A 125804-nucleotide genomic window follows, 5' to 3' on the forward strand; every position below is an offset into this window, starting at 1 on the left:
AGAAGAGCTAAAATTGCAGACCTAACTGCACACTTGGAAAAATTAGTGAAAAAACAACAAACTAACCCCAAAGGAAAAAGAAAAAAAGGAAACAACAAAGATCGGAGCAGAACTAAATGAAATAAAAAGTAAGAAAGCATTAGAAAAACAAAACAAAGAGCTGGTTCTTTGAGAAGATCAATAAAATCGACAAACCCTTAGCTAGACTAACAAAGAAAAAAAGAGAGAAGATGCAAATACACAAAATAAGAAATGAGAAAGGGGATATCATCATCCCACAGAATAAAGACTATCATAAGAGAATACTTTGAAAAACTATATGCCAACAGAAGGACAATTTAGAGGAAATGGACAAATTATTAGAAACACATAAGCAGCCTACATTGATGAAATAAGAAATTGATGGTCTCAACAAATTAGTCACAAGTAAAGAGATAGAGTCAGCTATTAAAAACGTCCCAACTAAGAAAAGCTCTGAGCCAGCTGGCTTCACAGGTGAATTCCACCAAACATTCCAGAAAGAACTAACAGCAATCTTGCTTAAACTCTTGCAAAAAATCAAAATAGAAGGAACATTGCCTAACTCATTCTATGATGCCAACATTACCCTAATTCCAAAGCCAAAGAAAGACATCACAAGAATGGAAAATTACAGGCCAATCTAATGAACCTAGATGCAAAAATCCTCAACAAAGTACTTGCTAATCATATTCAACAACACATTATACAAATTATACACCATGAACAAGTGGATTTCATTTCTGGTCTGCAAGGATGGTTCAACATAAGAAAATCAATGTAATACATCACATAAACAGATCAAAGGAAAAAAACACATGATCGTATCTACAGTCTTAGAAAAAGCATTTGACAAAATACAGCATCCTTTCTTGATAAAAACACTACAAAAGACAGGAATAGAAGGAAATTTTCTGGACATGATAAAAGGTATATATGAAAAACCCACAACTAACATCATATACAATGATGAAATCCTAAAATCTTTCCCTCTAAGATCAGGAACAAGACTGGGATGCCCACTATCACCCCTCCTATTTAACACTGTGTTAGAAGTACTTGCTCAAGCACTGAAGCAAGAAACAGATATAAAAGGCATCCAGATTGGAAAGAAAGAAGTCAAAATTTCACTATATTTGCAGACAGCATGATCCTATACATAGAAAGCCCTGAGAAATCTACAACAAAGCTTCTAGAACTTATAAATGAGTTCAGTAATGTTGCGGGTTATAAGATCAATGTGCAAAAATCAGCAGCCTTTCTGTACACCAATAATGAGCCATTTCAGAAGGAAATCAAGAAACAAATACCATTTACAATAGTAAATAAAAACATCAAATACTTAGGAATAAATTTAACTAAAGATGTAAAAGACTTATACACAGAAAACTACACAACATTCTTCAAGGAAATCAAAGAAGACCTAACAAATGGAAGAATATTCCCTGTTCATGGATAGGAAGATTAAATATCATTATGATGTCTATCTTACCCAAACTGATCTACAGATTCAATGCAATCCCTATAAAAATCAACAAAGCATTTTTTAATGAACTGGAAAAACTAACTATGAAATTTATTTGAAAAGTAAAGAGGCCCCAAATAGCCAAGGACATATTGAAAAAGGAAAATGAAATCAGACAAATCATACTATCTGACTTTAAAACATACTACAAAGGTACAGTGGTGAAAACAGCATGGTGTTGGCACAAGGATAGAAATACTGACCAATGGAACTGGATTGAGAGTTCTGATATAGATCCTCACATATACAGTCACCTGATATTCAACAAGGCCACCAAGCCCACTCAACTGGGAGAGAATGGACTCTTCAACAAATAGATATCCATATACAAAAGAATGAGAATAGAATACCATCTCACACCTTATACAAAAATGAACTCAAAATGAATCAAAGACATAAATATAAGAGCTAAGACCATAAAGATCTTGGAAAACAATGTAGGGAAGCATCTACAGGATCTTGTAATAGGAAATGGTTTCATGAACTTCACACCTAAAGCACGAACAGCAAAAGAACAAATAGATAAATGGGACCTCCTCGAAATTAAAGCCCTTTGCACCTCAAAGGAGTTTGTGAAGAAAGTGAAAAGACAGCCTATCCAATGAGAGAAAATATTTGGTGGCCATATATCTGATAGGAACTAATATCCTGCATATATGAAGAAATAGTATATTTTGAAAATAAAAAGGCAAACAACCCATTTAAAAAATGGGCAAGAGATTTGAACAGACGCTACTCCAAAGAAATACAAATGGCTAAAAAGCACATGAAAAGATGCTAAAATCACTAGCTATTAGGGAAATGCAAATCAAAACTACAATGAGATACCATCTTACTCCCATTTGACCAGCGGCTATTAAAAAAAACAGAAACCTACAAGTGTTGGAGAGGATGTGGAGGAATAGGAACGCTCATCCATTGCTGCTGGTGGGAATGCAGAAGGATCCAGCCATTCTGGAGGACAGTTTGGCAGTTTCTCAAAAATATAGCTATAGATTTGCCATATGACCCAGCAATTCCACTGCTGGGTATATACCCAGGAGAACTGAAAACAAGGTCACAAACCCATATATGTACACCAATGTTCATAGCAGCATTATTCACTATTGCCAAAAATTGGAATCAGCCCAAATGCCCATTAACAGATGAATGGATAAACAAAATGTGGTGTATACTTACAATGGAATACTACTCAGATGTAACAGGAATACAGAACAAACACATGGGATAACATGGATGAATCTTGAGGACCTTATGTTGAGTGAAGCAAGCCAGGTATTGAAGGACAAATACTACATGACCTCTCTGATATGAAATAAGCAAGCCAAGCTGTCTCAGAGAGCTAGAGACTGGATGATAAACTTACTGGAAATTGGGGCAGGGGGAGAGGGAGAGGAAGGTTGTGAGCTGATGCCTGTATGGGTGAAGTCTGTGATAAAGTGGAGGTAAGTAGTTGTTTGGGAAGGGATAAGATGGGGCATAGGGATACTATGGAATGAGGTTTTGTGGGCTTGAGAGTATCTAGTGTTGGGAGAAAGAGTCAGATGGCCCAAGGAATTGGGGGGAGGGTTTGGGGGAACAGATGAACATGGGAGATTGTTGGGTATGTGGTTGAAACTATAATGATCAGAAAACTCTTTAAAAAATATAATAAGGAAGGGTTACCTCTTTAAGGTGTTTAATGGGAGGGGGGGTATCTGGCACAGGGGCAAGCTTCTAGGGAGTGTGTGAGTGCTCATCTTGTAATATTGTATTATATCATTAGATAGAGACCCATACAATGAGTTTGAAGGTGTACCTGCATCCTGGGGAGGCCTGATGTTCTTCAGCATAGGCAATTGTGTCTCTCGAGAGAATTGGTGGCTCCCAGTGGGGGAGGACAGTCTAGTGTGTCAAGCTGTCATCATTGTTGCAAGTATCTGTGAATCTGGTCCTTCAAGCAGTAAAGCTTGGTTGTCACTGTGGGCCATGAGGGGAGGAGGAGAGAGAAATAGATAGAAGCAGGGTCACTGGGGAGCAGTGGAAGTGTTCCATAAGATCATAAAATGATGGATATAGGACATGTTAAATTTCACCAAAAATGTATAAAAGTCTATAGGCTAAAATGTAAACCATAATGTAACTAAAATTTAGAAAATTATACAGTCTAAAATATAAACCATAATGTAAACGAAATGAAATCATATTTGGTAGCAATGTTTCAATATCTGTACATCAGCTGCAGCAAATATAACATGAACATGTAAAAAGATCATTGCTGGGGAAGGGGAAAAAGGTTTTGATGTTGGATATATGGGAGTCCCCTATATTGTATTGGTGACTTTACTGTGATCTAAAACTTTTTTGAAGACAAAATTAAAAATTAAAAAAAAAATGTAGACACTGAGGAAGGAATGAAAGAAATTGCCTTGCCACTGTACATACAGGGCAATACCTATTACATGTTAAAAGGCAAAATGTCAAAAACAAAATTTTTTATTTTTCATTTTTAATACCCCAATTTATTTTTCACTTTATTTTAGTTTTTCTAAATTAGTATGTATTCTACTTCTAATTTTTAAACCCATCATTACTATTTCATTTTCCTACTAATTGAATTTGGCAATATATTAGACTTCATTTTGAAGAGGTTTTGGACAACAGAGGGGTTCAACTATGGCAGAGGAGGAACACTGGTGTGGGGTGTTATTGATGGGGGACACATGGTTGGAAGGGAGTTCTTGAGGGCATGTATATAGGATATATAAAAATGTTCAGATATTCATGAGGTATTTTCATAGTAGTTACAGGTACAAACAACAATGAGGGAATGCTGAGTTCCTAGCCAGGGGAGCTCTGTCACATTCCCCAATGGAACAGCAACAATCCCCCCAAGTGCAAGGGCAAAGACCAGTGAAGAAGGATGGTCCAGTGATGAGCCCTTGATACTGATGACTGTACTTATGAGTCTGTGTGCCTGAAATTTCAACTAGGCCTAGAGCTGCAGGGTGCCTAAGAGTTACCTCCTGAGAGCAACCATGTTGCCCAAATGTGGCAACTCTCTAAGGCAAACTCAGAATGTAAATGCATTACCTTCCTCCCAGCATGTGTCATGACACACGGGGTTGAGCCTCCCTGGTGCTGAGGGATTACTACCAGTCACTACCTAGTGATGCAACTAGAAAAATACCTTGAATAAAGTGGGATAAAGATAAAGAAAAATGAGTTTATATGGCTAAGAGTTTTCAAAAAAGATTCAGGAGGTCATCAGAGGGGTTGCACTTATGCATGTCTCGGCAGGATCCAAGAGATAGCCAAAGTAGATACAACCCCAGGTACTGGCACTCCTGAGGGCTACAGAGACACACAGGTTCTATGGTCATGGCAGATGCTCTGGATTTCACTGCCTTTTCAGTGAGCCCTACTTTGTAATTTGTGTTCCTGAGTATGATGGAGTTGGACTCAGATGTGACCTTTCTACACATGCCTCTTCTGTCACTTTCACTGAACCCGTGGTTGACACTGGGCTGGTGTATACTCAGGAGACTTGAATCTCTGGATTGGCCATGTGCCAGCTGGGCTCTGAGCCTCAAGCGAGTTGCAACTCCTATTTTTAGTTTGTTTTACTTACCAGCTAACAGGGAGGTGAAGATGGTCAACCACCACACCAGGGAACTGAGAGTGCCTACAACAGCAAGCAGGAGAATTGCATCCACCACCAATATGGGATCTAAGCCCCCTTTGAATTTAGAGGTGGAGTGGACATCACCATCCCAAGGTTCACAGGATGGAAGAATAAAATATGGATTAGAGTGGACTTACAGGTATCGTACTATAGAACTATTGTGACTCTAGCAATTGAAGAAACTATATCATTGATGTGGAGACAGTGGCCTGCTGAGGGCAGGGAGAGGGAAGAAGAGATATTATGTGGGGGCACTTTTGGGACTTGGAGTTGTCCTAAATGATATTGCAGGGACAGATGCTGGACACTATATATCCTGCCATAACCCACTGAATGTTCTTGGGGGGAGTGTAAACTACAATGTAAACTATAATCCATGTGGTACAGTAGTGCTCCAAAACGTATTCACCAAATGCAATGAATGTGCCACAATGATGAAAGAGGTTGTTGATGTGGAAGGAGTGGGGTGGGGTGTGGGTATATGGGAACCTCTTATATTTTTAAATGTAATATTTTTTGTGATCTATGTATCTTTTTAAAAAAAGGCAATTAAATAAAAAAAAATTAAAAAATAAGATAACATAGGTAAAGCGCTTAGCACGGTGTCTGGCACATGTTTCCATTGTTCCATCTTCATGGTGACTGTTATCAGGATATCAGTGACCTGAGACCACTTCTGTGGCAAATCATTTTGTCATAGGTGAATGTCTTATTATTCTTTATTATTTAGCTCTGCTGTCCTCATTATGGGACAGGTTTATGAACATACAAAGACGTTTCCCATTCATTTATTCAACTAATAGTTATTAATTGTTGACCAGGAACTATCATATGTCCCTGAGGACACATTAAAGAATAAAACAAATAAATTCCCTGCTTTAGAACTTGAAAAATAAAATACACCAAATAAAAAGATTGAAAGAAAAAAAATCACATGATCATATTTACAGATGCAGAATAAGCATTCGACAAAATACAGCACCGTTTCCTGATAAAAACACTGCAAAAGATAGGAATAGAAGGAAACTTTCTGGACATTATAAAGGGTATATATGAAAAACCCACAGCTAATATCATATACAATGGTGAAATCCTAAAATATCTCCCTCTAAGATTGGGAACAAGAAAAGGATACCCACTATCACCCCTCCTATTTAACATTGTGTTAGAAGTACTTGCTCGAGTGCTGAGGCAAGAAACAATCTGGAAAAACTAACTATGAAATTTATTTGGAAGGGAAAGAGGCCCTGAATAGCCAAAGACATATTGAAAAAGAAAAATGAAACCAGAGTAATCACACTACCTGACTTTAAAACATACTACAAAGCTATAGTGGTCAAAACAGCATGGTATTGGCACAAGGATAGACATACTGACCAGTGCAACTGAAGTGAAAGTTCTGATATAGATCTTTGCTTAAACAATCATCTCATATTCAACAAGGCCACCAAGCCTGCTCAACTGGACGATAATGGCCTCTTCAACAAATGGTGCTTGGAGAACTGGATATCCATATGCAAAAAAATGAGAGAGGAATACCATCCTACACCTTATACAAAAATCAATTCAAGATGGATCAAAGTCCCAGATATAAGAGCTAAGACCATAAAGACCTTGAAAGATAGCATAGGGGAACATCTACAGAACTTTGTAATAGGAAATGGCTTCATGAACTTCACACCCAAATCATGGGCAGCTAAAGAAAAAATTGATAAATGGGACCTCCTCAAATTTAAAACCTTTTGCACCTCTAAGGAGTTTATCAAGAAAGTGAAAAGACAGCCTACCCAATGGGAGAAAATATTTGGTGACCATATATCTGATAGGAGCCTAATATCCAGTATATAGAAAGAAATACTATGTCTCGAAAATAAAAAGACAAACAATCCATTTTAAAAATGGGGAAGAGATTTGAAGAGACCCTTCTCCAAAGGAAAAAATACAAATGGCTAAAAAGCACATGAAAAGATGCTCAACATCCCCAGCTATTAGGGAAATGCAAATTAAAACTACAATGAGATACCATCTTACTCCCATTAGACTGGTGGCCATTAAAAAAACAGAAGACTGCAAGTGTTGGGGAGGATGGGGAGGAATGGGAACACTCATCCATTGCTGGTTGTAATGCAGAAGGATCCAGCCATTCTGGAGGACAGTTTGGTGGTTTCTCAAAAAACTAGCTATAGATTTGCCATATGACCCAGCAATTCCACTGTTGGGTATATATCCAGAAAAACTGAAAACAAGGACATGAACCAATATATGCACACTGATGCTCATAGTGGCATTATTCACTATTGCCAAAAGTTGGAACCAACCCAAATGCCCATCAACAGATGTATGGATAAACAAAATGTGGTATATACATACAATGGACTACTACTCAGCTGTATGAACATGAATGAATCTTGAGCACTTTATGTTGAGTGAAGCAAGCCAGGCATTGAAGGACAAATACTATATGACCTCTCTGATATTAATTAAGCAAATCAACCTGTCTCAGAGAGCTAGAGATTGGAAGACAGGCTCACAGGAAATGGGGGGGGGGAGGAGGATGGTTGTGAGCCACCGCCCACATGGGCGAAATCTATGATAAAGTGTAGGTAAGTAGTTGTGCAGTGAAGGGATAAGATGGGGGTATAGGGATACTATTGGGTTGGGCTTTGCAGGCTTGAGGGTGTCTAGTGTTGGGAGGATGGGTCAGATGGTCCATGGAAGTGGGGGGAGAGTTGGGGGGGGAGCAAGTGAACACAGGAGACTGTCAGGTTCATGGTTGAAACTATAATGTTGAGAAAACTGTCTAGAAATTACAACAAGGAAGGGTTACGGCTTTAAGGTGTTTGAGGTGGTACATCTGGCACAGGATATACCTATGGTAGGCTTCTAGGGAGTGTGCGAGTGCTCATCTTGTCATAGTGTTTTTTTTTTAAGACTTATTTTTTATTTCTCTCCCCTTCCCCCCACAACCCCCCCATTGTCTGCTCTCTGTGTCCATTTGCTGTGTGTTCTTCTTTGCCCGCTTCTGTTGTTGTCAGCAGCATGGGAATCTGTGTTTCTTTTTGTTGCATCATCTCGTGTGTCAGCTCTCTGTGTGTGCGACGCCATTCCTGGGCAGGCTGCACTTTCTTTCACGCTGGGCGGCTCTCCTTACAGGGCGCACTCCTTGCGTGTGGGGCTTCCCTACGCAGGGGACACCCCTGCGTGGCACAGCACTCCTTGCACACATCAGCACTGCGCATGGGCCAGTTGCACACGGGTCAAGGAGGGCCGGGGTTTGAACTGCGGACCTCCCATGTGGTAGATGGATGCCCTAACAACTGGGCCGAGTCCGCTTTCCTTGTCATAGTGTGTTATATCAGTGTTGTGCCCCATCCGGGGAGGCCTGATGTTCTCAGAGTGGAGGGTGTCTCTCAAGAGCATGGGTGGCTCCCAATTGGAGAGGACAGACTAGTGTGTCAAGCCCCAGCATTGTTGCAGGTATCTATGGATCTTGTCCTTCAGGCAGTGAAGCTTGGTTGCCTGGGGGAGGGGAAAGAGGGATAGAGTAAATGGGAGAGGGGATAACTGGTGGGCAATGGTGGTGTTATGCATGATCGTGTGGTGATGGATGCAGGCCATGTTAAATTTCACCAAAATTTTGTAGAGGTATATGGTCTAAAATGTAAACCATAATGTAGACCACAATGTAACCATGGTTGGTAACTATGTTTCGATTTTTGTACATTAGTTTGTAGCAAATGTAATATCCACATGTAAAAAGATCATTTCTGGGGAAGTGGAAGGAAGGGGAGGATGTTGGGTATATGGGAGCACCCTGTATTCTATATGTGACTTTACTGTGATCTGAAACTTCTTTGAAGACATAATAAAAAAAAGGTCTAAGATACTGATGAAGAAATGGAAGAGATTGTCTTGCCACTGTACATATTGGGTAACACCTATTACAGTGATGAAAGGCAAAACGTCAGAAAAAATTTTTGTGATATTTTTCATTTTTTAAAATTCCCCAATTTATTTTTTACTTTTAGTTTTTCTAAGTTATTATGTATTTTATTTCTAATCTTTAAACATATCATTACTATTTTATTTTCCTATTAATTGAATTTGGCAATATGTTAGGCTTCATTTTTGAAGAAGTTTTGGATGACAGAGGAGTTCAACTACGGCAGGGGAGGAGCAATGGTGTGGGTATCATTGATGGGGGATGCATGGGTGAGAGGAAGTTTTCCAGGGCATGCATATAGGGTATATAGATAAGTTCGAATGTTGTTTGGGCATTGACATAGTGGATAGAGTTTCACACACAACTGAGGGAGTGCTGAGTTCCCACCCTGGGGAGCTCTGTCACATTCCCCAATGGAACAGCACCAATCCCGCAAGTGCAAGGGCAAAGACCAGTGAAGAAGGATGGCCAATTAATGGGACCTTGATACTGATGACTATGCTTATGAGCCTGTGTGCTTAAGATTTCAACTTGGCCTAGAGCTGCAGAGTGCCTAAGAGTTGGCTCCTGAGAGCCTCCATGTGGATCAAAGGTGGCAACTCTCTAAGCCAAACTCAGAATGTAAATGCATTACCTTCCCCCAGCATGGGACATGACTCTGGGCATAAGCCTCCCTGGCACCAAGGGATTACAATCAAGCACCAGCTGGTGATGCAACTAGAAAAAGATCTTGAATAAAAGTGGGATAAATATAAAGACAAATGATTTTATATGGCTAGGAGACTTCAAAATGAGTAGGGAGTTCAACAGAAGGGTCATGCTTATGCATGTCTCAGCAGGAACTCAGAGATAGTCAAAGTAGATACAACCCCAGGTAGTGGTACTCCTGAGGGCTACAGAGACCCCCCAAGTTCTACAGTCATGGCAGATAGCTCTAGAGTTCAGTGCCTTGCCAGTGGACCCTACTTTGGAATATGTGTACCTAAGCATGATGGAGTTGGACTCAGATGTGACTTCTCTACACATGCCTCTCCTGTCCCTCTTATTAAACCTGTGGTTGGTGCTGGGTTGGTATATGGCCAGGAGTCTTGAATCTCTGGACTGTCCATATGCCAATTGGGTCCTTAGCCTTCATAGAGTTGCAACAATTAATCTCCAGTTCATTGGACTTACAGATCAGCTAACAAGGAGGTGAGGATGGTCAACCACCACACCAAGGAACTGAGAGAGTCTACAACTGCAAGCAGCAGAATCAGCTATGTATGAGCTAAGCCCACTCTCAATTTAGAGTGGGCATCACCATCCCAGAGTCCTCAGGATGGAGAAATAAAATATGGATTAGAGTGGACTTACTGGTATTCTACTATAGAATTATTGTGACTCTAGCAATGGAAGAAATTATATCATTGATATGAAGACAGTGGCCACAGGAGTTGCTGAAGGCAGGGAGGGGGAAAAAGAGGTGTGATATGGGGGCATTTCTGGTATTTGGAGTTGTCTTGAATGATATTGCAGGGACAGATGAAGGACATTATATATCCTGCCATAATCCACTGAACGGAGTGGGAGAGCTTGTGAACTACAATGTAAATTATACTCCATGCTGTGTAGCAGTGTTCCAAAATGTATTAATCAAATGCAATGAATGTACCACACTGATGAAAGATGTTGTTGATATAGGAGGAATGGGGGGTGTGGGGAGTGGGGTCTATGGGAACCTCTAATATTTTTTAATGTAACATTTTGTGTGATCTATGTATCTTTAAAAGGAAAAAGAAAAAAAGATTTAAAAAAAGGAGAAGAGATAAATACACTGTGATAAATTCATTCAATGTAATAGTATCAAGCATTTGAACAGTAATAGATTACATCTATATAGTGCTTAGCTTGTGCCACTGTCCCAAGTGCTTCCAGTTATGAATGCATTTCATGTTCATCGACTTAAAAAGTATGTTCCGTATTATTCCCTTTTGAACAGATAAGGAAACACAGGAAAATGTCCCAAGGTCCACAGGAAGAAAGTGGCAAAACCACTGTTTGAACCCAGACAGTGTGGTTTCAGTGTGTCTGCCCCTAACCCCTTTACTGTGCAGCCTCTTACATGTACATATAATATTATCTATATACAATTTGCAATCATACTACAAAATACTAAATAGTGCTTATGGATCTGTACGTATGACAATAAAGTTTAAAAACCAGCAGGGAATAGTAGACACCAGAAATCAGAACATTGGCTATTTCTGGGGAAGGATGGAGGAGAATGTGATAGGAGGGAAGGTGTGAAGCACCCAGGGCTTCAGCTATATCTGTGTTGTTTTATATATTTTAAAACAATCTGAAGCAAATAAGTCCAAACGTTAAGATTTGACAAAGTTGGGTAGCAAAGTGTGCATATTGCTGTTTATAATTTTTGGTACACTTTAATAATATATATATAGAAAGAGAAAGAAAAAGAGGGCAAGAGAAGTTAGGTATAGATTCACCCAGTCAGTTCAGGGGTCAAGCCTGGCCTTTTGACTCTTGTTTCAGTAGTTACTTCACTAAGTGGTTGTAATTGATTGCTGTTTACACAGACCAAGTTGAGAGCTTTATGAGGTTCTACTTGGAGATAACATGGCTGTTATTTGTATGTGTCTACTTTAACCTAGTCCGAGTGCATACTGAGTAAATTTGAGACAATATGCTCTAGAATCACATTTCAAGCCTGGCTGGTGGTTTCTTAGCTAGTTAGATGTGAAAGAAAACGTTTTTCACCAATGCATCCCTTTGGGATGCTGAAAGTAGCAATTTACCACAAAATGACTTACCAACCTGACAAAGTCAGCCCTCAAAAATGGTTGATATTGGATTTCTTGTCATATTGCCTATTTCTCCTCTTTCCAGTTGGGTTCATTTTTGTTTTATCTGGACTGAGCTTCAGCCAGTTGGACTTGATCCAAGAAGCTACTTGGGGTAGTCCTTTAGAGCCTGTTTTCTGGGGTTGTCACAAAGATTCATGATGCTAAGGAGCACAGGTACCTTGGCATCAAAATCCATGGCATTTGGGCCTCCACAGGGTTGCAACACCTAATCTCCAGTTCGTTGGACTTACCCAGGTAAGTCTCCCAATAGCCTCACATCTTTCTCTCCACAGTATGAAAGATGAGCTACCCAGGGCACTCAAGGGGTGAACATTTGTCTGCCATTTTCAGGGACTCTAGGATTGGCATTCATTTATTTTTCACTAATTTTTTAATGTAATAAGTTACTCCCTAGTTCCTTAAGTTGCAACAAATACTGATATTTAATAGATTGATTACAGATATTTCCATTGCTCCATTCAGATATAACTTCACTATGGCTGTAAAGCACAAGATATATAAAATTATCAAAGAAGCATACCTACAATAAAGCATGTGAAGTTTTCTTTGATCACATTCCTTTTATTTTTACATCTAAAATAATTGGGCATTTGAAATTCATTGCCTAAAGAGAGAAAGGCCTGTTTGGTTATGGAAAAATAAGAGTTGATTTTTACTGAATTGGAGTAACAGTATTTCTTCTCTTTTTAGAAATTCCTTATTATTTAGATTTTAGTATTATACCTCTTAACATAGACCTTTTGATTTAACATTTCTGACCTGGTCTCATTTCATTGCTCTGATACCAAACCAGAAAACTGTGCACTTTTTGCAGTTTCTGAGAAAGTGGTCTAAAATAAATCACTCAAAATACAAAAATACGTAATGGAAACTAACCATATTTCAAACACTTATCTGCAATAAAATATAACATGCCATGAATATTGGCAATGTGGATCTAGCGTTTATTCCTTAAAGACAGTTAAGGTTGCTCTCCTCAGATTACATGCCCTCTCAAACAAGAAGCCATATCTAAATAATCCATTTGAGCTGTAAATGTAAATAAACTTGTGGACAAAAGGAAATCATGAAATATCATTTATTTAAACTTTTAAAAGGTTATCACAACAATGATTTTCCTCTAAATTGTATATGACATTGGGAACAGATATCATATAATAAATGGTAAGGATAAATGGATTCTCTAGATATTGATCCTGAGTGGAACTAGTCATATTTAACATCTTTAAACATGATCTTAAAACCAGTGGATGAACTTCAGCATGAATAAATTCCTTTAGAGTACTAGTCGGGGTAAAATAATTCAAATTATACTATTAAAATATTTGGGTTCAAGCAATCAAATGCAGTTGAGGCCTAGGTAATGAGTTTTATGGATAGTATTGTGCCCAGTGAGGAATTACCAAAAGATTATTAAAATGCAGGGTTTCATTGGGAAGAACTTTTAAGAAAAAATATTTTTTTTGTCTTTGTAGAAAATCATGGGCTACCTGAATTTAGAAAATTGGATGCAGTTCTGTTTCATGAATAGAATGTATTTTATTGGAGGTGGATGGTGCCTAGAGAATGACTCAAAGAATGATAGACTTGTCAAGTGTGAATAGATGGTGTGGGGGACAGGGTATGAGACTTAAATCCAGAAAGACAAATAATGAGAGAAATATGTTTATGAAACAAAACTAAAACCAAAGAAACATAATTTGGAAAGACTTAAGTAACTTCTCACATCTAAAAGGTTTCCTTGAAAACCGAAACATACCAGACCTTTATCTGATAACTAAAACAAAAGGAACATCTAGTCTCAGGATAGAAAGAGACCTTAAGCTTATCTAGTTCTAAAGCCAAATATTGGATGAACACAGTGAATTTACCTCACTATTTGAACTTTCCCATGTGTTTGTTGCAGTTTTAAGACACAAACTAGATACATGGTATAAAAACTACAGGCAGGTTGTTCTTACTGTGGAACAAATGATATTTAGAAGTGAATATTCAGCAGAGTTTTTTTAAATTAAAGATTTATTTTATTTATTCCCACCCCCCTTGCCACCTGCTCTGTGTCCATTCACTGTGCATTCTTCTGTGTCTGCTTGTCTTCTTGTTTCTCTTTAGGAGCAGCAGGCACCGATCCTGGGACCTCCAACATGGAAGAGAGGCATTTATTTACTTGAACCACCTCAGCTCCCTGGTTTGTTGAGTCTCTCATTGTGTTTCCTCTGTCTCTTTTTTGTTGCGTCCTCTTGCAGTGTGGACCAGCTCGCCTTCTTCAGGAGGCCCCAGGAACCGAAAATGGGACCCCCCCATATGGTAGATGGGAGCACAATTGCTTGAACCACATCCACTTCCCTCAGCAGAAGTTTTAAGGAGAAAAATTATTATTTCTGAGGACGGATGTAACAGCAAGAGTAACTGTTTCTAGTACAGCCTCATTCAAGCTTCCTTGATTATGATCCATACTCAAAAAAACCCATTTTGTATTGTGACCCAGAAATCATACATCTATAACAGACTTTTCAAGAAAGAATATTCAGCCTTAGAACATACAATGCAATCTGAAATTTTCTAATTCATCTATTCCATTTTAGTTCTTAAAAAAAAGTGGGGGATGGGGAGTGGATGTAGTTCAAGTGGTTGAGTTCCCAAGTGGTTGATTGCCTGCCTCCCATGTCTGAGGTCCCAACTTTGATTCCTGGCTCCTCCTAAAAACCAAAACCAAAACCAAAACCAAAACAAAAGAAAAAACTAAAATCTCATTGGGAAGCAGGTGTAGCTCAGTAGTTGAGCACCTGCTCCCCATGTCCTGGGTTCAATCCCTGGTACCTCCTAAAAAAAAAATAATAGTGGTGTTGCAAACCACTAAATTGATTTCATGATTGATGAATGGATCATTACCAGCAATCCAAAGAACACTCTTCTTGAGAATAGTAAGTGGACTTACCTAGATAATTCATTTTAATCTCTCAGGAGATGAGGAAACCATGCAATAAGGGGAGGGGAGTGCAAAATGCATAATAGTGGAGGTTCTGGGAGCCTCTTCTGACAAAACATTAAGACAGTGACTCCTCACAGTGCTGTCGTTAGGAATGAAACACACCTTAGATTGGTTGAATGTTATTTTTTGACTGTTATTAACCTCTAATTAGTTATTCTATCCTAGCTGGTTCTTTCTGTTTTCTTTCCTTTTTTTTTTTTTTTCTAGTTGATATCTGAACATCAATCAATCTCCCTCATAGGTTTTTGCCTTCTAGTTTTTGAGGATTTTCTTTCAACACATTCAGAGAAAGAATGAGTCCTTTATTTAGACCAAAGATGAATGACAGACATTTTTACTCAGACCTTGGGCTTCTCATATTATTCTCTTCAAGAGGAGAACATAATTGTGGAAATGAATATGCCTAATAACTTTAGCAGCATCTACCTGAGGCACTGTCAGTCCATATCAGGAACTATCATGTTCTGGCCTCACAGTTTTGATGCCTACACTGGAAAAATAAATAGAGCAGAATAATACAATCACAAGGCAGGAAAGGCTTTTCAGATTTCAGGTTAACTACTGCCAAGCACATCTGAGCAAGACCTGAAAAAATGCCAACTAACCACTTTCAAAGGTCCTGGGAAGTTGAAAATTCACCACCTCTTTTAGCTGATCATTTTACTCTCTGACAACCATCTCATTTTCTTTGGAATATTTTTGCCTATTGATGACATTTGATTACAGCTTTATATTATAAAATTTGTTGAAATTGAATTATCAATTTTCTTTCCTCCTCAAAACTGGATTACTTCATTATTGCTCTAGTTTAGCATTAGGTTCAATTGTAAACCCAAGATAACAATGGCTCAGTAAATATCAGGAACAGTGGCTTAAACATGATAGATATTGGTTTATTACTCATGTTAAAGTCCAGATGCAGACTGACCAGCACTGCCATGATATTTTGCTCCTTGAAGTTCTCAGGGATACTTCTACCTTGTTGCTTCACCATTCCTGGTCTCCATTTCCTAGGCCCCCATTCCCCCAAGTCCCCTCATGGTCTCAGATGGCTAATCGAGCCCTGCCATCCCATGTACACTTTAGGTAGCAGGAAAGAAGAATGAAGGAAGAAGACGTACCAGCCTCCTTTAAGAACAACTTTCCAGAAGTCACATAATCTACTTCCACTTAGAACCCATTGACCAAAACTCAGTTGTATGTCCACACTTAGCAGCAAGAGAGGCTGGAACAATGAAGTGTATATTATTGGGATGTATAGTATTATATATACGAAACACTCAGATAAATCAAGAGGTTCTATTAAGAAAGGAAAAAGAAAGAGATTTCTACTTTACTTTAACTCTGGATTAGGAGGAAAAATGTTGGTTCCTTGAGGGCCCTAAAGCAGCACCCCAAGGATGTAGCAGTCCTTAGAGGAAACAGCTAAGTACAACACTAGGAAGGCTAGACCCCGGACCTGGAGTTTCCAGTCTCCAAAAACATCCCATGCCCAAAACATGGTCTTGACATAAAGAGCCCAGTAGATCTGAAGGAACCATACAGATAAGGGAGATTCTGAACCCTGATTATGAAAGACTAAAGAGAGCTCCCCAGTGCTCTGATACAACATTAGGCCTTACAGTCTTTCCACTACAGCATCAGGGATGGGGACTGGCCTGAAGAATGTCTGAGATAAGTCACAAAAACTATGAGTTCCTACCTAGGGTTTACATCTTTCACTTGTGCACAGGTTCCTAGACTTTTGCTTGCACTCAAGGACTTTGCTCTTAAATTATCTTTCCCTAACTGCCCTTTCTGTGCATTATCACATTTCCCCCCCTCTATGGGATTGTTCCCTTCAGCATACAATGACTCAAATCTTAAAAGCACACTTGTTCCTTGTCCCTGTATCCCCCTTCCCAATACCCTATTTCTCTGCTCCCCATAACTGTAAAAATTCATGTAGCATTTGTCCTTGCAGAATTCCTCTTGCTGTTCTTTCTTGAACCTGGGCCAATTAAATTTTTGCTACTATCACTCCACCGAAACCTCTTGTGAGAGTGACCAATGACCCCCACATTGCCAGATCTAATGGTCAATTTCAACTCCAAGACTTATTAGACCTCTCAGTAGTATTTGATGGATATAGCCATTCCTTCTTTCTTGAAACACTTCCTTCACTTGGCTTTCAGTCACTTTTCTGACTGAACTTCTACCTCCCTTGGTTCCTTCTCACGGTCTAGATCTTTAGATGTCAAAGTGTCTTGTGGCTACAATATTCACTCCCTAAGTGAACTCATACATTCTGTGGCACTTTATAATGTCTATATGCTGAAGACTCTCAGATTTAGTTCTCCAACCTCTCCTCTGAACTCCAGACTTGCATATTTCCTTTGGGTAAGGCTTGACATGTCCTAAACAGAACTCACAATTTTCTTCTCAAACTTGTTTCTTCCCCAGATTTCCCAGTTCTGTAAATCTTACCACCATTTATCCAGTTCCTCATGCCCAAATCCTTTCTGGACTCTTATTCTCATACTCTTATCTGATCTGTCAGCCAATGTTGTCAGCGCAGCCTTGAAAAGTTTAACTTACTATCTCCAGCGCTGGTCCAAACCATCCTTCACCTGGGTACTACAGTAGCCTCTTAACTGGTCTCTAATCCCACTTTCACTCCCCTTCTCCCAATAGTCCATTACATATAGAAGCCAGTTTGGTCATTTAAAAGCAAAAGCAAAAGCAAAAGCAAAAGCAAAAGCAAAAGCAAAAGCAAATCATGTCATATCACTTCCTTATGTCAGTTTGTTTAATATTAAATCCAAAATGCTCCTCACAGCCCCACTTAAAATGGCTCCTGATTACCTCTAATCTAATTTCCTTACCACTCTTCTGCCTGCTCATTCTCTTTCCCCACATTGGTCTCCACATTATTCCTTGAACATACACAGGATGCTCCCTTTTCTAGGTCCTTGTAGTTTTGTTTCCTCTTCCTGGGAGGGTCTTTCCCTCATATACAATGTTCCTCTCATCTTTTTATTCAGGTCTTTGCTCAAATGTCACCCTTTAAGAGTGTCCTCCTGACTACCTGATTTCAATTAACACCTCATTGCTTTATCTCCCTGCACAGATCACTACTTGATATTGTTTTATTTTGTTTACTTATTTGTTTCCTCCACTAAATTTTAAGTTCTACTCAGATGCTGTTCCATTTATTGTGCTTTTTCTAGTGACTAGAAAGTACCTGGCACATAGTAGGGGCTCAATAAATGTTTATTGGATGAACTAATAAATGCATGAATTTTCCAACTAATCCTGGGAAGATAAAACTCAGAGCCCAAATTAAGTTGATTGAAAGGCTGATTACTGAATTATTTCTACCACATCTGAATTTGTAAACTGAGAGGAGCACCCACTACAATTTTAATTCTAGGCGGCTCTTCTACCACAAGGCCTTCCCCAATCTCAGATCATCCTGTAGTTTTCCTGAAAAATCCTGCTTTCATGATGTCACCTCCCTTCTTGTGATCCTCACTACATACTTTCAATGTTGAGATAAAAATTTTCTACTTCTGTTCCCAAGGTTGTCCCTAACCTTATTTATCACCTTTATCCTGGGACTCTGCAGAATTTTCTCCTTTCTGGTTCAAGCACTTCATACTTGTTTTCATTTCTGAAACTTGGCTCATGCTGTTTCTACCACTGGGAATATTCTTCTTCTATCCTATTCAAATCTTACCCATCCCTAAATAACTTCTCAGTTTTCAGCTTCTTCAAGAACCTCTTCATTCTTACTCTGGTACTTAACTTATTATGAACCCTTCCCATCTCTGAATAGGTAAGTCCAGTACCTGACAATGTTGGGTCTGCTGAACTCCATTACTTACTGATTGATGGATTTAATTGAATATTTGAAAAAACAATTGTTATAACTGAATGTTTAATTGACTTGTTCTCCGCTTTGAAGGTTTTCTGGCAGAAGTAAAATGATAGCCCAGTTTTGTTAAGATTATTTTATTTTCATTTTCAGAAATTCACATTACACAGTACTGTTTTTATCATTGGATTCTTAGTATTACTGAGTAGAGCAAAAAGGGAACCAGCCCCTGTCTTAGGGATGATATCACAAATACTACAAAAATGTTTGGCTTAAAACAACAGAAATTGGGAAGTGGTTGTGGCTCAAGCAATTGGGCCCCTCTCTACCATATAGGAGGTCCAAGGTTTGATACTCAGGGCATCCTGGTAAAATGCTGGCCCGTATGGTGAGCTGGTCCATGCAGAGTGCTGGCCCGCGCAAGTGCTGCCCCATACAGGAGTGCTGCCCAACAGAGAATGCTGGCCCATGCGGAGAGCTGATGCAGCAAGATGACTCAACAAAAAAGAGACACAGAGGAGAGAGAATAAGAGATGCAGCAGACCAGGGAGCTGAGGTGGCGCAAGAGAATGATTGACTCTCTCTCACTCTGGAAGGTCCCAGGATTGGTTCCTGGAGCTGCCTAATAAGGATATAAGCAGACACAGAAGAACACTCAGTGAATGGACACAAAGAGCAGACAATGGAGGGATGGGGGAGAAATAAATAAATAAATCCCAGAACAAAAACCAACAACAGGAATTTATTTTCTCATGGTTTTGAAGGCAAGAAGTCCAAAATCAAGGTCTCAACAGGTCATGCTTTCTTCCAGAGTCTGTAGCATTTTGGTGTTATCATGCTGGCAATCCTTGGGGTTCACTGGCTTGTATCTCTCCAGATGTCTGGCTTCTTCTTGTTTCTGGTTTCTACTTTGCTTATAAGGACTTTAGGCATATTGGGTTAAGGTCCATCCTGATTCAATCTGGCCTCATCTAAACAGGGTTTTTGGCAATATTATTCAGAAATGAGTCACAGTCTTAACTAATAACATGTATTTTTGATACAGTTATAATTAAGGCTTTGATTGGGCCACATCAGTAGGGCATTGAGTCCCTGTACCTTGGTGGGTGGGGACTCACAGATAAAAAGGCATGGCAAAGAATAGACCTGGAGGTTTTTTAATGTTTAATGCCACCATTAAAGCATTTGGATGTTGGAGTTTGATGCTGAAGTCTGAAGCTGGAGCCCCTGAAAGTAAGCACACAGAAGAAAGAGAAGCAAGCCCTGGGAAGAGAGAAACCCAGGAAGAATGAGCCCTGACAGATGTTGGCAGTTATTTTGCTCCAGCATGTGGAAATAGACTTTGGTGAGGGAAATAACTTATGCTTTATGCCCTGGTATCTGTAAGCAACTACCCCAAATATACACCCTTTATAAAAGCCAGCAGATTTCTGGTATTTTGCATCAGCACCCCTTTGGCTGACTAATACAACATCTTCAAAAGTCCTACTTACAAATGGGTATATACTTACAGGTATACAGATTAAGACTTGAACATGTCTCTTGTTGGATAGATGATTCAATCCTCAACAGTTCCTTAAAGTTATATGCACTTTAAGTTGGCTAAGAAGATCAACTTGCTTATTTCATTTTTTAAATTCTCCTCTGCTCTACCTATAGCATACCAGCTTTCTTACTTATTTTGGTTGGTATGTATATACTTCATTATGTTTTATCCTTTATTTCCTTCATGACACTTTTTTTTTTTTTTTTGCTGCAGTTTGGTTGGGTGATATCAAGTATTTCAAGTAATATTGGTGTAACATGTATATTGGCCCTGTCTCAATCTGAGTGCAATCAAGACAAAGAAACTATACAGTGGGTTAAGTGTATATAAGCGTCTTTCTATTTTTTATTTTAGAGAATTATTATTAAACTATGATAAAAGGATGACTATAAGTAAAAGGAAACTGTATACAATACTCTAGAGCTGAGGGAGAGTACCCAAGGAAGGGCAAACTTAGAGGGGCCCTTCCCCAAACTTGGGGTACAGATATTTTTGAAAAAGGTATTGTCCCAGCTCATTTGATAGTAGAAAAGTTAGCTGGTTTCTCCAGACCAGTGCTGGTAGTCACTGGGTGAGCAGGAAGCAACCCTCTAGGGTTTAGGCCGGGAGCAGATTATCAGCAACCAGTGGAAAGGGCTTGCAGAGGGAAAGGGAGCCAGAGCATTGGTGAGCTCCGGCCTGCTGCAAGAGTGATGGCAAGTGCTGGAAAGCCAAGGACATGGAGGTGGTGCAAAGCAAGGTGCAGCTTGGTGGGAACCTTCTGGGACATTGGTAATTGGAATGCTGGTGCTACCTTTGGAGCCCTGGGGCCCATGTTGATGAGCCGCGGGAGCCAGGCCAGGTGGCATCTGCAAGGTCACTGTTCAGCAGCAAGAAATACCAGGAGAGCACCTTCCCTTCTGCAATCTCTCCAGCGCCCTCTGCTAAGGAAGTTTAACATCATGCTCACTGTAGAGATGCTTAAAGTTCTGTTCGTTACCACAGAGGATTTACTGAAGGGTGAATTGGAGCTGAGAGGCAATCAATTGATAACTGGCAGAGGCCTAAGTAAGTAAAGAAGTACCTGTCAAAAAATGACAATAATCTATAATTTTGATGATTTAATTTTATATTATGTTGAAAGAGCTGTGTCCAAATATCTTCTTCAAAAAATGATATGTACTGAGACTTCTCTTACTTTTTGGGGATCAAACTTACTCTCCCACCATAAAACATTATCTATGAAACTCCTATTTACTATTTTCAGATATTGGACAGCAGGACTGTGATTCTCAAGAGAAGGCAAACGTGTGATAAGTGCAGTGATTATTATACCATGAAACTATTCTTCAAAAATGAAGGCAAAGACTTTTTCAAAAAATTAAAATTGAGAGAATGTGTCATCAACAGACCTCCACTACAAGAAATACTAAGGGTAGCTCTCTAAGTGCCAGTAAAATGAAACCACATGGAAAGTTATTTACACAAAGGAATAAAGAATGCTGTACATAAAAAATATGTGGCTATCTGCAAAAAAAATTGGGGGGAGTGATAGAAATGTTCCATACCTTGAGTGTGGTAAAGGTTACATGAGTGTAAACATTTGGCAAAATTCACTGAACCAAAAAAATTGGGTGCTTAAATTGATGAATTTTATTGTTCATAAAGCATACCTCAATAAAGTGTTTTTAAAATGTCATGAATCCAAAAGGAAAAAAAAGAACACATGTATTTGGGGAATTGTGTATGGATACATGGCAAAACAATCCATATAAAGATGTAGGTCTGTAACGGATAAATAAATGAAACTAAATCCCATTTTTTAAATGGCAGGACAATGGGGGTATTCAGATACAGTAATTTTTTCCCCAAATTTATTTTTATTAATAGAACTCTTTTTTGAAATTGAAGTATAATATGCATTAAGTAAACTGCACAAATCATAAATGTACATTTGATGAATTTTTACATATGTACACCTGTGTGACACCCTACCCAGATCAAGACTATTTCCATCACTCAAGAGGTTACACTTCATACTTCTTCCCATTTAAAATCCTCCCACCCTTTTCAGAGATAAGCACTAATTTGGCTTTTATAACTTGTTCAGTAACTTCATAAAAATGGAATCACAAGTAAGTATGGTGCCAAATCTGGTGTCTTTTGTTTGACATGGAAACTTTGAGATCCACCATCTTGCTATGTATACTCGTAGGTGTTTTTTTATTTTCCCTTTCATAGTATTACACTATTTGAATGTACCACAATTTGTTTCCTATTCTCCTGTTAATGCACATTAAAGTTGTTTTTATTTTGGGGGGGCTATTATGAATAAAGGTGATACAAATGTTTTTGTAAAAGAATTTCTGTGGAGTCATACGCGCATTTCTCATGTACATACACATTGAGTGCAATTGCTTAAACACAGGGCTTTAGTATCAGACCATGTTGAATCTTAGTAGATACTGCCAGGCATTTTTTAAAAATGTTTGAATTAATTCCACTCTCACAGGTAAATATGAGCATGTGCCAACACTTAGTACGGTCAAGTCTTTTTATCTATTCTTGTGGGAATTTTTTTTTAAGAATTAAAATTCTTAAGAACTGCACAATTACATTTCTCAATCCTTAACCCATATCCCCTTTTGATTAACATTAGTAACACTTATTTTCCTTAAATGTTATTCAAAATTTCACAATAAAAATAAAAGCAATGGTAATTTTGACTCAGTGTTTTCAATTTACATATGCTCTTGGATTATGATATATACCAGCTTTACACTGCAAAAATTTACAATACAAAATGAATAAAAGCTTGTTCATTCAGAGAGCACATAAAATACTTTCTGATTCCAAAGGAATTATTATTATTATTATCACTTTTCTTTGTATACTATGCCAGGGGAAAAATTCTGATTATGTGAACTTTTTGCCTATTTAGGTACTCTAAAAATAACTGGAACTTCTGGGTAAACATTAAATATATTTATGCAGTAATCATATAGCAAAGTGGATAAGAGTATAGACCAGGAGTCACACTACTCAGTTGCAATCGTGGCTCTGCTAGGATTATTTTTTTTTGAAAGATTTATTTATGTATTATCTCCCCCCTCCCCTCTGTTGTCTGCTCTCTGTGCCATTTGCTGTGTGTTCTTTCGTTTGCTTGTGTTCTCATTGGGCGGCTCTGGGAGTCAATCCTGGGGCCTTCTGGATTGGGAGAGAGGCAATCATTCTCTTGTGCCACCTTAGCTCCCTCATGTTATGATCTGTTGTGTCTCTTATTGTCTCTTCTCTGTGTCTCCTCTTGTGTCATCTTGCTGCGCCAGCTCTCTGCATGGGTCAGCACTCCTGCACGTGGCAGCATTCGTGCACAGGGCAGTATCCTGCATAGGCCAGCACTCTGCGTGGAATAGCTTGCCACATGGGTCAGCTTATCTTCACCATGAGGTCCTGGGCATCAAACCTGGGACTCCTATATTGCTTGAGTCACATCTGTTTTCCTCTCCTAGGATTTTGAAGATGAAAATTTTCTGTGCCTTTGATTCCTAAGTTTTAAAATGGGACTGAAGATAACAATACCAACTTACGGGATTGTTGTGAAGAAAAATAAGTAAAAGAAAAGAGGCCCTAGAAGATTGCTTGGCACATAGAAAGCACTTGATGAATGTTACTGTTACTAGCTACTAAATGCTTGAGGGAATGAAAGAAATTTGTCAAGGAGGACTGACATAGAGAATTAAGCAAAGCGCTCATCCAGATCTCTTGCATGTAACATGATTCTAAGCAGGATCTCCCCTATTAGGATCCAGTTAGCATTTCTTTGCATTATTCAGTGCCTATCAATGAATTATCTTCAAGACTGTGACAGGTTTTTTCTTGCATCTGAAAATTCCACTCTAGAAAGTCTAAAAGGGGACAAGAATGTGGCTCAAGCACTTGAGCTCCGGTCTACCATATGGGAAGTCCTGGGTTCAGTTTCCAGTGCCTCCTAAAGAAGACCAACAGTGAGCAGACATGACAGGCTGGCCCAACAAGATGATGCAACAAAAAGAGACACAAGGAGAAAACACAATGAGAGATACAACAAAGCAGAGAGCGGAGGTGGCTCAAGCGATTAGGTGCCTCCCTCCCATATGGGAGGTCCCTGTTTGGTTCCAGTGCCTCCTGAGACGATGAGCACACAGTGAATACAAACAATGGGGAGAGGGGAGGATAAATAAATCTTACAAAAAAAAGTCTAAAAGGTAATGGTTGCAGTTTTAAACAAATAGCCTTTATTAGTCTATGAGTTGCTGTGTATCCATCAGTTTCTAACCAAACAAGCTATGCCATTCTCAGGGGATATTATTTTTGAGTTTACATAATTTTAGAAGCAATTCTACCAATATCTGTATGTAAGTATGGTGATTTCATTTCTTCATTGCTAAAACAAATACCATGCAATGGGCTGGCTTAAACAGAGGGAATTTATTGGCTCACAGTTTTGAGGCTAGGAGAAGTCCAAATCTAGGCATCATGAAGGCCATACTTTCTTCCTGAAGACTGTGTTCTGGGGCTGGCTGCTAGTGATTCTTGGTCCTTGGATCCTTTGTCCTATCAATGCACGTTGCACCCTCTCCCTTCTCTTTAGGTTCCACTGACTTTCAGCTTCTTGCTTCCAGTGGCTTTCTAGCTACCTGAATTTCATTCAGTTTATAAAAGACTCCAGTAATAAGATTAGGACCCATCCTGATTGAATTGGGCCACAACCTAACTGAAGTAACCTCATCAAAAAGTTCTGCTTACAAGGAGTTCTCACCCACAGGAATAGACTTAAGTATTTTTTTTCAGAACATAGCTTCAAACTACCATACATGGTCTCCAGCCTCAGACTATCTGGGTTTGGATTTTGGCTTCGCCATCTCCATCTCCTAGCTGTATGACCAAGGGCAGGTTGCTTTATCTCTCTGCCTCAATGTCCTCAGCTGTAAAATGGGGGTAATGTTATTGTGTGCACTATTAGTTAATATATACGTAAAACATTTTGAACACTTACCTATCGGTTAATAAATACTATCGATATGTTAGATATTTATTATTAATGTAGGGGAATTAAGTTGAAAGTTTGTATTAGGGTTTTATAATCCCAAACAATAATCAATATATTTCTCAATCCCAGACGCATCCCGAAAATGAAATTTTACTTTAATAAAATCTACTTCAGAAAGTAAATAATCAGTAGCGCCGGGGAAATCACATTTTATACTATGAAGTACTACGGATAACAATAGGCGTTAGGTTTATTTTCTACATTCAGAAAGACGATTTCGTCCTCACCCCCACCCCCACCCTCACCACATTCCTGTAATACTCCCCCACCTTTACCACTCGCCTCACGGATGCCGACACCAGAGTGTTTTCACTGTAACCGCTGGTTTTGGTCAGAGTATCCTGTTCCCAGCAGCAAGCCCCAAGACAAAGTCAACGAAGGCGGACAGCCAATTATTACCATCCCGACTGAATTCGGACACCTAGCTAGGTTCAGGAGAGCGGGAAAGCAGTAGTATAATCCGCGGTGAAGATCACCGGAGAAGCCCGCCCATGTCCCCACCTACGACTCTCTCCCGGCGCTTAGCCTTTCCGAGTCCCAGAGCCCGCCGGGGATTGTAGTTCCCAACGGCCCTGTCGGCGCACGCGCACGTAGCCCCGCCCCTTGCGCGTGCGCACTCTCCGAATAAGGAAGAGACTTCTGCTGCCACGTTCTGCGGGATGTCAGCGGGGGCTTCTGGGAATTGTAGTCGCTGGGGGCGGGCGCTGTCGGTAAGGAGACGTAGCTTTCTGTGGGGTCCGCTATCGCTGTGGGTTCCCGGCGGGAGCCGCCGGGTCAGTTTCCCGGTTTTCTTTCACCGCACTCTTCTGAGGCTGAGGAGCAGCTCTCTTTCTCCCGGGCTCTCCCTCTCGGGTCCTGGGTGCTTCTCGCCCCGCCGTCCATTGCTTTGGCTAGTCGTTGTCTTCTGTGGTCCATCTCCAAAGTCCGGTTTTGGCTCTCGCCCTCCAAGAGAGGCAGGGCCTCGATTACTTAATCCGATCCCTACCCTGCAGGCACCCTGCTCACCCGGCTCCTCCCACCGGCTTCCCCACTGCCTTCATTCCTCCCCCTTTCGGCACCCTAACTCTTCTCACTCGCCTTCCACTTTTTTTTTCCTTTTCTTTTTTCTCTCTCTGCAGGGATGGAAGCTTCCTGGCGCCAGGTGGCCGGTGGCAGAGGCCGAGCCCGAGGGCGGGCCACTGCGGCCCCCTCCTCAGGAAATGGAGTTCCCCTCCGCGGCGCCGGAGGAGGGCGAGAGAAGGGGCGGGTGGGCGCCGCTCGTTCTGGCCCCAGCCCCGGAGGAGCCGCGATCGCGGCGGCTGCAGTTGTCGGTGGCTCAGCTGGGCACAGCCCCCGGGGATCTGAAGCACCGCAGACTTCCGTAGCCAGTGGTGAGAATGGCTCCCGTCCTCAGTCTCACCTGGATGCTTAATGAGGCACTGAGTAGTCAGGACTGCCCCGCCCTGGCCCTCTCTCCTTCACTCTCTTCCTTATCCTTTGGGAGTTTATTTTTGGCCTGACTTAAACCTTTCAGGCAGCTACTCTCTTTGGCATTCGAGAGAGTCCCATCACACCTCATTCATTTTCATTGGTATTATCTTTGGTAATTCTCTGTCCAGTTAGTTTTTTTCCCTTTATTTATTTACCTACCCAAATCCCCAGTTAGTTCTTATTTATTTATTTATTTGTTTACCTACCTACCTACCTACCTAAGTCCCAAAGTCAATAGGGAATTGTGACCCTGGGCTCTGATTTAGCCTGTAGTTTTGTTTTCTTAGTTTAATACAAAATGCTTTAAATCTGAAATGGTTGCCAGTGGGTCCCCCTCCACCCCATAAAAATCTAGTTAACAGATTTTCTTGAAAAAATTTTGAAAATATGGTTTGTGTTCCTTTGGACATGGCACCAGTTAACTGGGCTGAAGCAGAAATCCCATTTAAATTGGGGTTGGACACTCCATTTCACAGTAGTCCCCACCATGCGTCCCCTATCTCTAGGATCAGTTGTCATTTTCCTTCTTTATCAGATTGCCTAGGCCCTGGTAAGCATTTGAGTTAGTGTTCCTTAAGATTGTGGCTCGTATTCACAAATTTCATGTCATTCCGTGGGTGCATCTGGTATTGCCTTGCTGGATATGTCAACACCCTTCATCCAAGACTTGTTTTAATGGAACTGTAGTGGTCTTCCGTATCAGTCTGTACGTACAGAAGAGTGCATGGGGGTGGAGGGCCGGGATGATCCCTGAAGTCATTTTACTTTGTGTTTGGAGTGTATTTTTTAGAATATGTTTTTTTGGGAGGTAACAAAATTGAGCTTCTTAGCTTCTTCTAAGCTAATTTTAAAGTTTGATGGTATCTCTTAGCTTGCAGTAACTTAATTTATGGTGGAGGTAAGGTGTACAATTTGGAGACCTATGAACAGTTTTGGTAAACTTTCTTGATTTTGGATAGAAGGAAAGTAAGCATTCTTTACTTGGATATTTGAGATTTGACTATAAGAAATAATGTATGGGAATGTAGCTGTGTCAACTTGTCTGTAATTTTTCTTAAACTTATCTTACATAGATACATTTATTAGGTTAGAACATTTCCATTATATCTAATTTGGCCTTTTTTTCTTGTATATCTCTAAGTGCTAATTTCCCATAGGTTAATGATATTTATCATCTCTGTTATTGTACATCAATTTTTGAGTCATGTATCTTTTAACTACCTCTTTTCTCTCAATACTCAAAGATTCTTAGGTAGGCACTGTATACATTTTGCACCAGTTTTACTTGAAATACTGGATAAGCCCCACCCAAACTGACTACAACAAGAAAAGGAAAATATTTCATACAGAAATAAAAGTTAACATTATTTTATAAGTGCAAATATAGCACCCAAATAAGAAAGCTTATCTTGTTTTCACGCTCATCAATTTTCAAGCATAAAGTGAGTTTGAATTAGCAAATGTGTTAAGAAATATAGAAAATACTTTTTCTTATGGGTTTTCATGAAATAGATTGCTCCAAAGGTGACTTTGAAATGCATGCTTAAAAATATATTAATACATCAAGACTTACTTTTTGAAAACATTGTTTTAGAGAAATGAAAACCTTTTTCTTTTAAACAGAGCTAACTTCTCAGAGGAAATTTGAAGAAATCAAGAAGGCTAATCAAGCTGCAGCCAAAAAACTTGTTGAAGAACATTTTAGCTCTTCATCTGAAGAAGAAGGAGATGAAGATTTTGAAGGAAAGCAGGGAAAAATAGTTGCTAATACATTTGTAACATATACAACTCAGACAGGTACTGATCTTTTGAGTTTTGACTTCTTTGACATCAATGAGAATATATTCCTGGCATTTTTTTGGTAACACCTTTACTCTTCACAGAATTGTTTTTGCATTTTAAGACTGAGCAATTTGTATTTTAAAGTTGAAATTATGTACATTATATTATTTGAGAAATATTGCTACTTGAGTTATATCCTATTCTTTCTATAACACAAATAGAATGGCACCTTGCCCTTTTTTTTTTTTTAATAGCTCTGGAAATTCTCTATGTATTCCATTTATTTGGCATTTCATTAGAATGCTCTGTAGATGATGCCAAAGTCCCCTGAGGGATGAGTCAGGTCAAGGAAGTTTCTGGTTGGAATTTGATTGGACTTGAGGAGAGTACCCCTTTATATTTATTCTTCATTTCCCTTTCTTTTCATCATGTTAAAAGTATCTTGATGTAACTCCATTTCTTGATTTTATTCCCTTATTTTGTATCTTATTCACACCATCTGATTTTCATACCTTTTTTGTTTTTTAAACTAAGTCACCTCAGGTTTGAAGTGTTAATCACAGTTTCTGTTGCATTAGAGTTGTTCTTAAAGCCATGTTTTTGTAAATGAGGACCAGTGTAATCTTGCTGTGTTTGACTTAATATTAACTATAAAACTGGATTATTTCTAAGGTAAATATTAAGTTTTCCATATTTTATACTATAAAATCATCATTAGAAACATTCTTGCATGTATTATCAACATTTATCAGTATATTCTTAGGTATATATTGTTTTATATACCCTTATAACAGTAATTTATGCTTATACTTTTCCTCAGTTCTTTTTCTTATTTTATCATTATGTTAGAACTAGAAGAAGCCTTAGAAGTTTTCTCAGAGACAACTCTACAGAGAGAAATGATTTTCTTATAGATAAACAATCCATAAATAGAGCTGAGTTTAAACCTTGTAGGTTTGTAGGCCATTACTAAGCCAATTACATTTTCTGTAAAAGCAGAAAAATTATGAGGGAAATTAGGCTGTCCCTCTACCTATTTATGGGGAAAATGCAGCATAATATAGTAGTTATGAACATTGACTCTGGAGCGTGACTGTCATGGTTTGAATCTTGGCTCTGCTACTTACGGCAGCATGACCTGGGCATGCATTTAACTTCTTATGGTCTCAGCTAGTTTTTCCCCTGTAAAATAGACATAATGACAGTAACTATCCTAGAGTTAATGAGTCACTATGTGTATAGCATTTGCAGTCATGTCTGTCATATAGCATATGGTATACATTTGCTTTTTGGAAGTATTTTGTGAACTTAATCATTTACGACTTATTTTCTACTTAGCTTCTTTTTTCTATTTTAAAAACATTCATCATTTTTTTTTTTCTTTTTCATCCTGTCTTCCCTTTATTTACTTGATCATAGGCCCCAATACCATGCCAACTGGTCTCTTCCACTACTCCTTATTAATGTGTTCCTTAGTTATTGTGTTGTATTTTCTTTGAGAATTGTTAAGTAATAATGTCAGGATTCAGGACCATTAGTACAATAGTAAGTCAAAAATCAGAAGCACAACAGAGTTAGAATAAAGGCAATTCAAGAGCATAACAGTTAAGGAAGTCTTCAGAATAAACAATTCAGGTAGTTCCCCTATTCCTTTCCCCACAAAGACCTGGATGATTAGTTAATTGCCTGACTATATAGATGGAATCATGAAGGTAGGTACACATTACCATGTAGATTACCTTGGAATTTACCATATGCATTAAGGAAGTAAGATTAGGAAGTTTAACTGAAAAGACTAGCTCAGCCAGAGAAAAGATGATAAAAAGTTACCTTGAGGTAACTTAAGTAACCTATTCCTGCCCTACCTCCCTCTACCCACTTCCTTTTTTTTTTTTTTTAACTAATTACGGTCTGTAGTTTATGGTTTACATTTTGCAGTGTACAGTTTTTTGGTCTTTGACAAAGGTATAATGCCATGTATCCATCATTGCAGTATTGTTCAGAACAATTCCAATGCCCTAAAACTGCCCTGAGTTCTACCTATTCATACTTCCATCTCCCCTCTGAACTTCTCTGTAACCACTATCTTTATATCAGTGTTAGAAGTTCTTACAGTAACAGTAAATCTACATTCATCCATGGGCCCCACTCTCCCCCATGTTTCCTCATTACTCAGTCTTGAGGAATTTGGGATGATGTCTGTTCTGACTGCCTCAGATTGAGAGGGGCCTTAGATATTATGGGGCAGATGTAAGAAACTTTTGCTTGCAGTTGTAGATTCTCCCTGTTTTTTGGGATGAGGCTTGTTCATCACCATCATTTTTGTTAGTTTTCCTGGGCAAGTCTGAAGAATCCTGGAGAATAGGTTTTGGCCATAATTCTGCTGGGATTCAGGGCTCAACTGGCATATGAATGGTCCAAAAACTGTGTCTGAGATATATAGTTAATGGGTAGAATGATAATTATAGGTTCAAATAAAAGGGGTAGAAGAATCACAAGTAGGGAATTTATATATGAGTCTATCTCTGTTATATTGGAGAAATAAATTATCATATATTCTCAAATAGGGCCTGGTGAAGGGGTGTTGGTTTCATATGGCTGTATGCCTTGCCTAATGGTGACCAGCTGTCCCTAGAGCCCTTGGGAACACTTTTGTTTGAAGTTTTGTTTACTGTGGCAGTTAGTGAAATCTGCCTGAGACCTGCATAAGCATAACTTCTTAAATGACTTCCTGACTCACTTTGAAATCTCTTAGCCATAAAAACTCTTATATTTAATGTTTCCCCATTTTGATCAAGGTCTGTTTCCACATGCATCCCTGGTTGGCACTTGGTAATAATCTGTTGATGCCAAGGAGGCTCATCCCTGGGAGTCATGTCCTATGTTGGGGGGAAGGTAGTGAGTTAATTTGCTGAGTTTGGCTTAGAGAGAGACCACATTTGAGTAACAAGGAGGTTTTCAGGAGGCAGCTCTTGGGCATTAACTATAATTAGGCTACGTTTCATTTTTACAGGAATAAGTTTCCTAAGTATAGGCCTTAAGATTGAGGACTTGGTGTATTGGCCTGTTTTCTTTTATTTGGCACTGTCTATATGTTCCAGAGGTTTCTCATTTGAGAAAGTTCCAGGGCACCCAGGATGGGAGTTTAATATTTTGTTATTTATTGTGTGGGCCTCTATTGAGAAAACAAACCTATGACAGCATGAATACATTCATATCCCATAGAAGTATGCTTTAAGTGTATTTTCCCCCATATATCACCTCACTATTGATACCTAGTACTAGTGATACATCTTTGTTATAAATCCTTAAAGAACATTTTTTATAATTGTATTCTTAACCACAATCCTCAGCCACTGCAGCATTCACTGAGTTGCACTGTCATCCATTTTATCCTCTCACTTTCCTTCTAGCTTTATGTATGACCCAAACCTTCCTCTTCAACCCTGTTCACACACACACACACACATCAGCATCATTAATTACACTCATATTGTTTTGCCTCTATCACTTCCATCCATTGCCAAATAAGGTTAGGCAGTTTCTTGCTTCTAGAGGATTTTATAGAAAGTAATTGTTTCTTGCTCTTAGATAGAGGCAGATTTTATTTTTAAATAGGAAATTCAGTGACAAAGCTCTATTTCTAGTGTTTAGAAAACGTTATTTGTAAGTTATATTAATGTTTATTTTTCATCTTAAAATGTTCTGTTCTGTGTTAAATCCATTACTGTTTTGATCATCATTGTTTTGTATTATGCACTATGCCTATACTAATATCTGATGAGTTGATTTAAGACCAGTGGAAACAGTCATCTCATTCTAGTGAATTGAACTCCAGGGCTTTACCAAAGGAAATAGTGGTGGGTTTTTTTTTTCAGGTCTTTTTTTATCTGAATAGCCTTTGCATATTTGTGATTCTTTTACATATCAGACTTGTGTGGCCAACTTCCTGATGGTGTCTCTATTTTACTGGTCCATAGACACACCAAGCTACTGTTGAAAGATAACTCATTTCTTATCTTATTTTCTTTATCTAAGTAGTACCACCATTTTCCCAGTCACCCACTAATGCCAGAAACCTGGGAACAAGTATGGCAAATACATGACCCTGAGCATTGTTATTCACTGCCATGCCACCCTTTCCCAAGGCAGATATCTCATCAAATGTTTCCTTTTGAACCTGGACATGAATATTAACTTGTAAAAGTAATGCAATCTAATTGGCACTAAGTCCTGCTGAGTTTTACTTCCTAGATTTCCTAAATCTCCCCTGTCCTTCCCCCACATGCTATCATTGCCTTAGTTCAGGCTCCTACAAACTGTTTAATATATGGATTAAAACCACCTAGGTGGATATGACTAATATTACTATTTTATAGATGAGAAAATTGAGACAATTTAGATAAATTGCTCAAGGCAAATTTTTGCTTTATTTATAATTGCCCCTCTTTCTTTTTCAAGATTTATTTTATTTATTATTTCTCTCCTCTTACCCCTCCCTCCCCCCGTCCTGGTTGTCTGTTCTCTGTGTCCGTTTGCTGTGTGTTCTTTTGTCCGCTTCTGTTGTTGTCAGTGGCTCGGGAATCTGTGTCTCCTTTTGTTACGTCATCTTGCTGTGCCAGCTCTCCCTGTGTGTGGCGCCATTCCTGGGCAGGCTGCACTTTCTTTCGTGCTGGGCGGCTCTCCTTACTGGGCGCACTCCTTGCGCGTGGGGCTCCCCTACGCGGGGACACCCCTGCGTGGCACGGCACTCCTTGTGCGCATCACCACTGTGCCTGGGCCAGCTCCACATGGGTCAAGGAGGCCTGGGGTTTGAACTGCGGATCTCCCATGTGGTAGACAGATGCCCTATCCACTGGGCCAAGTCCGCTTCCCTGTAATTGGCTCTTAACTGTTACTTCCTGCTTCCGGTCTTGGCTTTTCATACTCATTATTTTTCCTTTTATTTCAGTTCTTGGAGTGATATATTTAAAAAGCATGACTTCAAATGCTGTATTACCTGCTATGTATTAGTTAGCCAAAGGGGTGCTGATAGAAAATACCAGGAATCTGTTGACTTTTATAAAGGATATTTATTTGGGGTAGAAGCTTACAGTTACTAGGCCATAAAGCATAAGTTACTTTCCTCACCGAAGTCTGTTGCCGTGTGTTGGAGCAAGATGGCTGCTGTCTGCAAGGGTTCAGGCTTCCTCTTGCTCCTAAGGCTCCATGGTCCCAGCTTCTTCCAATATCAGCTGTAGACTGGGATAAGTCTAGTCTCTCTTCTGGGGCTCATTTCTCTCTGGGCTCAGCTGCTCCACTCTCTCCACAAGGCCAGCTGTAGACTGTCAGGCTAATGGCTTGTCTCTCTTCCCAGGGCCTCTGCTGTGTCTAATAGAGCCTTCTCTCCTTCCTCATGTATCTGCTTCTTTGTGTGTTTATTTCCTGCTGCTCCAATATCAAAACTCTTACTTTCTCTTCTGCATGTCATTTTCTCTGTGAGTCCCTGCCCACCAACAGGGTGCGTTCTCAATATCTTACTGATGTGGCCTAGTCAAAGCCTTCATCATTATTTGATCAAGTAAAAGTGAAACCTCTGAATCCAATCCAGTCCAATCTAATATGCCCAGAGGACCAATTCATAAACATAATCCAATATCTGTTTTTGGAATTCATAAGCAATATCACACTGCTACATGCTGTGACATACTGGGCAGTATACTTGAGTGCTGCAGTCAAACTTTAATAAAATTTCCACAGAAATTTTACATAAATTTTGTAAATATAAGATTAGATTTTATTTTGTTAAAAGTCTGTTTCATCGTATTCTTAAATTCTATTTTACACAAGTTTGTTGATAAATTATATGAAATTTAAAGTATTATATATTAATACCAACTATGTTGATAAGCAAAATAACACATAGAATGATTTCTGCCTTTTAGGATACTTTAAAATCTTCAATGTCTGTTTAAAATAAAGGAAGTATCTTTAATAATTTTATAATATTTAATAGTCTTTGGAATGCCTTTACAATTATTTTGTTTAATACCCTAAAATTAGATTTATGCTTGTATTGTAATAGGTCAAATTTTTGTAAGTGTTGTGTTTACTTAGGTGATTTTTAAAAGTAAAGAATTATCAAAGTATCCTATTTAATTTTTCTTTTTTGTAACTTAGTTTTTGACTTGAACCAGTCAAGATATATTTTCTTGGTAAGTTCTTAATACTTATGGTAGTTTATGCTCTTAGTCTATTTTTCTTGGGGGCTTAGACAGCCTTTACTGAGCAATCTTTATTGTACTAAAGAGCATGTAGGCTTGTTTCTCTTACACTAAATTGACTCAAATACTGTCCTTTTGGTGTCATGTGTGTTTTTCGTTTTGCTGTTACCTGTTATTTCTTGAAACTTCGTGCAGCAACCCCTCTCTCCAGCATATCTAGTGCTTAAGAGGGCTCACTTTGGATTCAAATCGAAGTTACTTTTTATGTACCTTAGTTTTCTCATCTGTAAAATGAGGATAACAGTAGTTTACTTACTGGTATAAAATACTAATAGTACAGTACTTCACAAATAAGTGTTCAAAAATTTCATAATGGAAGTAGTGTAGTAATTTTTCTGGAAAAAGTTTTTTATGCTGCCTCTTTAAGCAGGTATAGTGAATATAATTGAATGAAACAGTATATTGTACTTTAATGTCCTTAATATCTTCTGAGATTTACATGTCCATCACTCAATAAATTTTTATTAAGAATCTGCTATGTACCAAATAGATACACATACAAATGTGCATTGGCTGTGTGCTTATATTTACACTAAATGGCTCTTCTTCATGTTCACTTTTGTATTTTTTCTCTCTTTCTTACTTCACATCTTGCTTCTTTTGCCAATGGCTCTGCCTATGCCAGATTTGTTAAGGACTCTAACAGCAATACAAGCAAAACTGAGGGAGGACTGAGTTACTGTCTTTGAATAAAGTACATAAGATTTAGTGCATGGACTTAGTGCCCTTTTGGCAGCTCATGGATTACATTCCTTCTTAACTTCTTGTTTTTCAGCTATATTTTGAGCAGTTGAAATTGCTAAACACTAATAATACAGTGCTTTTAGTGAATTTGTTTTTTTCAGATAATTAACATGAGATGTTCAATTTTTAAATTTAAAGATGGAGATATACGTGAATTAGAACGAACAAAACAATATGTAAATGAAGCTTTTCAAGCAGGGGCTATGACATGTTTAATTTGTATTGCTTCAGTGAAGAGAAACCAAGCAGTAAGTTTTCCCCCTTATATAACATTAATCTCTGTAGGCTAAAAATGTCTTAATTTTGTGTTTATGATAACCATTTATTATTATTTTTGCTTATTTTTGGTTAAAATTGCTTCATTTGAGAATTTTGTATATAAATCGGTCATCATTTTATATGTTTGTAATTATTTTAAAAATTACCCCTAAATGAACATTCAATATTTTTAGCACTATTACTCTAGCTAAAGCAAGTATCCATTTTAAATGCATATTTCAATTTGATAAAGCATTTTTAGTATCTATAATTTAGAGAGGCTCACAAATACTGGCATGTTAAAATGTACAATATTCCATTATGTTAAGTAGTTTAAAACGAAAGATAAATGTAGTCCCTGCCTTCAAGGAAGTAGAATTTAGCAGTGGCACTTCTTGTCTACTGGTGAGCTTTTCCTGTGTTGAAGGCACCTTGATAAGGGCTAGCAGCACTGGGAAGGAGAAATATTCAGACATAGCTCATGTCCTCCGAGAAACTTATGGTCTTACGGTAAAGTTAGCTACATGCAAATTTAAAAGAGCATTAATGAAAGAATTAAGGGGAAGTGATTACCTTTGATGCCCAGTGTCATATCTGATTAGCCCATTCTGATTTCACCTGCAGTGGATGAATAGTTTTTCTGTATGTAGGTACAGTCATACCATAAACACTTCTATGTCTCCCTCTCATTCCCTCTTGCTCCCTCCTTCTCCCTCGTTCTCCCTCTTTCCCCCTTTCTCTCCCTCTCTCCCTCCTCTCTCTCTTTCTCCCCCCCCCTTTTCCCTTGGGAATTGATTTGGCTAATACACAGGTGTAGTGCAGAAGCTCAGGGAAGTTAATGACCTTGGGGCAGCATTCAACCAAAGGGAACTGGTAGATGGAATGCCCCAGCCTCCTCTTCATTAGGGGGTGGGATTGGGTTAGTCCAAGGCATGCTTTATGTGGTTCCTCAGAGGGTCCCCAGCAGGAGTGAGCTTTGTTAGCTTTAGTGGTAATCAGTTCAACGGGGTATACCTTTTATTGGCATTTCCTCTTCCCCTCTCTTGTCCTGTCATTCCTGCATCCAAGTCCTTGTCTCAGGCTCTGCTTTGAGGGTCACCCGAACTAAGAAATTGGCGTTGATTTTCACTGCTGTTGCTAGCTTATGCAGTAGGTTACATTTCTGTGTTTTTATCAAACTATTACAAAGTGTCAGAATAAAAACGAATTTTTATTAGTTATATTAAAGTGTGGCCAGTTTTTTAAAAGTTAGTTTACTATTCATTAAACTTAAAATTTTATATATATGTATTTTTTCTCAAGTTTTTAGTTCACCTCTTTTTTAGAACTTGGTACTTCTAAATGCTAGACTAATGGATCTTATATAACAAAAGGGATAAATATACATACGTGTGTTTAAGGATTCCATTGTAGTGTTAATTATAATTGGAAATAACCTAAAGTTTAACAATTGGTCAAATAAATTATGGTACATGTATCTATATGATATACTGTACAGTTGTAAAATCATGTATGAAGATATTTGATAAGGGTAAATGCTTAAACTGTCTTAAAAAAATGTAAAGGTCGATATCAGTTCATATAGTATGACCTCATTTTTTAAAAAATAGGAGATTTGTACAAAAAAATGTGTAGACCATCCAGAATGTTAGTAGTAGTTATTATAGCGGGATGAGTCTGGATTGATTTCATATGTATATTTTAAAGTGTTTACATTTCAGTAGATTTTTATAAAGAACGTTTCTTCTGTTACACTGGAAAGACAGAATTTTTTTTCTCTAATCCTTTGGTAGCTCTTGAAAATAATCTAGTGTGGTGCTCATTTTAAAGTATTGTGACATTATCAAAGAAGTATCATTACATGCATGTTGATTTTTGACACCTTTATCTTAGGTTTGGAGCTGTTCAGGATGTTTCTGTATATTTCACATGCCCTGTATTCAGAAGTGGGCTAAAGACAGCCAGTTTCTTGTATCTTCTCCTTTGGTGGATGACGACTTTGGAAAGAGAGATTATCCCTGGCCTTGGTAACTTGTTCTAATTTAGTTGGAATATTTAGTTGCAGAATACATGAAAATTATAGATAAGTTGTTTTAATTAGTTTGGTTTGTGAAGGTATGAGACCTTGGCTTTAAAATATTTTTTTATCCAATTTGTGTATCTACAAATTCCTTTCACTAACAAATCATTCAGACCTCATTTTTTTCACTTGAAAGACAACACCTTAATTATCCTTTTTTTTAAAAAAAAAAAAAACCAAAACTTTCTTTTCTTGATGACTGGGAATCATTCATAATTTTGGTAATTCTCTTATGGAGTTACTATTGTGATTAGTATCATATTGTAAAAGACTAACATATTTTGATCATAGTTTTCCCAGTTTTGTCCTTGAAATCCCTCAAAACTGTAACTTTATGTTTTCTAATCTCATTACTTTGTCTATATTTTATTATTTGGCTTATTATTGATGATTATTTGTTTTGAACTTCTGCCATTTATTTCCAGAAAGAGTTAGAAAGTGGAAATTCTTTTATCTCTGTTAATTTTATATCCCTACTAAATAAAGACAATAACAAATTTATATACACTGGCAGCCCAGCCGATAGATTTACTGTCTAGGTTATGACAAAAAGCGTAAGCTTCTAGAGCCCTGTGTGTTCATGTAAATAGTTATTTTTGTTAATTTTATATTAGTATTAATATATTGTGTATATATATATAATTTTATATTAATAATTTTATGTTCTTTTTCTTAACAAAGACACCAAATTATGTAAGATTCAAGCTTCACAAAACCTGGATCCATGTCAGAACTTCCTTTTTTACCCTAAATTCAGATACTCTTGTGGGCTATAGTTTTTAAAAAAAATTTTGACATTAGTTACTTTGTTAAAACAAATCTGCAATGGATTTCATTCTCATGTTACCAGTAGGGATATTGAAGTTAATTGAAACTAAACAATGTGTTCAGTCAGGGTCCTCTCTTGGAGCCAGTATTCCAGAGTTTTCTGACTTCTGAACTCAGTGCTTTTTGTGTTTTTCCAATTAAATTCTGTCTTATGATAATGCTATGAAAGATATTATTTCTTTTCTCATGATTAGTGTTAGCTTCTCTGAAATGGTTTGCAATTTTAAGGAGTATTTCTTTTGATATTGTCTATTATTTATTTATGGGGGAGATTTTAGTGATTAATAGGTACAGAATTAAACCAGATAATCTGGCTTGTTAGTTTTGGAGACTTGAACATTAGGTGTACTTTTCTCACTTTTGCTCCTCTCACTTCTATTTTAAGTAGTCATTTTGTCGTAACTGTTATTCTCTTAAATCTATAAAGAACAAAAATTTAATCAACTGTATAGCATCCTTTGGGTTACATATTCCACATTTTTTAGGAAAGAAAATAAACAGCTTTTCTCATTGAGAATCCATTTTGTTTAACAATCATCAAAATGGAGCTAGAACTTGAAAAATGTTAGTAGGAGTGTATGTTTCGTGGTTTTGGAGTATTTGTAAGTAAGATTAATTAAAATACATTAATCGCTTCAAATGGTTTTTTTGTGGAATCAAAAATTTAAAGTACATGTTTCTAGCTAAGACATTGGTTTTTTTTTTTTTTAAAGATTTGTTTTTATTTTTCTCTCCTCCCCTCCCCCCAAATTGTCTGCTCTCTGTGTCCATTCACTGTGTGTTCTTCCATGACCGCTTCTATCTTTATCAGCGGCACCAGGAATCTGTGTTTCTTTTTGTTGTTGTTGCATCATCTTGTGTCAGCCCTCCGTGTGTGCAGCGCCATTCCTGGACAGGCTGCACTTTCTTTTGCGCTGGGCAACTCTCCTTACGGGTGCACTCCTTGCGGGAGACACCCTTGCGTGGCACTCCTTGTGCGCATCAGCACTACGCACGGGCCAGTTCTACATGGGTCAAGGAGGCCCGGGGTTTGAACTTCGGACCTCCCATTTGGTAGGCGGATGCCCTATCCATTGGGCCAAGTTCGCTTCCCAGACATTGCTTATTTATGAAAAAGATGTGGCATAACTAGTTTCATTGTTGGCATGGCATTCTTATTATTAATATGCTTTTTTTTTTTTAAAGATTTATTTATTTCTGCCCCCACCCACCCCGGTTGTCTGTTCTCTGTGTCTATGTGCTGCATCTTCTTTGTCTGCTTCTGTTGTCGTCAGCAGCACAGGAATCTGTAGTTTCTTTTTGGCTGCGTCATCTTGTTGTGTCAGCTCTCCATGTGGGCGGCACTGTTCCTGGGCAGGCTGCACTTTGTTTCATGTTGGGCGGCTTTCCTTACGGGGCGCACTCCTTGCGCATGGGGCTCCCCTATGCGGGGGACACCCCTGCGTGGGGCGACACTCCTTGCGCGCATCAGCACTGCGCATGGGCCAGCTGCACACGGGTCAAGGAGGCCCAGGGTTTGAACCGCAGACCTCCCGTGTGGTAGACAGACGCCCTAACCACTGGGCCAAGTCCGCCTTAGAGAAGTTTCAGCTTATACAAAAGTTCATAGGGGATTCCTATATAACCCTCCCTTTCCCCCTCTCGTATTTTCCCCTATTAATAACATCTCACGTTAGTGTGGTGCATTTGACATTAGTTACAATTGATTAATCAATATTAAAGCATTGCTATTATCCAAGGTCTATAGAGTTTGCATTATGGTTTATACTTTGCACTGTACAGTTTTTTAAGTTTTGATAAAACATATAATGGCCTGTATCTGCCATTGTAATATTGTGTAGAACAATTCCAATGCCCTAAAAATTCCATATGTTCCTATCTATTCTTCCCTCCTCCTCCCCTCAGAACCTCTGGCAGCTACTATCTTTACATTGGTGTTGCAAATTCTTCTATTACTACGATGCTAATAAGTCTACTTTGGTCCATGCTTGCATTCCCCGCCACCCTCCCCCCCCCCCCATGCCATATTTGTTCATTCCTCAATTTTGAGGCTTTTGAGATAATATTGCCTGCTTAGTTCAGATTAGGAGGGGGCTTTGATATTATGAGGCAGATGGAAGGAACTGTTTTGCTTGCAGTTGTAGGTACTCTGTGTTTTTGGGGTGGGAGTTGTTCCTTATCATCATTTTGTTAGTTGTCCTGGGCAGGTCTGATGAACTGGAGTAGGTATTGGTTGCAACTCTGCCAGGATTCACGGCTCAACCAGCATAGAACAGACCAAAGATTTAGGTCTCTGTGACATATATATTTAATGGGTATAATGCTAATTATATGTTCAAATAAGAGGGGTAGAAGAATCGTGAGTAGGGAAATTATAAGTGAGTCTAACTCTGTTATATTGGGGAAAAAGATTATCATATATTCCAAGGTAAGGTCCACTAATAGGTTGCAATTAGCAACACTGTGTGCCTTGCCTATAGTGACCAGATATCCCCAGAGCTCTCAGAAGCACCCCTGTATGAGATTTTGTTTACTGTGGCAACAAAGTAAACAGAAGGAGATCTGCCTGTGATGTACATAAATGTAACCTCTGAAATGACCTTCTGACTCACTTTGAAATCTCTTAGCCATAAAACTTTTTTATCTAATGCTTTCCCCTTTTGGTAAGGTCTTTTTTCCAAATACATTGCTGATTGGTGCTTGATATTAATCCCTTGGTGCCAGGGAAGCTTATCCTTGGGAGTCATATGCCCTGTCAGGGAGAAGGTAGTGAATTTATTTGCCAAGTTTGACTTAGAGAGAGACCACATTTGAGTAACAGGGATGTTTTCATGAAGTAGCTCTTAGGCATTAGTTGCTAATAGGTTAAGTTTCACTTTTACAAAAATTAGGTTCATAATACAAGCATTACTATTGAAGGCTTGGCATATTCGTCTGTTTTCTTTTATTAGGCATTGCCTATATACTCCAGAGGTTTTAGCCACTCTATCTGGGAAAGTAGTAGGACTTCCCAGGATGGAAGTTTAATATTTTGTTGGTTATTGGGTGGGTCTCCTCCCACTGTGAAAACACCCGATAAAAACATGAACATTCATTTTCCATAGGGGTATGCCCCAGCTCTGCCCCTCCTGACCCTCTGTACCCTGCCATGGATCCTGCAATAACACTCTCCCCATGTGGTATTTTCAGCCACAGTCCTTGGCCTCCCCAAAGTTCACCAAGCCACACATTCACCCATTCCTTCATCCTGTATGGCATTATTTTAGATAAAACCCAGGCATTTGCATATATTGCTCTAACCTCCTCCTAATCTGGAGCAGTTCATTCTCAGTGCTGATGGGCTGTTAAGGTGTGGCAAATTGCCTTTTAACCAGACATATTTAAGTTTATTAAAAGTATATATCCTCCTCCATACTTGCTTAAAGGAATGGGAGAGATTTTTCCTTTAGTGAAGGAAAATTAACTCTTCCATGTAAATGCCAATGTATTCCAGATGAGACATAATATTTTTGCTTTTCATTACAAGAACAAATATCTTTTGGTTATTTTGAGTATTTATGTGGGGCTTATTTAGAAAAAGAACATGTTCTCAGGACAATGAAAGTATATTGTGTATTATACAAAAGAAATTTAAGTGATGATGTTAACTTTTCTTTGACTTAGGCACATTTGAAATATATCCTATAGCAGATGTTGAGAATCAACATTTTGTTTTTTTACTTTCAAGGTTTTCCCCCTTAATTTTATATTTTAGTCGTGTTTCTTGCTGCTGTGTTGCGTACCTATAACTTGACTATTCTGTTTGCTGTTGCTAATATATTTTACTTATTCTAAGTACCATATAGCCAAAATTTTTAAAAATTGAGCTTAATAAAACTGATAAATACCTCAAAAATAAAGTATAAGTGGTTAGTAGAACGCTAACATTGTTTTCTTTGTGTGGTTGTATTCCAGATATGTTTTGTCTAATATGAGCCACAAGTGGTTATTTAAATTTTTAAACTAAAAATAATAAATTAAAAAATTAACTTTTCCTCATTTGCCTGCACTAATCACTTTCCAAATATCCACTAGCCAAACGTGGCTTATGGCTACTGTATTGGATAGTGCAGGTATAAAATAAATCTGTCATCTATGCTATTGGACAGAGCTGTTCTAGATGGTTGAAATCAATTTTTCAAAGATCTTGGTTATTATCTAATTTAAAGATGGAGCAGAGAATATGTTAACATAAAACTAATTAAACAGTTTTACTAAGTGTATTAATATTCCTTTCCTTCACGTTGCTTTTAAAGATGAAATTAACTTTAGTAATTTCATTCCTCTTTGTAGTCCAAAATGTAGGTTTGAATACAAACGATCCGAAACACCTAGTAGATACTATTGCTATTGTGGAAAAGTAGAAGATCCACCTTTAGATCCATGGCTTGTGCCTCATTCATGCGGCCAAGTATGTGAGAGAGAATTTAAACCTCCTTGTGGTCATAAGTGTTTACTCCTTTGTCATCCAGGTGAGTTATGTATTACATTTTAAATTGATGGGGGGTGGTTATTTCTTCTTAAATTGAGGCAAAAAAAATATGTGAAGGTTGAATTCAGAACTTAAATTTGCCTTAAGAAAATATTGAAAGTGATTGCCTTTTAAAGTATCAGTAAGGAAAGCTTTAGAAGTTGCTGACAGGATTAGGAATTGACAGTTTCAATTTTGACTTCTGATTCATATTTTTGTCTTTTCATTGGATTCTAGGTCCCTGCCCTCCTTGTCCAAAGATGGTCACAACTACGTGTTACTGTAAGAAAGCAAAACCTATTCCTCGTAGGTGCAGTGCCAAAGAATGGTCTTGTCAGTTGCCGTGTGGGCGGAAGTTGCTATGTGGACAACATAAGTGTGAAAATCCTTGTCATGCAGGTATCTATTACGTGTTCTCATTTTAGGCAAGTCAAAGTAATCTCAATTGCTTTAATAATGTTCTGGTCCTAACTTATCATTCTGGTTTTAGGAAATTGCCAGCCCTGTCCAAGAGTTAGTAGACAAAAGTGTGTCTGTGGCAAACAAGTAGCTGAAAGAAGTTGTGCAAGTCCACTGTGGCACTGTGATCAGGTAAGTGTATATATATTTTGAGGGTTGGGTATTAAAGAATATGGAAAGCATAAACACCTAGAAAGCAGAAATGCTAATTAGGTTTAATTGGATGAAAGGAGAGAAAGAAAAGCAACTCAGATGAATTATATTCATCTTTTAGGAAACTACTTACCAATTAATGTCATTTTAAATACTAGGGGATTTTTTTTCTTCCTCAGATTAACAGCATTTTGTTGAGTTTTTGATTCAGAAAGGATAATTTTCTTTTCTCCTAGCTCTCTTGCCTTCTCTTCTTTTTCTCTTCTATTAACATCTCTCCTCCCTCCTTCCCCCTTGAGGAAGTAGAATTTATTTTGTAGGTTGCTCATTCTAGAATTGGCATGGTTTTAGTGTCATTTGGACAGCTTTGATGAATGGTCATATGAAGCGGCATGTACTTTTTTCCTTTATTATATTTAAAAAATATCCTCTTTGGTGCATAAGGAAAAATGCATATATATGAAACATGTAAGATATAAAGCATAATATTATGAGGAATATGAAGAAATTGTTATTTTTGTGGTAAAAAAAAATGAATTATGCCTTGTACAAAGCCCTTTATGATTAACTCTGAATCCTTCAGTAGTTCTTACTGCATTTTATTTTAGGTCTGTGGAAAAACACTGCCATGTGGTAATCATACATGTGAGCAGGTTTGCCATGTTGGTGCTTGTGGAGAATGCCCTCGATCTGGGAAAAGATTCTGTCCTTGTCAGAAATCAAGTAAGACTTTTAAAAAAATATTTCATGGGAAATGATTAATTACCATACTAACCAAGGAGGATTAAATCAATAACAACAACATATTTCTTAATTAAATTAGATTTCTCTGGGAGCTCATAATGTAATTTCAGTAATTGCACAACTTTGATATTAGATTTTTGTACATTTGGATGAGAGACAAAATATAGCACAGTTGTTAAGAACTCAGACTTTAGAATCAGGTATTCAAATCCCACATCCATGAACCAGTTTTCTCAAGTTAAATGAGAACAATATTGGACTCCTTCATAAGATTGTGAGAATTAAATGATGAAGCACACATTAAGAATTTAGTATAGGACCTAACACATAAAGGAAACCTAATAATCATAAGTTATTGCCATTATTGTGTGTTAGGTTACTAGATTATAGGTGAATTTATTTTTGACTGCTTTGAGTTAAAGATACATTAGCATTACAGTTTGAGTCTGCTTCCTTAGATATCTGCTGATACCAGAAAACATATTTATAAGATTATTTTTAATTCTTGTCATTATAATAGGTTTATTTTAAAGGTGAGTTTGGTAATATATTAAATCTACCTTCATTTCTTTTTATCCTGTGAGGTTAAGAGAAAATTCTTTTTAGTAATTCTATATATTATGAATTTTTAAAACTATTTCTGAAGTATTTATTTAGCTCATAAAAATGTGTTTCATGAGGATAGAACCTTGTCATCTGTCTTCTTTTTAAAAAGCATAAATTCCTTTATAAATATTAGAGGTTATTTTCAGTGAAACTTTTTTTACAGTAATTTGGAGAATGCAAAAATTCATACTCTAAAAGGACTTATTCTTTAGGTAACTAAAGGATATGGCACATTGTCAGTGCTTAATAGTAGCATATCTAATTTACATTGATTTTTGTCTTCTGCTTTTAGAGTTTTCTTTGCCTTGTACAGAAGATGTACCAACTTGTGGAGATAGTTGTGACAAAGTACTTGAATGTGGAATCCATAGATGTTCACAGCGTTGTCACCGAGGTCCCTGTGAAACATGTAGACAAGTTAGTCATCTCCTATAATCGTTAATTTTAAGAGCTACCTATCATAATGTATCAAATGGGATTGCCCTGAGATTGTTTTACGTTATCTACTTTCATAAACATCTATGTCATGATCTGTGTAAGAGTTTAATGACCTAATATTTATTGTGAAGAAGCAGGAGAGTGTGTCAGCAATCAAATAAAAAACTACCTCTTGTTTGGTTTTGCTCTTTAAAAGTTAAAACATTTTCATTTTTATAATGTGGTGGGGGGGTTGTTTGCAGACTTTCAGAGCAGTTATGAAAAGATATGAATGCCTAGACTTATTGAGACTTCGAAGTTATATGTCATTTTGTATTTGACCCTATTATAAGGGCAACAGATTAGCCTACTAGATATTCAAATTTTCTTGCTTTACTGAGAGAAGAAAAATATTTTCACAGTTGTGGACCTTATATTTCTGGCTCAGTTTTAGGGCAAGGTGCATCCCATGCTGATATGATTGTAACAAGGTATATGTAATTTTAATCTGTAGTGCTTTTTTACCATATAATATCAGATTTCTATTAAATTTAACAATGGAAATCCACATGAAGTCATTTTTGAAACAAAGATATAAACAAATATTTTAGGAAAGTCAGCTTTGGTTTTGGTAGTCTTTCAAGAAAATTTGCTATTTAAAATTTCTTTTTTTTTTTTGGTAACTATAGAAATTGCAATATGAAAAAAATAAAATAAAAATAAAATGAGCAAAAGTAAGGTTTAATAGCATTTATTTGATGCTTCCAGGAAGTGGAAAAGCATTGTCGTTGTGGAAAGCATACGAAACGAATGCCATGCCATAAACCTTATCTGTGTGAAGCTAAGTGTGTTAAGATACGTGACTGTCAAAAGCATCAATGTAGAAGAAAGGTATGTGTAATAAGCTGACTAAAGAATTCTTTTGAATTTTTCTTTCTATGGCCTATAATAAGCACCACCTTGACTTATTCCTCAAGTGTTCAGCCATACCCTTTTTCTTTTCATGTAAAATATTAGATTAATTCCTATATAAAATATATTTTCCTATATAACATAATTATAGGCTAATCCAAATTGTATTGCTGGGATTTTTTTTTCTAATTTTTAAAAAATTAATTTATTGAAGTATATCATTCATGCATATATATAAACAATAAGTGTACAATAATAGTTGTGAACTTACAAAACAAACATATAACATCATACAGGACTCTCATAACTCACCCTACCACCAATAACTTGCATTGTTGTTAAACCTTTTTAACTAATGATTAAAAATATTTCGTCAAAATATTAATACTAACCAAAGTCTTTTCCCCCCAAACAACCCTATTATTATTATCTTTATATCATTTATATATCAACATACATAAACAAGTGTATAGAGAAAGTTGTGAACTTACAAAGCAAACATGCAGGGAAGCGGACCTGGTCCAGTGGTTAGGGCGTCCTTCTACCACATGGGAGGTCTGCGGTTCAAACCCCGGGCCCCCTTGACCCGTGTGGAGCTGGCCCATGCGCAGTGCTGATGCGCGCAAGGAGTGCTGTGCCACGCAGGGGTGTTCCCTGCATAGGGGAGCCCCACGCACAAGGGATGTGCCCCATAAGGAGAGACGCTCAGCACAAAAGAAAGTGCAGTCTGTCCAGGAATGGTGCCGCACACACGGAGAGCTGACATAACAAGATGACGCAACAAAGAGAAACACAGATTCCTGGTGCCGCTGATAAGGACAGAAGCAGTCACAGAAGAACACACAGCAAATGGATACAGAGAGCAGAAAACATGGGGGAGGCGGGTAGGGAAGAGGAAATAAATAAATAAAAATTAAAAAAAACAAAGCAAACATGCATAACATCATACAGGGGTCCCATACATCAACCCTCCACCAACACCTTGCATTGTCGTGAGACATTTGTTACAAATTTTGAAAGAATGTTGTCAAAATCTTACTACTAATCATAGTCCTTATCTTATATTTGGTGTGTTTTACCCCCAACCCACCCTATTATTATTTTTTAAATATATTTTTTATGACAGAAGTTGTAAACTAATAAAACAATCAGGCACATGTGCAGAATTCCCAAACAATACCCCTCCATCAACACACCACACTATGGTGGAACATTTGCTACAGATAAGATAATAATATGTGATTGTTACCATGCCCATAGTGTCCATTTAGCTCACATTTTCCATACTGCCTCACTATCAACACAGTCCATCTTTTGCCTAGATGCAAGTATATTATATTATTACTACTAACCACAGTCCATAGGTCACTCCAGCTGTATTTTTCCCATGCGTCTCCACATTCCCAGCACCCTGCAGTAGTGATGTACAATTGCTCTAGTTCACAAAGGACACTCTTGCATCTATACCATCAACTACAGTTCTCCTCTTGGTTTACTGTGCTTTTCAGTTCCTAGAGTATTCTCTAGCATTCTGTCAATTGGCATTTACATACCCAGACTACCATTTCAGCCATATCCCCATTTATAAACTGTTACTCACTATGTGTTACCATCTACTCAATACATTTCCACACTTTTACAGTAAAGCTAATTAAAATTTCTACATACATTAAACATCAGTAGTCCATCCCAGTCCTCCTCTTATCTCCTTTAAGATTCCACCACCTACCACCAGGTCTTGAAGATATTTTCCTAAATTTCTTCTAGAAGTTTAATGGTTCTTGCTTTTATTTTTAGGTTTTTGATCCATTTTGAGTTAATTTTTGGATAAGGTGTGAGATAGGGGTCCTCTTTCTTTCTTTCGGCTATGGATATCCAGTTCTTTCAGTGCCATTTGTTGAATGGACTGTTCTCCCTGAGCTGTGTGGGTTTGACATGCTAGTCAAACATCACTGGACCAAACATGTGAGGGTGTGGTTCTGAACCATAAATTTGGTTCCATTGATCTATTGTGTCTGTCTTTATGCCAGTACCATGATGTTTTTACCACTGTAGCTAGGTAATATGATTTAAAGTCTGGAGATGAGGGTTTGCTTTCCTTTTTATGAAATTTCTGGCTATTCAGGACCCCTTACCCTTCCAAATAAATTTGATGATCGTGTTTTCAATTTTTTTTTTTAATGCTGGTGAAATTTTTATCAGGTTTGTATATCTATTTGAGTAGAATTGATATCTTAATGGTATTTAGTCTTTCATTCTATGAGCATGGAATTGTTTTTCCGGTAATTTAGGCCTTTTTTGACTTCTTTTAACATTGAGTTGCAGTTTTTTGAATACAAGTGCTTTATGTCATTGGTTAAGTTTATTCCTGACTATTAGACTTTTGTCTGTCATATTTTATTTTCACCACTCTTTTGATACTTTTAGTTAATTTTATTGATATAATCTTTATTTCTAGACTCTCTTCCAGGCCCCTCTCTCCTGTCTTTTCTTTTCAGGCTCTAGCACACCCTTTAGTATTTCCTGAAAATCTGGTCTCTTGCTTAGATTTTTTCCAGTTTCTGTTTTTCTGTGAAGATTCTGATCTCGCCCTCATTTTTGAAATAAGGTCTTGCTGGATATAAGATTCTTGGCTGGAAATTTTTCTCTTGTAGCATCTTAAATATATCAGACCACTATCTTCTTGCCTCCATGGTTTCTGGTAAGAAATCAGCACTTAATCTTATTGGGTATCCCTTATATGTTATGCACTGCTTTTCTCTTGCTGTTCTCAGAATTCTCTCTTTGTCCTTGGCATTTGACATTCTAATAATTATGTGTCTTGTGGTTGGTCTATTTGGATTTGGATTTTTTTGGATAGGAGTACATTGTGCTACTTAGACACAGATATCTATGTCCTTCAATACGAATGGGAAATTTTCTACCATTATTTCTTCACATATTCCTTCTGCCCCTTTTCCCTTCTCTTCTCCTTCTGGGATACCCATGACATGTGTGTTTGCAAGCCTTTTGCTATCATTTGGTTCCCTGAAACCTTGTTCAATTTTTTCCATTCTTTTTTTCATCTGTTCATTTGTATGTTCACTTTCAGAGGCCATTTCTTCAAGCTCACCAATCCTTTCTTCTGCCTCCTCCAATCTACTGTTATATGATTCCAATGGTTTTTTAAATTTCATTTATTGCACCTTTCATTCCCATAAGATCTGCTGTTTTTCTTTGTATGCTTTCAAATTCTTCTTTGTGCTCATCCAGTGTCTTAATATCCTTAATCTCTTTAGCCATCTCACTGAATTTATTAAGATTCGTTTGAACATCTATGATTAGTTGTTTCAACTCCTTTTTGTCATCTGGAGGCTTATCTTGTTGCTTTAACTGGGCCATAGCTTCCTCTTTCTTGGTGTGGATTGTAATTTTTCATTGATGTCTTGGCATCTGGCTTACTAGAGTATTTATTCTGGGTGCAGTTTTTCTCTTTAGTTTAGGACTTCCTGCCATTTCTCCTTGTTGTTTGTGCAGTAGGAATCAAGAGTGTAATTCGTGCTATAAGCTGTGCAGGCTCAAGCTGCCCTCATTGCTCCAGGGACCAATGAAGCTTCTTCTAACTTTCTCCTTTGCCAAGGGGTAGGGACAGAGTCACAGCTGTGTGGAAGAATCCAGGTCATGCAGGCCTAGACTGTAGTTGCCCAGAGAGACTGATGAAACTTCATACCCCTTTCTCCCTTGCTTTGGGCGGGGATGGAGCTGCAGGTATGGGCAGCAGTCTATGCAGTGTGGGTCCAAGATGACCACAGTTGCCCGGATAGACTTCGGATTTTCAGTCTGTGCCAGCCAAAGTTACCTGTAGTTACCTGTATAGGCTGGTTCAGGGCCCGCCAGTCTCTCCCCTGCCAGAGGCAGGGCTGGAGCCTAGGCTAGGTCTTCAGGCCAATCTGGGTGAAAATGGTTCCTGCGATCACTGTGATTTTCTGTCAGCCTGGCTTCCCCTCATGCCGGGGGCAGAATCAAAATGGTGGTCACTGACCTTTTTCCAACTTGGGCATATTCACACCCCAGATGTTCCCAGGGTTATACCTTAGCCAGCTGAGTCTACAATCAGTAGCTGAAATCGGCAGCCAACTGTCTCCTCCTCTCTTGTTTCTGGGAAATGAAGCTTCCAATTCCAGCCACAGAACAGCTCCTGGGGCAGCTTGAGCTGCCAGAGTAGGAGAATCACCGGCCTTCGCGGCTTGGCCGGTAATTTCCCAGAGAGGCTAGCACAGATCCCTGCAGCTTCCTCCCTGCTGGAGGCGGCACTGGGGCCTAGGCTAGAGCTGTAATCTGACCTGGATGGAAAGAAGCCAGTCCCCACCAGCACTGTGATTTTCGGTCCACCCTGCTGCCCCTCGTGTCAGGCATGGAGTTAAGATGGCGGCCACTGACCTCTTTCTGACCTGGACAGGCTCAAACTTTAGCTGTTCTCAAGATTATACTTTAGTCCACTGAATTTACTCATCAGTAGCTGAAGTTGGTGCTCAACCATCTCTTCCTCCCATTTTTGGGAAGTGGAGCTTTCATTTCCAGTTGCGGAACAGCTCCTGAGGCAGCTTGTGCCTTCAGCAGAGGATGGGCACTGGCCTCCATGGTGTGCAGCGTTCTACTTACAAATCTTCTCTGCAGATGGGCAGTCTCCTCCTTCCATTCCTTCAAGGATATGGCAGGTTGCTTTTCTGGCCTCCTTGTATTGCTTGGATTTTTTAATGACAGGAGACTTCTTGCCCTGTGCATTATCCTCTCAGTTTGATTCTTAGTGAACTTTGTATGTTCTTTATAGTGTTGTTGTGATAGTCCATTGATTGAGGATTAACTTTTTATTTTTTTGAGGCTTAACTTCTTTTGTTCAAATCTTATTTGTTGAAGCTTGATTCAATATAAGAAAGATTGTGGTAGTTTGCTGAGTATAGAATAGCAGTTCTTTTGAGTCCCTTTTATCATTTTGAAATATCCCTCTTTATCTGATTTAAGATTACTGTTCTTAGATCTTACTGAAATATAGCTCTTCAGCTTTCTTTTGATTAGTGTTAATACAGTATATCATTTTTCATTCTTTTATTTTCAGCTTATTTATATCTTTATATTCAAAGTAGATTTCTTGTAGGCAGCATTTAATTGGGTATTGGGTGGTTTTTTTTTGTAATCCAAGTTGACTGTCTTTTAATTCAGGCAGAGATCATTTACATTCAATGTGATTATTAATATGTTTGGATTTCAATCTGTCATCTTGCTATTTATTTTCTATTTGCCTATCTATTCTTTGTTCTTCTTCCTTCTTTTTCTTTTATTATTTTTCAGTGATTCCATTTTACCTCTTTTATTTGCTTATTAGCTATATTCTCTTTCACCCTGTTTCTTGATAGTTGCTTTAGACTTCTTAAGGCTATATAAGAATCTTAAAAAAATTTTATTTCCTTTCTCGTGACCTTTGTGATATGATTCTCAAACATTTTGTGTTTATGTATTTTATAAATTCCAAATACAGTGTTTTTTATTTTGCTTTAAGCAGTCAGTTATACTTTTTAAAAGTACAACTTTTAAAGTTTGAAAAAAGTATAACTTATAGATTGGAAAAACAAGTCTTTTATATTTACCCTCATTTATTATTTTTGATGCTTTTCATTCTTTTGTATTGATTCAGATTTCCATCAACTTCTATCTGAAGGGTTCTCTATAACATTTCTTATAGTGCTGGTTGTGAATCCTTTCAATATTTGTGTCTGAAAATGTTTCTGTTTAATCTTTGGTTGTAATACACATTTTTATTATAAAATTCTAGTTTGACGTTTTTCCCATGCTTTAAGGATGTTGCTGCACTGTCTTTTAGTTTCAGTGTTTTTCCAACAGAATGTCCTTTGATTGCTGTTTTTTTTCCTCTTTATATAATGTGTCTTTTTCCTCTGGCTGATTTTTTAGATTTTTCTCTTTTTCATTGGTTTTCAGTGACTTGTTTATGGTGTTTCTTTTTTCTTTTCATTCCTGGCATCACTTTTTTTCTTTATTAGAGCAATTTTGGGTTTACGGAACAATCATGCATAAAATGCAGGATTCCCACTCTATTATAAACACCTTGCATTGGTGTGGAACATTTGTTACAATTTCTTTTTTTGGTTTTTTTTTAAAGATGTATTCCACTTATCTCTCTCCCCTTTCCCCCCAATGTCTGCTCTCTGTGTCTACTGACTGTGTGCTCTTCCGTGTCTGCCTGCACTCCTGTCATTTGGCACCAGGAAACTGTCACTTTTTTTGTTGCGTCATCTTGCTGCATCACCTCTCTGTGTGCACAGCACCACTCCTCGGTGGGCTGCGCTCCCTTTGCATGGGGTGGCTCCCCCTGTGGGGCGCACCCCCTGCGCGTAGGGCCCCTCTATGCAGGGGACAACCCTGCATGGCATGGCACTTACTGTGTGCAGCAGCACTGTGCGTGGGCCAGCCCACCATACAGGTCAGGAGGCCCTGGGTACCGAACCCTGGACCTCCTATATGGTAGGTGGACGTCCCATGAGTTGAGCCACAACCACCTACCTGTTAAAATTGATGATAGCACATTTTAATAATTGAACTATTATCTATAGGGTTCACTGTTTGTATAATGTAGTTCAATGAATTTTCTTTTAAAATGTTTAATTTTAGCATGTATACACTCTTGACATTTCCCCCTTTTAATCACATTCAGATATATATTTCAGTGCTATTCATTACATTCACAATGTTGTGCTACCACCATCCATTACCAAAACATTTCCATTATTCCAAATAGGAATCCTGTACATTTTAAGCCTTATTTTCCCATTCCCTACCCACATCCCATTCCCTGGTAACCTGTGCTCTAGATTCTGACTCTGAGTTTGCCTATTCTAATTAATTCAAGTCAGTGAGCTCATAGAACATTTGTCCTTTTGTGTCTGGCTTATTTCACTCAACATGATGCGTGCAGGTTTCGTCCACATTGTTGCATGCATCAGGGCTTCATTCCTTTTTATAGCTGAATAATATTCCATCATATGTATATGATACATTTTATTTATCCATTCATTGGTTGATGGAAACTTGGATTGTTTCCATCTGTTGGCAATCATGAATAATACTGCTGTGAACATCAATGTATAAATGTCTGTTTGCATCCCTGCTTTCAGTTCTTTTGAATATATATGTAGTAGTGGGGTTCCTGGGTTTTTTGGCAGTTCTGTTTTTAGCTTCCTGAGGAACTGCCAGACTGTCTTCTACAGTGTCCATTCTACATTCTCACCAACAGTGCATAAATGCTCCTTTTTCTCCACATCCTCTCCAACACTTGTAGTTTTTGTTTTTTTTAAATGGTGGACAAATTTTTCATCATTTTTTGAAAAATGATACCTCATTGTGGTTTTGAGCACTTCCTTATTAGCTAGTGATGTTCAACATCTTTTCATGTGCTTTTTAACCATTTGCATTTCCTTCTTGGAGAAATGTCTGTTCAATTCTTTTGCCCCTCTTTCTTTCTTTTTTCTTTTAAGTACCGGGGCTAGGGATTGAACCTGGGATCTTGTATGTGGGAAGCCAGAGCTGAACCACTGAACCACATCAGCTTCCCTGTATTAGGCTTTTTGTTTGTTTGCTTGCTGTTTGTTTTTTTGTTTTTAGGAAGCAGGAACTGAACCTGGGACCTCCCATGTGGGAAGCAAGCATCCAACAGCTTGAGCCACATTTGCTCCCTTCCCCTTTTTTCAATTGGGTTGTTTGTCTTTTTAATCATTTTTTGAGTTGTAGTATCTCTTTATATAGCCTGGCTATTAAACCCTTATTGGATATGTGGTTTCAAGATATTTTCTCCTATTGAATAGGTTGCTTTTTCATTTTCTGGACAAAGTCCTCTGAAGCACAAAATCATTCAATTTTGAGGAAGTTCTATTTATTTTTTCTTTCATTGTTCATGCTTTGTGTGTAAGGTCTAAGAAACTGCCTCCTACCACAAGATGCTTCCCTACATTTTCTTCTAGGAGTTTTATGGTCCTGGCACTTTTATTTAGGTCTTTGATCCATTCTATTTCTTCCTGAGTCAATGTGTAGGTAGTTTGTGTGTTTATAAGAATTTGTCCATTTCATGTAAGTTATATAATTTATTGGTGTACAGTTGTTCATAGAATCCTCTTATAGTCCTTTTTATTTCAGTGGGGGTGGTAGTAGTATCCCCCTTTTCATTTATGATTCTCTTTATTTTTATCCTCTGTCTTTTTCTTCATCAGTCTAACTAAAAGTTGATCAATTTTATTGATATTTTCAAAGAACCAACTTTTGGGTTTGTTGATTTTCTCTTTTGTTTTCCATTTCATTTATCTCTTTGTTGTTTTCTTCCTTCTGCTTGCTTGGGGTTTAGTTTGCTCTTCTTTTTTCTAGTTTTTCCAGTTTTGATGTTAGGTCTCTGATATGAAGCCTTCTTTTTTAATGTAAGCATTTTGAGCTATAGATTTCCATCTAATCACTGCCTTTGCTGCATCTCAACAGAGTGTGTTGTTTAATTTCCACATATTTGTTAATTTTCCCTTTCTCCCTCTGCTGTTAATTTCTGGCTTCATTCCATTGTCGTCAGAGAATATATGTTGTATGATTTCAATATTTTTAAATTTGAGTTTTGTTTTGTGATTCAACATATAGTCAATCCTGGAGAAGGATGCATGTGTATACTCAAGAAGTATGCATTTTGTTTTTGTTTGGTGAAGTGTTGTATATGTTTGTAGGTCATGTTGGTTTAGTGTATCATTCAAATCCTGTACTTCCTTATTGATCTTCTGTCTAGATGTTCTATCCATTATTGAAAGTGGTATATTAAAGTCTACAATTAATATAGAACCATCAGTTTCTCCCTTCAAATCTTTCAGTATTTGCTTCATGTATTTTGGGGCTCTGCTGTTAGGGGCACATACATATTTATAATTGTTGCATCTTGTTGAATTGCCCCTTAATTACTTTATCATGACCATCTTTGTCCCTTATGACTGTTTTTGACTTAACATCTATTTTACCTGATACTGGTATAGCTATCCCTGCTCTCTGTTAGTTATGACTTGCATGGTATATTTTTTCCATCCTTTCACTTTCGAACCTACTTGTATCTTTGAATTTAAGGTGAGTTTCTTGCAGACAACATATAGTTGGGTCATGCCTTTTTAATCCATTCTGCCAATCTTTATCTTTTGACTGGGGAGTTTAAGCCATTTACATTTCAAGTCACTACTGATAATACAGGACTTTTCTCTGCCATTTTGCTGTTTAGCCTTTGTATGTCTTATGCCCTTTTGTCCCTTACTTCCATTAAAGCCTACATTTATATTTATTTGACTTTTTTGTGTTGTTCCATATTGGGTGCCTTATCTATCTGGATATATTTTTCATCATTTTTCCTTGTGTTTATGATGGAGTTAAAATGTAACATCCTATATAACAATCATATTTGATTTGATACACATAAGCTTTTTATCCTTTGCCCCTCATCATTTAAAAAAAATTTTTTTAAGAATGTTCTGGGGATTGAACCGGGGACCTTGTACATGGCAAGCAGGTGCTCAAGCCACTGCCCACCTTTTTTTTTTTGTTCTTGGTACCACGTATATCTTTGTATATTATATGACCAAAACCTTAGATTTGTCATTACTTTTTATGCCTTTGATTTTTAGCAGCTGTAGGGATTAAGAAGTGTTATTACAGACCAAACAATCAAACAATGCACTACAATAATTCTGACATTTGTAGTTACCCAAATGGTTATGTTTGCTGTAGATTTCTTCATGCAGTTTTGAATCTCTGTTTAGAGGTTTCAAAAGTCTGAAAGCTTTAACATGGCTTGTAGGGCAGGCCTAGTTGTCATGAACTCCCTCAAGTTTTGTTTGTCTAGGAATGTCTAAATCTCTTCCTCATTTTTGAAAGTCTTGCTGGATATAAAATTCTTGGTAGGTGTTTTCTTTCAGTAGTTTAAATATTTCAAACACTGCCTTCCTGCCTCCATGGTTTCTGATGGTTGACAGTCTAATTGAAACTCCCTTGTACATATCACATTGCTTTTCTCTTGCAGCTTTCAGAACTCTCCTTGTCCTTTGCATTCTATAGTGTTATCAAATATGACAGGGTGTTTTTCTCTTCATGTTTATCCTGTTTGGTATTTTCTGTATTTCTTGGATATATATACTCATGTCTTTTGCTAAGTTTGGGAAGTTCTTTGTCATTATTTCTTGTAATATTCCTTCTGCCCCTGTCTCTCCTTTTTCTCCTTCTGGGAGTCCTGTAATGTCTTTTCATGTCTTTCTGGGCCTGTGTCTTGTCCTGGGCTTCTGCATGTTAGCTGTTTTGGAGTTCCCATGTTTACAGTTGTTTTTTTGTTCCCTCTCATTCCCAGGATACAAACCTTTCTCCTGGGTATTTCAAGCAGGCAAATCCTTTGCCCTAGTTTGTCCACTTTCAAAGTTTCTTTCATTCTTTTTGTTGTCTCAAGCTACTTTTGCCTGGAGAGAATTTTTCCAAGTCGGTCTTTCCCAGTGGAAACAGGGCCAGGGACCATGGAAGGGACTCAGACCAGCTCCAAAGTACACAAGGCATGGGATCAGGAAGATCTTCTTCTATGGCTACTCAATGCTGAGGTTTCTTGGCTTGTCCAGCAAATGCAGCCCCACAACTAACTGTTTAACATGGCCCTGAGGAAACCTAGTGTCTTTAAGTCTCTTCTGCTATGGCCTTTGTCCAGGGTGGGTTGAAATAATGGCCATCTGCAGAGCCTGGCTTCCATTGATCTGAAGTCTCTAATCAAAAGCTGTCATCAGTGATTGACTTTGCCCATTGTGGTTTTGGGGAAGAGGGTTTTTATGTAACTTCTTTCTATTACCAGTTCAGGGGCTGAATCCCACAACAGCCTGCTGCAAGAATGGGGGATGGGTACCAGTAGTTGCTGTTTGGAGAGAGCAATTTACTGTTCTTTGCCATAATTTATCAGCCTCTTCTTCTATGACTTCCCTGGATGCTATACAGTATTCTTCTGACCTCCAGAGATTCAAAATAGTTGTTTCAGATAGTTGTGGCTTGTTTAACAGTTTATCTGGAGAAAGGACTCAGTCTTGCTCTTCTCTACTCTGCCATCTTCCCACAATCTCCTTTGTTTATGATGTTTCTTGATGTAGCTTTTTTTTTTCTCTATTTTTAAAAAAAATGTTACATTCAAAAAATATAAGAGGTCTCCGTATACCCCCCACACTGCTCACCCCACTCTTTCCACATCAACAACCTCTTTTATCATTGTGGGACAATTCATTGCATTTGGTGAATACATTTTGGAGCACTGCTACACCACATGGATAATGGTTTACATTGTAGTTTACACTCTCCCCCTGATGTAGTTTTCTTTGTTTCTTTAGCCTGGCTTTTGTTGAGCTTCTTGGGTCTGCGTGTTCATAATTTCTATCAGATTTGTAAAATTTTCCACCTTTATTTCTCCAAATGTTTTTTGTTTCTTCCATCCATTGCCTTCTGAGACTCTAATTATGTGTCTCTTATACTGCTTGAATTCCCAGTTTATGGACTCTCAATTTACTTTTAGTCTCATTTTATTTTAGATACTTTCTATAGCTTTGTCTTAAAGTTCACTAAATTTCTTCTGCATTGCCCAATTTGCTTTTTGTCCTCTTCAGTGTATTTTCTTCTCCGACATTGTATATTTTCATTTTTACAAGTTTGATTTGGGTTTTTCATATTTTCCATGACTCTCCTTAGCTTGCTCATGCTTTTCTCTATTTGAATATATAGATGTAATTCTTTTATAATGCCTTTTTCTATAAATTCTGTCATCTGTCATTTCTTTTTTAAAAAATGGATACTTTTTAATAAAGCATACAGTTCATCCAAAGTATACAAAGTGGTATTTGACATGATCACATAGTTATGCATTCATCACTTCAATCATTAGAGCATTTTCATTATCTCAATAATAATGATAAAAAACAAAAAACAGACAAACAAGAAAATTCTTCACCTCTTAGTCTCTCTATTTCCCCTGCTGTACTTAGCTGTGATTTCTGGCTATTCTTGCACAATTATTTATTTATTTAATTATTAAGCAGTTTTATTGAGATATATTCACATACCATACAATCTGTCTAAAGTGTGTAATCAATGGCTTTTAGTTAATTACAGTGTTGTGCATTCATCACAAAAAATTTTAGAATTTCATTACGCAAAAAGAAAAGCTCCACATAGCTTAGTATGCCTTCCCCAGCCCTACATAACCACTAATCAAGTTTCCTCTTTATAAATGGATTTATATTTACATTTTATATTAATGGAATCATACAATATGTTACACCATATATATGGTTCATAGTAATGCAGTCATACAGCATTTGTTCTTTTGTGTCTGTCTTGCTTCACTGAACATAATATCCTCTAGGTTCATCCATGTTATCATATACTTTATGATTTCATTCCTTCTTACAGCTGCGTAATGTTACATTGTGTGAATACACCACAGTTTGTTTATCCATTCATTGGTTGATGGACACCTGGGTGGTTTCGAACTTTTGGCAATTGTGAATAATGCCACTATGAACATAGTGTGCAGATGTCTATTCATGTCACTGCCCAGTAGTGATATTGCAGGGTCATGTGGCAAATCTGTGTTCTTTAGGAACTGTCAAATAGTCCACGGTGACTGTACCATTCTGCATTCCCACCAACAGAAAATGTTCTTGTCTCTCTACATCCTCTCCAACACTTGTAGTTCTCTGTCTTTAAATAGTGGGCATTCTGATAGATGTGAAATAATCTCTCATTATAGTTTTGATTTGCATTTCCCTAATCATTAATGATGTTGAGCATTTTTCATGGTTTTTGCCATTTGTATTTCTTCTTGGGATAATTGTCTATTCATGTCTTTTGCCCATTTTTTAATTAGGTTGTTTGTCCTTTTATTGCTGAGTTGTAACATCTCTTTATATCATTGATATTAAATCCTTATTGGACATGTGGTTTCCAAATATTTTCTCCCAGTGAGTCACTGCCTTTTCACCCTTTTGACAAAATCCTGTGGGGTGCAAAAGTGTTAAATTTTGAGGGAGTTCCATTTATCTATTTTTTCTTTTGTTGTATGTGCTTTGGATGTAAGGCCCAAGAAACTACAACCTACCACAAGGTCTTTAAGGTGTTTCCCTTCATTTCCTTCTAGTAGTTTTAATGATCCTGGGTTTTATATTTAGGTCTTTGATCCATTTTGAGTTGATTCTTATATAGGGAGTGAGATAGGGGTTCTCTTTCATTCTTTTGGTTATAGATATCCAGTTCTCCCAACACCATTTGTTGAAGTGACTGTTTTGTCCCATTAATTGGACTGGTAGGTTTGTCAAAAACCAGTTGACCCTAGAGGTGAGGGTTTATTTCTGGACTGTCAATTCTATTCCACTGATCAGTGTGTCTGTCTTTATGCCAGTACCATGCTGTTTTGACCACTGTAGCTTTGTAATACGTTCTGGGGTCAGGCAGTGAAATTCCGTTCATGCCTCTCTCCTCTTTTAGAATGCTTTTGGCTATTTGGGTGCACTTTCCCTTCCAAATTAATTTGATAATTGCTTTTTCTGTTTCTGTAAAGTAGGCTGTTGGAGTTTTGATTGGCATTGTATTGAATCTATAAATCAGTTTTGGTAGGATTGACTTCTTCACAATATTTAGTTTTCCAATCCATGAACATGGAATGTCTTTCCATTTATTTAGGTCTTTATCGATTTCTTTTAGCATTGTTTTGTAGTTTTCTACATATAGGTCCTGTACTTCTTTGGTTAAATTGATTCCTGGTTATTTGAGTCTTTTGTTGCTATTGTAAATGGACTTTTCCCCCTGATTTCCTCCTCAGATTGTTCAGATTGTACAAAAATATTACTGATTTTTGCATGCTGATCCTGTATCCTGCTACTTTTCTGAACTCATTTATTAGCTCAAGTAGCTTTGTTGTAGACATTTCAGAATTTTCTAAATACAGGATCATGTCTTCTGTAAATAATGAGAGTTTTACTTCTTTTTTTCCTATTTGGATGCCTTTAATTTTTTTTTTTTTTTTTTTTTTTGGTTTAATTGCTCCAGGTAGAACTTCTAGTACAATGTTGACTAACAAGGCTGACAGTGGGCATCCTTGTCTTGTTCCCAATCTTAGAGGGGAAGCTTTCAACCTTTCCCCTTTGAGCATGAGTTGGCTGTGGGTTTTTCATATATGCCTTTTATCATATTGAGGAATTTTCTCTCTATTCTACCTCTCAAAATGTTTCTATTAAGATAGAATGCTGGATTTTGTCGAATGCCTTTTCTGCATTGATTGATTCAATTTGTTAATGTCATGTATTACGTTGATTGATTTTCTAATGGTGAACTAGCCTTGCATACCAAGAATAAATCCCACTTGGTCATGATATGTAAGTCTTTTGATATGCTGTTGGATTCGATTTGCAAATATTTTGTTGAGAATTTTTGCATCTATGTTCATTAGATAGATTAGGCGGTAATTTTCTTTTCTTGTAGTGTCTTTATCTGGCTTTGGAATTAGGGTGATGTTGGCTTCTGTATTAGTCAGCCAAAGGGGTACTGATGCAAAGTACCAGATATCTGTTGGCTTTTATAAAGGGTATTTATTTAGGGTAGAAGCTTATAGTCACTAGGCCATAATGAGTAAGTTACTTCCTTTACCAAAGTCTGTTGCCATGTGTTGGAGCAAGATTGCTGCTGGTCTCTCTTGAGAGTTCAGCCTTCCTCTTCCTCCTAAGACTCTGTGGTTCTTCTGATCTCATCTTGTTTCTCTCCCTGGGGTTTGTTTCTTTCTAGGCATTCTCAGCTGCTCAGGGCTCTGGTCTCTTCAGTTACAAAGTATCAGGTGAATGGCTTGGCTCTCTCCCTGGGGCTCCAGAACTAGACTCTCTGTGTTCTCGTTCTCCTTGGATTTACTTCCCTGTCTTTGAGCATCCATTTTTATATCTCACGGATGGGCAGGGGCAGGGCAGGGACTCAAGCCAAGTTGCCTAGCTACATGGTCATATAAAAGCCCTAGTCTTGATTTAATAAAGCAAAAGTGTTTGGGGAAAGGGAGGAAGAGATGAGATGTGGAGGCGTTTTCGGGACGTGGAGTTGTCCTGGGTGGTGCTTCACGGACAATTGTAGGACATTGTAGACCCCCCCAGGGTCCACTGGATGGAACGTGGGAGAGTGTGGGCTATGATGTGGACCATTAACTATGAGGTGCAGTGATGCTCAGAGATGAACTTACCAGGTGCAATGGATGTGTCATGATGATGGGAGAGAGTGTTGCTGTGGGGGGAGTGGGGGGTGGGGGCGGTGGGGTTGAATGGGACCTCGTATTTTTTTAATGTAATCTTTTAAAAAAATAAAATAAAATAAATCCATAATCACACACACACACAAAAAAGCAAAAGTGAAACCTCTGAATCTAATATGATCTAATATGCCCAGAGGACAGACGAGTTTGCAGACACAATTCAGTATCTATTTTGGAATTCACAAACAATACCAAACTGCCACAGCTTCATAAACTGTGTTGTGTAATTTCCCCTCCAGCTCAATTTTTCAGACGAGTTAAAAAGGATTGGTATTAGTTCTTTTCAAATGTTTGGTGGAATTTACCTGTGAAGCCATCTGGTCCTGGACTTTTCTTTGTTGGGAAATTTTTGATGACAGATTCCATCTTTGTAAATGTGATTGGTATGTTAAATTACTGTATTTCTTGTAGAGTTATTGTAGGTTGTTTGTTCATTTCAAGAAATTTTTCCATTTCATCTAGGTTGTCTAGTTGGCATACAGTTTCTGATAATATCTTCTTATGATCCTTTTTATTTCTGTGGGGCCAGTCTCAACTTCCCTCTTTCATGTCTGATTGTATTTATTTGCATCTTCTCTCTTTTTCTCTAGCTAGAGGTTTGTCAATTTTATTGATCTTCTCAAAGAAACCAGCTTTTGTTTTTGATGATTTTCTCTTTTTTTTTTTTTTTGTTCTCAATTTCATTTATTTCTGATCTAATCTTTATTATGTCTTTTGCTTGCTTTGGGATTGGTTTGCTGTTCTTTTTCTAGTTTCTCTAGTTGTTCAGTTAAATCTTTGAGTTTAGCTCTTTTCTTCTTATTTAATATGGACATTTAGGACTATAAACTTCCCTCTCAAGATTTCCTTCAGTGTATCTGTAAGTTTTGGTAAGTTGTGTTCTCGTTTTCATTTGTCTCAATATATTTACTGATTTCACTTGGAATTTCTTCTTTGCATCACTGATTATTTAGGGGTGAGTTGTTCAGCCTCCACACGTTTGTGAATTTACCTTTTTCCTATCTATTATTTGATTTCTATTTTCATTCCATTATGATCTGAGGAGGTTTTTTGCATAATTTCAATCTTGTTTATTGAAAACTGCATTGTATCCTAACATGTGGTCTATCCTGAACAAAGATCCATGGACACTTGAGAAAAAGGTATAACCCACTGAGTTTGGATGCACCATTCTGTAGATATCTATTAAGTCTAACTCATTTATCATTTTGTTCAAATTCTGTTTCCTTGTTGATCTTCTGTCTAGTTGTTTTAGCTGATGATGTGAGTGGTGTATTGTCAAGTCTCCAATGATTATTGTAGAGATGTCCCTTTCTCCAGATTTTCCAGCGTTTGCCTCATGTATTTAGGGGCACCCTGGTTAGGTGAATAAATATTTATGACTGGTATATCTTCCTGGTAGATGTCCCTTTTATTAATACATGATGGTCTTCTGAATCTCTTACAACTTTTTTGCATTTAAAGTCTGTTTTGTCTGATATTAGTATAGCTATCCCTGCTCTTTTTGGTTACTATTTGCATGGAGTATCTTTTTCCAACCTTTCACTTTCAGCCAATTTGTATACCTGAGTCTATGGTTAGTCTTTTTTAAGCAGCATATGGATGGCTCATGTTTTTTAATCCATTTTGTCAGCCTATATGTTTTGATTGGTGAGTTTAATCCATTCACTTTCAATGATATTACTGTAAATGCATCATTTACTTCCATGATATTATTCCTTGGTTTTCATATGTCTTATCATATTTTCGTTTTTTCACTCTTTTGGTTATCCTTTTTGCTGTTCTTATACTCTCCTCCAAACCTCTCTCACCTGTCTTCTTCTTTCAGGCTTTACGGCTTCCTTTAATATTTCCTGCAAAGTTAGATTCTTTTCTATGAACTCTCTTAGTTTCTGTTTGTTTGTGAATATTTAATACCCATCTTTATTTTGAAGGACAGTTTTGCTGAGTGAAGAATTCTCAGCAGACAGTTCATCTCTTTTAGTATTCTAATTGTATCATACCACTGTCTTCTCACCTCCATGGTTTCTAATGAGAAATCCACACTAAGTCTTGCTGGGTGTCCCTTGTATGTGATGGTTTGCTTCTCCCTTGCTGCTCGCAGAATTTTGTCTTTTTTTAAATTAAAAAAAATTTTTTTATCCCTTTTTTTAAAGATTAATTTTTTAAAAATCTCCCCTTCTCACAGATGATTCTTTCATCTGTATGCTCATTGGTTTTGCTCGCCTTCTCCAGGAGGCTCCAGAAACCGAACCCAGGACCTCCCACATGGGAAGGGGGTACCCAATGGCCTGAGCCACATCCACTCCCCTCGGGCTGCGGTGTCTCCTGGCTTGTGGCATCTGTTCTTTTAGGCGTCTGCTCATTGCGGCGGGTTGCAGCATCTAGATCCTTGTGGTGGGTCGCGGTGTCTGCTCGTCTTCTTTAGAAGGCACCAGGGCCCAAACATGGGATTGTCATATGGTAGGTAGTTGCCCAACTGGTTGAGCCACATCTACTTACCAGAATTTTCTCTTTATCTTTGACATTTGACATTCTTAGTAATATGTGTCTTGGAGTAAGCCTATTCACATTTATTCTGATTAGGATAGAGTGCATGTCTTAGACATATAAGTTCATTTCTTTCATGAGAGTTAGGAAATTTCCAGCTTTTATTTCCTGAAATACTCTTTCTGCCCCTTTTCTCTTCTCTTCTCCTTCTGGAACTCCCATGATGCATATGTTGTCACATTTTGTGTTGTCATTCAACTCCTTGAGCCCCTGCTTAATTTTTTCCTTCTTTTCTCTCTTCTGTTCTTTCTTCAATTTCAGCTGTTCTGTCTTCAGTATCACTTATTCTTTCTTATATCATATCGAATCTGCTGTTGTATGCCTCTAATGTGTTTTTGATCTCACCTGTTGTGACTTTCGTTCCCATGAGCTCTGTTACTTTTTTATTCAGGATTTGAAAGTCTTCTTTGTGCTTGTTCAATGTCTTCTTGATGTTGTTATCTCTTTAGCATGTTGTTTTTCAACTCAATTTGATTTTGGAAATTTGTGTGCATCTTTTTGATTAGTTATCTCAAATTCAGCATCCTTTTCATGGGCATGCCTTCCATTTTCTTAGTATGGCTCATAATGTTTTGCTGAGACATCTGATTGGGATGGTAGTTTACTAAGATCCTCAGTTTCTTTCTCTTTCATAGGGATTTAGTGGTGAGAGTCTGTGTGTTACTGCTGCTCTTTGATTCTTGGTTCAACCTGGATCACTAGGATTTTCCCTGTTAGTTGCTCAAAACTGGGCTCTGGACCCATAATGGGTACAGACCCGCTTCCCAGGGTCTTTGGGTGGGAGGCTCTGAAGGCTGGAAGAAGCCTCTCTAGTTTAGTTTTAATATTCTCTCATGCTCTTACTTGGTTTGCCAGCAGATGGTGCTCTTTGGCAGCCCTCTCAGTTCAGTGCCTGGTCAGTGTGTGTTTGCTGCAACACAGACTGGATCAGTGTGATAGAGGTTCCTGCCTGGATACTAAGAGCATTGTAATTCAAACTTTCTGAAACACTTCTCCAGCCTTCTCTGGCAACCCCTTCCTTTTTCCTGAGTAGGAAATAATTCCCCTGTCCTCTCCATCCTCAATAGTCAGTCCTGGTTAGTAGAGAGGAGATTGGGAGGGTTGGATCTCTTTATTCCCTTGTCAGCTCCCAAGGCAAGCAATGGCACAGTCCCACCTGGCCTGGAAGGGCTTGTGGGACACAGCAGACTAAATTTGTGAGTCAGGCTTAGGCTATGTCCCTTTCTCCTCCCTTTCCTGGGGAGGTGTGTCCTCACTAATCAGTTCGGTTAGAAAAGAGGGCGATTGAGAGAGTTGGATCTCTCCAGTCCTATGCTGGTTCCCAGGGCAAACAAGGCACAGTCCTACCTGTCCTAGAAGGGCTGGTGAGACACAACAGACCAAATGTGTGGGTCAGAAGCTGAGTCAGCCATATGCTATGTCCTTCTCTCTCCCCTTTCCTGGGGTGGTAGATCCCTGGGGACCTTTGTCTGTAGCCAGCTCAGAGGCCTGAGAATTCTAAAGTGTCTTTCGTGTGGGGGAGGGTGTTGGCTGTAGCAGCCGCCAGTTTCAACTCACAATTTTGCCATTGTGATTCCCCTCCTTTGTCCCTCTCTCTTCTGGGCGGTGTCCAGCCTTTGCCTGGTGTCCTAAAAGCTAGAAGATCTTTTCCAGGCCATTTCAGCCTATCCTCTAGTTATTTTTCTGGACGATAAGAGAGTCCCGTGTCTTTCTAGTCCACCGTCTTTCCAGAAGTCACTCATCTGTTGTTTCTGAGGCTGCTTGTACTGATTGATTTTTCTCCTCTGTACGGGTCATATTTTCTTGCTTCTTTGACTTCTGAGTAATGTTTGATTGGTTTCTGGATATTGTAAACTTTACATTTTTGGGTACTTTTTTTAAAATAAAAAAATATTTTTGGTCTTTGTTTTGGAGCAAAGTTAAGTTACTTGGAAACACTTTAATGCTTTAGAGGTTTTTGTCCTTTTTTGGTAGCCTTAGAGTAGCCTTTTATCTAGGGCTAATTTGGCCCCACTACTGAGGCAGTAACTTTTCTGAGTACTTTACTTGATGTCTGAGTTTTAGGTCCTTCCACTTTGACTAATGGGAACACAAATTGTTCGCAGAACTATATAAACCCTCTAGATTGTTTCGCCTGAATCTTCTTGGGTTTTGGGTAGTTTCCTCTCACACACGTACAGACCAGTACTCAGCCAAAGACTCAGAGAGTAGTTCTCCAGCTCTTTCTCTGTACAGCCACCTTCTTTCCACAAATTTTAGCCACACTGGCATCTCTGAACTATAAGTTTTGTCCCTCAATTTAGCAAGACTACCAGATTCTGATTTTCCTTCCTCTGCTGCAGTCTGAAAACCTCCAGGTTTGTGCTGGCGCCATTGTAGTACTTGTTTGTGTTCCTTCTCTTAGGGATTATTGTCCTCTGCCGCCTAATTGTACAGTGTCTGAAAATTTTTGTTTCATATGTTCTGTCTGCTTTTCTAGTTGTTTAAGGCAGACGGGTAAATCTGATTTTTGTTATTCTGTCATGGACAGAAGCAGAAGTTCTCTTCTGCATGTTCAAGGCATGGACCACATATTCTTTTTACACACTGTCATTGGCAAAATGATAGGCACATAGTATTACCCAGTAAATATTTAATTGAATGATGAGTTTTTACTTTTAACTGCTTTTCAATAATGTTTATTGCACTTTGAGCTATTTTTATACAATGACACTTGTTCCTGTCTAAGTCATAAGCCAAATTTCTTTAACACAATTGTAGCTTTTATTTCCTATCTAGAGTTTGTATATGTGAGACATCAAGGCAGGGGTTAGAATGGCAAAGTGGACTTTAAGTAGTAGCCCTCTTTTCATTGGGAAAAGTCATAGACAGCTATATTTCTCACAGACAGATGGAAATCAGGAAAGTAAAAATAAAGCTGGAATCAAGTAGCTTCTCTCTTAATCTTTGATCCATAGTTTGAAAAAACTGCTAAATTAAACTATATATTGAACGGATTTTATTTTAATTAAAATAAAAAATTAGCCAGACTAATTGTGTGCCTGAATTGCCTATGGAGTTTGACCAGATCTATTCCTTTTGCTAATGTTGTCAATCTCTGCATAGAAAACATAAATGAATTATTTTATGGGAATTTTATTAAATCAGAATAATTAAAGGTCAAGAAAATTTAGGTTGATTTGATTAAATTAGATTGTCTGTTTAAATTTATAAATCTTAATACAGTGCATCTCTTTATCATAAGAATATTGATATTCTTTAATATTTTATTCTTGTGTTGAAAATAATCTTTTGCTTTCCATAAAGTCTGTGAATAACTACTAATAACATTCATATTGTGAAATCATTTTCAAATGACCTGTTCTTTATATATTGCTTTCTCTTCAGTGTTGCCCTGGAAACTGTCCACCTTGTGATCAAAACTGTGGACGGACTTTAGGATGTAGGAACCATAAGTGTCCATCTGTCTGCCACAGAGGTAAAGCTTAATAATAGCTGCAATTTTATATTTATATAGTGCTGTATAGTTGATAGAGACCTTTCATATTTGTATTTTTGGTCCTCCTAACAACTCTGAGAAGAAGGTAGGGTCGTCCTCAATATCCCTATTTTATGGACATGGAGACTAAAACTAAGGACATTTCAATTACTTATTCAGAGAAATATTTAGTAAAACAGTAGAGCCAAGGCTTTAACATACATGTCTTAAGAACATAAAATTTTACTCTTTATGTTCTCATTCCCTTCCAAACTTCCTGCACATTTTTAAAATGAATGAACATATTCATAGATTTTTCAGCTTTCTTCTAAATTTTAGATATTTATATAGAATGAAATCTAGTAAGGGATTGGAAATATCCTAAGCCAGTGGTTCTCAAACTTACTGGTTTCAGTATTCCTTTATTGCTTTTGGGGATCCAAAGAACTTTTGTTAATGTGTATTTTATTTATTGGTATTTATTGTATTTGAAATTAAAGTAAAATGTAATAATATTTATTAATTTACTCAAAATAGCAATAATAAACCTATTGCATCTTAACATAATTTTTTTGTGAAAAATAACTATTTTCCAAAATAAAAAAAAATTGAGGGGAGTGGCATTGTTTAACATTTTTGTAAATATCTTTAATGTCTACATTAAGTGTAGATAGCTGGATTCATACATCTGTTAATTCATTCAGTCTGCTGTCATATCACTTGCCACATAGTCTCTGGAAAACTTGCTGTAGGAGAATAACATCTTAGTATTATACTATTATGGAAATAATTTTGACCTTTCAACCCCCTCAAAAGGGCCTCAGGGACATTTAGGGGTGCCTCGACCACCTTTGAGAACTGTGTCCTTTGTAATTACTAGATATTGAAAACTTTAATGAGTTAACTTTACCTGTTTGAAGTATTTCATGCTTTTTAAATGGACAGAATACTAATGTGTTGATATGAAGTAGAATCTATTGAGAAATGATCCAGAGTAATAGGAAGAACATGGACTTAGGTAGGATAATAATTGACTCTGGGTTCAATTGTGAGCTCTGCCACTTAATTGCTTTAAGATATGAGGCAAATTATTGACTATATTCATGGTTTTCCTTTGGAATAAGGTGGATGCTGGATATCTCAGTTAATCTCTTTATCCTTTCAGAAATCCTACAAGTTAAATGGTATTAACTGTTATTCTATTTAATGAGGAAACAACTATTTACCCATGGTCACATAATTGGTTGCAGGGTCAGGATGTGAACCCAAAGATTATGATTCATTATACTACATTGCTTCCTCATTAGGAATAGTCAGATTCTATTAACTCTTTAGAACTTTTATATAGATATGTTCTAATTTTTCGGTGTCTTTTAATTGTGTTGTATAGAACTAGTTTTTCAGGTATGTTTTCACCATCACTAAAAGGATTGTATTTCCTTTTGTAGTCATATAATGTCTTTGAGCCACTGAGTTTAAATTTTCTTTAAATTCAAAATGCAATTATTAATTTATTCCGTAGGTATTTTTGAGTATCTGCTAAGCAATAGGCACTAGGATTACATAAATGAACAAAACTGACAAATTCCTTACTCTTCTGAAAACTTACTCTTAGTGCTCCCAATTAGAATATAAATAAATAAATTAATATAGGATATCAGGTAGTCACAAATATAAAAAGAAATTTAAAATAAAATGAAAATTGTGATATGGGAATAGTGTATACTATTTCATATAGTGTGAACAGGGAAGTGTTCTTTGAAAAAATGACAATTGAGAGGAGACTTGAAAGAATTAAGGGATCAAGCCATGTGGAATTGGGTGGTGGGGTAGTGTTCCACGTAAGAAATCAGTGATTGGAGAGGCCCTGAGACAGGAGCATGCTTGGCATTTGGAAGAATAGCAAGGAGGCCAGTATGAATGAATCGAAGTGCTCAAGGGAAAAGGAAATGGTAGGATAAAGGATTGCTGGGGAAATACAGGGCCTTGTAGACCATTCTTAAAACATTCATTTTGAGTAGAAAACCTCCTAGTTCTATAACCATTAAAGAAATTGGATCAATAGTTTAAAATTTTCAATCAAGAAAACATCAGGCTTAGTTTATTTTTACACAATTTCTAACAAATAAATATTTAAGGAATACATAATTTTAATCTCTTCATAAACTACTTGAGAGTATATAAAAAAAGAACATGCCCCAACACATTTTGTGTGACAAGGCAAGTAAGAGAGAAACTTACAGCCTTGTCTAACTGATGAGTATATTTGTAAAAATATAAAAATTTTAGCTGCTTAAATCCAGCCATCCAATTCTATAGTTTTAGCTATCCAGATCCTTAATTTATCATGACCAAGTTGTATTTATTCCACTAATATACAGCTGGTTTAACATTAGAAAATGTACTAATGTGATTCACCACATTAATAGATTATAGGAGAAATGAGGTCATCTTAGTATATTTCTAAAAAACAGCTGATAAGGGAGCAGGTGTAGCTCAGTGGTTGAGTGCCTGCTTTCCATATATGAAGTCCTGGTATACCCATATATGAAATCCCCAGTACCTCCTAAAAACAAAACAAAACAAAACCAGTTGATAAAATTCAGCATCCATTTATGACAAAAATTTAATTAGAAGTAGAAAGGAGCATCCTTAACCTGATGAAAAGTGTCTGTAGAGTGGTTAGAGCAAACGTTATACATAGTGGAGAAGAACTGAAAGCATTTCCCTCTTTTGTGTTGCTTTTAAAATAAATCTTACAAATCTTTCAGTCATCATCTTTAAAAGATGGATTTTTAAAAAGCATAATATACCATATTCAAACCTAAAAATAACCTATTTCTTAATTTCAACATGTCTCATAACTATTATAAATTTTTACTTCAGTTTGTATGACTCAAGATCCTAGTAAGATTGACAATGTTCAATTGGTTAATATTTCTAAAATCTTTATAAGTTTCCCTTCCCTGTATCTTTTTTTTTTTTCCTTGTGACTTATTGGAAAATCTCATTTGCTTTGTTTAGTATTGCAGAGTTTGGATTTTGCAAATTGCATCTCTGTGGTATTATTGAATACGTTCCTCTGTCCTCTGTATTTCCCATCATTTGTTAGTTGGATCTAAAGGCTTGATGATACTCAGTTCAATTTTTGCCAGGGTGTTTGCATTCCATAAAGAAGCTTATTGGCTTACAGAGATGCTCATTAGCCCCTAACAGAATTTTTGCTGATGGAAAGTTTGTGCAAGATAGTTAATCCATAATTACATAAGATGTCTGGAACCATTATTATTTCATACCATTGTCCGTCATTTTAGATACCTTCATAATTAAAATTATACTGTAACTTAGGGAAAGGATACTGTATTAGTCAGCCAAAGGGTTGCTGATGCAAAGTACCAGAACTCTGTTGACTTTTATAAAGGGTATTTATTTGGGATAGAAGCTTCCATTCACAAGGCCATAAAGAGTAAATTACTTCGCTCACCAAAGTCCGTTGCCATGTGTTGGAGCAAGATGGCTGCTGGTTTCTGTGAGGATTTAGCCTTCCTCTTTAGGCTCCATGGTCCCAGCTTCTTTTGGCCTCCACTGTAGGCTAGTATAGGTTCCTCTCTCTCTCTCTGGGGCTGGTTTCTTCCTAGGCTTATAAGCTCTGTTCTCTCCAAAAGGGTAGCTGTAGACTATTGGGCTCTCTCTCTTCCTGGGGCCTCTTGCATCTCTATTCCTCTTTGTTCTTCTGTGTATTTACTTCCTGTGGCTCCAGCGTCAAAACATTCTGCAGCTCCAGCATCAAAACTCCAACTCTCTTCTCTGCTGTGTCTTTTTCCCATCCAGGGAGGGCGGGGACTCATCCTACTGACATGGCCGAATCAAAACCCCAATCTTAATGTAATCAAGTAAAAGTAAAACCTCTGAGTCTAATACAATCTAATATGCCCAGAGGAAAAGACCAGTTTGCAAACATAATCCAATATCTATTTGGAATTCATAAATAATACCAAACTTCTGTTGAACTAATTGTATGTTTGCACTGCGGATACATGAAATTTTAATATCTATTTCTTGTAAATTCAAAGTCATCTTTTTTTATGCTTCTGGAATTACTGAATAATACCCATTTTGGCTATTGATCCACTGATTGCTATTGTTATATTCTTTGTGTGCTGCTTTTTCATTTTGAAAATATTATTAAAGGTATTTTAATTAATATCTGCCATGTTGTATAGGTATCTATAACAAATGCTGCTGATTGGTAAGAAGACTATTCGGAGAAATTATCCCTTAACTCTTCTCAAGATTTAATTTAAAAAAATAAAGAAAAATTGATGCTATAGTTCAGAATGGCAAAAAGATTGATAAATTTTTTGCATTGCTAAGAATAAATGAAAAATTTTCATTGTTAAGCATGGAAATTGATATAGGATACTAAATGAAAACTGACTTGAATGTCAGTATGAACTTTAAATATTGTGTCCTTGTTGTCAGAATAACTTGGGCTTGCAATACCATCAAGATATTACTGCACTGGATTATACTTGTCAAAACACTCTTAAGTACAAATTTGGTAATTTGTACAGTAAGTTATGTCTTTCAACAGGTGCGTTTTTACTCATGTCTTCTCTTTTTCTTTGTTCACTACCTGAATAAAAATTCTTAATTTGTAATTATTTTATGGAAATTTTGAACTTTTAGATTCATTAATCTTAAGCTATTTTTCCATCATTCTGTTTTCCTTATCTGGTTAACTGCTACTGAATATTTTTGTTGGTTTTGACACCTAGACAGCAAACTCTCTAAGATATACACACCTTAGTGGAAGAGTCTTATTCTTCCTTATTATTTCATTCCTAATGGGTGTCTTACTTGGAAAATTAGAGTGGGAAGAAAGCCTTTAAGATGATGTTGGAGCCTCTGGGGGAACTTATAGCCTATTTCTCTGGTTTAAAAGGTTTCTTTCTTTCATTTGTGTTTATAGATTTCTGCCAGTGGATAACACAAAAGAGTAAACAACTGAAAGCCAAACAGCTTTTCCTTTTGAAATGTTTAGAAGGGAAATATTTGGAATTATATACTAACATGAGAGTTTAGAGTTTTGTTTTTCAAAAAGCATTAACAGAGAAGCAGATGTGGCTCAAGCAATTGGGTTCCTGTCTACCATATGTGAGATCCAGGTTTCGAGTCCTGGGACTCCTGGTGAAGGCAACCTGGCCCAAGTGGAGAGCTAGCCCACGTGTAGTGCTGGCCCACGCAAGAGTGCTGGCCTGAGCAGAGAGCTGGTGCAGCAAGATAATGCAACAAAAAGAGACACAGAGGAGAGACAATAAAAGACTTGGCAGACCAGGGAGCTGAGGTGGTACAAGAGATTAAGCACTTCTCTCCCACTCTGCAGGGTTCCAAAATCAGTTCCCAATGCTGCCTAAAGGAAAGACAAGCAGAACACACAGCGAATGGACACAGAAAGCAGACAGCGAGTGCAAAACAATGGATGGGGGCATAAATAAAATAAACAAATCTTTAAAAAAAAGCATTAATAGAAATATAAAATTATATATTAATACTGAAAAAAAAAGCATTAACAGGGGAGTGGATGTCAAGCAGTTGAGTCCCTGCCTACTACATGGGAGGTCCTGGGTTCAGTTTCCGGTACCTCCTAAACAAGACAAAGAACGAGCAGACAAGGACCAGACATTGAGCAAAAACAAACCAAAAAAAACCACAAAAAACAATGAGCAGATGAGAAAAAACAACAGACAGACAATGTATAAAAACAGTGAGCAAGACAATGAAAGAAAAAAAACAACCACCACAAACAAACGCGCAGAGAGAGGATGTAGCTCAAGCAGTTGAGTGCCCATCCCCCACATGGGAGGTCCTGGGTTCAGTTTCTGGTGCCTCCTAAAGAAAAACCAGACAACAAGCAAAAAAAAAAAAACAAACCAACCAGTGCACACATACAAAAACAAAAAAGTAGACAATGAGTGCAAACAATGAGCAGACAGATGAACGACCCATCTTGGGGGGGGTGGGGAATAAGCATTAATAATGGAAAATTAGCTGTACTTGTTAATAACCAGCATCAGATCATGAGGGAAAAATTATTCTTCTTGGGGAATTTATCTAAAAATATTGTACTTGCATAAAAAAATGAGAATAAACCAAAAAGATTATCCTTAACATTGGATTTTCCAAAGACAACTACATTTTTTTTGTGTAGTTCTGAATGAGCAATATGTGTTAAATTAGTTATTTATCACAGATCTTTTAGCAAATTTTAGGGAAATTTTTAAAACTTTGAAGTACAGCAAACATATTGAAAAGTATACAGATCATATATGTACAGCTTGATGAATTCTCACAAACTGAACTTAACTATGTAACAGAATCCATGTCAAGAAACAGAACATTACCAGTATTGCTGAAACTCTCCTTTTATCTTTTGTAACCATCATCCAGATTTCTAAGACTATAAATTAGTTTTTCCTGTTTATTATGTAAATGAAATCACATAGTACATATTCCTTGTATCCACCTTCTTTTGTTCAATGTTATACATATAAGATTTATAAATATTGTTGTAATTTTTTAATCCTTGTTATAGAGTATCGCTTGTGAAAATATACTAGCTAATTTATCCATTATTGATTGAACATCTGGGTAGTTAAGGAAACTTCTTTTCAAGTTTCAGACTTTTTTTTCCAGGCAGTTGCTATCCCTGTCCAGAAACTGTAGATGTGAAATGCAACTGTGGTAATACAAAGGTGACAGTACCCTGTGGCCGAGAACGTACCACAAGACCACCGAAGTGCAAAGAGCTATGTAGGTTAGTATGAAACTTTGCACAAAATTATATCTGTGTCTTACAAATTTAAATTAGTTTTGATTTTAGTATTTTAGTGTTTTAATTTAATTTTGCTTTAGTGTTTTCAAATATTGATATTCACAGTATGCTCATTTTATATGGGAACAGAAGATATATTAATATATCTTTGTACTTTATTTGTAATTGTTCAGTGATTAAAAATAATTTAAGAAATTGTGCTTCATAATTTAGTCGACCACCTACTTGCCATCATTCAAGTCAAGAAAAACATCGCTGTCACTTTGGCTCTTGTCCTCCATGTCATCAACCTTGCCAAAAAGTTTTGGAGAAATGTGGTCACTTGTGTCCTGCTCCATGTCATGATCAAGCATTAGTAAAGCAAACTGGCAGGGTAAGGGGACAGTATTATTAAAGTTTAAAAACCTGTTGGTAATATTTCTTGATTTTACTTAGTCATGTAACTAGCAGTGATTAAGCACTTCTTGGATATCAAGCTGGGAGCTGGGGTCCAGGTAAATATTTTGGTCTTTTGTCTCAAGAGGATTATAGAATAGAAAAAAAGGAGAGAAACCAATAAGCAGATGTTTGCAAGTATAGTATGACAAGCTCTTTATAATCATAATAGTTGAATTTCGTAGTCCCTCTTCATATATTGTGGTTTAGGATTATAGATATCTCCATTTTTCTCAAAGATTTGTTCACTTATTCAGGAAATATTTATTGAGCCCCTACAATGTGCCAACTATTCTTCTAGGTACTGGGGAGACAACTATGAACAAAATAATAGAGATTACATTCAACTGGTAGAATTAGAAGTTTGCAATTCTGTTTCTCAGAATATTCTATTTTTGGCTTATGAGAGGCAAAGGAGGCCACACTGCCTTTGTTCTACCATTTAAAAACTAGAGTCTGCCTCAGTTTTTAATATTAAACTGTGTGTGGAAAGGAACAAAGTAAGCACAGTTGGTTGCTTACTTGAAAACATTTTAATCTTCTTGAGCAGGGTATATGTGGAACTGTTTTCTTAGATTCTTAAAAGGCCATATTATGCATTTAATCCATGTAACTTAAAATTATGTCTTTTACTTAAAGCACCAGCCTACAGGTCCTTGGGAACAGCCTTCTGAGCCAACATTTATTCAGACTGCATTGCCTTGTCCTCCATGTCAAGTTCCTATTCCTATGTAAGTATTAGCATTTTAAGACTAAAAAAATCTAACATTGTCTGAAGTGTATTGTAAACTATCTTCTTCTCTTTTTCTTCAGGTCATTGTTATTTCGGGTCTAGCATATGAACTTGTCTTCCTGTCTTCATCCTCATTCACTTCCGAATATATTTTTCATACTGCTTAAAATTTTTCTTTAGATATGTTTTTGAATCTTTCCTCTTAGCTGGAATGTTACCCCCTTCTTAGCCTGCAAAGTAAATTGTGCTTACTATTACAATAATACACCCAAGAGCTCATCATTTCTTAGTTTTCTTGAATGATTCCAGTGCTAGTCTCTAAGCTTCGTGAGACAGAGGAAAGCCACATTTTAGATAAGGTAAACCTGGTGGAGAGTGTTTGAGGAAACACTGAAAATGAAAGGAAGTAGTTTCCTGGATGGGCCAGAGAACACTTAGGACTGTACTAACTAGGGTAAAAGGAAATCCTAGAATGGGTCATACTTTCAACAGAGCTTGTAGACTATAAGAAACGAAGAAGCACAGAGTGCTTGGGAACAGCGACATAAAATTAGGAAAAGGGCTATTGTCTACAATTAAGATTCCAAATAGAATATTGCTATGTCTTGTGTATTGATCTTTTAAAAAGAGGATTCTTGTTTTTTTTTCTTCTCATGTTACAGATTCTCTAAAAGTTCTAACCACAATCCCCTCACCCCCCACAACTCTTCTCTCAGTTTAAATAGCATGTGTATTTTTATATATTGGTTGTATAGTCAAATTGAGGAGTAAAGTGTTTTTGGAGCTGTGTTTATGAGTAGGGTTATGTCAGTCTCTTGATTTACTGGAGTGGGTCTATAGTATTTAGCAAAGACTAATTAACTTCCTTTTGTAAGGAAGGTATTCATGTACTGGATACTATTCTTTTTTCAAGGACTTATGGTATGGTTATTATGGACCAAGTTGTTTAAAGCATCTCATCACTAAGTTTGAGTTAGTAATTACCTGTGGCCTGAATTTTTTCCTTTAAGAGAAATGGAAGAAGAGACATTTCTATTATAATTCATAGGCACTGAAATATTTTAATGCATATAGTAATCAATTGCATTTGAATTCCTTAATCTGTCCTATAGTAAGATTGTATTTAAGATGTGTGTATAGCCTATTTAATTCTCTGCAATTTATTTGTTTGACATTTTAGGTTCTATTAATTACTTTCTGACAGTAGAATAAACTGCCTGACATTACCAAGTCATGTTTACTAGAGGTTTTTGAAATTAAATTAATAAGCAGTCAATAGTCTTTCCTTTGCACTTGACTGGAATGTGCTGCTAGAAGTTTTTTGTTTTTTGCTTTTGTATTTTAAAACAAATTATGTTTTAGAGCAGGGGTTCTTAACCTTTTTTGTTCCATGGACCCCATTGCAAGTTGGTTGAAAACCACAGACCCCTTACTAAGTCCACACTATACTGTGTATTATTTAATAAATATATCACACCCTCACCAACACATCCCCACAAAAATAATGTTTTTTTTTGAATTTCAGTGCAAACTTATGGTCCCCTAGTTAAGAACCCCTGTTTTAGAGTAAGGACTCTCGAGTTCAGTGCTATGCTTCCCCTAACTTCTATCATGAATCAGTCAAATAACTTCTTTATCTCTCAATTTGTTTGAAAAATATAGAGGTTCAAGATATAGCTGCCAAGATGTCAGTGAATATGGTGGTGTGTGGACCACCAAAATTTCTTCTCCATAGAAGCAAAAACTGGCAAAATTGTCCAATTCAGCTTTTTCAGATCTAGATATTAATGAAAGGCATGCAGCAATCTGGAAAGAGTTTATTTCAGGAAAATTGTTGAATTTTGTGGTGTTTTGACTTGCCCTATTATCATCTCCCTATCTCCAATAGCCTTGAATACTGATAGCCCACAATCCTAGTGTAAAACCAGCAACTTGGCAGCCACCAAAGGATGCAGAATAGGGTTAGCTTTCCATCAAAGCCTTATTACCAGAGAATCATTTTGACCTCTCTTTTGGTTCCCTGGAAGATCTCACTGACAAGGCTTGTCTTTATTTGACCTTACTTGGAGCTGGCCTAATGTGAAAAGCCTCTTCTGTGGAAGGCGTTTGTCAAAAACAATTAGAGGCAATTGTATAACTTTACAGCTGCTTGAAGTGGGGGATAACATTTGGGTGAAAAGACAGGCTACCTGAAAGCTTAAGTGGAAAATTTCCAGATTGCCACAAAGGTAATTAGATATCCATAGGTACTTTTTAAAGCTGTAGCATATTCCTGGGAATCCAGAAGGGCATGCACATGTGTAGAGCTATGCTTATATGTAGGGCTGGAGGCATGCTCAAGAAAAACCTGTGAAGACCCTAAATTCTTACCTGTAGCTGACCTTGAGGCTCTGTGAAATAGGAGGTGAAGTCTAAGGCAGAGTTGTCAATTGCCTGGTTTAGCATTTAAGACATGTCATCAGAGTTCTTTGGAAAAACTGTTGGTTCCAGGCTTTTAAGGAAATATGTCCAGTCACTAGCTAACCACTAAGATAACTAAACAGAGACTTCACTGGGTACATGTGACTTGGAATATAGAGGTTACAGAAATAATCCAGGAAAGTCACTGAACAAACAATGATAATAAACAGCAGTGACAAACAGCAGACTATGATTAAGGAAGATAATCTCATTTCCAGAGTTTCCATATTTTACTATTTAAAATGTTTAGTTTTCAACAAATATTTATAAGTAACACAATGTAAAAAGAAAAGTATGACTGGTATGCAGAGAAAAAACAATCAATACAAACTATTTCTGAGGAGGCACTTTAAACATGTTCTTTTAGCATTTTAGCATTTCATCCTTCTGTCTTCTAGTCTCCATGTAGCTGATAAAAAATCAGGTGTTAATCTTGAGGCTCCTTTGTATATGATGAGTTGCTGATTTCTTGCTGCTATCAAGATTCTCTGCTTTGTTTTTTGATAGTTTTGATGTGTTGCCTTTATATACACACGTTTTAAAATAAATATGCATATATTTCTCATATACACATAATGCAAATATATTTATATACATATGTAATATATTATGCTTATGTATATGTTCTATATATACATAATATAAACATATATATGTAAGTAGTGTACACATATTTCTCATTTAATCCTCACTGTAAGTCTATATGGGAAGTGCTATTATTTTACCTTTTTCACTGGTAATAAAAATAAAGCACAAGCTGGTAACAACTTGTTCAAAGTAGCAGAAAGAGGATTTGAACCCAAAGTCTGGTTTCAGAGCCATTGCTGTACAACCTCTATAAAAGTTCCCACAATGACGTAGGACTGAGGAGTATTGGATTTAGCACTAAGGTCTTTGCTAACCTTTGGGGAAGATTTTTCAATTGTTAAAATGGATATGTTTAGTTTCCGGTTAAAACAAATACTGTACAATGGCTTAACTGGCTTAAAGAACAGGAACTTATTGGCTTGTTGTTTTGAGCCTAAGAGAAGCCACGACAGGGTAGCAGAAGACAAAATGCCAGTAAGGAGTAAAAGGGGAGAAAATAAATACTGCCATGATCTTAATAAATGTCTGTTGAATAAACATTCAAAACCTGGAGAAATCTTTAGGAAACAGCTGGTCTGTCTCTCCCCATTATAAAACTGAGGAAACTAAGGCCCAGAAAAGTTAGAGGAGATCAAAGAGACCAGAATCCATGTTCTCTGATATTTTCTATCAGGCTCTTGTTAAATACACGTAAGGCCACATAGGGTTTCCAAAGTGAGAACAAATAAGTTCCCCTTCTCCACAATGGAAAAATCCAGATTTTGTTCTAGCAATGAACCTTCTCTGTATTTACAGTTCCAGTCATAACTAGCCTAAGTCGATCTTGCAATATTTCCCTTTCCAGGGACTGATTTAGAAATGGTCCTGTGACTCTCTTCTGACCAGTGAAATGTGAAGGGAATTCACCTATGGAGCATCTGAGAAAGCTTCCCTCAGTCTTAAACACACACACACATTTATATATAAAAATAGACAGTACCCTCTTCTCTCTTTGGAAATTTTCATGTCTGAATGAGTAGTAATCAGAAAGGCAGATAGCCTGAAAACAAAGATGACACACTGAGGATAACATGCTGGAAAGACAGAATCTGGGTTCTTGATGATACACCACTGAATTCACCCATCTTGGAATTGCTGTACCTCCAATCCAATTTTGAGAGGTTATTATTAATTAAACTGCTCTTTGTTCATGTGTTTTGTTACTTTAAGCCAAAGGCATCCTAAATGATGTAGCATATATTTCTATAAAAATAAAAATTCTATATTTTTATAGAATTTCTTCTATAACATGGATAAAATGTCATTAAAAGGAATGTTATTTTAAAAAGAAGACAAAGGACAAGATTATGCAACCATCACCACTATATAATTTTAGAACATATTTATCTCTAGCCCCCCCCCCCAAAAAAAAGTTCTGTAGCCATTAGAAGTCTTTCTCTACATCCACCCCCACAGCTCTAGCCCCCACCATACCTCTGGGAAACATAATCTACTTTTGCCTCATAAGTTTGGCTTTTGTGGACATTCCATATTAATGGAATTAAATAATGTGTCCTCTTATGTCTGACTTCATTCTCTTAGAATAATACTTTCAAGGTTAATCCATGTTATAGTATTATCAGTAATTCATGCCTTTTCATTGTTGATTTTATCATTGTGTGGATATACCACATTTGTTTACCCATTCATTAGCTGACAGACATATCAGTTGTTTCCACTTCTTGACTATTATGAATAATGCTGCTATGAACATTCACATATAAGTTTTTGTTAACATATATTTTCAGTTCTCTTGGGTATATATCTAGTAGTAGAATTGCTGGATCATATGAGAATTCTGTTTAGTTTTTTGAGGGAATACCAAACTGTTTTCCAAAGTAGCCACACCATTTTACATTCCCCAAAAACAACTTATAAGGGTTCCAATTTCTCCACATCCTCACCAACACTTGTTTGTCTTTTATTTTAACCTCCCTAGTGGGTGTGAAATGGTATTTTGTTGTGGGATTTTTTTTTTAAATTTTTTATTGATTTAACTAAAGGTTCAGTATTTGTGTTGTGCAGTTCCATGGATTTTTAAAAACATTTTTATTATAGGAACATGTATACATCTTAGAATTTTCCCTTTTAACCACATTCTTCTATGTATTGCAGTGGTGTTAATTATGTTTACAATGTAGTACTACCATCACCACCATCCATTACCAAAACTTCTCCATTGTCCCAAAGAGAAACTGTGCATTTTAGGCCTTAACTCCTGATTCCTTACTCCCTCTTGGGTCCCTGGTAATCTATTCTAGATTCTGAATCTATGAGTTTACTTATTCTCATTGTTTCATATCAGTCAGAACTTACAGTAGTTGTTCTTTTGTGTCTGGCTTATTTCACTGAATCTGATGTCTTCAAGGTTAATCCATGTTGTTGCTTTTATCAGAACTTTATTCTTTTTGTAACTGAATAGTATTGCATTGTATGTATATACCACATTTTGTTTATACCTTCATTGTTTGCTTTACTTGTTTTGCTTCCATCTTTTGGCAATTGTGAATAATGCTGCTATAAACATTGGTTTGAAAATATCTGTTCAAGTACCTGCTTTTAGTTCCTTTGGGTATATACCTAGAAGTGGATTTGCTGGGTCTTACAGTAATTCTGTATTGTATTTTCTGAGAAATTGACCAACTGTGCCTGTAATCTGATCTGGGTGAAAGAAACTGGCCCCAGCCCCACTCTACAGCAGAAAAGAAGCTACAGGGACCTGCAGTAGCTTCTTCCAAGGGAATATGTTATCTTTCAAAGTATACCATACTTTGGTCAGTCAAGCAAAGGTTGGAGTGGGAAGAGGGTGTTGTCTAAGGTCTCACCAGGCTGGCATGTGAGCCCTCCTGAAACCTGCTCTCTGCTGTTTTAGTTTACTAAAGGCTGCCAATGCAAAAATAACGGAAATGGGTTGGCTTTTATAATGGGGATTTGTAGGGTAAAATCTTACAGTTCCCAGGCTATGAAAATGTCCAAATCAAGGTATCATTCAGAGAGGCTATCTCACCAGAAGTTGGGCTGCTGGCTAATCCTGGACTCATGCCATGTGACAAGGCAAAATGGTGGCCAGACTCTGCCTTCTTCTCCAGGTTTACTTTCTCCCTGAGCTCAGGTATGGTGATCAAGCATATGGCTTATATCTACCTCAGCCTCCTCTCTTCAGCTTCGGGCCTCTCTTTCAGCCTCCCCGGGGGTTCTCTTCCCTTTTAGTGGCTGAAGGTGATTCTGGAGTCTTCTCTCACATGGCAGGGTAAAAGTGGCAGCTTTTCCTCTCCTGTCTCCTCCGTTTATATAAGACCCTAGTAAAGGGATTAGGACCCTGCCTAAATCCAGCAGTCTAATCAAAGGCCCTTAACAGGAGTGATCTAATGAATAGGTCCCACATACTTTACAGGCACAGAAATGGGTTAGCTTAAGAACACAATTTTCTGGGGTTCACAAAAGACTCACACCTGGCACATCTCCCCAATACACCCATACCTGGACTACCTTGTCCAACTGTCTGCTTGGGCAGAGGCTGGTGGGACACCAGCCCTGATGGCACAGTGAAGACAGTGGTTATTTGTTCCTCTGTCCCAGGTCCCTCTGCCCCCTGCCCCTTCTGCCATTTCCCAGTGGGGGAGATTTTGAGTAGTGCCTCTTATCTGAGAGATGTATAAATACTCAGTGGTCTCAGTGTTGCCTTTAGACAGCAGCTGTATTACTTGCATTGCACATCAGCTTTATCAGTCATTTGTGAGCAGAAAAAACATTGAAGTGACACTGCTCATGTTAAAATATGTACTAGTTTGTAGCCTTGTGACCTAACCTCATGATACATGATGATTATGAAGTTTGTCTAATTTTAGCCAAAGAAATGAAGTCCTTCAGGGAGAGGAAATAATAAAAGCATACATTATTATTACTGCGGATATGTGTTTCTCTATTTAGATGTATTTTTTTAAATGCCACCATCTAAACCAGGTGTATTAGTCAGCCAAAGGGGAACTGATGCAAAATACCAGAAATTGGTTGGTTTTTATAAAGGGTATTTATTTGGGGTAGGAGCTTATAGATACCAGGTCATAAAGCATAAGTTACTTCCCTCACCAAAGTCTGTTTGGAGCAAGATGGCTGCCAGTGTCTGCGAGGGTTCAGGCTTCCTGGGTTCCTACATTCCTGGCTTCCTATGTTAGTCTGGCTTCAAGGTTCCTTCCTTCCTTCCTGGGGCTGGCTTCTCTTTCCTCTGTGTGCTGACCTCCCAGGGCTCCAGTTTAAGTCTTCAGCATCAAACTCCAAAATCAAAACTCCAACATTTAAAGCCCTCAACTCTGTTTTTCGCCACGCCTTTTATCTGTGAGTCCCCACCCACCAAGGGATGGGGACTTAATGCCCTAATTAAAGCTCAGTCATGCCCAGGTACAGGTCAGATTACAAGCATAATCCAATATTTCTTTTTGGAATTCATCAGTTATATCAAACTGCTACACCAGGTAAATAATTTTTGCAAAATGATGCATCCAGGAACATGTATTCTTTTCTTTAGAGGTTAACTGCCTAAAGTTATCCTGACTAGAATATATTTATCAATATGTGTAAGAGTAAATAAGCTTGGGTTTTAAAATTAAATTTTAGTATGGCACATGCAGAACTACTGCCAAATCTTAGTTGGAGGAAAGGTGATTGATTATAGTTGTCAAATAAAAGGATTGTTAAGACCTAAATGCATCTTTTCTTCCTGGATAGAATTTTAAGTATTAGTTTGATCAGTACTTGTTTGGGCTTTAGCATTAAAATTCAAGTTCTGAAAGCATTTTAACACTTACAAAATTCTTCCAGGGTTACCAACCCTCTCTTAGAAAAAAAAAAAAAAAGGTGTTCCGCCAGCATGACATTATTGAGGGCAAGGACAGTAATTCATATATATACCTGCCACGTGTTCTGTGTAATGCCTTGTGAAAAAGGAGGCATTCAATACATATTAGCCTGAGCTTTACTGGAATCTATTCCCTATGCTATTTCTCCTCATATAATGGACACTTAAAAACTATATTGAAAGTAGTCTGATGGCAAAAGTGACATTTTGTTATCAGGTCTCACATTATATCTCTGCAAGTCCTTACTGTGCTAGTTTATGTGAAAACTTAAATGATAATTCTATATTTTATAGGTGGTGGTATAGCAAGAAAATTCACATTTCAAATAATCACTATGAAATTAAATAATAAATTTTTTATTCTAGTTTTTAAAAAAATTAAGTGATCTTTTACCATAGCTAACTTAAAAATACCTTTTTTTTTGGCCTGGAAATGTTTTGGAGTATATAAGTACTTATGGAAGAATAGAAATATCTTAAATATTTTGAGGCAAGTAACCTGTTTCAAATTGCTGATTTCATTTTTGAAGTGACATGTTTTTATTTAATCAGATATGTTACATGTGTTTATTTTTTACTCTTAATAAAACATACTAGTTGCGTTAACATCTTTGCTTTATAAATCTTTTTTGAAGAACTTACAGTGTTTTCATTTCATTTTATTTTTCCTTGCAGGGAATGTCTTGGGAAGCATGAGGTGAGTTACTGGCAATTATTATTAAATAAAGCTTGTAGTCTATAACTCTTCCATACTAGGATTGTTAGAAATAAAACGTCTAAGTATTGCTATTTCAGTGTTTTAAAGGGTACAAAGGTTTGTCTATTAATTTTTAAAAATATAAAATGCTTTTATTTACAAATTAGCCTGTGTGTATGCATTCACCACAGTCATTATATTGAATGTCCCTTATAGGAATAGAATGTTTTGCTTCCTGTCTTCCATTACTTGGAAGTTTTTAATGGATTTCATTGGTTCTAATACTACCTGTTTTTCAATGAGTCCTTATTTCACATCAAGCAAGTGCTTTACTTATTCAACAGCAGTTCTAGTGGGAAGATATTTTATAAGAGGAAACTAAGGCATTCAGAAGTTAAATGCCTTCTCTGAGGTCATTCAGTTAATTTGTATTAAAACACCTAAATCTGAAGGACATGTTTTCTGATTCATATTGTAATGAATAATATTGAGAATCAAAATAATTTTCCTTAACATTACTAAGCAAAGTTCTCAGCTCAGAGATTTTAGTAGTTTTAATTATATCTTCAGTTTGTATAAATGAAAACATATTAATCTTTGTAAAATGTGTTCTCAATTGATAGTAGGGTCATGGGTGCAGAAAATTCCATGAATGTGTTATGCTGATTTTCCTTTTTTTTTTTTTTAGGTGAGTCCACTACCATGCCATGCTGTAGGACCCTACTCTTGCAAGAGAGCTTGTGGACGAACCTTGGATTGTCAGAATCATACTTGTATGAAAGAATGCCATAAAGTAACTGAAATTGGTGGCTCTACTGGCAAAAACAAGGTAAGGTCCTTAGGTTGAAAGTGTATATGCTTATAGTATGTTTTGAACATTTTTTTCAACAATTAGACTATCAGTATTTTTTCATTTTGCTATAACTGCTTCTTTCCTTCTTGCTCTCATCCTCTTTCCTTGCCTTTCCTAAGACAACCAGTTTTAACAGCTTCATATATCTTTCTGCTTGCTCATAATATGCTTTTTACGGTGGAACTCTACATACTGTACTTGCTTTAATACATAGGATTTGATTTTATTTTAAAAATACAAAAATTATACCTCTTCTTAGTTGGTAGCAATATCACTTTTACGTCTGTCCATTCAGATCACTGAATTGTCTAGAGCACTTGCTCTGTTATTTTCAAACTTAACACATGACAGTGTTCACAATTTCAACACATGTCCAATCTTTTGTTGGAAAGTAAAGCAAATAGATCCAGGATATGTGTGTGTGAAAATCACTGAAAACATTTTACAATCATTTGAGAAAGCAGCCATTCAAAGATCTCCAAAAATTGCCATTTTACATGGAAAAACAAATGTAATTAATCAAATAATAGATAGTACTTAACTTTATTTTTAAAGTTTTTTTCCTAGACTTCTATTCTATAGGAAATTGTGTTAATATTAGGAAGTGTGCTTAATGAAAAATAAGTCCAAAATATTAAGCTTCATTTTATTATTAAATAATATTGAGTTTATAAATGTTTAAATCGTTAATAAGAATTGTGTTACTGGAAATTTTACTTGCATTGGTAATTTTTTTCTTTGATTTGTTCATTGTAATTCACGATAGCCTAACTGTTTATAGTGTCATTCTTGTTCATGTATAAAAAATGTAGATATAAATATATTGCTTAAAATTTTTTCATGAGTCTTGTCTTAGTCCTTAATAAATATGTATTCATGGTAAAATGAAGAACTTGGAATTATAAAATAAAAGTAACAATGATACAAAATTCAAAATTGCTTTAATTAGTTAGGGGGTTGCTGCTGTATTGCTTTCTTTGAATATGCAGAACATCAACTGAGTCAGAAAAGAACTCACTTTATAAACTGATATATTGATTGGGGAATTATCATGGATTATCCCAACCTTGCTCCCTTGTTTAAAACTTCTTTTTTTCTTTCTAATGAGAACTGCATGAGATTTTTAACAGCCAGGCTGCTGACTTCTCTAATTAAGATAGCTTTTTCTAGGAGATAGAACTTGAATTTGGAGGTGATCCAGGAAGATGACTTGGCAAGTACAGATTTTTTTTTGCATGGCTAAAAGCAGCCAGTATACAGCCAGTTCAGTATAACCTTTGTTTTGCAGATAGGAACTGAAGCTTAGAGAGTTGTGATTTGATTTGTCCATGGTCGTACAACAAAAGAGTAGCAAGTAAGAGAATAATGTTCCTGAACTCTTAATTCCTAGCCCAGTACACTCTTCTCATGTTACTAAAATAGAAGATTATCGCAGGTTTACCACATAACTAGGAAAAAACAAATGAAATAGATTGTGTGTATTAACTTTGGTTATGTTACCAAAATAATATCCATGCCTAAGTACGGTTTGCATATTTTGTGATTTATTGTCTATTTGTACCCCAGACTTTACCATTTCAGAAAATTATATTATCATTTTTACCCAGTTGTGCTGGTCAAAGACAAGAATCATTCTTACTATCTTTCTTATCTTCATTGCTCTTGTTTCACAGCAATACCTGTTAGGTTTACCTTCAAAATATATCCTGAATCTGACCTTTAATCATAACCATTCATCACTTTGTACCATTACCTTTTATCTGGGCTTCTGCAGTATTTCCCTAACCAATATTTCTGCTTCTACTTTTTCTACAGCAGCCAGATTGATTTTTTTTTTTTTTTAAGTTAGGGGTCGTTGCCAATCTGAAAACCCTTCAGTAGCATTTGATCCCTCTCAGAATAAAATCCAATTTACTTTGGACTATAAGGCCCTATAATGATCATAACTCCTAACTACCCTTCCCTCTTCTTCATGCATCACTATCTATTTTGCTCACTTCTGCTTCTGTTTTTGCTATTTCTTGAACATTCCAAGTTTGTTCTTACCTCAGGCCCTTTGCACTTATTCCTTTTCTCTGGAACTCTGTACATTCTTATGGCTCTCATTTAACTCATTTCTGTTCAGAAGTGAAATTCATTAGACAGACCAACTCCTTGGAGCTACCATCACTCTCTTATCCTGCTTTTGATCATTCTTCATAGCATCTGTGAAGACATTGCATTATGTTCTTTACCTCTCTTACATAAATATAAGTTCCATGGGGCTAGGGATCTGATCTGTCTTGCATATTCCTAGTACCTGAAACAATTATAGGCACAAAATGCTGAATAAATATTGTGGAATAAATAAATACACATTTTAAAAAATAAAAATTGAAATTATGTTATAATGTTCTCATAATTTGAAACATTTTTTCTTTTTACTCCTAAATGTCAAAAATATCTTAGAATTTTTTTGTATTAGTTAACTATTGTAATCATAGCTATACTTAGGAATGATAAAAAATACTTAACCTTTAATCATTAGTGTCTGTGTCTCTCATGAATGATGTAAAAATAAACAATATCCTGCTATAAATAACTTTAATCTTCTTTAGTAGATTCTTATGTTAGTTAAATTATTAAATTGCTAGAACAGAGGGAGGTGCCTTGTTAATTTATTTTGAGGTACATTTATTTTTTAATGTAATTTAATTTTAGTTAGATTGAGGTGTTTTAGAAAATAAAATGCTGATTTTTTACCCCTCTTTGTTTTTCTTTTTGGCAAGATAGACAAAAAGCTCCAAAATGTTCAATGCTTTGTGCATTTTTATTTATATAAGTGTGCTCATTTCTTTAATTTAAAGATGATTGTACTTGTTGAGTGGAAATGAATTTTTAACACTTTCTGTTATTTTTCTGCCCCTGACTATTCTTTACCAAGTAATTTATATTTTTAATAGGGGTACTTTATGTAGTCAAGTTCATTTTAAAGGTGAGGCAGTTTGATTTAATGAGGGTCATAGGGCATAAAAACCTATGTGAAATAACGGTCAGGTTGATAATGTTGCTATTCTCCATTTTGGATATTTTTAAGATGTGAGAGTGTATACCATTGTATTAGCTATTTTTAAGAGCTGAGTAATAAGGGACAGGAGATCTAAATTTTATAACTTTAATGTATAGATACATTAGACTTCTGTAGTTTGTGGATTTATTTCCTTGCTATTTATCAGGCTGGCCCAGAATGCCTTCATTGCGAAGAAGGATGCTCTAAATCACGACCTCTAGGTTGTCCTCACCCATGTGTTTTGCCATGTCACCCTGGAGAATGTCCTCCTTGTGTTCAGATGGTTAGAATAAAATGTCACTGCAAGATCACAGGCCTGTATGTGGAATGTAGGTAAGTGGACTGAAAGAATACTCTTATTTTACTAAAATTATTTTAATTGATATCCTTTTATAATTCAGTGCGATTTATAGAATACTTGAAGGCAATGTATTTCAGTTGTGTTTCTTAGACTCTAGAGGCCTAGATTTTCCAATATGTACTTGGAAGGGAGAAATGTAGACTACCTCACCTTCGAGATATTTCACCCTGAGTTGAACCAGGGCAATTCTGCTTTTTCCATTTGGTAATCCTATGTAAAATTTTGTTAGGAAAAAAAGTTGTATCACTGCTTTAAAAAAAATTATAAAAGTGTCAGTCTAGAATTTTGCTGTATCAAAAATCACCTTGCACATAGTAACTTAGACATAAATTTTTAATTGATGGATTTAAAAAGGGAATAGGCCTTTTTACATTTTTTGGTAATAGCTTTTATTATTAAAAAAAAAACCTTGAACATTAGAGCAAAGAAACCATCATATATAGAAACACAACAATATAGCTTAATATACCCAGTAATCACAAAGTAATGATTACAGAGCTTTGATCAAACATATCAGCTATATTAAAAACTGTGTCTATTAACCCCTGTATTATGTTATACATGTTTTCTTTGTTAAGTTCACAAGTTTTACTACACACTTACTGTTTATGTATGTTCAAGTATAAATGATATAATAATTTAAAAAAATAGTGTGGGTTGGGGGAAAAAATACACCAAATGTAAGATACTTTGGTTAGTAGTAAAATTTTGAGGATGCTTCACAATAATGCAAGGTATTGGTGCTGGGGTGAGGTATAAGAGCCCTGTATGATGTTATGTAAGCCCTGTATGATTGTTTTGTAAGTTCAAAATTATTAATATACACTTATTGTTTATGTATGTTTATGTATAAATGATATACTTCAATAAATTTTTTAAAAATTAAAAAATCTGTGCCTGTTCAAAGAAACTTGCCTATTAAAAGAAAATTATTTTCGATTTGACTCAGAAAACAATACCCAACTAAATGGGCAAAATGAGATGCTCATAAAACAGTGTTGCAGAAAGGCTGAAAAAAGGGATTGCAAAGATATACCAGGCAAATGGAAACAATAAAAAAAGAAAGGGTTTCAATCCTCATATCAAAGAACAATTCAAGCCAAAAAGTGCTAAATATGACAAAGAAGGACATTTTTTAATGCTAAAAGCCATAATAGTTAAGAATTCTGTACAATATATGAAAGATGAATCATCTTTATAAAACAGAAACTAACTACAGGATTTGCAAGAAGTCATAGAACCATAATGAATAATATGGGACTTAAAGACCCTACTTTGAGTCTAAGATAAGTCCTTAGTTAGGACTTGTTAGGACTTGTACCTTTTTTAATGCCCTTGGTCCCCTGTTTACTTAATCTTCTATTGCCTTGTTTTTTAGTGTTTAATTATCACCTCAGATTCTCACAACCTATACAACAATTAATGAGCTTATTTTGCTTGCTTCCTATCCTTGCTCTTCTCTTCTTATTTTTTAGTTGCACTATTTTTTGTCAGAACATAGAATAATGTTTATATATTGTTTTTTTCACCCTGTTCTCCACCTTTGTTTTAGTCTTAGATCTGCAATTTCATTCTATTATTTTATTTTTAATCATCTGTTCTTTATTGAAAACATTAATAAGATTAATGCTGTAGTGACTTTTTAATTTTATTTACTTATTTTTAATTCATTTTTTAAAAATATTATATTAAAAACATATGAGGTCTCCATGCACTCTCCACCCCCCCCACACCACCACTCCCCCCACAGCAACACTCTCCCCCATGTAGTGACTTTTTAAAATACTTTAAAAATTTTCTTTTTAAAAATGATTTAGATTGCATAAATGTTACATAAAAAATATAGGATATTCCCATATGCCCTACTCCCTACCTCTCCCACATTTCCCACATTAACAACATCCTTCATTAGTGGGGTACATTTGTTAAAATTGACAGACACATTTTGGAGCATTACCACTAAGTGTGGTTTATAGTTTACATTGTAGGTTACACTCTCTCCCACACAATTTTGTAAGTTATGACAAGAGATATAATGGCCTGTATCTGTCATTTCAATGTCATCAGAACAATTCTCAAGTCCCAAAAATGCCCCCGTATTATACCTGTTTTTCCCTCTCCTCCCCTCATAATCTACAGTGGCCACTGCCTCCACATCAACGGTAAAAGTTCTTCCATTGCTAAAATCACAATAAGTCTATAGTAGAATACCAGTAAGTTTACTCTAGTTCATCATTCATTCCCAATCCTGAGGATTCTGGGATGGTGGTGCCCATTCTGCCCCTAATTGAGACAGGGCTTAGATCCCCTGGGACCAATGGATGAAACTGTCTTGCTTGCAGTTGCAGATTCTCTCTGTTCCTTGGGATGGGCGTTATTCATCATCTCCTCCTTGATGGTTGTCCTGGGTGAGTCCAATGAACAGGAGAGTAGGGGTTGCAAGTCTTTCGAGATTCAGGGTCCAGGCACATGGACAACCCAAAGATTTAAGTCTCTGGACATATACCTATCAAGTGTAGTACCAGCTATAGATTTGAATAGAAGGGGCAGAAGAGTCATGTGTAGGGAAACCACAAATGAGTCCAACTCTGCAACACTGGGAAGCATAAATTCCAAAGTAGGACCCACAGGCTGGGTGCCAAACTCCTAAGCTGTCTGCAGTGCTTACAGTGTCTGGATGTCTCTAGAGCCCTCCGGAGTCCTGCTATTTGAGGTACTATTTACTGTGGCAATCAATGAGATCCTGTTGAGACGTGCATTGGTCTGGAATGAACTCCCAACTCACTTTGAAATCTCTTAGCCCTAAAAACTCCTTGTATTTACCCTTTCCCTCTTTTGGTCAAGGTCTTTTTCCAGGTGCATTGCTAGTTGGCACTTGATAATAATCCCTTGGGGCCAGAGAGGCTTATCCCTGGGAGTCATATCCCATGCCAGGGGGAAGGTAATGCAATTATATGCTGAAATTGGCTTAGATAGAGGCCACATTTGTGCAACAAGAAGACTCTCAGGAGATAACTATTATGCAACATATAATGCTAGGCTAAGTTTCAATTTCAAAAGAAAAGGTTCTTAAGTACAGGCATCAATATCAAGGGCCCATCACAGTGGTCCCCCTTCCTTCACTAGGTATTGCCTCTGTACTTGGGGGGATTCTTGTTATCCCATTAGAGAATGTGACAGGGCTCCCCAGGATGGGAATTCGATATTATTTTGGTTATTGTGTGGATCCACCCACTGTGACCATGCCCCAGGAACACTTGAACACATTTATATGCCTTAGTGGTATGCCCCAGGTGAACCTCTTCCTCCCATGCATCCCCCATCACTGACGCCCCACACCAGTGATCTTCACCTGTCACAGTTGTGAGCCTTCCCTGATCCAAAACTTCCTGAAAAGTGAAACCAACAAAATGACCAAATAAAATTAAAAAGAAAATGAAATAATAATGAGTTTTAAATGTAACAAATAAAAGACAGAAAAACTGAAAAATTTTGAAATAACAAAATTTTTTTTGGCCTTTCCTTTCATCACTCTAAGATCCGTTATCTTGTATGTACAGTGATATTTTCTTCTTTATTTTCCCCTAGTGGTTTATTCCATTTTATTTTCAAAGAAGCTTTAAGTTACAGAAAATTCATGTACAGAATATAGGGGATTCCCATATACCCAACATACTCCCTCTCGTCTCACTTATTAATGCATTTTACATGTGGATGGTACATTTGTTAAAATTGATGTACAAATATTGTAACATTGCTATTAACCATGGTCAGTAATATACATTATTTACATTTTGGATTGTATATTTTTATAAATTTTGGCAAAATTTAAAATAAACTGTCAGTTATTGCAAGATCATGCAGAACAGTTCTAATGCTATGAGATGTCCTGTGTTCCATCTATTCTATTCTTCTCTCCTCCTCCATTCAGGACCTATCATCATTCTAACCATCAGTCTTTTTACTGAAATTCCCCCAGTTTGCTCTTGGTTGGATGAAGCAAATCCTCTAGTTGATTTCTAAAGAGCACTCATGGATACAACAATCTCCCGAGTTCTTACCTGTTTAAGACCATTTTTTGAATGCACTCATAATTGAAAGACAGCTTAACTGGTATAAAATCCTTAGTTCACACTTTCTTTCCTAGAGTTTTTTAAAAAATCCTGCTCAGTGTTGCTTTTCTTTATGTGTTACTTTTGATAAATTTGATAACAGTGTAACTCTCTTTCCCTTATAAGTTAAATTTTTTTTTATTGGAGTGCCTGCATTTCCCCCCCTCTCTTTATCTTTAAAATCTGATAGTTTTTATTAAGATATGTCTTAGAATTAATTGTTTTAGGTAAGTTTTTCCAGGAACCAATAAGTCCTTTCATTACATTTTCTAGGATTATAGTTTTATGTATTAGTTTTGTTCCATTTTTTGTTTAGTTTTCTTAAGGGACACCAATTTTATGTATGTTGGACTCTGTTTTCTTTTTTCCGTTTCTACCACTTTCTTTGACTCTTTTTTTTTTTTTATCCTTTATCTCATTTTTATTATCTGGGTTGTTTTCCTGCCTCACTTCAGGGATGCTTATTATTAAATTTTTATCAGTTATGTTCTTCTGTAAGTTTGTTCATCCATGGGCATCTTTTAATTTAGTATTTATTATGATATGATTACCTTTTTAAGATTTCTTTCCTCAATTTAATCAATGCTTGTTTCATTTTTTCTTGTCCCCCTCTCCTTCATATATGGTCTTAGTTATTGATTTTTAGATGTAAGGTAGTATGTCAGAGGTCCTCAAGAATTTGATAATTCACTAGGACTCACAGGACTCAGCATATAGTTGCACTCAGGATTATGATTTATTATAGCAAAAGGATTCAAAGTGCAATCAGTAAAGGGAAAAGGCACATGAGGCGAAATGGGAGTGAGATGGGGGAACCAGGCACAAGCTTCCAGAGTCCTCCGCCCAGTGGAGTCACATAAGATATTCTTTTTAAAATTATTTATTTATCTCCCCCCCATTGTTTGTGCTCGCCGTCTGCTCTCTGTGTCTGTTCACTGTGTGCTCTCTGTGTCTGCTTGTCTTCTCTTTAGGAGGCACCAGGAACTGAACCGGGGACGTCCCATGTGGGAGAGAAGCGCTCAGTTGCTTGTGCCACCTCCACTCCCTGCTTTGTTGTGTCTCTCACTGTGTTTCTTCTTTGTGTCTCCTTGTTGCATCATCTTGTTTTGTCAGCTTGCCATGCCATCCTGTCATGCCAGCTCATTGTCTTGCTCATCTTCATTAGAAGCTTCTGGAACTGAACTTGAGACCTTCTGTGTGTCAAGCAGGAGCCCAATTACTTGAGCCACATCCACTTCCCAGGACATTCTTAATTCCTATGCAATGGTGGAAATCCTCCAGAAATCCAAGTTCCCAGATGCCATCCGAGGGCTAACCTTATAAGCAGCCCTAATAAAGGACAGCATTTAGGCCTGCTCTCTTAACACTTTTCTGCATGGATGGGTTTTCATATCTCTGAATGCTTCTTTGAGGATATTTAATTCTGTTTAGAATGTTGTATTATAGTTTTCGTCATAATTTTTTGGGATGGGGTAGATTTTCATCAGCTGAAAAGTTTTGATCATTTTTTGTTTATTTCTTATAATTTTTTATTAGATGAAGATTACTCATATCTCTGTATTTTTGTAGTTTGGGGTTGTTTATAAGATTTCTACTTCATAGTCACTCTGTTCTGTCAGTGTAGCCAGAAACAATTTCTTTAATAATTGACTTTTCAGAGTGGTGGTGGTAAGATGGTTATATGCCCTTCTTTTGCAATTGTTTTATTTGATCTTTTAGGATCCTAAATTTCTTCTTCCTCCTTTTGTTCCTCCTTCATCATGAAGTCTCTGGGTGACACTCCATTATCTCTTTTTTTTCCCCCCTTAATTAAAAAGGTTACCTCAGTTTTTACTCCTTTCTTTTGCCTTCTTTCCCAGAAGTGTTACCTTTCTAAGACTGACTCCTCAAGTCTTGTGCACTTTTTTCAGTGCTGTCACTTCGCTTTAGTCAGTGCACTGAACTACCAGGATTTGTTCAGTATTTTCACACTTAAAATGGGCTTTCTCTTTCTGCTATGATTTTTAGCTCAGTCCCCTTTTCTTTTTCCTATGCAGTGTCTCCAGAACCTTCCTAGCTGTTTGTAAAGATTTGTGGTGGGAGCTTAAGAAACAGCTCTGCTAGAAACTGGCATTTATTTTTCTACTTACAAATAATTTCAAGTTTGTAGAAATCTCTATCTTCAAGTTATGCTGATATTATGGGATTTGAATGATTTTGTTATAAAGATGAGCTATGCGTTTGGGGGGGGGGGATTTGTGGATATATTTGGATTAAGGGGACCTCTGCTACTTTAGTTACCCAGAATTCCTTTTTCTTTTTCTAATATTTAAGAGAATGTCTTTATGCAGAATTCTTCAGTCCTAGTATTTGTTATGGTAATTCCACTTTTTTTTTTTATCACTTACTTTCAATTTAGTGAAGTTTTTCAGAAGGCATCTTTTCCTTTCAGTCTTTTTCTGCTTCTTGTGCATTTCTTCTCTAGAAATTAGATACAGGAGAGACAAGTCTTGAAAAGTTAACTTATTCTTAATTATAGAGTAACAGACCTCCTAACTTTAAGTTCAGTGTTCAGTGTCATACTTATAAAAATGGAAAATATCAGTAAACTTTTAATAGCGCCACCATAAAAACTTTGTGATATTAGTATATAAAATTTTGCAAGGAAAGTTCATTTATGTATTTATAGCTAATACATAAAGTTCATTGTGCATTTACAGCTAATTCAACATGCATATCTAAGATAAAAGTTTTAATTGACATTAGTGAGGATGAGCTATGGTCTATATTGGCAAGTTTGCCTAGTGAAGGAAAAGCAGGAACATAGAGAATAAAGCAAGGAAAAGAAATATGATGGGGAAGACAAAAGTGAGATAAGTAGTAGAGAGTTTTAGAATGTAGTTACTGATTTATTCACTGGTTGTCTATTGTGGTCCTTTTCAACTATTTGTAGAAAATAGTTTTATTCCTTGGTGTTTGACTTTTGAATTGCCAACTTGAGTCTGTTTCTGACGTAAATGAATACTTACCCAAAAACAATGGGAAAAAACTTTTCTAATAAGTTACTGCATTTCCTACTGAATACCCTAAATTATTCAATATGAAGTAACATGTGTTAAACCACTAGCTTTTAAATTTTTTAGTTAGAGACTCTAAGAAGATCTGAATTATAGTGATTGATCTATAGTGAAAGTTAGTAGTAGACGCTTCTAGTGAGAGGCCAGGCATGGATAATATTTCATATTTTGTTCTTCCTCATTGCAGTGATTGGCCTTTTGGCATTTGATTTGTTGGTAGTATATGTTAGGGCTGGATATCTAATTTGAAGATAACTGTTACAGATAGAGACAATTAATATACTTTTTGAGAAAAAATGAAATAAAATAATTTTCTAGCTGTGATTGAAATTGTGAATTATTTTTAGAAAGATTATGCCATAAAATGGCCTTTGGCTTGAATTTCATTAAAACTTCCTCTTCTACTTTTAGAAAAATAACCACAGCTGATGCAAATGAAAAGAACCTCCTCAGTTGTTGCAAAAATCAGTGCCCTAAACAGGTAAGTTTTAATATAACATATTATATTATATTCCTTGGGTATTTTTGCTATTGTTTCTCTTGGATTTTTTCTTTTCATTCTAATTCAGTTTTTTTGTTTGTTTATTTGTTTTTTGTATTAGAAATGTGGTCCAGAAAGGAAATGTGATTGATGTTCCTAAAAATGTAACATATGTGGTTAGGGTCGATATCAATCTCTTTCTGAACTTTGGGGATATTAGACTAGGAATTGCCTTTTGAAGTTTAAAAAAATGAAAGCAGTTTTAAAGATAGAGTACTACTTTATGTAACAAAGTATTGATCTAACATTTACCCCATTTTAGTTTGCTAAAGGCTGCCAATGCACTACACCAAAAATGATTTGGCTTTTACAATGGGAATTTGTTAGGGTAAAAGTGTACAATTCTAAGGCCATGAAAGTGTCCAAATCAAGGTATCATCAGAGTTGCTTTCTTCTTGTGTTATGGGCAGTCAGGCTCATGGCAGGATCATCAAAATATGCTTTCTCTCTGAGTCACAGCTATGGGTAGTCAGGCTTATGGTGACATCAGCTTATCTCTCCCCTTTTTTTCCAGGCCTTGTTGCTTTTGACTCCTTGGCTACTTGTACAGTCTGTGGCTTTTCTTTCTCCCAGATTTGGTGATTTTAAGTTCTGGAGGCATCTCTCTGTCTCTGCAGCTTTTTTTCTGAGTCTAAGACTTTTTTTTCTTCTGTTTGTAAAAGATTTTCCAGTAAGAGGATTAAGACCCACCCTGGGTCATACCCTACTAAAATGATCCATTAAAAAGGAAGGATACTTAACTGAATCTAATCAAAAGGTCCCACTTACAGTAGGTTTGCACAGATGGGTTAGCTTTATGAATAGGATTTTATGGATTCCACAAAAGACTGAAACTGCCACACACCCCAAAATGTAGTTCCAACTTAAAATATGAATTAGTCAAGAACTGTGTGGCAGTGATACAGTAAATCCGTAGTAGGTTATTGAAAAAATAGATTTATATGTTTGTGTATGCGTGCATATATACCTGTGGGAATGCACCTGCCGAGGTATAGTGTGAGAGGGTAGACATTCAGATCAACAGTGTTTTTTGTTTAATTAAAAAAAATATATATTTCAGATTACCTAAATATTACATAAAAACTATATGACACTCCCATATGCCCCACTCCCTACCCTTCCCACGTTTTCCCACATTAATGACATCCTTCATTAGTGTGGTACCTTTGTTACAATTGATGAGCACATTTTGGAGCATTGCCACTAAGCATGGATTATAGTTTACATTGTAGTTTACACTCTCCTGCACAATTTTGTAAGTTATGATGAGATATAATGGCCTGTATCTGTTATTGCAATGTCATTGGCACAATCCCCAAGTCCCCAGAATGCCCCGCCATTACCTGTTTTTCCCTCACCCTCCCCTCAGAATCTCCAGTGGCCACTGCCTTCACATCAATGGTAAAAATTCTTCCATTGCTAGAATCTCAATAAGTCTATGGTAGAATACCAGTAAGTCTACTCTAGTTTCATTCATTCCCCAATCCTGAGAATTTGGGGATGGTGACACCCACTCCACCTCTAATTGAGACAGGGCTTAGATCCCATGGGACTGATGGATGGGGCTATCTTTTTGTAGTTGCAGACTCTGTTCTTTGGGATGGGCATTGTCCATCATCATCTTCTTGATAGTTGTCCTAGATGTGTCCAATGAACTGGGGAATAGGTGTTGCAAGTCTTTTAAGATTCAGGGTCCAACTGGCACATGGACAACCTGAAGATTTAGGTCTCTTGGACAAACACCTATCAGGTCTAGTACCAACTAGACTTGATAGGTTTAAATAGAAGGGGCAAAATAGTCATGTGTAGGGAAACCACAAATGAGTCCAATTCTGTCACACTGGGGAGCATAAATTCCAAAGTAGGGCCCACTGGCAGGGTGCCAAACTCCTGAGCTTTCTGCCCTGCCTATAGCGTCTGAATGTCTCTAGAGCCCTCTTGCTGCTTTCTTGGATCTGAACTTGATGCAAAGTTCCACTGTAAAGTTGTAATCTTCCAAACTCTTCAAATATTGAATTTCTTCTTGTAAAATGAATTTTCTTTCTCTAAACTCAGACTCTAAGTAACAAATAGTTGAGGATGTTTTATTTTTAATCTGACACAGTAATTTGTTATGGTTTTGTAGTTAGAAATAGAATTTAATTCAAGGACTGCTAATTTTCAATTTAGCATTTGTTTTTGTATAAGTATGATGCTACTAGGGTTTAGAAATTTGTGTCTGTGCTCATGATTTTTGGATTCCAGGCCATTCTCCAGCTCCCAGAATTGTTAGAGAATTCTTAGACTTTCTTGAATAAGGTTGGGAAGAATCCAAATGGCTATTCTAGTTTGGAACTTCTAGGAGTGGACAGGTGAATTTCATTGGTTCCACTTGAACTCATTATGGTCTATTGCCTGTTGACATTGGTAAGGTGACAGCAGTAGTTCTCAAACTTTAAATTGCATCAGAATCGCTTCACAGTCTTGTTAAAACACACTTTTAACTCATCCCCAGTGTATTTGATTGTGTAGGTATGGAGTGAGGCCTAAGGACTTGCATTTCTAATAAGCTCTTATATGATGGTGATGCTATTGATGTGGGGGACCACACTCTGAGAGCCACTGAGATAGAATCAAGTCATCCCTAGGATTAACTAAGAAGTATGTCACTTGGAATCTGTAATAGCTATCTTATGCTCAAATTTAAGGTATAGGATTCTAATAAATTCTGTTGTATTGATAAGTTTCTATTTAATTTCTTTCCCCCTCCTCCTTCCCATATTGTATATTTCTCAAGGTCAGGAACTGTGTCTTGTCTTTGTATCCAGTGCCTGGTTCCCTGGTTGTACATTTTAGGTAGTTGGTAAATGTTGAATGTGAATGAAAGAATGACTATGGGAATGTCATATGGCATAGGCATATCCTACCAGCCCTGTTATTTTTCTGATATATACTCTGTGTGTCTCCTCAGCTGTTTATTTAGGTCTTAATATAGCTAAATGAAAATCTAAAGATGACGTTAAAAACTACATTTTTACACTGTGCCTCTTATATAAATTTCTATATTAAAATATTACTTCTAATGTGGTTTTATCATTCCCATGTTGACTTTTCTGTTTTTCACTTGGGCATGTTGTTTAACCTCTTTGTAGCTCAAAATTCTCATATATAAAATGGAAGTAGCAGTAATACCCACTTCAGAAAGTTCTCAGAGTATTAAATGAGTTGATCGCATATAAAGGGTTTAGAATAGTGCTTGTTATATGGAAAGCAATATATATGTCCTAGCTAGGATGACGATGGTATAGGTATTTATCCACAAGCATTACTTTTTGCAAGCTTTTGTGAAAGATTTATTTTATTTATTTATTTCTCCCTATCCTCTCATTGTTTGTCTTTGCTGTGTCTGTTTGTTGTGTGCTGGTCTTCTTTTTAGGAGGCAGTGGAAACTGAACCAGGGGCCTCCCATTTGGGAGGGAGACACCTAATCATTTGACCACCTCTGCTGCCTGCTTTGTTGCATCTTTCATTATGTTTTCCTCCTTGTTTTTCTTGTTGCATCATCTTGTTGTGTCAGCTTTCCATGCCAGCCCGTCATGTCAGCTCACTGTCTTGCTCGTCTTCTTTAGGAGGCACTGGGAACTAAACCTGGGACCTCCCATGTAGTAGGCAGGAGCTCAGTCACTTGAACCACATCCTCTTCCCTGTTAACTTTTTTAGAAGTCTTTTTAATTATTGGGATTACAATGGAACATTTTTAACTAGATAGTATTTGTTTCAATAAGCCATTTTGTATAGTGCTAGCAGAATGACAGTAAGGGCTGAAAAGAGTAGAAAGTCATCCTACTTTGATTGAAAAGGATAGGGCATCTTAAAGCTTTTATTTTTTGCTGTGAGATCTATAATTAAGATGCAATCAATTATGTCTTCTTTTTTTTTTTTTGTTTTTTAAAGATTTATTTAGCCACAGACAGGGAATTGGAGTGGGTAGCATAGCTGTGGCTGTGACTCCTTGGAAATCATGGTGAAGCAAGCAGCTGTTCCAAAATTTATGTCTTCTGCAGTGAATGTGGCAAGGGAAAGAGAGTAATGGGGTAGTAGTTGGATGGGTGGCAGGGTCAAATGAAGCATTCAGAGAGAAGAGAGAGATACTTTATGAAGTTACAGCCAGAGAAAAGCAGAACTTTTAAGATGTTGGTAAAATTGTGAAGAGTGAGCATGAGGACTTTTAGGAGGCAGAAAGATACAACATCTAGACCAATGGATTTCAATCTTTCATCAACCCTAACACATTGGAGGAATGGAACACTGCTTAGTAAAAGGGTCACACTATAGCCATCATTCTGTATAATTTCAAAAAGATTGTCCTTTATTGATTCTGATATGCCTCCCTTTGTACATTTCCTTTTAGCATCATTTATTTAAAACAATTAGAGTGGTTAGTTACTTTTAGAGACAATGACTACCTCAGAGATTAAGGAAAAAAAGAGGATTTAGAGAAAAGAATATTCTGAGGGGAGAGGAGTGGAAAGCTAATGACATACTTATCTTTATGAAGTCAGGTTAGAGGCATTGATAGGAATGAAGGTGAGAGTGAGGTTAAGGAATACAGAGGCTTGAAACAGCCCTTGTGATTCAAGTGTTTGATAATGAACAAATATTGAACTTGTTAAATAGTGTTCAGGGCCTAGTATTAGCTGGAGGGAAAAAAAGGAGGAATGCCTAGTGTGGAACTCATTCTCGCAGTTCTCTGGCTATAGTAGGTTTAGTGAAAATGAATAGTGTGAATGATTCAAATTTAGTTTGAGTATGAAAGCCTTGGTTAAAAATTAAACATTAGGAAACCTAGTTGTACACCAGGGAGAGACTAGAGACAATGGAAAAGGACTCTGAATTTCTGAAAGTAGGTGGAGTCAAGTTTTCAAGATCAATCAGGTGAATCATAGCAAATAGTTTTTTGAGAACTTAAATGTTTATTGAGTTGCCCCCCTATTTTTAAGGTGCCTATGTTAGGGTTTGTGAGAAATGCAAATGTAAGGCCACTGCTTTCAACTATATTATAATAGCTTTAATTATGATAGCTAAAAATATATTGAACACATTTATTTCCCTATTTCACATGTGAAGAACAGAAAAGTCAGGTAATGTGCCCAGAGTAAATGAAGCAGCTGGGGATTCAGTTCCAGGCAGCCTGATTTAGAAATCCAATCCCTAACTAATGGTGTCTTTCATTTACATTCTGTTTGGAGAGGCAGGAGTATGTGAAATGCTGGAAAAATTTTTTTAGTAACAGTTCAAGACATTGATACAAATAACGTCATGGCAGTTTACAAATAGATAGATTACTTACATAATTACTACTGTATTTTCAGATGTAGGCAGACTGATACCAGGCATTTGTAGTGATTTGAGCCATGTCTGTAAGTGTGAATAAGATTTGAATAGACTGAAGGAGAGAACATTTTGTCTGAAAGCTTTACTGGGATAAGAAGATAGTAATTAAAGAGAAGGAGAACATAGGGATCCTGGCAATTACTGAATGGATTTGGCTATCTAAATAACATGTTTTATTATACAGTAGCAAGGATAAGTGTTTTAGAATAAAAGGCTAAGCAGTTGTAACAAGATCCAACAATTCAGTACACGGAAGGTGGATTATTGTGCTCCATGTATTCATTCAAGGACCCAAGTGGGCTGGGCAGTTCTCTCTGACACATTTCCATTGTTGTTCCAGATAACATGATTTCCTCCATATGCGGAAATGGGTGTATACTCGTGAAATGCTTTAAGGCACAAATTACCTTCGACAGTATTTAGTTTGGTGGTTTTATCTAGCTACAAGGGTGACTATGAGATATCCTTTTAGAAGGGAGGGGGAAGAACATTTAAATTTTCTCTACAACTAATTTATATCTAAAGGAAAAGCAAGTTGACAAATTTGCTGATTAACCAGGATTTATTGACCCTGCTATGATGTACTCTTTCTTACAATAGTTGTTGTTGGAGGCCTGAGATCTGAGCAAAATGTAACTCCATAAATGCTTTATTTTGGTTTTATTTTAGCTTCCTTGTGGTCATAGATGCAAAGAAATATGCCATCCTGGTGAATGTCCCTTTAATTGCAACCAGAAAGTGAAACTTAGATGTCCTTGCAAAAGAATAAAAAAGGTAAGCTTGTTAAGTTACTGAAAATACTTTCTAGGTAAGATTCTTGTTTTTTTTTTTTCCTGTTTTGACTTTTTTTTCTTTTTAATTGGAAGGTCTTAATTTTTTTATTCTTTTTCTTATTAAAATTAGCTTATCTTGTTCTGGAAATGCTTATTTTAAAAATCAGCTTTGTCAATTTAGTTTTCTACAGTTTACTAGTAAAAGAAAAATTGTTTTATGTTTTTTTTATTTTTATTTTTTAATTGACTTTGTAATAATATTACATTAAAAAAATATATATATGAGGTCCCATTGAACCCTACCACCCCCACCCCACCTCTCCCCACCCCAGCAACATTCCTTCCCATCATCATGACACATCCATTGCATTTGGCAAGTACATCTTTGGGCACCTCTGCACCTCATGGTCAATGATCCACATCATGGCCCATACTCTCCCCCATTCCATCCAGTGGGCCCTGTGAGGATTTACAATGTCCAGTGATTGCCCCTGAAGCACCATCCAGGGCAGCTCCATGTCCCAAAGACGCCTCCACCTCTCATCTCTTCCTGCCTTTCCCCATACCCATCGTCCACCATGTCCACTTTTCCCAATCCAATGCCACCTCTTCTATGTGGACATTGGATTGGTTGTGTCCATTGCACCTCTATGTCAAGAGGAGGCTCAGATTCCACATGGATGCTGGATGCAATCCTCCCACTTTCAGTTGTAATCACTCTAGGCTCCATGGTGTGGTGGTTGTCATTCTTCAACTCCATCTTAGCTGAGTGTGGTGAGCCCAATAAGTCAGATTGTAGGTGCTGGAGTCTGTTGAGGCTCAGGACCTGGCTATCACATTGTCAGTCCAGAGATTCAAATCCCCTAAATATATCTTAAACCCCGACACTAACTGCACCTCCAGCACATTAGCATGAAAGTCTTATGAAGAGAGATCCCATCTGAGTCCAGATTCATCACACATAAACACCAGTTCCAAAGAGGGGCCATCTGACCTGGTAGTTAACCCCATCGGCCATGACCATAACTCCCATGGGTCTCTTTAGCCCTCGAAGGAACCGATATCTGGGGGTTGTATCTGCTTTATCTGTCTCTCAGACTCTGCTCAGTTGTGCATAAGGGCAATCCTTCTGACAACCTCCAGACTCTTTTTAGAGACTCGTAGCCATATAAACTCATTTCTCCTTTCCATTTCCCCCTTACATTAGGTCAAACAGCATTTTAAAGTCATGTTATTTTATGTAGACAGGGATATTCCGCTCATCCACGTTGAACTTTCCGTATAAGGTCATTTTCCAGTTGCATCATCAGTTGGTAGTTGATAGTGGTCCCTCAGTGCCAGGGAGGCTCATCCCCGGGTGTCATGTCCCACGCTGGGGGGAAGGCATTGCATTTACATGCTGAGTTTGGCTTCGAGACTGGCCACATTTGAGTAACATGAAGGCTGACAGGAGGAAATTCCCAGGCACAATGCTGCTCTAGGCCTTGTTCTTATTTTAGGCTTATCAGCTCACAAGCATAGTCATTAGCGTCAGGGGCTCACTGTTGAACCCTCACTCCCTCCCGGTTCCCGCCGCTGCACCTGGGAGACTGTCGCTGCTCCCCTAGGGACCACGACAGAGCACCACTGGCCAGGAACCCAGTACCCCCCCTGCTGTGGTTTTTAATTGTTGCCACTATGAGTATATCCAAACATTGCCATGCACCCTGGACATATGTTCTCTACAGCTCCCTGTCAGCCATATATCCCCTGTCAATGGTATCCCATACCAGTATTCCTCCATTGCCTTTGTTGAACCACTCTGTGATCCAGAACTCCCTGAAATTTGAAGCCCAATATAATGTCAGGGTCCCTTACTAGGAAATGGCATATAGCGATGGGTTTAAAGGTTAGATAAAGAATATGTGTTGACTTGGAAAAAATTCTACATCCTATCTTTCCCCCCCCCCCAATTATTGAGCTTCTCTTCACAGGAGCCCTAGACCACAGCAATGCATATATATAGTATACAGCATTCCCATACATCCACCACAAAACCTTTTCCCTTCCACAGCGATATTCTTACACCCTATTCACATCATATTTACTTAACGTAATGTACAGAGTCTGAGACAATAGCTTTCAAACAAGGTGACATCTGTGCTTACATTGTGGTGCATACTTTAGGATACACAGTTTTTTACATTCTTAGTTATCCTATGTTTTACATTATGGTTTACATTATCAGTCTGTCATCTCCTATATGTTATGGTATAATATTACATGTTTTATATCCATCCTTGTGTACTCTCACGAAACTCCTCTCTTACCCCCCATTTACCTTGGTTACACACATTTAATGTCCATTTTCCCTTCCACCTTGGTGCCCACAGTGACAGCCAACCTCCGTTTCCCGAGGAGCCACTTCCAGATATAGATGGAATAGTGTTCAGGGTCTAACTTGCTCAACTGCCCCAATGCCCTGGGAGCCACCCTTTCTTTCGAGGGATACAGTTCCCTCTATTTGATGGCATTAGTCCTCCCCAGGATGTGGGTCCACCCCCACTCTCACTACTTGGGTTTCTACCCCATGGTGTCACCCACTCTGGCAGAATGAGCATTTAGACATTCCCCAGGAGCCCGTCCTGCATCAGACCCTCCCCTCCGAGCATTCTAAACAGGTAACCCTCTTTATTATATTTTGATATGATTTTCTCGGCATTTTACTCTCCATCAACACCTGACCCTCTCCTATGTTCGTATGCTACCCCTCCCTCCCCCCACTTTTGGGCAATGTTACCCATCCGCCCATCCCCAGCCTCCCTCAAACCCGCAGAGCCCCAACCAAAGGCAACCCCTTGCCCCCCTTTTATCTCTTCTTTGTGTTCATACTTACCACCATCTCGTCTTAAATTCCACCCCTGCAGACATCGGCTCACATCCTTCCTCCACCCTCCGATTTCCTGTAAGCCTATCGTTCAGTCTCTTGCTATCTAGGGCAGCTTGGTTATTTCAAATCATTGAGGTCATGTAGTATTTGTCCTTTAATGTCTGGGTTGCTTCACTCAACATAAGGTTCTCAAGATTCATCCATGTTATCACATGTGTTTGTAGTGTGTTTGTTCTTACAGCCGAGTAGTATTCCATTGTGTGTATATACCACATTTTATTGATCCACTCATCTGTTGATGGGCATTTGGGTTGATTCCAACTTTTGGCGATAGTGAACAATGCTGCTTATGAACACTGGTGTACATATATCGGTTTGCATCCTTGTTTTCAGTTCTGCTGGGTATATACCCAGCAGTGGTATTGCTGGGTCATATGGCAAATCTATGGCTAGTTTTTTGAGAAACCGCCATACTGTCCTCCAGAATGGTTGGATCCTTCTGCATTCCCACCAGCAGTGGATGAGTGTTCCCCTTTCTTCACATCCTCTCCAGCACTTGTATTCTTCTGTTTTTTTCATAGCTGCCAATCTTATGGGTGTAAGATGGTATCTCATTGTGGTTTTGATTTGCATTTCCCTGATAGCTAGAGATTTGGAACATTTTTTCATGTGCTTTTTTGCCATTTGTATTTCTTCTTCGGAGAAGTGTCTGTTTAAGTCTTTTTCCCAATTTTTAAATGGGTTGTTTATCTTTTTATTTTCAAGATATAGGAGTTCTTTATATATGCAAGTTATAAGTTTCTTATCAGATATATGGTTGCCAAATATTTTCTCCCACTGTGTGGGCTCCCTTTTTACTTTCTTGACAAACTCCTTTGAGGTGCAAAAGGCTTTAATTTTGAGGAAGTCCCATTTATCTATTAGTTCTTTTGCTGCTCGTGCTTTTGGTGAGATATTCATAAATCCATTTCCTATTACAAGGTCCTGTAGATGTTTCCCTACACTGCTTTCTAAGGTTTTTATGGTCTTGGCTCTTATATTTAGGTCTTTGATCCATCTTGAGTTGATCTTTGTATAAGGTGTGAGATGGTAATCCTCTTTCATTCTTCTACATATGGCTATCCAGTTCTCCAGACACCATTTGTTGAATAGGCCACTCTCTCCCAGTTGAGAGGGTTTGGTGGCTTTATCGAATATTATGTGGCTATATATGTGAGGTTCTATATCAGAGCTTTCAATTCGATTCCATTGGTCCATGTGTCTCTCCTTATGCCAATACCATGCTGTTTTCACCACCGTAGCTTTGTAGTATGTTTTGAAGTCAGGTAGTGTGATTCCTCCAATTTCGTTTTTCTTTTTCAGTATGTCTTTGGCTATTCGGGGTCTCTTTCCTTTCCAAATAAATTTCATAGTTAGTTTTTCTAGTTCCTTAAAGAAGGCTGTGTTGATTTTTATTGGGATTGCATTGAATGTGTATATTAGTTTTGGTAGGATAGACATCTTAATAATGTTCAGTCTTCCTATCCATGAACAAGGAATAGTCTTCCATTTATTTAAGTCTTCTTTGATTTCCTTGAACAATCTTGTATAGTTCTCGGTGTATAAGTTCTTTACCTCTTTAGTTAAATTTATTCCTAAGTATTTGATTTTTTTATTTACTATTGTGAATGGTATTTGTTTCTTGATTTCCTCCTGATCTTGCTCATTATTGGTGTACAGAAATGCTACTGATTTTTGCGCATTGATCTTATAACCTGCAACTTTACTAAACTCATTTATGAGTTCTAGAATCTTTGTTGTAGATCTCTCAGGGTTTTCTATATATAGGATCATGTCATCTGCAAATAATGACATTTTGACTTCTTCCTTTCCAATCTGAATGCCTTTTATTTCTGGTTCTTGCCTCAGTGCTTGAGCAAGTACTTCTAAGACAATGTTAAATAGGAGCGGAGACAGTGGGCATCATTGTCTTGTTCCTGAGTTTAGAGGGAAGGAGTCTAGAATTTCTCCATTGTACACAATATTGGCTTTAGGTTTTTCATATATACTCTTTATCATGTTTAAAAAATTTCCTTGTATTCCAATCTTTTGGAGTGTTTTTATCAAGAAAGGGTGCTGTATTTTGTCAAATGCTTTTTCTGCATCAATAGATATAATCATGTGATTTTTTTCCCTTCAATCTGTTTATATGGTGTATTACGTTGATTGATTTTCTTATGTTGAACCATCCTTGCATACCTGGGATGAATCCCACTTGGTCGTGGTGTATAATTCGTTTAATGTGTTGTTGAATACGATTAGCAAGTATTTTGTTAAGTATTTTTGTGTCTAGGTTCATTAGAGAAATTCGTCTGTAATTTTCCTTTCTTGTGATGTCTTTGTTTGGCTTTGGTACTAGGGTAATGTTGGCATCATAGAAGGAGTTAGGTAATGTTCTTTCTGTTTCAATTTTTTGGAATAGTTTCAGCAGGATTGGTGTCAATTCTTTCTGGAATGTTTTGTAGAATTCACCTGTGAAGCCATCTGGCCCTGGGCTCTTCTTAGTTGGGAGATTTTTAATAACTGATTCTATCTCTCTGCTTGTGATTGGTTTGTTAAGATCATCAATTTCTTCTTTTGTCAATATGGGCTGCTTATGTGTTTCTAGGAATTTGTCCATTTCCTCTAGATTGTCATTTTTGTTGGAATATAGTTTTTCAAAATATCCTCTTATGATAGTCTTTATTTCTGTGGGGTCAGTGGTGATATCGCCTTTCTCATTTCTTATTTTGTATATTTGCATCTTCTCTCTTTTTTTCTTTGTTAGTGTCGCTAAAGGTTTGTCAATTTTGTTAATCTTCTCAAAAAACCAGCTCTTGGTCTTGTTTATCTGTTCAAGTGCTTTCTTATTTTCTATTTCATTTAGTTCTGCTCTTATCTTTGTTATTTCCTTCCTTCTTCTTCCTGTTGGGTTACTTTGTTGTTGTTTTTCTAATTCCTTCAAATGTGCAGTTAGTTCTTCAATTTTTGCTCTTCTTTTTTGATATATGAATTTATGGCTATAAACTTCCCTCTCAGTACTGCTTTTGCTGCATTCCATAAATTTTGGTATGTTGTGTTATCATTATCATTTGTTTCAAGGTAGTCATTGATTTCTTTTGAGATTTCCTCTTTGACCCACTGTTTTTCTAAGAGTGTGCTGTTTAATTTCCAAATCGTGGTGTGAAATCTGGGCTTCTGTACCTTGCAAATCTCCAGCTTAACTCCACTGTGGTCAGAGATAATGTTTTGTATGATTTCAATCTTTCTGAATTCGTTCAGCCTTTTCTTTGTGGCCTAGCATATGATCTGTCTTGGAGAATGATCCATGTGCGCTTGAGAAAAATGTATATCCTGCTGTGTTTGGGTGTAGCGATCTATATATGTCTATTAGATCCAGCTCCTCTAATATACTATTCAGATGTTTTGTTTCTTTGGTGATTCTCTTTTGAGATGTTCTGTCCAGAGTTGATAGTGGTGTATTAAAATCCCCCACTATAATTGTAGATGTATCTATTGTTTCACTTAGTTTTTCCAGCGTTTGCCTGACGTATTTAGAGGCACCCTTGTTAGGGGCATAAATATTTATGATTGTTTGATCTTCTTGACAGATTTTCCCTTTCACTAAAATGTAGTATCCTTCTTTGTCTCTTACAATTGTTTCACATTTAAAGTCTATTTTGTCTGATATTAATATAGCTACTCCTGCCTTTTTTTGGTTATTGTTAGCTTGTATGATTGTTTTCCAGCCATTCACTTTCAATCTCCATGCGTCTCTGGGTCTAAGATGTGTCTCTTGTAGACAGCATACGGATGGGTCATATTTCCTTATCCAATGTCCCAGTCTGAATCTTTTGATAGGTGAGTTTAATCTGTTGACATTCAGTGTTATTACTATCAAGGAATTATTTGTGTTAGCCATATTTTGATTGGATTTGTGTTTGTCATATTTTGTTTGTATATATTTATTTTTTTGTCTTTGTTGTTGTTGGTCTTATACTCTCCTCCAACTCTGCCTTTCCTGTTTTTTCCTTTCTTCCTGCAGAACTCCCTTTAGAATTTCTTGAAGGGGAGGTTTCTTGTTGGTATACTCTTTCAGTTTCTGTTTGTCTGCGAATATTTTGAACTCTCCATCATGTTTGAATGCTAGTTTAGTTGGATAGAGTATTCTTGGTTGGAAATTTTTTTCCTTTAGTACCTTGACTATATCATACCACTGCCTTCTTGCCTCCATGGTTTCAGATGAGAAATCAGCACTTAATCTAATTGAGCTTCCCTTGTATGTGATGGTTTTCTTTTCTCTTGCTGCTTTTAGGATTTTCTCTTTGTCTTGAGCATTGGATAATTTGACAAGTATATGTCTTGGGGTGGGCCTGTTGGGGTTTATGACTAGTGGAGTGCGCTGTGCTTCTTGGATATGTACATCTGTCTCTTTCAGTAGATTAGGGAAGTTTTCAGCCATTATTTCCTGCAACACTCCTTCTGACCCCTTTCCCTTCTCTTCACCTTCTGGAATGCCTATAATACGTATGTTTGAGCGTTTTGCATTGTCGTTCAGGTCCCTAAGTCCTAACTGGATTTTTTCTATCTTCTTATTGACCCCTTCTACTATCTGTTTGATTTCTGATGTACTGTCTTCCACATCACTAATTCTCTGCTCTGTCTCTTCTAGTCTGCTGATATTTGCTGCAAGTGTATTTTTGATTTCTTGAACTGTAGTGTTCATTCCCATCATATCTGTTATGTTTTTGCGTATGTCTGCAATTTCCCCTCCAAGTGATGTCTTCATGTTGTTAACCTTTTTCATTACTTCGTCAAATTTGTCGGTGATAAATGTTCTGAGATCTTTCATTGCCTGTGCCAAGTTTTGCTCCCCTTCGTGATTATTGGTTTGTTGATTGGATTCAGCCATGTTTTCCTGATTACTGGTTTGGTTTGTAGATTTTTGTTGCTTTCTGGTCATCTCTTTATCTTGACGGATTTAATCAGTTCCTTAGCTTCTTTGTCTGCTCTTGGAGGTTAATTAGCTGTTATTTTTGCATAGGTGTTATATCTTCTCTTTGTCACTTTTTTCTTCTTATTCTAGTTTCTTGTTGGTTAAGTTCACTTTAAAGGAAAGTATTAGTGTTGGGGAAAGGCAATTGTGTAAGCAAGGGAAAAGTGTAAAGTAGTATTGGTGATATATGTTAACAAAGCAAGAATATGAGATCTGGGAGGATGGAGGTTAGATTCATGTGAATTGTGTAGAGTTATAGCAGTAGGTAGAGTACCTATTATGAGGTAGATGATTGAATATGGGAGGAATATGGTATGAGCTAAAAAGCTATTGATTTCATGAGAGAGGGAAAGAGAAAAGAAAGGTAATAGTTTCAAGAGTGGATAACAGACAGAAAACAAAACATAGGTATTAGAAATTAAGACTTAGACCCTTCCTGGATTGAAGAAAGGGTGGTGGGAGGTGGAATATAGGAGAGCCAGTAGATGGTGGCGGATATCAAGATGTAGGGGAAAGAGGATAGTGTAGGTAGCCTAAATCAGTTCACACAGAAATGAGGCAGTGGAGGATGAGAAAACCCAGCGAATGTGAGGTGTTTCCTGCCGCACCTATTGTATAATTGAGTCAAAATAAACTAAGTAGAATATGAGGGACAAGAGGGAGAGAGACAACAGAAAAAAAAAAGAAAGTGGGGGGAAGGGACGAGAGGAAGAAAGTAAAAGGGGGTGGGCAAAGGGTGGGGAACAGGTAGGGGAAAGAAAAAAAAAAACAGATATGCACGACCCAGAATTAAAACACCCACTACACAGCACCTACCACAAAAAAAAGCCTTAAATAACTGAGTAAAAGAAAGACTTTGGGGGATACGCTGTGAGAGAAGACTAGGGGATAATGCAGTGTTAGCAATCAGGAAATTGTAAAAAGTAAAGAATAAGTCAAAATGAAAATAAAAACAAAACAAAATGAAACGATAAAGAAAAAACGCCAACGTTGAAGGCTAGGGCATTTAAGGACCTCAGATGGACCTCAGTGCGTGATGGATTCAGGGATGGAAAGTCTGAGATATTGAGGACTCAAGAGATGTGAGTCTCTGTGGTGTGGGCCACCAGATTTTAGGGAATTCAGACCTGGCAACCTCCAATCAAAAGGAAGCCTGGGAGCCCCGCAGTGTAACACAGCCCTCAGGGATCCCCACAGCTGGGTGCCAGCCTTATGGGGGAAGTCAGATCTGCAAACTCTATATTATGACTGAACCCTGCAATTCATTTACTTAGCTGGGCTCATTAGTATATCTCACTTCAGCTTTTGGACAGCTCCCGTCCTGTGATTCCAAACCACTGCCACTAGAGGGCGCCTCTACACCGCAGCCACTTTGCTAGTACAGATCTGAAGCCCGGCCTGTGAGGCCGAAAACAGATTCGAAAACCGGAATTCCCAAGCTTCGCAAAATATTCCCTAATCGGCTTCCAGACGTGTCCCCCTCCCTTGCCGCAGCCTAAAGCAACTTTTCGATTACGTCTCTTTATTGCCTACAGCCTATTTGGGTCGGAGACCGGCTGCTGGGCTTTTGGGGGCGGGGCTTCAGGCGGAAGCGCTATTGTTTATGTTTGCAATCACAAGTTTCTCCCGCTTCACAACAAAACACCGTCTATCTTCCCAAATCGCTCTGCAAAGGCGACCCTTCGCATCAACCCGCCCACAGCTCGCCCAGAACTCGCGAACTCCTTAACAGCTCAGAGCCGTCTAAAAGCGGTGCCGCCGGGCTGGACCGCGGTTCCCCCCACCCCCAATAGGGAGGAGCCCGTGCGCGGGTCTCACCTACGGGCAATAGAACCCAAATTATATCTACTAGACCAATCCTCTCCATTACCTTTCCACCCAATCGATGTCCAGGCACTTCTGCCCTGCAAAAATCCCGAAAAAACCCGGCCTTGGAGAGCCTGTAGCCACGCCCAACCGTCTCTTCCCAGGACCTACCGCAAAGGCAAGTTCACTCAGCGACCATCTTGCCTCCTCTTCCAAATTGTTTTATGTTGAAGCCAAGTTCAGTGCCTTTTTTTCGGATAGAATCAATGTGCTCTAAATTTTAGTTCTTTGAAGTAAAGCCCAACATGAGTGATAAAATGAAGTTTCATGAATTAAGAAGTGCTCTGACATGCATTTCCCTAATAGCTAGTGATAGCATCTTTTCACATTCTTTTTAGCCATTTGTATTTCTTCTTTGGAGAAGTGTCTATTCACATCACTTGCCTATATTTTAAATGGGTTGTTTGTCTTTTTATTTTTGAGATGAGGATTTCTTTATTTATGCTAGATATTAGGTCTCTGTTGGATAGATGGTTACCAAATATTTTCTCCCATTGAGTAGGCTGCCTTTTACCTTTCTTCTCAAATTCCTTTGAAGTGCAAAAGTGTTTAATTTTGAGGCGGTACCATTTATCTATTTTTTTCTTTTGTTCCTTGTGCGTGGGAGGGGTAGGGAATCCTCTATATTTTTTATGTAACTATTTGTATAATCTAAAGTATCTTTAAAATTTTTTTCCATGTATTTTTTTTAAAAAGACTATATTAAGGATAAATTTTTCAAATTAATGTTAGAAGCCTGTTATAAAAGGATTCATCCTATAGAAGTCCATTTATGTAAAGTTCAAAAACAGGAAAACCTTTCTGTAGTTTGAGAACTTAGAGGATACTCTAAGGAGAGGTAAAGAGGGAAAGAGGCAGAAGAGTATCAGGTAATGATTGGGTTCTTGACCTGGGAGGTGATCATACAGGAGTGTTCAGTTTGTGAAAAATCATCAAGCAATGCATTTATGTGTACTTTTTTTTGTATGTTTAGCATATTTCAATTAAAAGTGAAAAGAAAAAGAAAAAAAGTGATTTGAGATAAACTTTTATTGCTCTTATCAGACTGGGGTTTGCATTGGTAGTATCCTTGAAATGTGCCTTAAAAAGACCTCATATGTAAGTCTTATAAAATAACATTCAAACTTGGAAAAATTTATTTTAAGGTAACATAGTGGTAGAGAGTTAAAAGGGCAAAAATTAATGATTGGTAGGCCCAATGGAAACTGAAGGAAAAGTCTTACTAAATTCTCAAATGTCAGTGGCCTGGTGGTCTTTTTTAAATTCTTATTTTCCTTGACTTGCTTCTTGACAATGTTGACTCCTTTAAAAGTTTCTTCTCTCTTTACCTCTAATTTACCCTATTCAGTTAAAGTTTTAACTCCTTTTTCTTTATATTTTTCTTTATATTCTTACAGGCATTCCCTAAAATTAGTGTCCTTTTTCTTGTCTTTAAATTCTTTCCTTTAGAGAATTCACCCTTTTATTCATCTATTCAACAACTGTTAATTGAGGATCTTCCATAGGTACTTTCTTTTCATCTATATTCCTAATTCCCAGTGTCATATCCTGGGCAGGCAGGCAACTTGTGAATTTAAAATTGTAGGCCTGACCTCTTCTGGAGTTGATAGCTAAATTTTAGATATTTAAATTGGACTGCCTTTACTTAATTAATATTAGTATTTAGTTAACAATATTTATTTAAGCCAATTTTTTCTAAGAAGATGTCTTTCAAGTTTGCCCCTGGTCATCTACTTCCCTGTTCAATGGTTCTTTATCACTTATGGGGGAAAATATGAGCATTTTATAAGAAATATATATGTATATGTACATAGAAACTGGACTTACAAATGAATTTATGACACAATCTTTCCCAGCTTGTCTAGTCTTATCCCTCAGCAGTCATTGCTGAATCTGTTACTAAAGGGCCCTAATATGCATGCTGTACTGCCCCTTAGTCTGTAGCAATGTATATATTCCTTCTTCTGAGAAAACAGAAGGTTTTCCCCTTATTAGAGTCCTGCTTATACTCAGTGCAAGCATTTCCTCCTTCATGAAGGTTTCCCTGACTCCCTTGGGAAGACCTAGGTTTTCCTTCCTCTTGGCTTTCATTGTACTAGTTAAATAACTAAAATCTTTGTGATCTAGGGTCATCTGTAATCTTATTTCCTCATCTGTCATCTTATTTCCTCATCTGTCAAATAGAGTTTATACATAGGTGTTTTTTTTTAACATAGGTTTATTGAAAGAAATAAAAGAGGTAATGCAATATATAGCATTTAGCACAAGTCCTGCCATTTTAAATAAATAGTAGCTATTATTGTTGTTGTTAGGAGTTTATCACTTACTAAATTATTTGCAAGTTATTTTTATATACTCTTTCCCTTACTATGTTCCCTGTCCCTAACATGATGCTTGACATGTAATAAGTGCTCTGAATTACCTTTTGAATGAGGAAAAAATTGATTTTTCTTCCAGGCTAATAGACTTAAAATCTGAAAACATTCATATTTTTGTGTCTACTGTTTGTTCATGTTATTTTCCCTTTATCTTGACTATGCTTGGAGAATAAGATGTATTTATCACCAACTTTAGTAAAAATGAAGAATGAAGGGGAAAAAGAAAAATTCAATTCCGTAAAGTGCTTTCACTAAAATACATATATACTTTACTCATGGAATCTAATAATCTAATTTCTTAACTATTATGGCTTTGAAGTAAAAAGCTGGAGATTTTATCGAAGGTGTGATAGATAAGGGAGAAAGAAGAAACTGATACAAACAGGTATACTTAAAGCAAAAGTGACATCTGACATTAAGAAATAGGGAAAAAGTAAAATGAACTACACAAGCAAAATCTAAGACTGTTTAAAATAAGGACCACTGTTTTGTTCAAATCAGTAGGTCAAAATTTTATTATAGCATACTACAGAAATTGATCATAATATTGAGGTTATCAAGAAAAGGGCAGATTAATTTTCCATAGTTTTGTTAAGTAGGGAAGTAGAAACATGAATTTTTTTTTCATTTAAAAAGAAAGGTTTAATAGTTGAGAGAAAAATTTGTAGCTCTTGAGAAAACTCTCTAAAATAGAAACATGGTTATCACTAGCTACGTGTGGTTATCTAAATTTAAATTTTAATGAATTAAAATTAAATGATATTGAAAATTCACTTTCTCATTTGAACTAGCCATGTATCAAGTGCTCAGTAGCCACATGTGGTTAGTGCTACCCTATTGGGTAATGCAGCTATAGACTATTTCCACTATCCCAGAAAATTCTGTTAGATAGCTCTGCTCCAGAACATTTTATTCTCTAGAAGCTTTAGAAGAATAAAAAGAAACAAAAAGGGATAAAAATAAAGTTGGAGCTAAGTTGATAGTGACAGTAAGTAGTTATTAAGTGAATTTCAGTTTCATCGTATTTACTTTTTTACAATGAAGAAAACACAAATAACCATTTGAAACAAGACATTTAATGCTTATAAACATATCATTAAACATTAATGAACACAAGTAAATAATATGCATAATGTTAAGCTGTTGGAGAAATTTTTCTTTTTTATGGCATACAGTTAGGACTTTGAGGGAAAGATCATTTGAAATCTGTTATTTGGATTATTTGTAGGAATTACAGTGCAACAAAGTACGTGAAAATCAGGTTTCAATAGAATGTGATACAACGTGCAAGGAAATGAAGCGGAAAGCATATGAGGTAATGTCATTTTTAATGTACCTTTCCATATTACACAGGAATTAATGTTTGTTTTGTATGCTTATTAAAAACATAACTTTTAAATTTCATATTTTTGCTTTTGTAATAAATACCTAGTTTTATAGTCTTATTTTAAATCCTGGGTGTGCTGTTTATTGTCTGGTATGTACCTAAACTTTCCAATCTCTCTATCAGTTAGTGTATGTGCTCTAGGACATAGATGTTTATCTTAATATTAGTTTAAGCCTCCTGAAAAGGCTCCTATTTATTAGATTTAAATAATTCAAAAAAAGATTTTTGAGTTTTTTGGTTTTTAGTGTGTGTGTTTGTGTGTTTGGGTTATGTCTACTGTCACTATTTGCCTCTGTGTTAAGTTTCCTAGCTCCTAAAACAAATGCTATTCAGTGGGTTAGCTTAACCAGCAGGAATTTATTGGCTTAGTTTTGAGGCCAGGAGAAGTCCAAAATCAAGGCATCAGCAAGGCAATGCTTTCTCCTGAAGACATTAACATTCTGGGGCTGGCTATCGGCTGTCTTTGGTCCACAGTTTTTATGTCATGCAGCAATGCATATGGCAACATCTTCTCTTTTCTCTTCTGGGTCCCACTGACTAATAACATCTTCTTGCTTCCCGTGTCCAGTTTCCTCTGGTTATAAGGATTTCAGCCATATTGGATTAAAGCCTGTCCTCGTTCAGTTTGGGTACCTTATCTAATGACATTTTCAAAGGTCCTATTTACAAATGAGTTCACACCCACAGGATGAGGGGTTGGTACTTGAACATGTTTTTTGTGGGGGGCATGATTCAATCCCCAACACCCTCCATCAACCCTATCAGTGAATAAACTCGATTCTGGTTGAAAGGAAGGATTACCTTCCAGATAGGTCATTAAAGGTAAACAGCCAGTTTCAGTGCAGAGAGATAACAGTGGTATTTACTAATTAATTGTTGATTATTAATTTGGTAACTTAAGGGGGAAAATCCAATTTGAAAAGTATTTCACTTTACAGTGTTTTAACTCTTCGAACTGTGATCTAACATCTATCAGATGCTAGGCTGAAATATTTATATGAGCTGTAACAGTGCCCTCCACTCTAAATTTGTTAGATGGTACCTTGGTGACACTTCTCCATATATCATTTCTGTTTCTTTAAATAAGTTCTAATATAAAGCTCCCAGAGTTGTTGTAGGCTTATGGAGCCTGTGTGAGAATACGTTAAAATTTTCTATAAAATTTGGTGACACACAGTTAATTTACTTTTTATTATTTTAATAATTTTTATTTTTGTGTGTGTGTTAATTTGTTCTAAAATATATATAAACAGATAAAAGAAGCAGAAGCTAAAGCTGCTCTGGAAGAGGAAAAACGCAAACAACAGGTACCTGAACAAAATACCCAGATTTCTATCACTTGGCGTCATTGTTGGTTTTGGTGCATACAAGGAATAGCACAAGTACAGACTAGGGGTTAGTCAAACCTAATCTGTCCTGAAAATAGAAATACAGTTTCTTCAAAATAAAAATTATTTAATTCATTTAATTCAATCCAGGTATTCTGAAATTTGGAGGAGGGACAAGATTTTATATATTCCTGGATATTTTGTATATTCCCAATTTACTTCCTTGCCAGTTTCCTCAAGTCTCTAGGAGTTTCAGATTATTTTTTGTGTGTGGGTATGAGATGGAATCTGTTTTAAGGCCTCTCTTGGTACTCATGTACTTGACTCACCTAAAAATATTTTAAGTTCTGTTTTACTGAAGTACAGATTATCTGTCACAAACAAGTGCTATATGCTAACCAATACTTTTTTTTTTGCTAGTATATTCCCTTATTTTCCTATTAAACTCTTGAATGCAGGGTTGTTATTTTTATTTTGTTAATACCTGTATAACAGGTATGTTCCTGATGTCCCCTGTTTGCTCAAATAATGTGTTGACCATTGTGATGGTTAGGCTAATGTGTCAACTCAGCCAGCTAATTGTGCTATCCCCTTGGCTGACTGATACAACCCTATATGCCAAAAAAGTGACTTAACTTACAGATAGTGATGTCATTATTTGTTAGTCTGTGTTTTGAGATGCTTTATACTTATCAAACAGGGTGTATTTATGCCATACTGCCACCTTTATTAATGAGGAAATTGAAACTGTTACAAGACTGGAAGGGAAGACATCCAAAAGAATTTATGTAGCAAATAAAGACTGGCCAAGGTGACATCTGAGATTTTATGGTTCCATAAAGTCGACTTACCTAAATATCCCCCCCCCCCCCCCGCAAAGAAGGTATCAGAACTAAATACAGTAAAGCATAGGTTGGCTAGAATTCTGGGAACTTAAACTATTAGGAATAGTTGAGAGTCCTCCCTCCCTCCCCACTCCCCCATTACGGATGGTTTGCTGAACACTATACAGAACATTATTTAAAATATACCTGATGGTTGTGAGTTATCATTTAAGCAACAGTTATTTATTGTGCCAGTGGTTCTAAAGCTTTACCTTGTATCAACAGCCACTTAAGAATATTCTGACATTGCGGCTCATGGAAGAATTGCATTTTGTATTAAATTAAATTAAATTAAATTAGGTCTTTTTCAAGTGTAGTTTATAGCATGGTGAACAGAGTAATGAATATGTTAACTGAAGTTTATACTTCTTTCTGTAAAAGTAAAAATTAGAAAAATTCAATAAACTCTAAATGGTAGAATAAAAATCCATATTTTATAATGAAAGCAATCCAGACTTTATCAAGGCCAGCTTTAAATTCTACTTTTTGAAATAGTCATTTTGATTTGAAATGTGAAGTATGTTATTCTCTTGAAGAATTTTTACTATGTATTTTTAAATGTTATATGAGAAAGAAGAATCAGGTTCTGGCAGCTTTTCCTTCTCATTTGAAGTACTTCCCTACAAGCCACTAATGTTTATTAATAGAATTGTAAAATGCTAGAGTGATAAGCATCTTTATTCTCACTGCGTGTCTCTCACACTTGTTAGAAACTATGTAGAATCCTAATAGATGAATGATGTTGAAGTGTAAAATAAACATCAATATTACAAGGAAACCTAAATTAATCAGGCGGTTCTGTATTTAGTATCAAAGTCAGGCCTACAGTCTAAAATTGTCTCTGCTATTACCCCCGGTTTCCTTTCAGTTTACTTAAACTTTGAATTTGTTGAATATGATTAGTAGTGAAGAAAGTTTTTTTTAAAAATCAAAATAATATATATACTATTACTGCTAAAACAATTTTCCAATTTGATTTCATGTAAATGGAAAATTTCAAAATAATGTATACGTTGAATTTAATAAAACTTAAACTGTTTTGATTTAGGCTGAACTGGAAGCTTTTGAAAACAGACTGAAAGGTCGTCGAAAGAAGAACAAGAAAAAAGATGAAGTGGCAGTTGAGCTATCATTATGGCAAAAATATAAATATTATCTACTCCCAGTGTGCGGAGTTGCAGTTGTAGTATTTGCATGGTCCATGGTCCATGATGTGTATTGAAATTTTTGATCTTTTAATATACCTCAGATTAAATTTAGATAAGTTGTTAAATTTGGAATATTAGAAAGTATATATTGTAGAACATGACATGTATTCACATTCATCTGTGTATTCTTTTCCAGCCATTATTAGAAAGACAGAATGTTAAACTTGGTCTTAATTAGCATACTAAAAAGGGTGATATAACAATGTTTAAAGAAAAAGCATGACTGAAACTTTAAAATATTTCATAAGGTTTAAGTAGTAGCAGAATAACATGTTAGTTGTTCATTGTGTTCCCTTGTATTAACATGGTTGTTTCATTTAATATTTCAAACCAAAATCTGAGCCATATTTGTGATAAGAGGAATATTTCTCAAATGTTTTGCTTGCTATTAAAGGATAACTTTTCTTGATCATGTAACTTGGTAATTTTTAAAAGAAATGATTCTTTAAAGATCTCTTAAATTATAATCTGAAGCTATATTATTAGATTCCAGATTGGTTTATTAGTGGAGAATATTTATTAGTTATTGATATAAATTGCTGTATAATATGTTCCTCAGAGGAAAATATAATTGTTTTCAACAAATGCAAAACTATATTCCTCACATCTGGCTACTTCTTGTATAAGAAACTTTTAAAGTTGGCATGTTTTGTAAAACTTGTGTCTTTTCAAAGTAATATTAAAAGGAAAACTAATATTTATGAGGAATATGTACTGAGCGCAGAATTTATGAGCTTTATCTATTTTGTTCTCATTTTACCTCACCAGAATCCTATGAAATAAGTAAATTTCGGCCGGAAAAAATCAGTTCTTGTGACAAAACAAGCTGATAGAGAAATATCAGCAACCCAAATCTGTTTGCATTGCAATTTTAAATAGTTTTGCTATTCAATTTTTATATGATTAATTTTTTTCATTAAAAGTTTTCATATCAAATTTGTGATCTAGAATATTTATTATTATCTGAAATATTTAGGAGCTTATAATTTAAGACTAGGAATTAATATAAATTTATAGAACTAATACTTGATGCAGAACATAGTAATTGATAATGTAAAAATGTGGTAAAGTGTTTTAAGAAGTATGAAGAATTTTTAACTTTCATTGAATTTAAGTACTTTTTTAAAAAACTATGTACATTAACCAGTATTAGCTGATATCCAGAATTAAAGGGAATCCCTTCCTTTATGGGCTCTATGTTGTCATTTTAGAATTCTTTAATGCTCCCAGGTACAGATTTACTGGGTTGGTATATCAGAAGCTCTAAGTCATATCTGTTACATTCATTGCCTTACTATGCTCTAACTAAAATGATTCTTAAGGAATATGAGCAACCACGTGTCTACCTGGGGAGTCATTTTGATTTTTTCAAAACCTTGGTTTGTTAAACAAGGCTGATGCCAAGCTCAGGTCTGTTGTTTGCTGAGCTTCTATTCTTACTAAGTTTCCTTTTCAGAAAGTTAGTGGGGAAGAATCTAGTGAGCAAGAGAAGGAAATTGAATGAATGATAAATTAAGCTGTTTTTTTAATTTGTTTGACTAATTGCTCTAAGCTTAATTACTTTGCCCAAAGTCTCAGCTATTTATTAATTTATTAATTCAACACATGTGTTTCCTATGTGTCAGGTACTTTTAAGGCCTTGGGAATATGATGATCCTTACTCTCATATTTCTTCTAAAAAGCTGAGAAGAGCAGGCAGAAAATAGACTCACAAACAAATGAACATGATTTCACATATGATAAGTGGTTTGAAAAAAATAAGACAAATGGTATAGAAAGTGATGGGGGAGATGATAGGGAACTAGCTACTTTAGATTGGGAAGTCCTTCTGAATGGAGCTAAGGGACATTTTAGCTGTAAGTTGAGTGACAATATAAAGTCATCCATTTGAAGACCTGGGGGGGCGGGAATCGGAGGGAGAGAAAACAAGTATAAAATCTCTAGGTTGGGAACATACTTGGCATGGTTGAGGCACAGAAAAAAGGCCTGGTGTTTCTGGAGCTTAATGAATGAAAGCTAGGGCCAGTATCATACAGTGCATGTTAAACTGTGGTAAGGAGTTTGGATTTTATTGTACTTGCAGTGGGCAGCATTGGAAGAGTTTAAGCAAGGGAGTGTTTTTTGTTTGTTTTTTTAAAGATTTGTTTCTGATTGCTATGTTAAGACTATAAGGGAGCAAGAGTAAAAGCAGAGAGGGAGACAAGTTGTGAAGGGCAGTCCAATCCAGGTTGGAGATGATGGTGGTACTCTGATTCCGATAGCAATCATGGCTCCAGTTCCCATGTTTAATCTAGTGCTGCGAATGAGTGGCCCAAGGATCCTGCTCCGATGGAATGAATGAATTGGAATAGAGAACATAAGGTCAACGTGAAGTTGTTTGGTCTAAATGCCTACACTAATTTGCTCTATGGGAAATATTGTCTTTTTTTTTTTTTTTTTTTGGCCTTAATTTAAGCTAAATAAAGAAGGAACAGAGAAAGTTACCAAATAGCCACTAAGAATGGCATAGATAAAATTGTGAAAGAGATGGTCTTGTTTTCCTGTCTGCTTTGTGACATTAACAAAGTTTATTAGCTTTCTATTTGAAATATGTGGATGATGTATATTGAAATCTTCGAAGTTTTCAGTGTAATGCTTTTAGGGGTTTATCAATATCTAGTGTAAGTATTTTAATTTCAATCTTAAGGTCTAAAATAAAATAATCTTCAAAAAATTGATACAGCGAACTTGGCCCAGTGGTTACTGCGTCCACCACATGGGAGGTCCGTTGTCCAAACCTCGGGCCTCCTTGACCCATGTGGAGCTGGCCCATGCGCAATGCTGATGCACGCAAGGAGTGCCGTGCCACGCAGGGTGTCCCCCACGTAGGGGAGCCCCATGGGCAAGGAGTGCACCCCGTAAGGAGAGCCGCCCAGCGCAAAAGAAAGTGCAGCCTGCCCAGGAGTGGTACTGCATGCACGGAGAGCTGACACAACAAGATGACGCAACAAAAAGAAACACAGATTCCCATGCCGCTGACAACAACAGAAGTGGATAAAGAAGACGCAGCAAATAGACACAGAGAACAGACAACCGGGACAGGGGGGAAAGGGGAAATAAATAAATAAATCTTTAAAAAAAAATTGATACAATCTTTACTGAAATCTTTAAGGGAACTTTGCTGAAGAAAAATATCAAGACCATTTGCTTTTTGCAAAGAATAATATGCTGCTTAAAGTTCATGGCTTTGAATGTTAAAAATATTAAACACAGTTAAGTCTCTGTGGTAGTGTGTAGAGATTATCTATAAGAGTTTTTTGGCTCTTCGTGTTATTTCAAATGCCCTGTGAATAATACCAGAAACAAACTTCATTTGGAAATCCATGTAATATATGACAAAATATGGAAAGTTTTATCCTAAAGCATTCCATTTCATTTCAAGAAATACTGTTTCTTTGTCTAGATGCTTGGGATGCTTGGGACAAGACTCTGCCCTCACTGTGCATGTCATCTCTGTTGTGGGTTCCTCTGCCTAAGTGGGCAACTAAGGATTAAGCCAGGTTAAGATAGTGGCTAGAAAAGAAGTGTCAGCCATGCGGGAGACTCTAGCTTATTTGCTAATGACTCTGAGGTGCTTGAGTCTTGCGTTTTAAAGAATTTAACCTTGTCCATAAAGAGGCCTGGCCTTTGGCTTCAGCTTCTGGAAGGAAATTTCTAAGCCTTGAAATGTCATATCTGAAAGGAGTTTCTTTCTTTAGGGTGGGAGGCTTTGGGTCATGTGGTGTCAGTTGGAGACTGAGAGTAATCATGTGGGCAGTCATGCCTGTGTGGTGGCGTCCCAGTAAAAACCCTGAACATCAGCACTTGGGGAGCTTCTCTGGTTTGGCAATACTCAATGTATATTGTCACACATAAGTGTTGGAAAATAATGCTGTTTGTGAATCCATGGAGAGAAGACAGTGGAATCTCCATGTTTGGAACTTTTCCTGGACTTAGCTCTCTGCACCTTGGCTGATGTAAGTCTCTATCCTTTAGCTATAATAAGATGTAAGTGAATTCTGTGATTCTTTATAGCATCACAGGGTGGTTTTGGGAAACTTCCAAACTTCCATTTGGTGTCAGAAATGAGGGCAGTTTTGTGTGGACTGTGATTTCTCTAAACTTAGCAGTTGACCAGAACTCTCTAAGATGTCATCAAGATGGTTAAAACAATGGCAGAAATTTGGGAGTTGGGCCAAGAATGCTAGACCCAAACTTGCTGTGATCACACGTAGGGCACTGATGAGAGAAAGAATCTTAAAGAAGAAAGCTGCAAGTTGAACCTGCTTGCAAGGACCCATGTGACTGTTAGGGTTCCTCTAATTTCTGGAGCTGTATTTGACCTATGAGGTCTGTGGTCTGTGGAAATTGCCCTCTTTATTGAGTGGCATTGTTGGGGCCAGGTCAACCATGACCTATTTGTGGGTCCACTGTAAAGTTGGTGAGCTTCATAGAATGAGGAAGAAGCTGAGCACTGGCTACCTGCCTTCTAAAAGAAATGTGAACTTGGGAGAGGTGGGAGGTGCTAGGAACCTCTGTGCTCTCCAGAGACTTTTTAAAAAAAAGATATTTAGATAATATAAATGTTACATAAAAAATATACAGAATTCCCATATGCCCTGCTCTCCACACCACCCACATTTACCCACATTAACAACATCTTTTATTAATGTAGTACCTTCATTGCAATTGATGAACACATTTTGGAACATTGCCACTAAGCATGGATTATAGTTTACATTGTAGTATATACTCTCTGCCATATGATTCTGTAGATTATGGCAAGATATATAATGGCCTATATCTGTCATTTCAGTGTCATTCAGGACAATTCCCAAGTCCCGAAAATGCCCCTGTGTTACACCTGTTTTACCTCTCCCTGACCTTAGAACATACAGTGGCCACGGCCTCCACATCAATGACCTAAGTTCTTCCATTGCCAGAATCACAATAAATCTATAGTAGAATACCAGTAAGTCTACTTTAGTCCATAGTTCATTCTCCAATTCTGAGGATTCTGGGATGATGATGCCCACCACCTCTAATTGAGAGGGGGCTTCAGTCCCTTATGACTGATTGATGGGACTCTCTTGCTTGCAGTCGTAGGCCCTCTCTGTCTCTTGTATGATGGTTGCTCATCCTAACCTCCCTGTTAGTTGTTCTGGATGAGTCCAATGAACTGGAGAGTAGGTGTTGCAACTTTGTTGAGGCTCAGGGCCCAGCTGGCACATGGACAGCCCAACAATTCAAGTCTTTTGGACATATACCTACCAACTCCAGCACTATAGGTTCAAATAGAATCTCTAAAGACTCTTGAGGAATCAGAGAATCAGAGTCCACCTGAAGAATTACCCCCTGACAGCCTGAATTACACTGTCTAGATTCATTTGGGTTGAAACATTTCTAAAGAGACATTCTTTGACCATCCCATAAGAATTAGTAGCTCAGCACCTTCACTGGTCATCCTCTATCTTCTTACCCTATTTTTTCTCAAAGCAGTCAACAGTGACTGTCATTGTATTGTTTATTGTCTTTGTCTTGTCCACTAGAATGTAAGTTCCATAAGGGCAGGCATATTTAGTTTTGTTTACTGCTATATACTCAGAGAAATAATAGTAAGGGCCCAGTAAGTGTTAACTGCTATTATTTACCAGCAACGGTTTTAAAGTACTTTATATATTAATTTATTTAATTACTGTAACAGCTTGTTAAGATATTTGTTATTCTCATTTTACAACAACAGAGTAAACAGCTTGTCTCAAGAATCAGAAATTGAGAAAATATGCATAAAACACTTTGTGAAGTGCCTGACACATAGTGCTTGGAAATCTTAGCTATAATAATATAAATAAATGTGACTTAATGTCTTATCTTTAAGACTTCTCTTGTAAATAGATTGAAAACCCAGAGAACAAATCTGTTGCACCCTAAGGTATTTCACTTTTTGCTCATGTGGTCACTGTCAGTGAGGGGATACTAGCCCTGGCTACAGTAGGCAGGATGC

At 37.0% G+C, this 125804-nt stretch overlaps 1 protein-coding gene across 2 annotated transcripts; it reads left to right on the forward strand.

Moving 5' to 3' along the window:
• The first annotated feature begins 26091 nt into the window (after positions 1–26091).
• Positions 26092–120974, forward strand: NFXL1 (nuclear transcription factor, X-box binding like 1). 2 transcript variants are annotated; one of them, XM_058299029.1, is made up of 23 exons: positions 26092–26186; positions 26595–26846; positions 28570–28743; positions 35874–35983; positions 37887–38020; positions 43234–43412; positions 43649–43810; positions 43902–44002; positions 44632–44746; positions 45666–45790; positions 46559–46681; positions 67998–68088; positions 74785–74905; positions 75137–75296; positions 75998–76089; positions 84709–84730; positions 85419–85559; positions 88799–88965; positions 96573–96642; positions 102745–102849; positions 116204–116290; positions 117616–117669; positions 119623–120974. In XM_058299029.1, exons 2-23 carry the CDS (start codon positions 26597–26599, stop codon positions 119794–119796), a joined length of 2757 nt encoding a protein of 918 aa, XP_058155012.1. In that variant the 5' UTR covers positions 26092–26186; positions 26595–26596; the 3' UTR covers positions 119797–120974. The 2 variants fall into 2 exon arrangements, with proteins under 2 accessions (XP_058155012.1, XP_058155002.1); XM_058299019.1 differs by having other exon boundaries at positions 26163–26249.
• Positions 120975–125804: the final 4830 nt, after the last annotated feature.

Source organism: Dasypus novemcinctus, chromosome 1 (assembly GCF_030445035.2).
Source record: "Dasypus novemcinctus isolate mDasNov1 chromosome 1, mDasNov1.1.hap2, whole genome shotgun sequence".
Taxonomy (NCBI): domain Eukaryota; kingdom Metazoa; phylum Chordata; class Mammalia; order Cingulata; family Dasypodidae; genus Dasypus; species Dasypus novemcinctus.

Excerpts from the sequence above, each read along its gene's own strand:
- NFXL1 (XM_058299029.1), top strand. The coding sequence starts at position 26,597 with ATGGAAGCTTCCTGGCGCCAGGTGGCCGGTGGCAGAGGCCGAGCCCGA. Across the intron at positions 43,811-43,901 it reads TGAAAATCCTTGTCATGCAG|GAAATTGCCAGCCCTGTCCA; the intron begins GTATCTATTACG and ends TTCTGGTTTTAG. Across the intron at positions 46,682-67,997 it reads AGCATCAATGTAGAAGAAAG|TGTTGCCCTGGAAACTGTCC; the intron begins GTATGTGTAATA and ends CTTTCTCTTCAG.